The 131060-nt window shown below is 42.3% G+C and overlaps 1 protein-coding gene across 4 annotated transcripts; it reads right to left on the bottom strand.

Annotated features, from left to right (window-relative positions):
* Nucleotides 1–26860: 26860 nt before the first annotated feature.
* On the bottom strand, nucleotides 26861–130696 carry LOC143983987 (phosphatidylinositol 3,4,5-trisphosphate 3-phosphatase TPTE2-like). 4 transcript variants are annotated; one of them, XM_077484211.1, is made up of 20 exons: nucleotides 130491–130696; nucleotides 105251–105320; nucleotides 87614–87688; nucleotides 86171–86218; nucleotides 79348–79509; nucleotides 77139–77258; nucleotides 75203–75302; nucleotides 68145–68208; nucleotides 64367–64431; nucleotides 58919–58979; nucleotides 56956–57037; nucleotides 56530–56618; nucleotides 56334–56395; nucleotides 53692–53772; nucleotides 47960–48065; nucleotides 38647–38745; nucleotides 33640–33737; nucleotides 31829–31924; nucleotides 31474–31544; nucleotides 26861–29204 (listed from the first exon to the last, which is right to left on the bottom strand). In XM_077484211.1, the coding sequence occupies exons 2-20, from the start codon at nucleotides 105298–105300 to the stop codon at nucleotides 29105–29107; spliced, it is 1629 nt and encodes a 542-aa protein (XP_077340337.1). In that variant the 5' UTR covers nucleotides 105301–105320; nucleotides 130491–130696; the 3' UTR covers nucleotides 26861–29104. The 4 variants fall into 4 exon arrangements, with proteins under 4 accessions (XP_077340337.1, XP_077340336.1, XP_077340334.1 ...); XM_077484210.1 differs by lacking the exon at nucleotides 130491–130696 and adding an exon at nucleotides 130262–130429; XM_077484208.1 differs by lacking the exon at nucleotides 130491–130696 and adding an exon at nucleotides 123348–123582.
* Nucleotides 130697–131060: the final 364 nt, after the last annotated feature.

Genomic DNA, 131060 nt, shown 5'->3' with positions numbered 1-131060 from the left:
ATGGGGGGTCTTCTGATGTGATGGGAGTGTCCTGTGATGTAATGGGGGCCTAGTTCTCATGTGATGGGGACCAAGGCCTGATGTGATGGGGGGGTCCTGTGATGTGATGGGGGGTCTTCTGATGTGATGAGGGTCCTGTGATGTAATGGGGGCCTAGGCCTGATGTGATGGTAACCAAGGCCTGATGCGATGGGGGGTCTTCTGATGCAATGGGGGGTCTTCTGATGTGATGGGGGTCCTGTGATGTAATGGGGGCCTAGTCCTCATGTGATGGGGACCTAGGCCTGATGTGATGGGGGAAGGGAATGCACTTGCATTGTCCAGTAGGGGTGCAATGGATCATCACCGATCCGTGATGCGAACAGGTCACCCTGTTCAGATCAGCACACGCCACGATCCGCGGAGTGCCCCGCGGCCTCGGCCTTAAGAAAGGCTGTGGCTTCGGCCTAGCTCCGTAGCGGCGGCCATCTTGGTGCACCCATTTACAATGTGATCTCTTCGTCAAATGAGGGAGCGATCTCTTGTAAACAAACTGGCGTCATAGTGACGCCAGTTCCTCTCTCCCCTCTGTGTCCTGATCTGTACAGTGGAGGGGAGAAATCGGAAGGCAGCAGCGCTGCGGGCTGCATCTGTTGTGTCCACAGAACTGCTCTGTGACAAGTGCAGTCACAGCCATCCCTCCATACCCAGCCAATACTCTGCCGTACCCAGGCAATACTCTGCCGTATCCAGCCAATACTCTGCCGTACCCAGCAAATACTGTGCCATACCCTGTAATATCCATCCATACTCGGCGGTAGCCAGCCGTACCCAGCCATGCTCAGCCAATATTACAGTAGAGGAGATATATATTACAGTGGGGAGATTGTGGATATTACAGTGGGGACTATTTTGTGGTGGAATTTTAACAGGTTTTTGCAAATTCAATTATTATTGGCTGATCCAAAAACTGATCCAATCCGTGACTCAGATCCGAGGAACGATCCGGTCCGTGAGTTTTTTGTATCCGTTGCACCCCTATTGTCCAGTGATAGGAAACTTGTAACAGCGAAGCAAGGGCGTACTGTTCTGGGGGCCAGATGGTCAAAAATCATGATTGTTTTTCGATCAATGCAACTAGCTGGTGTATCAAGAACCCATTACATCACAGTGTGGCTGATGCTGCTGTTAGGAAGTTTTTAGTGTTTAGGAGTGTGTGCACTGTGCCACACTCCAAAGATTCCTCACCTACTTGTGGTACTTGTACTAATACCTGGGTTTCTGTGTAGCGCTCTTTCCTCTTGTAGTAGAGTCCTGGGCTCTTGGAGGCATATTGGTGACTTTAAGAGTTAGGGACAGCTGACATCCTTCTGTGTAGAGTGGGTTAAAAGGCAAGTTGGGTGCAGTGCAAAAAGAATTGATGGGCACTAGACACTTTTTTAATGCACAGAGATTTATTGTCTCTTAACCACTTTGCCGCCTGGCCTATAGCAAAATGACGGCGGTAAAGTGGTTTCAAAATCCTGACCGGGCGCCATATGAGGTCCTCATGATTTTGATCCACTTTGCACCCCCGGGGGCGTGCATCGCGGCGATCGTTGTTGCGGTGTGTCAGTCTGACACCCCGCAACTATGATCTCGGTAAAGAGCCTCTGACGGAGACTCTTTACCACATGATCAGCCGTGTCCTATCATGGCTGATCACAGTGTAAATAAGAAGAGACGTTGATCGGCTTTTCCTCACTTGCGTCTGTCAGACGCGAGTAGAGCCGATTGGCTGCTCCTCTGACAGGGGGGGGGTCTGTGCTGATCGATTATCATTGCAGCCTCCCCCGAGTATGCCCACACTGGACCACCAGGGACACCACCAGGGATGCCCAGCACCAGGTATGCACCCCCTAGACCACCAGGGATGCCAGTCAGTGCCCACAATGGATGCCAATCAGTGCCCACAATGGGCATCACTGATTGGTATGCATTATTGTTTGGCACTGATTGCCATCCATCAGTACTATATAATACAATACAGTGCCGCTTATCAGTGACCATCCATGCCCATCTGTGCCGCCTATCCATGCCCGTCCATGCCGCCTATCCATGCCAATCCTTGCCAACTATCAGTGCCAATTTGTGCCACCTATCAGTGCCCATCCGTGTCGCCCATCAGTGCCACCTCATCAGTGCCCATCAGTGTAGCCTTATCGGTACCCGTCACTGCAGCCCCATCAGTGAAGGAGAAAACTTTTATGTCTTTTTTTTATTTGTTTTGCAAAAAATAAAAACCACAGAGGTGATCAAATACCACCAAAAGAAAGCTCTGTTTGTGGGAAAAAAATGATAAAAATTTAATTTGGATACAGTGTAGCATCTCCGACCTTCTCAGGTGACCAGCACTCAAAGGAGCTCTCAAGGCGTCTCCTCAGATAGGTCCCTGGCTTGGCACTAACTCAAGTTTTCCCACTTCAGCATCTCTGGTTAGTTAGAAGACTGCTTGGGTAATGGCTTTAGTTACTCACAATGGTCTCTGGTACCACGGTGTTGGGTCCCTTTGTGGCGACAGCTGTTCCTTTTTACCTCCCGACCGCAGCTTGTTTTCCCAGACAGGAGCACTGTTGCTTCTGGTTGGACTACAAGCTGTAAGTCCCAACCCAACGCTGCTCTCCCACAATGTCCCTCAGGCAGCCTAGCAGCCAGATGTCCCTGGGATAGAAGCTAGCCATGTGACCTAGCAACTCAGGGCAACACATCACACGTCCACATGAGGACTAGGCCCCATTACATCACAGGACACTCCCATCACATCAGAAGACCCCCCATCACATCACAGGACCCCCCCATCACATCAGGCCTTGGTTACCATCACATCAGGCCTAGGCCCCCATTACATCACAGGACACCCCCATCACATCAGAAGACCCCCATCACATCACAGGACCCCCCCATCACATCAGGCCTTGGTCCCCATCACATGAGGACTAGGCCCCATTACATCACAGGACACTCCCATCACATCAGAAGACCCCCCATCACATCACAGGACCCCCCATCACATCAGGCCTTGGTTACCATCACATCAGGCCTAGGCCCCCCATTACATCACAGGACACTCCCATCACATCAGAAGACCCCCCATCACATCACAGGACCCCCCCCCCCCCCCATCACATCAGGCCTTGGTCCCCATCACATGAGGACTAGGCCCCATTACATCACAGGACCCCCATCACATCAGAAGACCACCCATCACATCAGGCCTTGGTCCCCATCACATGAGGACTAGGCCCCATTGCAGCCATGAGGCTGTTTACCGCGTGATCACAGATGGTTCCGCCCCACCCCTCCACGGCGACCGCGGGCGCGCTCTGCGCATGTACGTTGGTGGCCGCCCCACCTCTCCATGGTGATCGCGGGCGCGCTCTGCGCGTGTACGTCGGTGGCCGCCCCACATCTCCACGGCAATCGCGGGCGCGCTCTGCGCGGGCACGTTGGTGGCGGCGTGTTCCCGGGAACACTGCTCGCCACTGATGCTGGTAAACAGCCATTGGCCGTTTACCACGCAATTGACTGTGATCATTCCAAATGCAGCCACTGTGCCCAAATACAGACACTGTCGCACACACTGTCCCCAAACGCAGACATTGTGCCCCAAACGCAGCCACTGTGCCCAAATGCAGCCACTGTCCCCAAACGCACACACTGTCCCCAATATTGTGCCCATATTCTTCAGCTTTAAGGCCCCTTTCACACTGGGGCGGTTTTCAGGCGTTACAGCGCTAAAAATAGCGCCTGTGTAGCGCCTGAAAAAAACCGGCCCCTGTCACTCGGCTTTCACACTGAAGCGGTGCGCTGGCAGGACAGTGTAAAAAGTCCTGCCAGCCACATCTTTGGAGCGGTGAAGGAGCGGTGTATTCACCGCTCCTAAACCGCTCCTACCCATTGAAATCAATGGGACAGCGCGGCAATACCGCCGGTAAAGCGCCGCTGCAGCGGCGCTTTGCGGGTGGTTTTAACCCTTTTTTCGGCCGCTAGCGGGGGTTAAAACCACCCCGCTAGCGCCCGCAGACCGCCGCTAAAACGACGGTAAAGCGCCGCTAAAAATAGCGGTGCTTTACCGCCGACGCCCTCACAGCCCCAGTGTGAAAGCAGCCTAATAAATACACTGCTAATTGTTCAGCTTTAATAAATACACTGCTTATTATTCAGCTTTAATAAATACACTGCTTATTATTCAGCTTTAATAAATACACTGCTTATTGTTCAGCTTTAATAAATACACTGCTTATTGTTCAGCTTTAATAAATAATATACATATTGGTGCTGCCGATGATATAATAAAGCCATCATTAGCTCCGCCCGCCAACCCGCAAGTCTCCGCCCACTTGAGTATGATTTTTCACCACCACTTAATATTCAGAGGCATGTTATTAGGGTGGGCGGGGCTGCTGCTGACGTCCTGAGCATCTGTTCAGCTCCGCCCGCCCACCAGCATTTCTGTGTCTATAATTTTTTACCACCGCTGAACTTACGATCTTGCGCATGCGCCGTTCAGATCACGGACTTGGCGCATGCGCAGTAAAGGCCCGCCGTCAGCTGTTAGAGTGACGGAGCCTCACCGGAAGTGACGGGGTGAGCGAAATTCACGGGTCGCATTAAATTTTATAACACCGGCGTATTTTTGTGTATTACTTTGTGAAGCACACACAGGATTTATATCATGATTGAAACACTTGACCTTTTATTTGGAACACAGGACTTTCATAATATTTGTTCTGAATATTGTAACACTTGTTACAATATTGTTTCTGAGAAGCTCAGGAATTTTTCATAATACTATGTATTTTGATTGCACCACTTTGTGTAAAATATTCAATTTATATGATGGAGCTGAAAGATATATCATTTATATTAATAATATATACAATTCTAAAATTTTGTAAGGCATATTTATAAAGCAGTGAATTCGAAATTCAGCAAACATTCACTGCAGGCGAATCAACCACAGTAATTTACACATACCAAATGAAGCGACTAGACTCAAGTGATTTAAAGCCTCTGGCTCTAATCACGTGCTTAACCACTTCAGTACAGGGCATTTTCACCCCCTTCCTGCCCAGGCCAATTTTCAGCTTTCAACGCTGTAACATTTTGAATGACAATTGCACACTGTACCCATATGAGATTTTGATATTTTTTTTCCCCAAAAATAGAGCTTTCTTTTGGTGGTACTTGATTACCTCTGAGTTTTTTATTTTTTGCACTATAAATAAAAAATATCCCAAATGAAAAAAAAAATTAAAAAATGTCTTCCTCAGTTTAGGCTGATATGTATTCTTCTACATTTTTTAGGTAAAAAAAATCACAATAATCGTATATTTATTGGTTTGTGCAAAGGTTATAGCGCCTACAAAAGAGGTTATTGATTTATGGCATTTTTATTATTTTTATTTTTTTACTAGTAATAGTGTTTACATCTGTCGGCGCTGGAAGTGACTTCATGGCGCCGCTTTCTGGCCTTGAGGGTCATAGAGATGACCAAAGACCATTAGGTCCACAGCTAGCTCCATGGTAAATCGCTGTCCTGGATCTGTTCTCCGGCTCCCCAATCGCCAGGGAGATCACGGAGAAGACTTGGTGGGGGGACATCCACTCTCACTGCCTGTAAATGCAGTCAAGCGGCTAAACAGACGTTATTACAGCTTTTACTTTGCAGGGAATCGCCCACTGAAAACAAAGATATCTGAATGAGGCCTGCAGCTGAACCCATCATCCCAATATTTCCACTCAAATTACATGACGTCATATGACATTCACCCGGGGAAGTGGTTAATAATAACAATAACATTATTTATTATTTTTATTATTATTATTTTTTATTTTTTATTTGCAGGAGCCAATCAGAGGAGGTGTGTGCCAATATAATGACAGGGAGCATGCTGATAGGAGGAGAGAGAAGATTGGTGCTGGCTATAAAATGTTCCCGGATACCTGTAGCAGGATTGTTGTTATCAGCACACAATAGGTCAGTAGAGGTCAGTGTCAGGATGGGGGGTGTCGGTGTAATATGCCTGCTGGGGGGAGAATCGGTGTAATATTCCTGTTGGGGGGGAGTATTGGTGTAATATTCCTGCTGAGGGAAGTATTGGTGTAATATTGCTTCTGGATGGAAGTATGGGTGTGATATTCCTGATGGGGGGAGTATTGGTGTAATATTCCTACTGTGGGGGACATCAGTGTCAGAAAAGTGGGGTGTTGTGTAATATTCCTGCTGGGGGGGGTATTGGTGTGATATTCTTACTGTGGGGGAGTATGGGTCTGATATTCCTGCTGGGGGAGTATTGGTGTAATATTCCTACTGTGGGGGAGTATGGGTCTGATATTCCTGCTGGGGGGAGTATTGGTGTGATATTCCTACTGGGGGGACTTCAGAGTCAGGATGGTGGGGTGTCAGTGTAATGTTCCAGCTGGGGGGAATAGTGGTGTAATATTCCTGCAAAGGGGAGTATTGGTGTAATATTCCTGCTGGGGGGGAATATCGGTGTAATATTCCTGCTGGGGGTAGTATCAGTGTTATATTCCTGCTGGGGGAGTATTGGTGTAATATTCCTGCTGGGGGGAGTATGGGTGTAATATTCCTGCTGGGGGAGTATTGGTGTAATATTCCTGCTGGGGGGAGTACCGTAATATTCCTGGTGTATTATTCCTGCTGGGTGCAGTGGTCCCCAAATTAGCAACACAATGGAGCTAATTATTCCATTCATACTTAGGTCTTATTCACATGGAGGGTATGAAGCCGTACCCCATGGGAGGGCCGTATTTACCGGAATGGGGATGCACATGTGTTTCCAGCATACCGTGTAGGAAGTCTCATTGCTGTCAACTGGGGTGCTGCGGCTATACCTAATGCATCCGTGCAACTGAACCCACTAGGATGTCCTTTTTGAGGTAAATACAGCCCCACACGGGGTACAGATTCATACACCCCGTGTGAGTGAGGCCTTGGACTTTTCCATAAAGGACCTCACTGGTGGGAAGAGTTCTCATTTCTCCAGCAGAGAAAGCCTAAAGAATGCTGGAGCAATATAATGGGGCAATTTTGATGGGAGCAATATTGATGGTGTCAATATTGATGGGGGAAAATTTGATGTGGGCAATATAGTTGGAGGGCAATATTGATGGAGCAATATGATGGGGCAATATTAATGGGGGCCATATAATGGGGGCAATATTGAGGGGGAAATATGATGGGGCAAATTTTGATGGGGCAATATGATGGGGAAAATTTTGATGGTGAAATATTGATGGGGCCATTTTGACGGGAAATATTGATAGGGCAGTATGATGGGGACATTTTTGACGGGTAAATATTGATGGTCTCCCGCCGCCAATAAAAGTAATAATCTTGCGGTGAATCCGCTGCAGAGACCACTTTTATCTTAAAGCGGACCACTGGCCAAACAAGAGGATACCAGGGTTATAGTAGCTAGCTTCTGCCATAACAACGATACCCCTCTTCAAAATAAGGGCGTATATTGGCGTGCGGCATTCCAGAAGTGCACTGAACTGATCAGCGTGCCTGGTTCATTCACTTCCTACAGCTCTGCAATGACAGCCATACAGAAGTACAGGCACAGAGCTGTAGGGCAGTGTCTGCAAGAGCCTCACACTTCACCCGCAATCTGCTAATGGTGGGCACAATACTTTGCAGTCTACAATTTAAAAAATAATAAATGCACCAGCAAAAATATGTACATTTACAATTTTTTTTATAAAAAGGTGAACCTTTCCTTTAGGTATTTATACCTTAATCCTCTGCCCCTAGACTAAGACTGAGCATTTAACCCATGCAGTATGAGGGATGTATTTTTTTTTATTATGAACAGGAATGTCAAAGAAGACACTTGGGTCAGGCAGGCACATAAATGGGTGGTTTTATTTATATATGTGAGTGTTTGTGTGTATACACTATATATAGTGTGTGTATATGTATATATATATATATATATATATATATATATATATATATATATACCAAAAAAGAGAGCGGCACTCACGGATCTTTAAAGGTGAACGCACAATGGCGGTTTAATTTGACGTTTCAATGAGGCACACTCTCGTCTTCCTCAGGATGAGTTCGTACCTTGTTGAAATGTTGAATTAAACTGCCATCATGCGTGCACCTTTCAAGACTCGTAAGTGCCGCTCTCTTTTTTGGTTTATATGCACTACAGTCTTTGCTGTGCACCTGGGCCCATTTTTTATCCCTGATTTGTTTGCGGTGACAACCATTGGATATCATATATACAGGCATACCCCACTTTTAAGTACACAATGGGGTTTATTTCCTAAAGCTGAAAAGTGCAAAATCAGGCTCACTTCTTCATAGACACCAATGAGCTTCTAACCCCAGCTTGTTCAATTAAACTTTGGTAATAAAACCTGGAAGCTCATTGGTTTCTATGCAGAAGTGAGCCTGATTTTGCAGCTTTCAGCTTTAGTAAATAAACCCCATTGTGTACTTAAAAGTGGGGTATGCCTGTGTGTATATGTATATATATATATATATATATATATATATATATATATATATATATATATATATATATATATATATATACAGTACCTTGCGAAAGTATTCGGCCCCCTTGAACTTTTCAACCTTTTGCCACATTTCAGGCTTCAAACATAAAGATATAAAATTTTAATTTTTTGTGACGAATCACCAACAAGTGGGACACAATTGTGAAGTGGAACGAAATCTATTGGATAATTTAAACTTTTTTAGCAAATAAAAAACTGAAAAGTGGTGCGTGCAAAATTATTCGGCCCCTTTACTTTCAGTGCAGCAAACTCACTCCAGAAGTTCAGCGAGGATCTCTGAATGATCCAATGTTGTCCTAAATGACTGATGGTGATAAATAGAATCCACCTGTGTGTAATCAAGTCTCTGTATAAATGCACCTTCTCTGCGATAGTCTCAGGGTTCTGTTGAAAGCGCAGAGAGCATCATGAAGACCAAGGAACACCCCAGGCAGGTCCGTAATACTGTTGTGGAGAAGTTTAAAGCCGGATTTGGATACAAAAAGATTTCCCAAGCTTTAAACATCCCAAGGAGCACTGTGCAAGCGATCATTTTGAAATGGAAGGAGTATCAGACCACTGCAAATCTACCAAGACCTGGCCGTCCCTCTAAACTTTCAGCTCAGACAAGGAGAAGACTGATCAGAGATGCAGCCAAGAGGCCCATGATCACTCTGGATGAACTGCAGAGAACTACAGCTGAGGTGGGAGAGTATGTCCACAGGACAACAATCAGTCATACACTGCACAAATCTGGCCTTTATGGAAGAGTGGCAAGAAGAAAGCCATTTCTCAAAGATATCCATAAAAAGTCTCGTCTAAAGTTTGCCACAAGCCACCTGGGAGACACACCAAACATGTGGAAGAAGGTGCTCTGGTCAGATGAAACCAAAATCGAACTTTTTGCCCATAATGCAAAACGAAAAAATGTTTGGCGTAAAAGCAACACAGCTCATCACCCTCAACACACCATCCCCACTGTCAAACATGGTGGTGGCAGCATCATGGTTTGGGCCTGCTTTTCTTCAGCAGGGACAGGGAAGATGCTTAAAATTGAGGGGAAGATGGATGCAGCCAAATACAGGACCATTCTGGATGAAAACCTGTTGGAGTCTGCAAAAGACCTGAAACTGGGACAGAGATTTATCTTCCAACAAGACAATGATCCCAAACATACAGCAAAATCTACAAAGTAATGGTTCACAAATAAACGTATCCAGGTGTTAGAATGGCCAAGTCAAAGTCCAGACCTGAATCCAATCGAGAATCTGTGGAAAGAGCTGAAAACTGCTGTTCACAAACGCTCTCCATCCAACCTCACTGAGCTCGAGCTGTTTTGCAAGGAAGAATGGGCAAGAATTTCAGTCTCTCGATGTGCAAAACTGATAGAGACATACCCCAAGCGACTTGCAGCTGTAATCGCAGCAAAAGGTGGCTCTACAAAGTATTAACGCAAGGGGGCCGAATAATTTTGCACGCCTCACTTTTCATTTTTTTATTAGTTAAAAAAGTTTCAAAAATCCAATAGATTTCGTTCCACTTCACAATTGTGTCCCACTTGTTGGTGATTCTTCACAAAAAAAAAATTATATCTTTATGTTTGAAGCCTGAAATGTGGCAAAAGTTTGAAAAGTTCAAGGGGGCCGAATACTTTCGCAAGGCACTGTATATATATATAAACACACACACGCATGCCTGTTTGAGTTTTGGTGTGCACACCTTAATGAAATAGGCTGCGCACACCTATTGAGCTGCCTTATTTATGTTGCTACACTAAAAGCGCTAAACCGTCACAAAGATACTGCTTGCAGGACTTTTTCTAACATCCTGCAAGCGCACCACTTGAGTGTGAACGCACTCGGGCTCTCACACTGGGGTTGTAGGGGAGGCGTTTTTCAGGCGCTGTTTTTAGCCCTTTAGCGCCTGAAAAACACCTCAGTGTGAAAGGGGTCTTAGATTGTAAATAGTTTTTTTCATTTTCTGATAACGCGCCCAAAAGTCCCACATTGTGCATCTGTGGCGCACTTTCAGAAACCGCATAAAAAATCTGCACCATAATGGAAATCTGTAGGGCTGCAGCTAAAACCGGGGGGGGGGGGGGGAGGGGGTAAAACGCAAGAAAACTGCGGGTACACCAGCACTACGGCCAAACCCCAGCACATCAATGTGAACACCATGCAGCAGGCACTGCCACTATGCTGAAAAGTGATCCATTCTCAGGTCACTTTTCAGGCACTGAGGAGATGATATCACACCTCTTTGCTGCGTGTTTGAAAGCCCCCAAATGCTGATTCCTGCAGGTAATCGTTTGGTTCACTTTGAACTCCAGCTTATTTCCTTCACTCTCTTTAGATATTCCATGTGCTCTCACCTTATTTTCTACACATGCAATACATAGAGTGATTGAAATAAGGTGGAGTTTAAAGTGAATTTCTTTAGTAAAGTATAGCTAAGGGCAAACTGTTTAGTGGAGAGGGATTAGACCTTCTGTCCATTTTTTTTTTTTTTTTTGCTGTCTGCGCCCCTATTGGGGAGATTCCCTCTCTCTATTTGTCCTGTTTACTATTATTTTCGACAGTGAAAGTAAAAGAAAATCCTAAATGTTGGGTTGTCACCAGAACATGAATAGAGGAGAAATCCTCCAATGAGGACACTAGTTCTGGTAACACTCAGGGATTTCCTCACTTTGGAGAGATTTTCTCTCACTTCCTGTTTTGGATATGGAACAGGAAGTGAAGGGAAGTATCCTCAATGGGACACAGATGGAGGAAACAAACTGACAAGGTTTAATCTATTCAAAATTAAAAAAACAAGAAAAAAACCCCAGACGAGTGGTCTTTTAGTAACAGTATGAATAGTATTTCACATGTAATTAACGTGGACACTGATATCGAATATATACAGAATTTACGTTTTGGGTGGAGTAATATGTTTTTTTTCTGGCGTCGCACTGTATTACACAATTGTTTGATACACCACACTTAAAATGTAATTTCGTTTTACATCTCCCCCTTTCTGTCCTCCCCTCATCTGCCCTCTTCACCCCTCCCCTCACTTGTGGCAGAATAATTAGGATAGGAGTAGTATGTGAGTATAAGGACTCTGGTATATGTGTGCCGTGTATATAGCAACCAGGCACAGCTTCTGTTTAACCCCTTCAATACCAGGCATTTTCAACCCCTCCCTGACCAGGCCAATTTTTAGCTTTCAGTGCTGTTGCACTATGAATGCCCCCACATTCCATTCGCAGAGCAAAGCGCCGCTTGCCAGAGCCGCAGAGTGTGTGAAACTGACATATGTAACTGAATGCAGAGAGAGCCCAGCTGTCAAAATTGAGTGTTGATGTTGGGGTTGAAAACAATAAGATGGGATCTGGGCGGGTCCTTACGTGTATGTGGCCAACGCTCCCTTTCATAAGCAGCTGGTGTTTGATAGATGCTGGGTCCCACCCACCCCCCGACATCACGGCTGAATTTATACAACTGGTCACTCTGAATTAATTTACATATGTCATTTTCACACACAGTTACACTATATCGGCTCAGTGTGAAACCTGCTAGTACCAATCAGTGCCACTTGTCAGTGCCAATCAGTGTCACCTGCCAATACCAATCAGTGCCACCTGCTAGTGCCAATCAGTGACACTTGTCAGTGCCACCTGCTAGTTCCAACCAGTGCCACCTGTCAGTGCCAGTGTTTCCAATCAGTGCCACCTGTCAGTGCCAATCAGTGCTTCCAATCAGTGGAATCTGTTAGTGCCAGTCAGTGCTAATCAGTTTTTCCAATCAGTGCCATCTGTTAATGCCAATCAGTGCCATCTGTCAGTGCCAGCCAATGCTAATCAGTGTTTCCAATCAGTGCCACATGCCAATCAGTGCCACCTGCCAGTGCCAATCAGTGCCACCTGCCAGTGACATTCAGTGCCACCTGCCAATCAATGTTTCCAATCAGTGCCACCTGTCAGTACCAATCAGTGCCACCTGTCAGTGCCAGTGTTTCTTTTTGGGGGGGCACTTAATTCTGTGGCCCAGGCAGCACAATGTCTTGGGCCGACCCTGACCATATTTTTTTCTAAATAAGAGTTTAGTGCCACTTTAATTGTCCCTAGTAATGAAGACACTCATCACTTCACTTGTGATGTGACACCCAGATATAAATATGGACTGCACTAAACATCTCAATTCCCCCCCACAGTTGCGGAATCCTGGCCGCCCGCATACCAGAAGCGGTGCAGATGCTTTATGGGGGGCACTAGACTAATTTGCCTCTCAGACCAGTCTGCCCCATAAGACTGGCTTGTGATACACTAACAGTGTAGCCCAACCGGCAGGGACTCTTTCCTTGCTACCCCCCTGCAAAGGGCTGCCCTAGGCCTGGGCCTTGTTGGCCTAGGTCAGGATACAGCATTGCCTAGATCCCCCCCCCCCCCCCCCCATGGCGACTACAGCTAAGTTGTACTTTGGCACTGGCAGCCATCTGCAAAACCTAACACAAGTCTCCTACCAGACCCTTCTTAGAACATGAAGATACTGCCGTGGTGAGGATGGAAAGAGGGCTTATATTTCAAGGAAAATGAACCCAATTGACCCTATAATGCATGATGAAGTTGAAGGTCCTGAAAAATTGTTTATGAGGCACATGGTATCTTTCTGCAATGACAGTAAGACCCCTTTCACACCACACCGCCCATTGCGTCGGTGGTAAAATGCCGCTATTTTTAGCGGTGATTTACCGCCAGATTTTCGGCGCATTTCGGGCGCTAGCGGGGCGCTTTTACCCCCCGCTAGCAGCCGAGAAAGGGTTAAAACCGCCGGAAATACGCCGCAATAGCGCCATTTTGCCGGTGGTATTACAGCGCTGCCCCATTGATTTCAATGGGGAGCAGCGGTGGAGGAGCGGTAAACACACCTCTTCTTCACCGCTCCAAAGAAGCTGCTGGCAGCACTTTTCCCTGACGTCCTGCCAGCGCACCGCTGTAGTGTGAAAGCCCTCGGGTGCAGCTTTTTTAGGGCGGATTGCAGGCAATATTTCTAACGCTATAGCGCCTGCAAAACGCCCTGGTGTGAAAGGGGTCTAAATGATAACAATACATCGTCATCATAAAGTTGGTGTAGGTGTTATATACCTGTACCTGCTCTTTTCCAAGACTTAAAGCCTTCAAGTTTATCAAGTTTAGGTAAGTTTTGGTTACTCCAGACTTTCATATCCTGTGTATATATATATACCCTTCATGGGAAGAGCTCTTCCTTAATGACCCATGACCAAAAGTTCCACTGGTGTCATTTCCGAAAATTGAGATAAAATAATGTGCTGGATTGGATCAACTTGGTCCACTTTATCCCCACCATAAAGGAGTTGTAGTTGAGCAGCTAGGTAATAAAGTTTGGCATTGGGAACTGCTACCCCCCCCCCCCCATCTTTGGGAAGTTGGAGTGTGGCAAGTTTAATTCTAGAATCGCCACATTTCCATATTAGATCCCTAAATAAGCTTTCTATTGTCCGAAACATTTCCTTTTATACACTATATTGGCCAAAGTATTGGGATGCACATGAACTTTAATGGCATCCCAATGTTAGTCCATATGGTTTAATATTGAGTTGGCCCACCCTTTGCAGCTATAAAGTCCATAAAGACACGGATGAGCTAGTTTGGAATGGAAGAACTTGACTGGCCTGCACAGAGTCCTGACCTCAACCCAATAGAACACATTTGGGTTGAATTAGAGCAGAGACTGCGAGCCAGGCCTTCTTCCTAAACCAGTGCATGACCTCAGAAATGTGCTTCTGGAAGAATGGTCAAACATTCCCAAAGACATTCTCCTAAACCTTGTGGATAGCCTTCCCAGAAGAAGAATATAACTGCAAAAGGGTGGGCCAACTCAATATTAAACCCTATGGACTAAGACTGGGATGCCATTAAAGTTCATGTGTGTGTAAAGATAGGCTTCCCAATATTTTTAACAATATAGTGTATTTAAAAACAAATGCAATTATTTGGAGGTTGCACACAAGGTATAATTTGGTAATAAGACCAAAAAGAGGGACAACTGAGGAGATTAGAGGGATTTGTTTCACCTGTCCCACGATCCAACGGTGGGCTCACCTCAGCCGTGTTCACCTCCTGTCGTCTGTCCCCGATGCTGACATCTTAACTGTGGGCACCCGGCTGCGGCAATTTGTGGCTCCACAGCCAGGTGTTGTGGATGGTCCTGCAGTCTTCTGGGTCCTGTCACATGTCCCAGAAAACTGTGGGGAAGGAGGGGGGAAAACTTCTGCTTCTGATCCCCTAGCAGTGTTGCCAACTACCAGTATTTTTTCTGGCAGTCAGTAAAAAATGCCAGTGAAAGAAAAAGGTTACCAGTAAAAAATATGGCTGTGACGCTTGGCCGAGACCCTCCGAGTGCCTGCTACAGTGTGTTCGGAGTGTGCCGGCAGTGTGTCACATGAAGTCATGGTGCAAGGGAACAGAGCTGCTGGAGCCACATGTGCAGATCTGCGGAATGGGAAGAAGACAAGCCGGGAATGGACTGAAGGGACCACCTGGCATGGAGAGAGAGGGTCACTGTGACTCAGGATGGGACGTGTCATGTTGGTGAGGTGCCATCATCATCTGTGCTGCTGCACAATGCTGTCAGTGTCACTGCGAGAGTCAATTTCATGTGTGTGCGCCGCCCATTCTAATTTCTTGCCCTCCTGAGTCCTGTCCCTGAGCTTCTTATTTACTATATCGAAAATAAAATAAGAAATATGTTTTTGCCTTAATATCTACCTTAGATCACTTTGCTAATTGCATATTGTACTTATAGTAAGGAAAATTCCACGCTTAGGGTACAGGTGTGCAGCCTCCCCTAATTAGACCCCCTAAGGGGCTAAGAGATAATTAAGTAGATGTATGGGGTATATGGCCTACCTAAAACTCTACGAAATAATTCCTAAATAGCACCCAAATTAGTGACACAGTGCATTAATACTCCTAAATTGACACAATATATATAAACCAATAATACTTCCAAACCACAGCTGGTAAATCAGACCATTAGTAAATATGAAAAAAAAAAAGTAAAAAAAATTATAAAATAAAAATACCAAAAAGCAATAATAAAAAGTGACGTGGTAAATAAACCCATGAAAGTCCAGAGAGAAATCCATAAAACAATATCCAAAAAAGTATCTAAATAGAAATAAATATATGTCAAAAGTGAAGCTCCAAAATGGCCAAATGTTCAAAATATAACCTGAAAGTGAAATAATTCTGGTGCTCGGCTATATATATATATAATATTTATTTTTTATTTTTTTGTGTGAAGCTCCAAAATGATCAAATATTCCGCAGTATGATTCAACAAAAAGAAAAAAATTAAACAATAAAGTATATATAGTATAATGCCCTGTACACATGGTCGGACATTCCGACCACAAAATCCGTCTGATTTTTTCCTCTGATGGATTTTGTCCGAAACTTGTGTTGCATACACATGGTCGGACAAAGTTGTCGGTAAAACCGATCGTTTGGAATGAAGGGACTATGTAGAGGCTAGTAGCCAATAGCTTTGGTCCAGCAATTTAATCTGAACATGCGTGGCATTTTTTCCATCGGAATTCTCTACAACCGATCGTTTGTAGAGAATTCCGATCGGACAAAGTGCCACAAATGCTCAGATCAAATTACAAGACCAAGGCTATTGGCTAGTAGCCTGAATGTAGTCCCGTCGTAACGAACGAACGTCATCACGTTGCGAACGATCGGATTTTCCGACAACTTTGTCCGACTGTGTGTATGCAACACCAGTTTCGGACAAAATCCGTCGGAAAAAATTTGACGGATTTTGTGGTTGGAATTTCCGACCGTGTGTACGGGGCTAACAGGAAGTTGTGTTACAATAAAGAAATTGTAGGAGGCTGAGAGAGATAGAAGTTACTTTTGTGTACATTGAATAAATTATTTTCTTTCTTTTTTAAAGTGGTTGTATAGTCAATAGACTTTTACCTACAGGAAAGCCTATAATAAGGCTTACCTGTAGGTAAAAAAATCTCCTAAACCTGTACAGTTTAGGAGATATTCCACTCGCAATGCGCCGCTGACTGCAGCGGCGCATGCGCACAGGGGATTCTTGGCTGAAAGTCCCGCAGACGCCGGACCCTGCCGGGATGAAATCTCCCGCGTGCATGCGTGGGAGTGACGATATCACGGCTCCGGCCAATCACAGCGCCGGAGCTGCGATACCCGGAAAAAAAACGCAGAGGGAACATGTCAGCTCCCTCGGCGTGGATCGGGCCAGATGTCGGGGCCTCGGTCTAAGGTAAGTATTTCATAATGAGCTAGTATGCGGTGCATACTAGCTCATTATGCCTTTTCCTTTGCAGGTGGCAAAAAAAAAAACAACACATCAGCGGGTATACAATCGCTTTAAACCAGAGTTTAGTGTCACTATAATTGTCCCTAGTAATGAAGACACTCATCACTTCACTTGTGATGTGACATCCAGATATAAATATGGAGTACACTGAACAACTCAATTCCGGCTTTTCTTTTTTTTTTTCCTATGTAATAAGCAGCCAGAATGTTTTGGTCTCAACAAGAAATTTATGATTTTGGTATTTGCTCGGAACTTCTGTATAAAAAGCAGATACTTCCAGTTTATCTGGCTGTCTATTGCTTTAGCCCAGACCTAGAGCTGAGTAGGTACACATTGTGCATAAACAAACTCTGTCCAAGGGAAAGTGATAGGGTTAATAACGGCTGATTTCCTGTTGTAAAAAGCAGGTTGATCAGGTTGTATACCTTTTTTTTTTTTTTTCAAGATTTCAGAATATTATTGACCAGTGATGTCAAAACTGGAAACCATCCAACATAAAATATACAAATATGATCAGACTTTATGTGAAATGCTTGGTGGTGAGCATAGGATAGAACGCAGGGGTCCGATTATGAGAATAGATGATTAAAGTTGCACCATGGGCAGGTATAAAAAAAGAACCAGTAATGTGGATATGTATTTATTATAAAAAGTTATATTAAAACCACTTCACCTATGGAAGATTTACCCCCCCCCTTCTTTCATGACCAAGCAATTTTTTGTGATACGGCACTGCGTTACTTTAACTGACAATTGCGCGGTCGTGCGAGGCTGTACTCAAATTCTGTACTTTTGTACAAATACTTTTTTCCCCCACAAATTGAGCTTTCTTTTGGTGGTATTTGATCACCTCTGTGTTTTTTATTTTTTGCGCTATAAACTAAAAACGACATATGTACACACGGTCGGACATTCCGACGACAAAAAAAAAGATTTCGGCCCAAACTTGTCTTGCATACACACGGTCGCACAAAGTTGTCAGAAAATCCAATCGTTCAGAACGAGGTGACGTAAACCATGTACGATGGGACTATAAACAGGCCAGTAGCCAATAGCTTTCGTCTCGTAATTTATTCTGAGCATGCGTGGCACTTTTTCCGTCGAAATTGTTGAAATTGTCTACACACGATCGGAATTTAAACAATCGGATTTTTTTAGATCCTGCTCTCAAACTTTGTGTGTCAGAAATTCAGATGGAAAAAGTCAGATGAAGCACACACGCGATCGGATTTTCCGACAACACGATCCGATCGCACATTTTTCGTCGGAAAGTCCGACCATGTGTACAGGGCATAAGAATTAAAAAAAAAAAAAAAAAAAATATATATATATATATATATATATATATATATATATATATATATATTTTTTTTTTTTTTTTTTTACTTTCTGCTATAAAACATATCCAGTAAAAAAAATTTAAAAAATATAATTTCATCAACAGTTTAGGCTAATATGTACTCTGCTTCATATTGTTGGTAAAAAAAAACAAAAAAAAAATAAACATATATTGTTTGATTTGCGCAAAAGTTATAGTGTCTACAAAGAATTTGATATATTTATGGAATTTGTATTTATTTATTTTTACTAGTAATGGTGGCGATCAGTGACTTATAGCAGGACCGCGATATTGCGGTGGACAAATCGGATACTAACTGACACTTTTGACACTTTTTTGGGGAACCAGGACATTATTACAGTGATCAGTGCTAAAAATATGCACTGTCACTGTACTAATGACAGCGGCTGGGAAAGGGTTAACATCAACAGTGTTCAAAGGGTTAAATGTGTGCCTGACCAGTGTTTTAGTGTAGTGGAGAGGTGCTTTTACTAAGGGGAAGCGTGGATCCATGTCCCTGCTTACAGGAACCCAGGATCCATGCCTTCCTTACTGACAGAATGGCAATCTGCCTTGTTTAAATAGGCAGACTGCAGTTCTGCCTGTGTACCGAACGATTAGCGGGTGCCGGCAGACATCAAATCTGTGGGACCCACTGATTGGCACCTGCTGAGCAGAATCACAGCGGAAGCAAGCTACTGGTGGCGCATTCCCACGCCCGCTACTCGTAAGTGCAGGATCACTTATATATACATGATCCAGCGCAGTGCGGCCGCCCTGTAGCAGTAAAACTTCTATAGGGCGGTCGGAAAGCGTTAAAGTAGAACTACAGGCAAACCTTTTTTGTTTCATTTTTGGATACAGTGGAGAGGGATTAGAACACCTATCAGTTTGTATTGCTGTCTGTGTCGCCTCCCATAGGTGAGATTCACCCTCTCTATTTGTCCTGGGTATTATTATCATTGAAAGTGAAGGTAAAAGAAAATCCCAAATTTTGGGTTGTCCCCGGAAAAGTAAGGGGAAATCTTCCAATGGGGACATCTGGGACTTGTCATGTATCCCAGATGATTGACAGGAGGGAAGGGAAAGAAATGAGCCCTTCCTGTGCCGAGGGGAAGTGATGTCACCAATCCAGGCACTGAAGGAGGCAAACTACGAGGGACCCCCTAGCAACAGCCATTTAGAGGTGAGTTTAAAAAAAATATTTCCAATTTTTTTTTAGGAATATTAATGATTTTTGTTTTTTTTTGTGTGCAACCCCACTTTAAGTTAATATGATTTCATGAATATACCTTGATCAACTTCTTTTAGGAGTCTGTATGATAAAACTTGTATTTTAGCATCCAATCAGCAGGCTGGTATGTTTTTGACTAGTTTGTCAGGGTGCCAGGATCATAAAAGTGGCTTAACAAAAAGAAATTAATTAGCAAGTAAAACAATTCCCATATATATATTTCATTTTAATGTAGCTGCTTTCTTGGTGTTCATCTTTAAAGTCAGTTGAACCTACAGAACTTCAGGAATGTGTGCGGCCTCTGGTGTGAGTGGGCTTTACCCGCTTCCAGACTGCCCCACGCACATATACTGCAGCAGGGCGGCCCTTCGGCATGAAATCACTGACATCCTTTCTTTTGGGTTTGGAGCGTGCATGCCCGCTGCCGGTGACCTGCTCCTGCTATGATTGGACACAGCAGAAGCCAATTAGCAGGTCCAGTGGACCAGATGTCCACCGGTAACAGTTGATCATTCCCAAGGCAGGCAGAACAGGCAGTCTGCCTATGTAAACAAGGCAGATCGCTGTTCTGTCAAAGGAGAAAACAGAGATCTTGTGTATCTGCTAAGCAGGAACAAGGATCTCTCTCTTCCCCCAGTCAAAGCACCTCCCACACAGTTAGCAAGCACTCCCAGGGAAAACACGTAACCCTTTGATTGCCCCTGATGTTAACCCCTTCCCTACCAGTGTCATTAGTACAGTGACAGTGCATTTTTCAGCACTGATCACTGCATTGTATTGTGTCACTGGTCCCCAAAAAGTGTCAGTTAGTGTCAGATTTGTCTGCCGCAATGTTGCAGTCCCGCTAAAAATCACTGATTGCCGCCATTACTAATAAAAAAATGCAATAAAAAAAAAAAATCCAAAAATCTATACCACAGTTTGTAGATGCTACAACTTTTGCGCAAACCAATCAATATACACTTATTGGGATTTTGTTTTACCAAAAATATGTAGCAGAATACATTTAGGCCTAAATGAATTAAGAAATTCATTTCTTTTTATTGGGTATGTTTTATAGCAGAAAGTAAAAAAATGTTTTTTTTCAAATTTATCAGTCTTTTTTTTGTTTATAGCACAAAAAATAAAAACCGTAGGCAGAGGTGATCAAATACCACCAAAAGAAAGCTCTATTTGTGAGAAAAAAAAGGACATCAATTTTATTTGGGTACAGCATCTCACGACCACGCAACTGTCAGTTAAAGTAATGCAGTGATGTACCGCAAAAAATGGCCTGTTCAAGAAGGGGGGGGGGTAAACTTTCCGGAGCTGAAGTGGTTAATGCAGAGCAGCCACATATATATGTGTTAATAGGGGAAAGTTTACTGTGTTGAGAGTGCTCTAACACCCCCCCAGCACAGTAGAGAGAGTCTCACCGCTCCAGGAACACATGATTAAGCACTACTGCTATGATTAAGCACTACTTCTAGTGCGAAACGTCAGCTTTTTTTGTCTGCTGTGTTCTTTGGGTTTTTGATGTGATTTTTTAATAAAGAAAGCCGTTTTTTCTGAAGAGTGCTGCAGTCCAGAGTCTACTTCCGTTTGTTCCCCCCAGCACAGTAACTAAATGTTAAGGGAAGTTCCGGTGGCATACTTGTGATCGGGAGCTTCTAAACAGGAAATCACATCGGTCACATGATCGGAAAGACCGCCTCTGCCATTTAGATTCAGAGCAGGGGGGCAGTGACAGTAAGGAGTTAAAATATATTACCCCTGGAATGTTATCTTATAATGTATATATGGCTGTTCTTACATTTTGTTTAATTTACATCTAGTTTGATTATTTTTGCCTTTGTTAATTCCTCAGCAATTACCGGTGATCCCGCCAGTTTCTTTATTTTTATTTTTTTAAGGCAGTCCTATAATAAAAGTCTACTGTGCCACAAACACACAATCCTTCTCCAGAGCAGCTTCTGTACAGTGAATCGCTCCTAAAACCCTTAAAAAACACGTTTGAAATCACTTGAATACACATTATGCTCAAATGTGAATGTAGCCTGAGTCTCACTGTGCAGGTGCTTAACCACTTGCCTACCGGGTACTTTCACCCTCTTCCTGCCCAGGCCAATTTTCAGATTTTAGCGCAGTGGCACTTTGAATGACAATTATGCAGTCATGCAACACTGTACACTGTACATTTTTATCATTTTTTTCACACAAATAGAGCTTTCTTTTGGTGGTATTTAATCATCAGTGGGTTTTTTGCTAAACAAATGAAAATAGACCAAAATGTTTTTGAGAAACAAAAACATTTTTTATAGTTTGTTATAAAACTTTGCAAACAGGTAGTTTTTCCCCTTTGCTGATGTGGGCTGATGAGGCTTCACTGATGGGCACTGATAGGTGGCACTAATGAGGAAGCACTGATGAGGCGGCCCCATGGCAATAGGCAGCACTGATAGGTGGCACTGATTGGGCACTTATAGGCACCACTGATAGACAGCACTGATAGGTGGCACTGGTTAGGCAGCACTGATAGGTGCCACTAATGAGGAGGCACTGATGGGTACTGATTGGCAGCACTGATGAGCACTGATTGGCAGCACTGGTGGGTATTGATTGGCAGCACTGGTGGGTATTAATTGGCAGCACTGGTGGGTTGTTGGGACTGCCGATGTCCCTTTAACACAAGCCGTTTATCGGCTCTCTTCTTCTCTCCTCATGCTGTCAGCATTAGGAAAGAAAAACCGATAGCTTGTGTTTACATCTGTGATCAGCTGTCATTGGACACAGCTGATCCAGCGGTAAAGGACTGTGATTGGCCCTTTACCCTAATCTGTGATCAGCTGAATCTGAAGGACTCGATGATCACAGAGCACACCGCAGGGGGCGGGCGGGTAGCGCGATCACAGTAAGGACGTCATTCGACTACAGTTGGGAAGGGGAGGACAGGCTTTTCAACTCAGGCTGTGGCTGCTTTAGAAAAAAAATGAACTGTAAAACATTGAACACCTTTTGTTTTGTTGCCCCTGGAATGTATTTAACTGATTTAAACTAAAGGTTCAATTGGGATTTAAGTAACAGCAAACTATTAAAGTGCATCAACGCAGAACTGAACATAATGATCTTTTTTTTATCAGATGTAGTGTTTATTTAGGGTACTTCATTTTCTTACTTGTGAATAATGACCAGTGCTCGAGTCCTGTGGGAACGCGTGGGAACGGCGTCCCTGCACTTTTTTCAAAGCAGGAACGCCGTTCCCTTTGCGGGACTAGAGCCGCCCGTGCCGAATGAGATGTATGCAGTGTAGCACAGGAAGCTCCTGTCTGTAATAGGTTCTCTCTCTTGTCACTCAGCGCTGTTCGCTCCCCGGCGGCCCCTCCTCTCTTCTCGTCTATCCCCATTGGCTTGTGACATTATCTGGGATAGACAAGAAGAGAGGAGGGGCCGCCAGGGAGCAAGCAGCGCTGCATGATATGAGAGAGAGAGAACTTACTACAGACAGACGCTTCCTGCGCTACTCTGCATACTGGCAAGTAAGATCCCCTCACGTGCCCTGTAATGTGCCCTGAGTGCTATGTGCCCCATGCCCTAATGTGCCCCATGCCCTGATGTGCTATGTGCCCCATAATGTGCCCTGATGTGCTATGTGCCCCATATTGTGCCCTGATGTGCTATGTGCCCCATAATGTGCCCTGATGTGTCATGTGCCCTGTGCCCTGATGTGCCCCGTGCCCTTATGTGCTATGTGCCCTGATGTGCCCCATAATGTGCCATAATGTACCCCGATGTGCCCTGATGTGCCATGTGCCCTAATGTGCCCCATGCCCTAATGTGCTATGTGCCCCGTGCCCTGATGTGCCATATGCCCTAAGGTAATGTGCCCGAGGTTGCTTGGTCTGAGTGCTTTCATAGGGTCTCAGATATCAGCCATTCCCTGTCCTCAGCAGTGTCCTGGACAATAGCATTGCAGGGTAACCAGATGCCAAAGACTTGCCTCATGGTCACCAGCTGAGACCTTAGACGATATTTGCAGATACCTAAGGAGAAGATTGTCCTCACAGTCAATTACTAACCATTTTGGAGTATCCCATGTCTTAAGACATCCCCTAGGCCTAGACTGTTTTTTCGACTTGAATTAATTGTTGCTTGTGTGGACAAGTGGCCTCGGTACTTATTGGGAAAAAAATCAGCAGCCATCCAGGGGTTAGCAATACATACAATATACAATCTTTATTTTACAAAATATATATTATAAGGTGCACTAATGACATAGCCATTCCAGCGCACAGCAGAAACGGTTCTCTTTCAGACCTTCTCTAATCTAATATTCAATCCTTTTGCTCATTGGGGTTGATTTACGTTATTATTGTGTTTCATGTTTGAAAAAACAGGACTCTGCGGTCTGTCGTCATCCGGTCTCCCATAGGGGAGAGCGGCGCTCTGACAGGTCCGTCCCTGCACAGTGTGCAGAGACGGACCTGTCATCTTCCTGCTCAGCGGAGATCGACGGAGCAGTCCCCACTGAGCAAACGGATGTTCACGGGGTGATCATCACAGATCCGCCCCGTGTAAAAGAGGCCATAGGGTTGATTTACTAAAACTAGAGAGTGCAAAATATGGTGCAGCTGTGCCAATCAGCTTCTAACTTCAGCTTGTTCACTTAACTTCAGCTTGTCAATCTGTGGCCCTCCAGCTGTTGCAGAACTACAACTCCCATCATGCCTCTGCCTTTGGGAGTCATGCTTGTAACTGTCAGCACATTGCAATGCGTCGTGGAACTTCTAGTTACATAACAGCTGGAAGGCCATGATTTAAATCGTAACTATACTTTTGTTGAGAAAAAAACATTCCCCTCTGAGTCCATTCACACAGGGGCAATACGACTTCCAGCACGACTTTGGGGGGCAACTTGGACACTACTAGAGTAAGGCCGCGTACACACGGGCGGATTGTCTGCCCAACTAAGTTCGTCAGACAATCCGACAGACAGTCCGTCCAACATTTGAATGAACGGACTTGACCACACACGATGAACAGACAGTCCGCTGAAAGCTTGCGTGATGACGTGTACAGCACGTACGACGGGACTATAAAAACAACGTCCAATACACTGCAATGCAACCTTCGGCCGTGTAAATCCTTTCTGAGCATGCGCCATACTTAGTCCGTCCAACTTGCCTACACACGAGCGGACTGTCCGCTGAAACCAAGTTTGGACGGACAAAACCAAGTTTGGACGGACAAAATTACGGAAATTCCGAAAGACTTAGTCCGTCAGACTGTCCGCTGAAAAAGTCCGCTGAAGCCCACACACGAGCGGATTGTCCGCTGAAACACGGTTCAGCGGACTAAGTTGGGCAGACAATCCGCCCGTGTGTACGCGGCCTAAGAATCACAGCGCGACTTGAGACAACTTACAAGGCAACTTGAAGTTGCCTCCAGGACAGGGGACTTTGCCAGTGGCCAATCACATAATAATCAGCTCTGTGGGAGGGAGGGGTTTGCTTATAAAACTATTTTTACTTCCTGGAAAGTTGCTTCAGTTAAGACAGAGGATCCGACTTGGATTCAACTTCCATTGAAATCAATGGGTACAAGTTGCCTAGAAGTCAGATTGAAGTAGTACAGGAACCTTTTCTGAAGTCGGAGCGACTTCAGTAGTGTACATTAAGATGGCTCTCATTCACTTATATTGATTTTATCATGTTGCGCGACTTGAGGCAACTTGGGACGACTTCAATTTGGATCCAAAGTTGCCCCTGTGTGAATGGACTCTCTGGTTGATCTATATACATTGCAAGGATTTTTAACAAACTTTGTTGGAGATTCCTACATTTTGTTATTATGAATTATTATGAATGTTATTATGTATCTTAGTGTAGACTTCTGGGAAAATAGAGCCGGTAACCGGGCTTCTGTTACATCGATCTGTGCTGTTAATCAGTGCCCACAAGTGCCATATATCAGTGCCACCTTTCAGTGCCCACCGGTGCCACCTTTCAGTGCCATCAGTGCCACCTATCAGTGCTGCTAATCAGTGCCCATCAGTGCCTCATCATCAGTAGGGACACCTACCATTGCTGTCTATCAGTGCCGCCTATCAGTGGCACCTGTCAGTGCCCTTTAGTGCCGCCTATTAGTGGCCATCAGTGCTACCTATCAGTGCCACCTCATCAGTGCCCACCAGTGCCACCTCATTAGTGCCCATCAGTGCAGCCTCATCATTGCCAACTCATCAGTGCCTATCAGTGTAGCCTCATCAGCGCACATCAGTGAAGGAGAAAAATGACCTGTTTGCAAAATTTTAGTACAAAACTATGAAATTTATTATTTTTTATTCAACATTTTCAGTCTTTTTTTGTTTCTTTAGCAGAACATAAAAAAACAGCGGTCATTAAATACCACCAAAAGAAAGCTCTATTTGTGTGAAGAAAATAATAAAAATTTACACACTGTGCATGACTGCGTAATTGTCATTCAAATGCAACAGTCCTGAAAGCTGAAAATTGGCCTGGGCAGGAAGATAGATTAAGTGCCCAGTAGGCAAATGGTTAAGTAAATCAACCCCAATATGTTGAATGACTTGAACAAAGCTTACTCTAATGGCGCATAGACATGATTGTATTTTCAGACGGGAAATGTTGGATGTGAGCATGTTGGCGGTAAGCCTGACCGTGTGTATGCTCCATCGGACATTTGTTGTCAGATTTTCTGCCAACAAATGTTTGCTGTCTGACTTTCCGATCGTGTGTACACAAGTCCGTCGAACAAAATTCCACGCATGTTCTGAATCAAGTACGAGCCGGATGCGCTCGTTCTTGTAAAACTAGCGTTCGTAATGGAGATATCACGTACGTCTTGTACGTCACTACATTCGTAATTGTTGGCCAACATTTGTGTGACCGTGTATGCAAGACAAGTTGGAGCCAACAAACATCCTTCGAACAAAAATTCACGGTTTTGTTGTCGGAAAGTCAGATCGTGTGTATGGGGCATTATTTGCTATGCTCATGGACTTTGCTAAGAAAACAGTTCATACATTAACTTTGTGTCAACATTATTTCAGCTTAAGCTATTGCATGCTATGCATGCAATAAGCTTTTTTTGCCTCATCCTGCACTGATATTTTCTACCTGATGGGACAATAATCTAACTGCCAGCAGTGTGAGAGTGATTGTCACTGGGGACAGTTAACCCTTTACAAACAGTAGCTGCCACCACTTGTTTTACAGGCAACATGCACTGTTCACTGTATCTACAGCAATTCTGAAATTTAGAAAATATCTGCACCCACTGCCACACCCGAGAGGAACAGAGCTTTAAAATATGGTAGCTTTCTTCAATAGATGAGGATTCTTTAGAAATGTAGAGCATTTAAAGATACAACTTAACAATTTTTAAATATTGTTTTTAATTAAAGAAAAAAAGGTAGAAAAAAAATATTTACAGAAAATATATTACAAAACAGACAATAGCAACAGCAAAATAAACAGGAATAAATGTAAAAAAGTACTTGACAAAGTTCGCTTGGTCTTGTTTCTGGCAGAGTCCAATCTGATGCATTAAAGTCATTGGCTCTCATGAAATACCCTTAGCAATATGGCATGGTTTTGATGTAAAATTGAGAGCTGTCGGCTGTCAAATTTTGTGTCACTAAGCCAATCCTCACCCAATCAGGAGAGCTGAGGGTAGGCATTCTGAAGCATTTATGATATTTCAGTGGATCCTCCCTCAGTGTCAGTTGTACAATTCAACAATGTATTATCAAATAGAATGAAATAATAACTTGATAGATATCAAAAATGATATTAATCTTATGCCCATTCTGCTTAGGATATGTAATGTGCCCAGTCAAACGACTGTACATTATGGTATACATGTTTCGTATACATTTGGGTGGGTAATTGTTAAGACTGTCATTTTATCAGAATTTATAGAACATAAATACATTTTAAGTGCTGAGAGCCTTTGTATGATAAGGAAAATGTCAGGTCGGATACAGGAAAACTTATCAACGTGTATTGCTGCTAGACTTATTTAGCAAGTGCTGGTGTAAAAGATATCCTGCTAATGGATTTTACAACATCATATTAGCCATTTACAAAGAACACCAAACCAAGGAATGTTTTAAGGACTAGTTTATGGTAGGACTTCATTATATCTCTACTTCTACGGTCAAGATACCTTAGAACCTGTCCGGTGCTCCACTAGAAGTCTTATGAGATGCCAGTTTAACAGACATAATAAGTCTTTGAGGCTTATAAATCCTGTAAGTACTGTTTATTCAAGTTTACTGCTTTGAGCTGGTTATTTTAGTGCTGGGGCTTTTATGGAATGTGTCAGACTTGTACATTTGGAAAAATTAGGGTGTAATTGAGTTCAGCATGACTCCCTCTTTATTTGTCTACTATCTTTTAGAGCTGCACTCAAATTTCTTCCTGAGGAAATAATTACTATACACAAAAGCTTTGCATTGCTTTGGACCGAGGGTGACAGTAAAGCCTAATACACACAGGCTTGAATATCGGGCGACATCGTCTGGTTCAGAAAAACTGGCTAACATTCAGCCCCTATGTATAGCAGCTGGACCACCAGAAGCCTGCCCTTCGGCTGGCTTCTGTTGAAGGGGCATGACCGAAAAAGGTCTGCCAATTGGCATCCGATCAATGGCTGAGTGCTCTGACCTGTGTTCTGGCAGGAGGGCTGTCCCCCTGTCTGAACACAATAGCTCAGTGGAGGGAGATCGCTGTACTAACATTGCATAGTTAGTACATCGGCTCCTCCCACGCTCTTTTAATCTTTTTTGCTGAACGAAAAAAAGAACTATTAGTGTGCACCAAGCTTAAGTAGTTGGGTTATGTGTAAGACAAGAAAGTCATAATATTATAGGTAGTTACTGCTACAAGGGAAACCAGAACATTGGTTAGCTGTAAAAGTTGGTATTAGTCAATTAGAATACTTTTTTCGGGGTTGTTGCAGTTTTGCCTTGGAATAGGCCTTAGTCATTGGTATTCCAATAAGGTCTATTCCACTTCTCTGCAGGAATGTCTGAAGATTTGTGGGTTCCACATTTTTGGGGTCCACAGAGCACACCTGGTAATACAATATATAAAACAAAAATATATCCAGGTTTAGACGTTGAGAGTTTTCAATGGTGTATACACCACTGTAACAATACCCATTCACTCTGTGCTCCTGCTCCTCCCAATGTTGAGTCATTCCAAATCATCAATGAGACTACCATGTTATGGAGATGCTGCAACATGCTTACAAACACAGAAGTGATAGAAGTAAATCAATAGGGGACGTCACAGAGGTTGATTTTAATAGGTAAATGACCCTCAATATTAACCATCTACCAAAATACAGTATGTTGTACATGAGTTATAAAAAATAGACATGTATAAAAATGCTACATAGTCATAGCTAATAGCTTTGTATTGAAACAATGACTGCTGAAAAGAGGACAAGTTAGCCTACATCTTTACAGCAGTGATAATATATACATATAAACACTAGTATAAAAGTAATATTACAGTATAAAATATGGCACATTGTGTGTTTTCAGGCTTTTCAGTTAATGTCACAGTGAAGATCAGATGATATATGAAATGTGCCTGAGGATCAGACATCGCATCATGACTCAAAGTTCAATTCCACTGCAAAGTTTTCACTGTAGATTTTTCCAGACTTCTCTTTGTGAGGATTATCCAGCTCATTTTTTGATAAATAAAGTCTAAAATAAATGTTAATACAAAAATCGTATTATTATTATGGTCTACATTGGAAAACAAAGTAAAAATTGAATCTTTCAAAACTTTAGGGGTGCACGTACTTGTGTACACACCCAAGGCCATATGTACCCCACTTCCTGTGCAAAGTCATTCCCTAACATAGGTGATAGCTGGTTTGTGCTGCCATGACTATGAGCAGTTTTGAATTTCTGGGTGGTTATGGACTCTACTGAACTATGCTCAGTGTTCTAGTCATAGAGAGTAATAGAACACCTGTCTCTGTTCTTAGTGCAGTGCTGACTGCAAGTACAGGTACAGTTATGCACAAACCACCAGAGAATCAAAACTACTCCTGACCACAGAAGAACGAAACGCTTATATCCTTTACCAGAAGTATAATCATGTGGGAGGGATGATATTTGCTCAAATGGGTGATTGTGGGGGGGATGTGGTCTTCTCTAGCGCAAAATTGCAGTTATCTTTAAATGGTGGGGGCCACCATTTAAGCAGACCATAGATGCTGCAATTTTTCTTTCCTGCAACCACGGGTTACAGGAAAGGAAATCACTCAATTCTGACTGTGTTGCTGGGGTGATTTCTTCTATTGTGTTCCGGTGGGGGGCTCAGGGATCCGCCCCGGCTTAGAGAACACACAGTGATCATTGCTAGTGGCTATATCCGCTGGCAATAATCACATGTAAAAACTGTCATGCTGGCTGTCCCCTAGTTGATCGATCGATCAACTTGGGTAAAATCAGCCTGCCCATACATGATTCGCATCTCAGCCGGTCCGTGCTGAATTGGCAGGGATTCGAACCATCTACGGTCAGCTTTAGTCACTTGTAGATATTTGTCTGCTACACTTGCTATCTCATTCTATGGCATCTCCACGTAGTTGCGGCTCTCAGTCTCTAACAAAATATACACTAGAACAATGCACTGTTCAGTGCAAGAGGGGTGACTGCAGCAAGGAAGCTGAAAATGTTCATAGGTACAGGAGGTCCCCCCTGTCCCTTTTAGGCCTTTTGGCAGTTACAAGCCCAATTGTTTTACCACTGGATTCAACCTGAGACATTAGATGAACAAAATTATTTATTTAAGTGGTGAGTAGAGGTGTAGCAGAGGATAGAAAAACAGTTGTAAATTAAATTCTTTATTGCAACACTTGAGAAGTGAATTCAACTGTGTCTGTTCATAAATTTGACCGATCTAGCTAAGTTATTTGTAGATCTCTATACATATTCCATTTCTAAATCCCTTTCTTAGGTATTGGTAATCAAAACCATAAACCATTTTAAAGAGACCCTATAATGGGCAAATCCCCAAAACTGCTGCAGTTATAGAGTATCTAGGGGTGCATACATATAGCCACAGCAAGCTATATAACCTTGCTGTTTTTTGCCTAGTTCTTGGGTTCTTCTGACAGGCAATGCTCCAATAGTATTGGATAGTCTTAGCCCTTGTACACACGGTCGGAGATTCCGACAACCAAATCCATTGGATTTTGTCTGACGGATTTTGTCTGAAACTGTTGCATACACACGGTCGGACAAAGTTGTCGGAAAATCCAACGTGATGACGTTATTTCGTTACGAAGGGACTACGTTGACGCTAGTAGCCAATAGCTTTGGTGTAGGAATTTGATCTGAGCATGCGTGGCACTTTGTCCGATCGGAATTCTCTACATATGATCGGAGTATGTCCGATCGGAGCATTTTGGCGGAAAATCTTTCCAACAAGTTGGAAAACTTGGTCCGTCCAATGGAGACCACACACAGTCGGAATATCCGACAAAACGGTCCGATCGGACACATTCCGTTGGAATCTCCGACCGTGTGTAAAAGGGCTTAGACTTTGCTGCTACCTCCTACGTTCCTTACATTCCTATTGGTCCATCACAGTGGCCAATTGGAATGTTCAGGGAGGGGTGGAAAGAGTGGCATTAAGCTTCAGCGCTACTGGAAAGTTGCTAAAGTTGAGTCACTGATCTGGAATAAGTATGTTAATCAGGAAAGTCTGAGAAAATAATGTTCAGAAAACTTGTTCTGGGTAAGTGAGTTTTTAAACCGAAAGGATCAGCAGTGGCAGGCTCCTTTTTACTCACTTGACCGGCTTCTGTTAAGCTCTTGTAAATTTGCTGAAACTGATTTTAGTGGGAGCCAAGAGTATTCACAGTCTGGTACTCTTGGGGTCTTGTGTTCCCCAAATTTTCAGATGACCTAAACACAGACAAAATACAACAAACTTCACAATACCAACTTAAAGACGTACCTATTATTTTCTACGAATGAAGTATTAAACCAGAAATAGAACGGACAGTCATCATAGCCCTTGGGTAGACCCTAAGTAAAAAAAGATGACAGATAATCTGTAGTATATTGTATTAAAATATGTCTACCAAAATACAGAACTAAAGTTGCAGGCTAAGTGTATTCAGGTTATTATAGCATGGACATGTTCTAACAGAGTGACTTTAAATTGCTCAATCATTTAGTGTATAGCATAATTACAGTGTGGGAAAGCAGTATGTGAGGCAATAGCATTTATATATTTCCTTTAGTCCAAGTCATCACTCTTCAAAATATCAAAATCAAGATGAAGCTAAAAACAAATATAAATCACTTACAGCGCTAGATTCAAATCTTATCTTTACGTCTCCAGAGATAACCGGACAAGCATCCAAGCTGATGACTGCAGAATTATTCCCAGGATCATAAAACAGCTGTAAGAAAATATCATTATAAAGAAATAGAATATAAGAATATAATATATATTGTATAACATAATATAAGAATATCATATAACAGAATATAAAACAGCAATTGTCTAGCAGAGACTTAAAATACTTTAATCCCATTTTTTTCTTTTTGGCACTAGATTATCCCATGGATCGGCGGGTCTACTAAGGCACTCCTTGATATGAATGGGTGAATGAATGTATGGTGTTTGTGCCTCGGCCTTGTCTGTTCAATGTTCCTCATCCTTCGGTTTCATCAACGAGACTGCTCCCCTGTCTCCACAGCTCCTAGGCTAGATGCCTTCCTTGTGGGTTCCATCCGATATTGGGAATAGCAGATCCCTTTTTTTTTGGATTTTTGATTATCATGACTAGTTACACCCTGTCTGCAACATTAACTCCTGATGAAGTGAACTATGTTTCATGAAACACATTGAGACTATTCACATGGAGAAACTCTGTGACTATGTATTGAAATGTAAACAATTGTAATATCTTACATTCTGGTCCATTTCTCTCTTTTTAATCAATCTTTTAAATACATGTTTGCAATAAAGTGGATGGTTTTTATCATTTACGTATAATACATATATTTTGTGTGTGACCTCCATAAAAATCTAAAGGGGCAATTGTTGTTTTACTTCCTTTTTTAGGTTTTCTAGTAGAGTTTCGTTTGTTGTCACCCAGATTGCAAGGATAACTTGCCACAAATTTGTGGCGGTGATGAATTGTAAGTCTTATTAAAGAAGAGTTCCAGGCTTTTTATGTTTATTAAAAGTCAGCAGCTATAAAAAGTGTAGTTGTTGACTTTTAATAAACAGACACTTACCTGTTCCACGGTCCAACGATGCAGCCGAACGGAGCGTCGCTCCTCTCCCCCTCCTCTCCGCCGGTGACTCCATTGCCACTCTGGGCACCTGGCTGTGACAGCTTTCGGCTTCATAGCCAGGTACGCACGGCTCATGCGCAGGTCGCGCTGTGCTCCCGGAGTGCACGGGTGATCTCCTGGGACTGTCACGTGTCTCAGGAGATCGCCTAGAGGGAGGGGCCGCCTAAGGAGAAAAGAGGAGTCACCTTGGAGGTCCCTGGGCGGAAGGAGGAAGTGGGACAGGAAGTCCCACTCCTAAAGAAGCCCCCATTCCCCCCCCACAAAAATTTACCACGCCAAATGTGCCATGTAAGAGGACGAGGAGTGCTTAAAGCGGAAGTTCCATTTTTGGGTGGAACTTCCGCTTTAACTTGCTGCACATGTACGCATGCAGAGCAGTTGAAACACAAGTGCTAGCTGACGCTTTTCCAACTTGTAGCAAGTTTGCGTGGTAATTCTCTAGCAAGACCAAAGTTGCAGTGGTGAGTCTACTGCAAGAGCCCTGCAAGTCTACAGCATGACAATTCAGCCACAGTGACCCCTGTGGTGGGATGACTATTGCACAACATAACTGAACCAAAACTTCACATATGTCTTGTTCCACTGTCAGTGCTGACTGGTCTTCAGCTGTAGCCTGTGCTATAAAGAATCATGTGCTCTAAAATAATTACTGTCCAGTAATACCCACATCCAATCAGAAATTTGCTTTTGATTGTGGGAGAAAAAAAAAGCAGTCCATTTGGGTAAACAGAAATGGCAGAGGAGTCCCTAGTACCTGCAATCTTCCTGAAGGTATACAATGTTTAGTTTAAACATAACTGCCATACTATACCTTACAGTTTTCCTGAGTCTCACAGACACACTGGAATACCACTTGTTTCTTGATTATTATCTGTACCTTCAAGTCACTTCCATTGTTTCTTCCTACTCCTGTGTATTATTAAATGTTCAACAAAAAATTATTATATTGTTGCAAATTCCTGATGATGGAACATGTATGCTTCTCTATGCAAGAAATCACAACCATTGGAGAGGGGGGTCAGTAAATGTAAACCTGAACTGAATGACATTTAGCTTGCTAAAGTATTCTGTATCATAAACAACTGCCATTTTTTAAAATTTCTCAAGCTGGGTTTCCTGATGGTAAAAACAATTGATTGTGCCTAATGCCACTTACACACAAATAAACTCTGACGGTCTTTCCGACGAAGTTCCGACTGAGTTCCGCTGAAACGGACTTGCCTATACACGATCATACCAAAGTCCGTTCGTTTAGAACGTGATGGCGTACAACGGGACTAGAAATGGAAGTTAAATAGCCAGTAGCCAATAGCTGCCCTTGCGTCGTTTTTGGTCTGTCGGAATAGCATACAGAAGAACGGTTTTCCCGATAGGAATTGATTCCATCAGAAAGATTTAAAACATGTTCTATTTCTAGGTCCATCAGAATTTTTGAGAAAAAAAGTCAGAGAATCTAACACACGATCGGAAAATCCAATGAAATGATTCCGTCTGACCTTTTCTGCCGGAAAGTCCGTTCGTGTGTGCGCAGCATGAGAGTTATGTCCACTTGTAGTCTCTGTTGGAATCACAACGCAGGAGCACAATTGGGAAATGGGAATGGGTGAGTGGCTTTCCTATAACAGGACATGCCTGAATGGATCACCAGATATTCATTTAATGAAACTAGCAGTTTTTAAAGTGTATATATAAAAAAACTACTTTTGAAATCACTTGTTTCTGTATAAGAGATTATATTTATTGGGTTCACATACAGTATCTTACAAGTGAGTACACTCCTCAAGTTTTTGTAATAAATATTTTATTATATCTTTTCATGAAGAAATGACACTTTGCTACAATGTAAAGTAGTGAGTGTACAGCTTGTATAACAGTGTAAATTTGTTGTCTCCTCAAAATAACTCAACACACAGCCATTAATGTCTAAACTGCTGGCAACAAAAGTGAGAACACCCCTAAGTGAAAATGTCCAAATTGGCCCAAAATGTCAATATTTTGTGTGGCTACCATTATTTTCCAGCACTGCCTTAACCCTCTTAGGCATGGAGTTCACCAGAGCTTCACAGGTTGCCACTGGAGTCCTCTTCCATTCCTACATGACGACATCACAGAGCTGAGGAGGGTTTAGGCCTGGAGACCAGTCCTTGGCCAGTCCATCACCTTTACCCTCAGCTTCTTTAGCAAGGCAGTGGTCATCTGGGAGGTGTGTTTGGGGTAGTTATCATGTTGGAATACTGCCCTGCGGTCCACTCTCCAAAGGGAGGGGATCATGCTCTGCTTCAGTATGTCACAGTACATGTTGGCATTCATGATTCCCTCAATGAACTCTAGCTCCCCAATGCCGGTGTTCTGTCGAGAAGTGCCCCCCATTGAATAGTGCATGCGCAGGATGGAGCCACACTTCAGCTGATTTGACGATCAGCTGGAGTGACATGACCAGGGCGCAAGCGCACATTGTAGGAGGCATCCCCCGATGGGAGATACCATTTCACGGCCACAATTGAAACCTATACAAACAGCGGGGGGAGACTGTAGTTCTCACATTGTGCCTCGCTGTTGCGGGGTGACTTTAGGCAAGGTTCACACAGGGGGCGACACGACTTGCCGCTCCGCGACCTGCCGCGACCTCAGCGGCGACTTGCAAACGACTTCTGTATAGAAGTCAATGCAAGTCGCCCGAGGTCGCCCAAAAGTAGTACAGGAACCTTTTTTCTAAGTCTGAGCGACTCGAGTCGCTCCTCTTAGAACAGTTCCGTAGTACAGAACGGGGGCGACTTGTCAGGTCGCGGCGCGTCGCCCCCTGTGTGAACCGAGCCTTACAGTGTGTTGATGGTTTGGTTTTGTCTGTGTTGCAGGGCAGGTTTGCTGTGTTGAATGGCCGGTTTTGCCTGTGTGAAAGGGTGGGTTGCAACACAGACAAAACCAGCTCATCAACACAGCCACTAGCCACTGTACAGCAGCAGCGATGCACAATTTGAGAACTACGGTCTCCCCCACTGTTTGTATAGGTTTACATTGTGCCTGTGAAATGGTATCTTCCCTCGAGAGATACCTCCTACAATGTGCGCATGCGACCTGGTTACGTCAGCCCAGCTGATCGGTAAATCAGCTGTTGTGCTATTCCGTACGGTGCATGCGCAGTACATACTGGGCATTATTTGATGGGGGGCACTTCTCGACAGAACACCGGCAACACTCATGCAGCCCCAGACCATGACACTCCCACCATCATGCGTGACTGTAGGCAAGACACTCTTGTCTTTGTAGCTAATGTCTATATTCAAACTGGAGAAAGTGGTATATGATGGATGCACTGAAGCGTCCATCATATCCCCTGGCTACTGCCACAAATGCTTGACACCATCTGAACCAAATAAGTTTATCTTGGTCTCATCAGACCACAGGACATGGTTCCAGTAATCCATGTCCTTAGTCTGCTTGTCTTTAGCAAACTGTTTGCGGGCTTTCTTGTGCATCATCTTTAGAAGAGGCTTTCTTCTGGGAATGACAGCCATGCAGACCAATTTTATGCAGTGTGCGGCTTATGGTCTGAGCACTGACAGGCTGACACCCCACCCCTTCAACCTCTGCAGCAATGCTGGCATCAATCAAACCTCTATTTAACAAAGACAACCTCTGGATATGACGCTGAGCACGTGCACTCATCTTCTTTAGTTGCCCATGGTGAGGCCTGTTCTGAGTGGAACCTGTCCTGTTAAACGGCTGTATGGTCTTGGCCACCGTGCTGCAGCTCAGTTTCAGGGTCTTGACAATCTTCTTATAGCCTAGGCCATCTTTATGTAGAGCATCAATTATTTTTTTCAGATCCTCAGAAAGTCCTTTGCCATGAGGTGCCATGTTGAACTTCCAGTAACCAGTATGAGAGACTGAGAGTGATAACACCAAATTTAACACACCTGCTCCCCATTGACACTTGAGACCTTGTAACACTAACTAGTCACAGGATACCGGGAGGGAAAATGGCTAATGAGGCTCAATTTGGACATTTTCACTTAGGGGTGTACTTATGTTGCCAGTGGTTTAGACATTAATGGCTGTGTGTTGAGTTATTTTGAGGGGTCAGAAAATGTATGCCGTTATACAGGCTTTACACTCACTACTTTACATTGTAGCAAAGTGTAATTTCTTCAGTTTTGTCACATGAAAAGATATAAGGGTCGTACTCACTTTTGTGAGATACTGTATATTGTAAAGTGGCATTACATGTAAGGGAGACAGGCTTAACTGGGAGTGGTAAATCATGCATGAGCCAGAGACACCCAAAAACAGTTCAAGTGGGTTTGTGCTGCATTATATTTTAGCATGGCCATACAAAAAATAAAATTTCATAAAAGAGAGTTTTGTACAACAATTCATTGCATAAAAACATAATAAACATCTGCTCATCTGAGCCACTATCTAAACATATGTCAGTTCCTGACTAATAATGCCACCCAATGAGCTCCCCAATGCAAAAAGGCAGCACATGTACCTTTTTAGCAAACTGTCATCAGTCAGCCTTTTCACCCAGCAGCAGGCTCTCAGCAGAGAAAGCAAAGATAGAGCCCCTGGCATAAGTCAGCTCAGATATAAAGGCCCATGGACAGCTGACTAATTAGTGAAGTCTAGCTAACAGGTAAAATGTAAACCTAGACCTGGAAGCTTTTTCCCACTCAAAGTTATACAAAGCATCTAGGTTCCAGAAAGTAGACCAGAACCATCTACTTAAGAAGAATTCCAGGTATTTATATTTTTGCATAGTTACATTGGTCCAGCTTGGACTAATGGAGCTATGCACACACCATAGCTGTGGAATCCCTCGAGAAGCTGGACATTATTGTAGTAGACACCTTTTAGTCCAATGATCTCCACTGGCTTCCAGGTCCTGTGCTGATAGGCTTCACTGCTGCATTCTAAACACAGAAAGTTGGCCGCTCAGCATGGGCCCATTCAGAGATCACCTTCTCTGATGGGACAAGGCGGAGAGGCAAGGGGATGATGTCACACACTCCACCTCACTCAGAGAATGCTGTGCAACCATTGAGAAGATACAAAGCATTCTCTGAATGGTGCTAGTGCCCAGTGGCTGACCTCCTGTGCTAAAAATGCAGCAGGACAGCCACTTGGCAAGGAACCCAGAATCTAGTGGAGATCAATGTAGTAGGGGTGCCTACTACAATGATTTCCAGTTTCTAGAGGGATCCCACAGGTATGGTATATGCATAGCTACATTGGTCCAAGCTGAATTAATGTACCTATGTAAAAATATCTATCACTGGAATTCCTCTTTAAAGATTTGAGAAAACAACTAATTTGTTACCTCATAACAGACACAAACCCTGGAGCCCCTCACTATGTATAGGTGAGAAACCTAGGTAACATGTATGCTCCATCTGCAATCTTGCCAGCCAGTGTTTCGCAATAGGCAGATGCCTCACCAAGAGAGACATCTGCCCTTAATTAAGCTACATGCAATTGAGATTTTCCGTAATTTCCTTCCCAAGCTGGCCAGGTGTTAGTCAGCTATGAGTCCCAAAGATATCTCCCATTTTGGAAAGTCTATATGATAATGAACAAAAACACCGACACAGTCCTTCACAGACATGTGCATTGGCTGGGTTGGCTGCCCAAGTTATGTTGCATTATTCTAAGTACTGTATAAAGAAAATGCAACCTGCCAGAGCATGCAGTATGAAGTTTAGGGCTCCTTATAAATTGAATATTGCAGATCCCAGTGGTTTCTGCACCATTCTTTTCTCCTATATTGGCGATTTTTAAACCCCAACTTTTTTTTAATAGAGTAGGAAAGGATTCAAACTTATCTCTAGATTATATTGTCGTCTGTGTCTCCACTGGGGCCATATCCCTCGCTTTTTTTTCTTGGGACTCCAGGACAGCAAATGAGGGGATAGGGTCACTAAGACAGGAAGGCATAAACAGCAATAAAAACCTCACAGAAGATCTAAACTTTACTCACTCTACTGAAAATATTTTTTATTGCTACCACTGCTCCCATTGAAAAGATATTCCATTACTTTCTCTCCCTTTGACTTCCTGTCACTGTGAAAGGAAGTGATGGAATGTCTTCCCAGTGGGGGCACAGGCAGTTATAACAACCAGGCAGAGGTTCTATTCCTTCCTCTCTTTAAAAGTTGGGTTATAACAACTGCCTGGTAGCAAAGTTCAGATGCACATTTAAACTTTAAAGGATAAGTTCACCTAAAAAAAAAATGCAGGTAAAAAAATCTGCATTTCTTTTTTATTTTTTTACTATAAGCCTGCAAAGCATTGCACCTGCGATCAGCAGACTGTGGGTGCAATGGTGGGTTCTTGAAGACTGCCTGTGTAAGCTGTCTGCTCGTACCTCGTACGGACAGGCAGTTACACTCTGAAAGGAAGACTCAATGAACTACCTAGAGTGCTTAACAGCACTACAAACTACTTGTAGTTTTCACATTCACAGATCACTGTGAATGAATGACGCAGCCAGGCAAGTGGAGCCGACTTTTTAAAATTGTGACAGCAAGCGTGGGGGGAAGTTCTCCTGCTCGCTGTCAAAACGGGGAATGGAGGGGATGCATCTGTAACATGTTACATTCTGAATATAAGTGTAACAAGTTACATGTTACAAAAGGTGAACTCAAGGCCAGGACAAGGGGTGGGCAGCAAGAGCGGCTGCCCTGGGCACTATGGTATTATGTGAGGTGGGGGGTGGTCCGCTGACAAGAGATTGGTGGGGGGGAAGACTTGTGTTGGGAGGGGGGATTTGGGGGGTGCCAGGGGGTAAGAGTTAATCCAGGAGGGGGAATTTGTGCTAGAAGAGGTGATATGGTAGAGGGGGTAAAGGACTTGTACAAGGAGGGGAATGTTTTGGGGGGAGATTTTTAAGGGGAGGTTGTCCTAGGAGGGGGGATGGGGGGATTAATGCTTGGAGGGGGAATTTGGAGTGTGAGGGAGAGGATGTGTAGTCGGAGGGTCAATTTGAGGGGCAGAGGATTTGTGCCAGGAGGGGAGATTTTTTGAGAGGAAATTGTGCTAGGGATGGGGGGCAAAGATTTGTGCATGGAGGGGGGATTTTTGCTGACACATGCTCATACATCTTTTGGGGGGGGGGGGCACAGTTTGGCATGTTTGCCCTGGGCTCTAGATGACCTTATCCTGGCACTGGGTGAACTTATCCTTTTAATTCTAAAATGTAATTTATCTATATTTATATTAAATACTGGGCTCCATTCACAAAACTGTATTTGTTTCTTTAGGATTTGAGGTAAAATAGCTCATAGCGCTTTTCAAAAAAAATTTGCAATTCACAAAAAATGCTGCTAAAATAAGGCATGCATTATTCCATGGAAATGTGTGGTATTTATCTCATGCAATGTGTTATCCAGTTGGATAGATTCAGTGGAGAGGGATTAGAACATCTGTCAGTTTTTATTACTGTCTGATTTACCCTCATTATTGTTACTGTTTCTCTTTATCACTGAAAGTGAAAGGAAAATAAATTCCCACATTTTGGGTTGATATTGGGCAATAATAGTAGGGAAATTTTCTCAATGGGACACAGAGGGCAAACATTTTTTACAGGGGTTCTAACCCTCCACTACTCTATCCAAAATGAAAAATAAAGTTTTGTCTTTAGTTGCACTTTAAAGTTATATTTTCTGTGATGTTTAGTGAAGGCACTGGTTTTGGTTTTGTCTGTTTTGTCAATGTTCTCTGACATTCTTCAAATTGATGACACCCATCTCCTCACTGCTTAAGGCAGAGTTCCACCCAAAAATGGAACTACCACTTTAAGGGAAGGTGACTCCCCTGACATGCCACACTTGGCATGTAATTTTTTGGGGGGGAGAGCGGAAACCCTCTTTTTAGAGGGTTCCAGCTCCCACTTGGTCCTGGCGCACCCGCGGCGCCGGAAGGGAGATCACCTTCCCCCCTCCCTCTCGGGAATTATTTTGGACACGTCACAGGTATGATTGCCCCGGCCAGTCAGAGCGCGCAGCATGGCTTGCACATGTGCAGTGCGTCTCATGCATGTGCAGTACGTGCCCAGCTGTGAAGCCACAGCCGGGCACCCACAGTGACAATGCCAGCGCCGCAGTGAGGAGGGGGAGACGCATCGCCGGACCCTGGATAGGTAAGTGTCCGATTATTAAAAGTCAGCAGCTGCAGTATTTGTAGCTGCTGACTTTTAATTTTTTTTTTAAAAGGATCTCAGCTTTAAGTTTAAGAGTGATTTCACACTGAAGCACAGAGCGACTCACAACGGGGGTCCAGTGCGTCTCCATTCACTGTTCCAGGTCTGATTTCAGCCTGAATTTTTTGCTGAATTCAGACCTGAAACAGACCAGAAGACACACAGGACTCCAGGGGGCGCTCCGGTCCTCTCTCCATAGAGAGCCAGTCACAATCTCCTGACATGTAAATTGGATGCGAGGAAACCCACATCCAATTCGCACTAGTGTGAACCCAGCCTCACACCTTTGTAAGAATACTTGTCTATTCCTAATGCGAATCTTGTGAAAAATTTCGCCAAAGATATCTTCAAATATATTTGTGAAAAAGTAAAGTATTCACACTACATATGATGTATGTTAACAATGAATCAGACCATTGTGATATGAATGTACATAGTGATTGTGAGGCTTATGCTGCAAATGATGTATATATAGTGTACTGTATATACACAAAACCAATCTCTGAAAATCTGATGAAATGACAGGAGGAAATAGATATATTTCGCTACATGTACTGGAGTTGATTTACTAAAGGCAAATAGGCAAGTTCTCCGTAAGACCTCCAGGGCTTAGTAAATGAGGGAAAGCTCTGCTGACTTCCATCATCCAATCATGTGCAAGCAAAAATGTATTTTTTTAAGAAGAAGTTCCTTGCATGTGATTAGGTATTGTTTGTAAAGTGAAGCTTTACCTCATTTACGAAGCTCTGGAGCAACTGTACTTGCAGAGTGCCCAATCTATTTGCCTTTAGTAAATCAACCCCATTGCTTCTGTGTTTTTATCCATATTTTGGCTTCTATGCATTACTGTTAAGGAACCTATTTCAGAAAGGTAGAGACTACTCCAACATGGCTATTATATATTTACATCCCTTAAATACCACATGCATGGACCACTACTTATTTACCGCATGCATTTATTTATTTTCTTTTGTGAATTGACTTTAAGCCATTTTATGAGGTATTTACCAAGTGTTTTGGTTTTTTGAGGCAAATGCAACATAAAAGGGATAGTGAATTTGGGAAAAATGTATCAGATCCCCTAAATACCACATGTGATCTGCTTTAGTGAATGGAGCCCAGTGTGTTTTAAACAGGTATAGAATCACTGAAACACTGGGGTGGATTTACTAAAACTAAAGAGTGGAAAATCTGGGGCAGCTGTGCATGGTAGCCAATCAGCTTGTTCAATTAAGCTTTGACAAAAAAAAAAAAATGGAAGCTGATTATTTGGTTTAGACATGTGCGCCGTCAATAAATTTGTTTTGTTTCGTTCCATTTCATAGTAGCTGGTAATTTGTATTTCGTAATTTGTGTCTGAAATTCAATTTGGATTCATGCAAATACGAATTTTCGTTAGGTTTGTTAACTTTTCGTAACAATTACGAACGTTTGTTATGATGACTTTATCATTTAGGGGCTCCCAGCATCCCTGTGCTGTGCTGACTTCCTGGGTTTTTAACTTCATCATAATGAATAATTGTAATTAACAAAAATTCTTACTTTGTCCAATTCTGAATCTCCCATCGACTACCAGTAACCAGTCTCCCACTCCCATATTAAAATAGGTAATTTTCCCAACCCTCACTCAGCAACAGAAGAAAACTTCTGATCAGCAAAACACCAGTCATGTTTCGTTGTAACGGAATTTGGCTCTGAAATTCGTAAATTAAATTTCGTATTTCGTACAAAATTCAGAAGCACAGCAATTCGTATTTCCTCCCGGATGTACGAATTTACAGAAATTTGTACGAATTTCTGTAAATTCGTACATTAAACTAATCGCACATGTCTAGTTTTTATGCAAAGCTGTACCAGATTTTGTACTCTCCAGTTTTAGTAAGTTAACCCCACTGTTCTTAGGCAGTTTTATAACAAGATTAAGTTATGAAAATAGTACCTAGAAAGCAATCAAAACATATTGCTAATTTATTTCTTTACTCCATCCTGCTTAAAGCGGGATTGCACTGTGGAAAAAAAATATTAAAAGCCAGCAGCTACAAATACTGCAGCTGCTTACTTTTAATAAATGGACACTCACCTGTCCCGGGGTCCAGCGATGCCGGCAGCCGAGGCCGATCGATCGCTCGGCTCTCGGCTGCTGCCGCCACCATTCTAGGTGAGGGAATCAGGAAGTGAAGCGCTGCGGCTTCACTTCCCGGTTCCCTACTGCGCATGCGCGAGTCGCGCCGAGCAATAGGAATTGTCCGCGCTGTCTCTGGGACCCGTGTGTGTCCCAGCAGACAGCGCGGCAGGGACAGGAAGAGGCATAGACTCCCATGGAAGTGGTCTTTGACAGGTATCTGCACCCCCCTCCCCCCTGAAAGGTGCCAATTGTGACACCGGAGGGGGGGAGGGTTCCGATCAGCGGAAGTTCCACTTTAGGGTGGAACCCCGCTTTAACATGAATTTCGAGTCGTTGCTATTAAAGTGGATGTAAACCCACTCTCATCCTTTCTAAACTACTGCAATATTGGTTATCTAGAAGGATATACATGCCTCCTGCATGTATCTTTACCTGTCAAATGTCTCCCCTCTGTCTGCTATGAGACCCGAAAAACTGCAGATTCTGTGGGTGGGTCTGTTGTCTGGAGCTCAGTGGGTGGAGTCGTGATGTCAGTAGACTCCCCACCCACCTCTACCCTACCCTTTATCAACATGCTTTTTCTCCTGTGTATTTCTTAGGCCGCGTACACACGGGCGGATTGTCTGCCCAACTAAGTTCGTCAGACAATCCGACAGACAGTCCGTCCAAACTTTTGAATGAACGGACTTGCCCACACACGGCACTTTTTGAGCGGACTAATACGGCGGACTAAGTCCGCCATACAATCCGCTCTACTTTTGAAATGAACGGACTCGCCCACACATGCGGAGAAAAGTCCGCTCATTTCGAGCGCGTCTCCAGGTAGGCGGGGCCCGCGAAGGAGACGTCGCTGGCCCCGCCGCCTGGAATGGACTTAAAGGGGAACCCCAACGCCGAAAAAAATCGGCGTGGGGGTGCCCCGCAAATCCACAACAGACCCTTGTCCGAGCACGCTACCCGCCCGGCCAGGAAAGGGGGGCGAGCGAGCGCCCCCCCTCCTGAGCCGTACCAGGCCGCGTGCCCTCAACATGGGGGTGCCTTGGGGAAGGGGGGGCCGCGCGGCCCCCCCACCCCAAAGCACCTTGTCCCCATGTTAATGAGGACAAGGGCCTCTTCCCGACAACCCTGGCCGTTGGTTGTCGGGGTCTGCGGGCGGGGGGCTTATCGGAATCCGGGAGCCCCCTTTAATAAGGGGGCCCCCGGATACCGGCCCCCCACCCTATGTGAATGAGTATGGGGTACAATGTACCCCTACCCATTCACCTGTGAAAAAAAGTACAAACAACACAGGGTTAAAATATTTTATTGCACAGCTCCGGGGGTCTTCCGTCTTCGGGGGTCTTCTCGCCGGACTCCTCCACTATCTTCTTGTAGCTCTTTTGCTAGCGGAGGAGTCCGGCTTTCTTCCTCCCCGCCGCCGGCCTCTTCTCCCGACTTCGGGGGTCTTGTCCCCCTCTTCGGTTCTTCTGCCGGGCCACCGCGCCTTCTTATAGCTCTTTTACAGGCGGTGGCCCGGTCTTCTGTCGCCGCTGTCGCCGCCGCCTTTCGTTCTTCTTCTTCTTCTTCTTCTTCTTCTTCTTCTCCAGGAGATGTTGCCTCGACGATCTCTCCGGCCGGAATGCCAGAGCCGCGCTGCGCGGCCACTTATATAGTGACAATGGGGCGGTGTCACATGGTATATGTCACATGGGTTGGTCACATGGGTTGATGTCACATGGGGACATGGGGATGTCACATGGGGACTATGACATCGTAAGGGGGCGGGGTCACCATGTGACACCAACCACCAACCCATGTGACATATACCATGTGACACCGCCCCATTGTCAGAAGAAGAAGAAGAAGAAGAAGAACGGAAGGCGGCGGCGACAGAAGACCAGGCCACCGCCTGTAAAAGAGCTATAAGAAGGCGCGGTGGCCCGGCAGAAGAACCGAAGAGGGGGACAAGACCCCCGAAGTCGGGAGAAGAGGCCGGCGGCGGGGAGGAAGAAAGCCGGACTCCTCCGCTAGCAAAAGAGCTACAAGAAGATAGCGGAGGAGTCCGGCGAGAAGACCCCCGAAGACGGAAGACCCCCGGAGCTGTGCAATAAAATATTTTAACCCTGTGTTGTGTTTCTTTTTGTACTTTTTTTCACAGGTGAATGGGTAGGGGTACATTGTACCCCATACTCATTCACATAGGGTGGGGGGCCGGTATCCGGGGGCCCCCTTATTAAAGGGGGCTCCCGGATTCCGATAAGCCCCCTGCCCGCAGACCCCGACAACCAACGGCCAGGGTTGTCGGGAAGAGGCCCTTGTCCTCATCAACATGGGGACAAGGTGCTTTGGGGTGGGGGGGCCGCGCGGCCCCCCCTTCCCCAAGGCACCCCCCATGTTGAGGGCACGCGGCCTGGTACGGCTCAGGAGGGGGGGCGCTCGCTCGCCCCCCTTTCCTGGCCGGCCGGGTAGCGTGCTCGGACGAGGGTCTGTTGTGGACTTAGGGGGGACCCCCACGCCGATTTTTTTCAGCGTTGGGGTTCCCCTTTAAGTCCATACCAGGCGGCGGGGCCAGCAACGTCTCCGTCGCGGGCCCCGCCTACCTGGATACCCGCTCGAAATGAGCGGACTTTTCTCCGGGCGGGAAAAGTCTGCTCATTTCAAAAGTTGGGCGGACTGGCACACACACGGGCGGATTGTCCGCCCAAATGCAAGTCCAGCGGACAGTCTTTCCAACATTCCGAAAGACTTAGTCCGCCAGACTGTCCGCTGAAAAAGTCAGCTGAAGCCCACACACGAGCGGACTGTCCGCTGAAATGTGTTTCGGCGGACTAAGTTGGGCAGACAGTCCGCCCGTGTGTACGCGGCCCTACACTGAACTTCTGCTATGATCACCAACATCCAGTCAAAACCCAGAAAAGTCCCCACATGACTTCAGCATGCCAAATCATGCTGAGTTGTGGAACAGCCAATCCTTGCAGAGCAGCAGAATAAAGGAGTGGGAGAGAATCAAAAAATAATGCATGTCTCTTAGGCTAGTGCACGAGATATGTAAATCACCTGTCACTCACAGCAAGGGGGAGGATTTGACAAAGTTTTTCTCTGTTTGTCAAGATTTATCTCACTGAACAATAAAAGATGATTGCTCAGAGCTGGATTAACTCTTTGTGGCAAGACTGGGCTCAAATGATAGGAAATCTTATACTCTACATTATGGTATTAAAAAAAATACTAAATGCACATTGTTTTGCATTAAAAAACGGTGCCTTTAAAAAGTATTCATACCCCTTTTTCCACACTTTGTTATGTTACAAAAAAAAAACTTAAATGTATTTTATTGGGATTATATGTGCTAGACCAACACAAAGTGGAACATAATTGTAAAGTAGAAGGAAAATGATAAATGTTTTTTCAAAATTTTTATCTGAAAATAAATATGTGAAAAGTGTGGTGTGCATTTGTATTCACCCCCCCCCCCCTCCCCCAGTCAATACTTTTTAGAACCACCTTTCACTGCAATTACAGTTTCAGGTCTTTTTGGGTATGTTTCTACACATCTAGAGAGTGACTTTTTGGCCATTCTTCTTTGCAAAATGTTGAAAATTTCAAGGGGTATGAATATTTTTTCGAGGCATTGTACTATTTTATTTCGAAGGAGCCTAAAAAGCGTTGTACCCGCAATCAGCAGATCATGGGTGCCATTCAGGACTCCTAAAGACTGTCAGTGTGAGCTGTCTTACTGTACATCCTACATTGTACAGGCAGGAAGACTCTATGAACTACTTGAGCACTCAACAGCGCCCCGGTAGTTCATTGAGAACTACAAGCCGACAGATGTAAAGACTCTCTCGGTACTTGTAGTTCATTGATTCACAGGGATCTGTGAGTCAATGACACAGCTCTGTGGACTGAGCTCTTTTCAGATAGTGACAGCAGGTACGGGGAGAAGATCCCTGGCCTGCTATCACAGAGAGGGGGAATCGGGAAGCGGCTGCAGGATCAGGAACATGTTACATGTTCCGCCCTAAAAACAGATGGAACATGTAACATGTTCCCAAAGGTGAACTTATCCTTTAAGTAGTCATGCTGAATATTGTAGCCAATATTTTCTAACCATTTCAAAGGCTTCAGCCATATTCCGCAGGCTGCACACCTATAGTTCACTCTAGATTAGATAAAACCAAACTCCAAGCAAAACCTTTAAAAACATCTGTCAATCTTTTACTGCTGTATTATGGGGGGGGGGGGGGGGGTGCAGCAGTGAGGGGTAATTGCACAACTGATGATAGGCAGCACTAAAAACACACTTTCTAGCAGAGTTGACGAAGGTTTAGAACCTCTGTCATGATTTTATCGCTGTGTCCCCATCAAGATGTTTTACATTTACTTTCTGTTCAAGTCACGGGAGCTATTTATTAAAGGAACATCCACTTTGCACTGAAAGCGCACTTAGAAGTGCAGTCGTTGTAGATCTGAGGGGGGCATTCAAGGAAAATAAAAAAGAGCATTTGCTTGCTAGCTTGCACGTGATTGGATGATAAAATCAGCAGAGCTTCCCCTCATTTCAGATCTACCCCGTATATTTAGAGCGACTGCACTTCCAAGTGCACTTTCAGTGCAAAGTGGATTTACCTTTCACAAATAACCCCCATGGCATCAGATGGAACAAGAAGATAAAATCTCCTTTTATGGTTCTAAACTTTCTCTGCTTTATTCAAAATGACAAATACTGTTTCGACCAATGTTTGGCTTTGGGCTCTTGTCTTTAATGTATGATTAGAACGTGTCCTAATAATTATTTCATTCTTAGCATACAGTAAATGCTAAAATTACCTTCAATTGAATGGATTCGAATACTTCGAATTCTGAACTTTTTCTCTGGAGGGAGCTGTAAAGAGTACTTGTTCTTCAGAATTTCATAATAAGCCACATATCTACTCTGCAAGTAAACACATACACACATAACATTAGTATACTGTTTCAGAGGTAAGAAGCACAATTTTGCAGTGCTGGGAATCTGGGTCCAATATCCACCAGAAACCCGAGGGTCATTTCTAAATGCTCAGATCTCGAGACAAAAGTATGCCAGTAGGCTACCAAGTGGTTATGCAGAAAGTGCGTTTGTCAAACAAATATTCAACTTTCAGCTTTTTTTGTGGGCAAGGAATAATGTGTGGTTTAGTGCCCTTTGTAACGTAAATATATTTTTGTGGTAAAGGAGCGCCGAACCTAATGGTGATATATGATAACATGATGGGTGGTATATGGTCCTAGAGGCTGCTCACCAGCAACTGTAGTGTTGGAAGAGTTTACTAAAGTGTTGAAAGGAAGGAAGCACCACGCTGGTTTGTACAGCCCTTTGAGAGATTTTATTGAGTTATTTACAGGCATACCTCACTTTTAAGTACACAATGGGGTTTATTTACTAAAGCTGGAAAGTGCAAAATCAGGCTCCCTTCTGAATAGAAACCAATGAGCTTCTAACCCCAGCTTGTTCAATTAAGCTTTGGTAATAAAACCTGGCAGGTCATTGGTTTCTATGCAGAAGTGAGCCTGATTGTGCACTTTCCAGCTTTAGTAAATGAACCCCATTGTGTACTTAAAAGTGGGTTATGCCTGTATATGCTATACATTTGTATATAGTGTTTACCACATTATAAGGATTTTTTGTATTTTCTCTATTGACTCGTTTTTAGCCCTGATAAAGGACGAGTGCTGAGGCCCTGAAACACATCGTCTGTTGCAAAATTAAATTCTTCCGAAGGACTGTACAAACTAGTGTGGTACTCCCATCCTTTCAATAGTCTATAAAATAATGACATTATTTAAAATAAACAATTTAGATAAATTATCTTGGTGTTGGCTAGACAAAACAGCACCTGATTTTTTGTTGGTCCCTCCATTTTTAAAGTGGAACTTCACTTTAGGTTTGCCTCCTCATTCCTTTAAAACCGAACACATATTAATTAGACAGGTTCTGGGGCTAATTGAATGCAGAAAGCCTCTAAGTGAGTTGCAACCTTAATCAGTCACAGAACCTGTGTAATTAATATGTGTTTGGTTTTAAAGGGATGAGGAGGCAACCCTACTTAACTTTCTCAGTTAACATTGACTCTTTTTAATCCTAATGCTGCTAGCATTAGTAAATAGAGAGCAAAGTATATTATGTTTACTTGTTTTAATTAATTCATTAATGTATGTATTAATTTACATGCCTAGGCAAATAATCTCATACATCCCATGAGTAGTCAGGAGGGGAGGAGTGGTTTTCTCAGCTAGACACACTCTCCTGCCTGCATGCCTGGGCTAAGCACAGATAGATTCTGGGAAGTAAATGCTACATGAATAGTGATGGACGAACTTCCGACGGAACGTTTCGCGAACTGCGGGCCCCATTGAACTTCGCAAACCTACAGGTCAAATTTGCAGCCACAAAATAATTAATAGCTGTGCAAACATAGTCCCACCACATGGCCAATGAAATAACACATGTATGAGGTGAATCTGGGATCGACAACTACAAGCATTCTTTTTTTATATGGGAAATTGTTGTGACAATTCAGGACTGTGGAGCGCATGAAGGCAATGGAGGAGAGGGAAGGTCAGGGTAGGCAAAGAGGGTGCAGGAGATGATCACCAGCAGCGTGACATACAGCAATGACACCTGCACCGTGATAGAGTCATCTGACACCAGCACCGTGATAGAGAGCACTGACATCAGCAGCGTGACATACAGCAATGACACCTGCACCGTGATAGAGTCATCTGGCAACAGCACCGTGATAGAGAGCACTGACATCAGCAGCGTGACATAAAGCACTAACACCAGCACCGTGAAACACAGCACTGACAGCAGCACCGTGATAGAGAGCACTGACATCAGCAGCGTGACATAAAGCACTAACACCAGCACCGTGAAACACAGCACTGACAGCAGCACTGTGATAGAGAGCACTGACATCAGCAGCGCGACGGTGGTGGTGGTGGTGTTGTTGGTGGTAGTGTCTTTGGGGGTGCACATAGCAGAGAGTGAAGAAGAGGGTGCAGATCGAGAGGATGGTGCAGAAGAGTAAGGCTGAGTGAGCCACTCAACCAAGTCTGGTGTGTCCTTTAAAGTAATTGAACGCACCTTCTGCAACTTCCCACTTTGGCTCAAGCCTGTTGCTCCTGCCCTACCCCTACCACCCCTGCGGAAGGGCCTGCCTCTTCCTCTGCCTGTCATTTTTTAAATGACCCTGTGACAAAACTCTCAGTCCCTATACCGATGAAGGACTGCTGCAGTATAGGGCAGCGGTCAGCAGTAGTGCACCTCAACCCTATGTATTGTGGACCTATACCAGTCCTTATAGAATGGCAGACTGTACCTCACTCAACCCTATGTACTATAGCACCCTACACCAGGTTATTACCAGTCCTTATAATGAGCTTTGTGGAACTAGTAGGTTGTGAATGATTAGCAGACTGCAGCAGAAGGGCAGCAGTCAAGTATAATATTCTTTCTATATTTGGAAGAAAGAATATTATACGTGTACAAGCCTATTACCATACCACTGATACCAGTCCTGAAAAGAACCTTTGTGGACCTAATATAGTAACAGCTACTGATTAAACTGACCCTCACTGCCTTACACACTGCTTCCTGCCTGTCCCTATATAAACTGACAAAACAGAGGCTACTGGAACAATAACTGGAATAGCACTTTTGTGGACCTGATAGTAACAGCTAATGACTAAACTGACTGTCCCTACAGCAGACACACCGTCCTGTCCCTTTCTCTAAACTGACAAAAGACACTCAGGCTGCTGCAACAATCAGTAGCACAGCAAACCTATATACACCTAACACCTATACCAGTCCTGAAAAGAACTTTTGTGTACCAAATAGCTAGCGATTTGGGTCACTGCAATCTCTCCCTGCTCCACACAGCAACCTCTCCCTATAGTGACAGAAGAAAGAATGTAAAATGGCCGCCGGATCGGGTCTATTTATAAGTTAGGGGTAATGTCCAAGTGTCCATGTGCTGTAATGTCTCAATTGGCTGTCCTGTACCCCATGATGGATGTGTCATCATAGGTCAAAGTTCTTTTACACAGTAAACATGGAAGTCCGCCAGGCAAACGGCGCCAATAGTCCGCCGAACGGGCGGACCGCGAACAGCCGAAATGCGCCGCGAAACGACCGCTGAGCGAACCGTTCGGCCATCACTATACATGAACCATTTGCCCTGTGTTTAAATGTAATTTCCCAACAAAATAAAGCATGGAGACATGGATGGGTCAGTTTGCTTTGAATATTAAAAACATATTAAATTGAGTTTTCAGTTTGTGGTGCTCAGATGCAGAATAATTCCGCTTGAAGTTACTGGAGTATGAAATCATAGAGTTTTTGCATCCTCTATGCCAGTGGTCTCCAAACTGCGGGCCCAGGGCTGGATGTGGCCCTTTGCATGCTTTTGTCCAGCCCTTGAGGCATTATTCCCCCACTGTTAGCAACAGTGGGGCATAGCTCATGCCACTGGCAATAGGACACTAGTCTTCCCACTGATACCAATGAGGTGGCACTATTCCTCCCATTGACACCATCGATGGGACACTATTCCTGCCATTGACACCATCGATGGGATACCATTCCTCCCATTGACACCATCGATTGGACACTATTCTTCCTACTGACACCAATAATTGGGCACTATTCCTCCCACTGACACCATCAATGGGACGCTATTTCTCCCACTGACACCATTGATGGGGCAATATACAGACATACCCCACTCTTAAGAACACAATGGGGTTTATTTACTAAAGCTGGAAAGTGCAAAATCAAGCTCACTTCTACATAGAAACCAATGAGCTTCTAACCCCAACTTGTTCAATTAAGCTTTGGTAATAAAACCTGGAAGCTCATTGGTTTCTATGCAGAAGTGAGCCTGATTTTTCACTTTCCAGCTTTAGTAAATAAACCCCATTGTGTACTTAAAAGTGGGGTATACCTGTATCTCCCACTGACACCAATGATGGGGCAATATATCTCCCACTGATACCAACGATGGGGCACCATGCCTTCCCCTAATACCAATTATGGGGCATTGTTCAAGATAAGAGATCATCTCACATAGATTGAAAAGCCATCAAATGGGTGGTGTTATAGCTGACCATATGTGCAGCACCATGGTGGCTTTCTTAGCTGTAAAGGATAGGGGAGTTTAGTTCCAACTTCCCGCCCCAGTCTATAGCAGAACGACGGCCAGGCGGGGATTTTTCCATCGTGACTGGATGTCATATGATGTCCTGTCAGGAAGAGCAGATTAAGTGGCCATGGGGCCGCGCAGCGGTGTGATTTGTCACTGGCTGTGTCTATGGGACACAGCTGATGACTGATCAGTGTATCGGCTCACTGCCGGTACCATGGACTACCAATCATAGCAGGTCACAGGTCGCTTCTTTTCATGCCATCCATTGTGTACAATTGTGTTGCTAGCTGTGATTAGTCAACTTGATTACATGGTACAGACACGGCCAATCACAGCCCATCTTTACCATATGATTAGCTTTGACCAATCACAGCGAATTACAATAAAACAACCTGAATGAATCAGTTTCATTCAGTAAAATGCTTGCTTATAGCAATGTAATCCATTGCTATAAGCAAACATAAGGTGTTAAAAAAATAAATCTTACTATGGTAACATTATATTGTTCTGGTCACAGTGTGTTAAAACAAATCATAAAAAAAGCAAAAATGTAATTAAAAAAGCAAAAATAGCAAATAACTTTTTTGTACTATCACCAATCAGTCTCCCTGATCACCACCACACCAGTTTTATGACACTGTACTGCACCGGTGATATTATGTGAAAAAAAAAATGTTGTTTCTTCATTTTCCAAAAACTTCAAAAAACCTACCATGCCTCTTACTAAATACCTTGGACTGTCTATTTTCTAAAAAGGGCTCATTAGGGGGATATCTGTACTACCCTGACATTTTCAGGCCTAAAGAAATGGCATAGGCTGTCAGTACATCAGGATTGATCAATTTTCAGATATATACCATAGTTTGTGAAATGTATAACGTTCCTACAGACTAAATAACATACACTGATTTGGGTTATTGTCACCAAATAAATATAGCAGAATTTTGGCCTAAACTTATAGAACAGTTATTTATTTGCAAAATTACATAACAGAAACGAAGAAAAACACATTTTGCTTTTTCAAACTTTTCAGTCTTTTTTTGTTTATTTAGCAAAAAATAAAAATCCCAGTGGTGATTAAATACCATCAAAAGAAAGCTCTAGTTGTGTGAACAAAATTAGAAAAACTTAGTTTGGGTACAGTGTTGCATGACTGCACAATTGTCATTCAACTTGTGTGACAGCGCTGATAGCTGAAAATTGTCCTGGCCAGGAAGGGGTAAAATAACCCACTATTGAAGTAGTTAAAAGACAACAAATTATATTTCTTTACGTAGTTATTAACAGAAATCTATTTAGAGACACATTACCTTTCCAAAAAGTCATGTGACTGCTCTTAACTTGAATATGAATCAGTTACAAGACAGGACTAACCTGTGAGGGTGTTTCTACCCCTTGAAACTTGGTGCTGACAGATGTATCTGTCCTGCGTTCACCAAAATAATCCAGACTTTCCTAAACAAAAAAAAGACAAGACTCATTACTCCTTCATTTAACAAACTGTACAGGTCCCGGGAATTGCACTGTCAGGTGCACCCAAGCTAGGTAATATTCAGCTCTAAATATGTCTGACAATACAACAGTCATTATCTAAGTAAGGCTACATTCAATTGCGGTTTTCACCGCATCCAATTTGCATAACATGCAAGTGTGACCGGCTTTCTATGGAACCAGTTCACACATGTCTGGGGCGGCTGCGGTGCATATTCCAAAAGGGTCCTTTGCGTTTTTGGCTCCGGTTCAGGTGCAAATTCAGGCAATAATTTGGACGTGAATCGCACCCGAACCAGTGAACAGGAATGCACCGGACCCCAAGCTGGAAACCGCAGCCGCACATATGTGAACCCCGCCTTAGAATGACCCTGGAAGCAGACCGTATGCATGATCATCAACTCTATCTAGTGGCCATGATGCAGTATTTTCTCTATATGCCACAATTGAATAGAATCTTGGATGAGCATCTTAGCAAAAACAATATAGGGGGATATGGGATATGATTTTTCTACACACGCACACACACCTACACAGGTTGAACTGGATGGACTGTTATCTTTATTCAACCTTACCAACTATGTAACTATGAATAACACATTATAACCACTAGATGGAACTGACGATCATAGAATATAAATATATTAGGCAAATTATGGGGATTAATTGTGATGGCTGTGCAAATGCTTGAGTCATCTGCACAGTAAATTTATTTTATAAAAGTTTTGCAAATGTGAATACACTATTTATAAGGTGAAATTTTAGTGTGTTTGAGTAAAAAAACTAAGTTACACTGTATTTCTAAGAAACACATATTTTGAGCTATTGTTGAAATATTTACATTGTAGCAAACAGCTATTCTATTTACATTGTAGCAAACAGCTGTATATATATATATATATTTAGCGCTGACTCCTGAAGAGCACGCGCTATGCGTTTTTCAAAGTTAAAGGGGTTGTAAAGTAAAAAATTTTATTTTTTTAAAATAACAAACATGTCATACTTACCTCCACTGTGCAGCTCGTTTTGCACAGGGTGGCCCCGAACCTGCTCTTCTGGGGTCCCTCGGCGGCTGTCTCTGCTTCCTCCCGCAGGTGCTTCTCACGTTAATGCGAGCTCCCTCGCATTGGTGAGAAGCACTGCGGGCGCGCTCCCGTGATACAGCCGGCGGCTATAGCCGCTCGCTGTATCACAAGGCCCCGCCCCCCGGCGCGCTGCGTCATTGGATGTGATTGACAGCAGCGCGAGCCAATGGCTGCGCTGCTTTCAATCCATCCACTCCAGCCAATCAGCGGCCAGGCTGAGCGGCGAAGAGGACGGCGGGGGCGAGCGCGGGATTTTCGAGGGGTCAGGTAAGTAAAACGGGGGGACTGGGGGCGCCAGCAGTGTGAGATGTTTTTTCACCTTAATGCATAGAATGCATTAAGGTGAAAAAACATTTACCTTTACAACCCCTTTAAGGTTATGACTGAACTGGGCACAATTATCTAAATTTGGACTTTAGCATCAGTCTGACTGGACTATGAGATGCTCAGCCTGACCACAGGGGGCACTGTCTCTTCTGGCAGGCATAGAACTATGGTCTGGTTGGGTGCTTAACCACTTTCCGACCTGCACACGCCGATGTACGTCGGCAGAATGGCACGGGCAGGCATATTGGCGTACAGGTACATCCATTTCTATATGCCACCCTGCCATCACATGCGCACCGCTGGAGGCATGCTCGTGTGCTGGTCAGGACCCCCTTGAGTCCGGTCACGGGTCCCGTGGTCTTGATCGCAGCGTTATTAGCAATAAATTTAAACATTTTTTTAACTTTTTTCCATGGTCATTGGTACCGTTTATGTCCCACCCTGCGCCCTCTTTTAGTAATCTACATTTCAATAGGGATGAGCTACCATGTGTGACCTTGGTTGGGATTTGGCATCAAGCTTATCAGGTTTCAATTGGGGGCACAGTGGTGTAGTGGTTAACACTCTCACCTAGCAGTAAAAAGCATCGCTGGTTCAAATCCCAACCACGACACTACCTGCCTGGAGTTTGCATGTTCTCCCTGTGCCTGTGTGGGTTTCCTCTGGGTACTCCGGTTTCCCCCCATACTCCAAAGACATGCAGGTAGGTTAATTGGCTTCTGTCCAAAATTGGCCCTAGTATATGAATGGGGACCTTGGCTTGTGGTCTCCTTGAGGTTAGGGACTGATGTGAGTGTGCAATGTACAGGGATAGGGACAATTGTAGGACACTCACTCTGGATGGACTGGCGTCTTTATTCAACCTTACTAACTATGTAACTATCATTTATGCAAAAAAGGTTTGGAAAAAAATAACATGTTTAGGTTTGGAAAAAAAGAACATGTTAGCAATCACTTTGCAAATCATTGCTAAATAAGGCTGCAAGAGTCTTTTAGGTAGATGTTAGCTGCATGTAAGCGATGGAGTATATTTGCAATTGTTACCTATTAGCTAAGGGTTATACTTTTATTCGTTTTTCATAAGTTCAATCATTTACACATAAGACCATTTACCTTTGCACTCTCAAACTGGTCACAGTCAACAAGATAGGTGCAAACCATAGTTCCAGTTCTGCCTAAAGTACAAAACATATAAAAAATGTTAAATTGTACAATATAATAAAGGTGGTAGTCAAACATATTTGTTGTTGTTCCTCCTTCCTTTTCCACGTGTCCCATTGCTGCTAATTACAGAATCAAATATTCATACCTTTGCCCCCTTTACAGTGAATGGCAATCACATTTTTGGGATCTTCTGCCATCCAGGTACGTACACTCGCTGTAAACTTTAGCATGTCCCTAGGGAGTAAAAATAACATATTTATATGACATCGCAATTCCATGAAATGCTTTACAATGAACACAGCACTAAATGTATCAATCTCTTGGCCATATTAGCTTACAAGTTGCTGTCCATACTATAGTCATACAGACCCTAGGGTCAATTTGATCCAAAACCACCAGTATGCTTCTGGATTGTAGAAGAATCCTAGCACCGTAAGGCCATTTTGCAGGTATTTGGAATAATACGAAGACTTTTTGAGAGGTTGTCATGAGCAATACCAAAAGGAGATGAGAGCTTGAAGCTTATGAGCCACTGGATGAGGAGCACTGCTAGAGAATGAAAGGTACTTACGCCAGAGCTGGGACATTATGATCATCTATGAACACTCGCTCCACTCTGTAATGGAAGTATTTGGGATCGTATCCCTTTTCACCTGTAAGGATTTATATTATTTTAGTAAAAAATCCTCTTAACTACTAGCAATTGTCACACCCATACCATGCAAACTAACAAGTCCACTTTACAGGAGGGAATATAATTTTGCATCTAGATAGTGTTCCCCTATACTTTATCAGTAACAAGAAATATACTGTATGTGCAACTGTCACAGCTACCTATACAGCATCTGTATGCAGTTTAAGGCTGGATTCACACCTATGCAGTTTTTGTGCTTTTTGCATTTTGCAGATTTGCACTATAGACCGTGCTCCATAGAAAACCAAGTTAAATGGACTGTAGTGCAAATATGCAAAATGCAAAAAGCACTAAAACTGCATAGGTGTGAATCCAGCCTAACACATGTCCACTACGAGACACTCTCAGGTTACCCATGTGACACAAAGTGGCAGTGCCTCTACAAAACAGTGTATGTGTCCCCTGTCACATTAAGAGATAGTAGCTCTAGTATAAAAATGTCACAAAGCTTTATTTAAAACCATCATTAAAACAAATTGAAAAAGACACAACAGGCTGATATTGAGTACATGCTTGATGCAAACGTTAAGTACACCCACAAACAGCCCCATCCCAGGAGGACATGACAGTAGTATATCATGCATTAAAATTCTCAGATGGAGCAAACATAGACACCCCAACGTGTTTCAAAGACTTTTTCCCTCTTCCTCAGGGATGTATATATAATCTTGTGTAACCACTGTACCAAAACAAGCTTAACCAGCCAGAAATATGAATAAAAACATTACATGGACCACAAGCCACCACTGAAATATTCCACCATACAGCGAGTAGCATATGGAGCCAACAATGTGCCAAACATGAATCCATGGAGGCCACAAAAGAGTTCCAGACTGCCAGTTCCATATATGTGATCCCTCACTAAAACATCTTTTTCACACAAAATTAGCACATGGTGAGGGATCTTATCTATATAACTGGCCTCCCAGGCCTCTTTTGTGGCCATTGTGGATTCATGTTTCGCCCATGGTTGGTTCCGTATGTTACTCGCTGTATGGTGAGATATTTCAGCACACTGGAATTTTGCATGCCTGCAGGTTTCTTCCTTTACTGATATTTAAAGCTGCAATGACCCAAAACAGCGAGGATCTTAATAGAGATTGTTGTTGCTTCTCTGACATTGGATTGGCTTTTTACATGGGCAGTTCAACTATAAATGCAGCTTCCTGAAGTTATTTTCTAATAGGCAGATACCAGTGCGCATGTGCAAGGTTTTTCTTATGTTCATATTAAAGTGGTTGTAAACCTTTGAAATGAAAAATGAACAAAGCATATCCTTCTATAGTGTGTACTTGTCTCAGTCCAAAGCACCTAGCGTGGTTCCTATCCTCCCTCTACTATCTGCATGAGTCACTTTTGATATTCTAACTGGACACCAAGCAATCTTGGTAAATGTCCCCGTCCTTCCCCCCAGCATACAGCAGGTGATAGACAGCTTTAGCTGGGCATGTTTCCCTATGAGACTACGTAGAGGGGTTTGTGTCCATTCCCTCCACTCAGGTCTCAGATTACTCTGAGCTCTCCTCTCTATGCTGTGCAGTGTGTGATGACAGATCCCAGCCTTCTACAGCTGAGAAAAGGACCTTGATTTGTGTGTTTTAGGAGGCTGTAGAGAAGAGTTGGCTGCAAGTAAATCGGTACAACATACATAGAAGGATTTGTTTTATCTCTGTGTATCATCTGAGGCTTCAGTGAATATATATATATATATATATATGTGAGGGTTTACAACCACTTTAAGGAAAATATACCGCTGCCAAAAACAATTGTCTGGCAAACATGCTAATATGAGAGATGTTTCTATATACACCTTTTAATTTGTCTATTGAAAAATACTTACTGCACAGATTGTAGACCTTGTAGTGATCTTTATGCTTAGAATCCAAAAATCTTGCTACCTCCTTCAAATAAAGTAAAAAAAAAAGAAAAAAATAACTACAATCATAATATAAGTATAAAACACAAACATATTCATATGAGTGTCAGAAAGAAAGTAAGATGGCATGGCAAAATGCATGTATTTATCTATAAAGTACAAAGTGCATCAGCACCATGATTGATAAACTGCACTGTCACTTCACTCCTTCACCACTGTCTGAGCAACATAATCCAGGTAAAGAAAGACAGAAGAAAAAAATGGGCTATGGACTTTTTAGGCACGAATTAGAACCACTAAATAATTAAAAAAATGATTTTATTCACAAATTTATTCACAATTTTTTTTTTAAATTTTTAATTATTTAGTGGTTCTAATTCGTGCCTAAAAAGTCCATAGCCCATTTTTTTCTTCTGTCTTTCTAAACTTGAATGTAGGACGTGGCACGCTTTGACTTTCTTTGTATCCACCTGACCACACGGTGTTCTGATACAACTTAACCTACTTAATCCAGGTAAATATCATACAAAACGACTGAAATTATTGTTGTTGCAACCAACAAAATACGCAGGATAGCCATCTCTTGGCTTTTTACTCTTGGGGATGTTAAAAAGACATACTACTATACTAGCAAAATCAATAGGTATAATATGTTACAAGAAATGACGCTCTTCTTTCCTCTATACAGCTTAAGCAGATATGACGGCTCTTACAGAAAACAAGACTTTATACAGCAATATTTATATACAGCAGTATATCTTTTTATATGATTGATGATATATTAACCACCTCAATACCGGGCACTTTCGCCCCCTTCCTTCCCAGGTCATTTTTCAGCTTTCAGTGCTGTTACACTTTAAATTACAATTGCACGGTCATGCTTTTACAAAAAAAAAGACCAAAAATTTTTTTTTTTTAAAAAAGGTTTGTTCCTGTCAGTACATTTTGTAAATAAATATTTTTTCTCCTTCACTGATGTGCACTGATGAGGCTGCATTGATGGACACTGATGAGGTGTCACTGATGGGCACTGATGAGGCGGCCCTTATGGGCACTGATTAGGTGGCAATAATAGGCTGCACTGATGAGCACTGTTGTGCAGTGATAGGCGACACTGGTGGGCACTGATAGATGGCACTAATGGGCACTGATGGGTGGCATTGATTGCCATTGATGGGTGGCACTGATGGGCATTGATGGGCAGCACTGATAGGTTGCACTTATGGGCACTGAAAGCCAGCACCAATGGGCACTGATTACTGGCACAGGTGTACACTGATTGCTGGCACAGGTGGGCACTAATTGCTGGCACTGGTGGGCACTGATTGATGGAACTGGTGGCACTTTATTGTAATCAGGGCACTGATATCAGTGCCCTGATTACCTGTCTTGCTGTCCCCTGCGAGGAGATGCTGTTGATCGGCTCTCCTCACCACACGCTCTGTCAGTGTGAGGCAATGAGAGCCAATTACCATCACTTCCGTGTTTACATGTGACCAGCTGTGATTGGACACAGCCGATCACATGGTTAAAGAGCTGCATCAGCGGCTCTTTACAGAGATGGGGGTCGCGCCATGTCCTAGCACGGCTGTGATTGCTGCACTGCGCGCCCCCGTGGGCATGTCTGTCAGGGGGTGCTCCTCCATATGATGTCCACCCAGAATGAGGGCCGCACCCTCCCTCCGTCATTTGATAGTGGGCGGGCAGCAACTGGTTAAAGTATAACTAAAGGCCAAACTTTTTTTTATTTGTGGACAGATTGGAGATGGATTATTATTATTATTACACATTATTATGTTTCATTTTTCATTGCCGTCTGTGCCCCCATTAAGAAGACTCACCCTCTCCATTTTTCCTGTTTACCATTATCATTGAAAGTAAAAGAAAATCCCAATTTTTGGGTTGTCCCAACAAAAGAAATAGAGGGGAAATCTTCCAATGGGGATACTAATTCTGGTGACCTGGGGGTCCCCAAGGAATTCCTTTAATTTGCAGGGATTTCCTCTCACTTCCTGTTTTGGCTATGGGACAGGAAGTTGAGGTAAACCGCTCCAATGGGACACAGAAAAAAAAAACTAGAACCCTATCTTATAACCCTCCCTTTTATCCAAAATGAAACAAAGAACATTTTGTCTATAGTTCTACTTTAAACCTGAACTAAAGGCAAACAGCTAAATACACAAAGGAATTAAAGTGGAGTTCCGCTGAAAAAATTAAAATTAAAAGTCAGCAGTTACAAAAAGTGTAGCTGCTGACTATTAAAAATCAGACACTCACCTGTCCCACGGTCCAGCGATGCAGGCACACGAAGCCCCGCTCATCTCCACGGCGCAGGCATTCTTACTGTGGGCGCCGCGCTGCAAGCTGTGAATGGCCAGGCAATCTTCTGGGACCTGCGATGTGTCCCAGAAGATTACAGGGAAGGAGAGGGGAGAGGTGAACTATCTTCTGGCCCTGGGATGCCTTTAAAAAGAGGGTATCCGCCCATCTCCCCCCCCTAAAAAAAATGACATGCCAAATGTGGCATGTCAGGGGGTCACCGTCACTTAAAGTGGAAGTTCCATTTTTGGGTGGAACTCCGCTTTAAGCATTTTTGGGAACTGCTTTAACTGAATTTTTAAAGAATTTGTATTTCTGTCCTTCCAGGGGACGCACCGCTCCTATACCACTGCTCCCCATTGAAATCAATGGGGCAGCGCTGCAATACCGCCAGCAAAACACCGCTCCGGATGCTAGTAGGGGGGTTAAAACAGCTCCGCTAGCAGCCAAATAGCGCTGCTAAAACGACGGCAAATGCAGCACTAAAAATAGCGCCGCTTTACCTCTGACACCCTAGGCGGATTGGTGTGAAAGGGGTCTTACTGAACTGCAGCAAAATGAGGTCTCCTCCCTTGCCAGACAGAGCTGGGCTTTGTAGTGCTGATTAAACCTCAGGACTGGATGGACAGAAATATAAATACAAATGTTTTGACAGCCAAAACAGCGGTATTTTATCTAAGTATTTAGCCTGGAGATCGGCTTCTAGTATTACTGTATAGAATTTGCTCTTATGCTGTGCCCACAACAATGTACAGGTAATATAATACAAATCTAAATAGATTTATATCATTGCCCGTTTTGCCAATAAAAGGTACTTTTGCTGATGTCATTGGAAGGATTCCACTCCCTTCCTATCCCAGTGGCCATATAGGAAGAGAATCTCTTCAACTGAAGAACGAATCAATAAAAGCATACAACATTTTAACAGCCGCAAGACTCACAATTACCCAATTATGGAAATCAATAGAAGTTCCCAATCTCACTGATGTTATTGTAAGAACAAACATTCAAGTTCATTACGAACTAATGTTAGCCAGGAAAAAAATATAATACAAATAAATTTAAGAACTATTGGTAAAACTGGATAATCCATCCTAAAGCTTCTATTCGACTGAAAGAATTGTATCTACACTCTTATGCCGCGTACACACATCGGAATTCCGGCCACAAAAAGACCGATGAGAGCTTTTCATCGGAAAATGCGACCCTGTGTATACTCCATCGGAATTTAGCTGTCCGAATTGCCGTCAGCCAAAAATTGATAGCATGCTCAGATTCAACTACGAGACAGAAGCTATTGGCTACTGGGTATTGAGCTTCCTTTTTCGTGTTGTACGTCACCGCGTTTTAAACGGTCGGAAATTGGTGTGACCATGTGTAGGCGAGACAACTTGAGCGGAATTCCGTCGGGAAAACCATCAGAGCTTTTTCCGACGAGAATTACGATCGTGTGTACGTGGCATTAGTTGCATCATCCTTACTTTCCCCTACTCTAAAAACATTAATATAAACTGACCTCTCCCTTTACGCAACCTTTTTTTGTTACTTCCTAAGTAGGAATGAGACAATACATGTTCTTTACTTATATAGGCCTTTACAGTTTGATGCCATTGGGGTAAATAAGACAGCATCAATCAGATAACACAACAGTCAAGTAACATGAATATAAAAGTAGGTTTCTATCATTTGTCTACTACCACAGTAAGCGTAATTTCGAATATGAGACCATAATGTATATTTTGTGCTCTGTTTCATTTTTTTCTCTGTATTCTCATTAACCGCTTCACCGACCGCCTCACGCAGATATACTGCGGCAGAAGGGCACGTACAGGCAGAATCATGTACCTGTACATATCCCTTCAAGAGGTAGCTCCCGGGCGAGCGCGCGCCGGCCGTCGGGAGCTTCGTGAGCGTGATCGCAGGTCCCGCGGACTCAATGTCCGCGGGGATACCCGCAATCGTCTCACGGAGAGGAAGAATGGGGAAATGCTAATGTAAACTGGGTCCGCCAGAAGCTTTGTGAGCGTGATCGTGGGTCCCGCAGACTCGATGTTTGCGGGGATACCCGCAATCGCCTCACAAAGAGAAAGAATGGGGAAATGCTAATGTAAACAAGCATTTCCCCGTTCTGCCTAGTGACAGTGTCACCGATCACAGCTCCCTGTAATCGGGAGCAGTGATCAGTGTTGTGTCACACAGCCCCTCCTCCCACAGTTAGAATCACTGCCTAGGACACACTTAACCCCTAAAGCGCCACCTAGTGGTTAACCCCTTCACTGCCAGTCACGTCTACACAGTAATCAATGCCTTTTTAATTGCACCGATCGCTGTATAAATGTGAATGGTCCCAAAAATCACGTCAGAAGTGTCTGATCTGTCCACCATAATGTCGCAGTCATGATAATGTCTCCGCCATTACAAATAAAAAAAAGATATGAATTAAAAATGCCATAAAACTATCCCCTATTTTGTAAACGCTATAACTTTTGCACAAACCAATCAACAAAAACGCTTATTGTGACTTTTTTTACCAAAAATATGTAGAAGAATACGTGTCGACCCAAACTGAGGAAAAAAATGTTTTTTTTAGATATTTTTTGGGGATATTTATTATAGCATAAGTAAAAAATAAAGTGTTTTTTTCAAAATTGTCGCTATTTTTTTGTTTATAGCGCAAAAAATAAAAAATGCAGAGGTGATCAAATACTACCGAAAGAAAGCTCTATTTGTGGGGAAAAAAGGACGTCAATTTTGTTTGGGAGCCACGTCGCACAACCGCGCAATTGTCAGTTAAAGCGGCGCAGTGCCGAATCAAAAAAAGTGCTCTGGTCTTTGGCCAGCCAAATGGTCCGGGGCTTAAGTGTTGTTAAACCAATAAAAAATTTGGAATTTAAAAAAAAAACGAAAAAAAAACAATGAGCCATATTAGTAACAACTATTATCAACAATGTTCCATAGCAGTCAATCAAACTCTCACAGGGAATTTATGACAAATACTTGAAGAATCTACTGTAATTGGGTGCTACAAGGAAACAGTGGCAGTTATTTCAGAATTTGTGGAAAACTTGACATTGGACTTCCCACAGCACCTACCTCTATAGGATTCCTATAAAATGACTGCTTTCCAGAAGATGGGAATGACATTGCAATAATACGATCTGTTAAAAATAAAATAGGCATGAATTTATTCATCATAATGGCAATGAATATGCCCATAATACATAGGATTGCCACAATATAGTAATTATAATAATTCTAATATATACAGTATCTCACAAAAGTGAGTACACCCCACACATTTTTGTAAATATTTTATTATATCTTTTCATGTGACAACACTGAAGAAATGACACTTTGCTACAATGTAAAGTAGTAAGTGTACAGCTTGTATAACAGTGTACATTTGCCTTGCCCTCAAAATAACACACAGCCATTAATGTTTAAACCGCTGTCAACAAAAGTGAGTCCAAATTGGGCCCAATTAGCCATTTTCCCTCCCCGGTGTCATGTGACTCGTTACTGTTACAAGGTCTCAGGTGTGAATAGGGAGCAGGTATGTTAAATTTCGTATTATCGCTCTCACTCTCTCATACTGGTCACTGGTCAACATGGCACCTCATGGCAAAGAACTCTCTGAGAATCTGAAAAAAGAATTGTTGCTCTACATAAAGATGGTCTAGGCTAAAAGAAGATTGCCAAGACCCTGAAACTGAGATGCAGCATGGTAGCCAAGACCGTACAGCAGTTTAACAGTATAGTACACCCCTAAGTGAAAATGTCCAAATTGGCCCCAAAGTGTCAATATTTTATATGGCCACCATTATTTTCCAGCACTGCCTTAACCCTCTTGGGCATGGAGTTCACCAGAGCTTCACAGGTTGCCACTGGAGTCCTCTTCCCCTCCTCCATGATGACATCACGAAGCTAGTGGATGTTGGAGACCTTGCGCTCCTCCACCTTCAGTTTGAGGATGCCCCACAGATGCTCAATAGGGTTTAGGTCTGGAGACATGCTTGGCCAGTCCATCACCTTTACCCTCAGCTTCTTTAGCAAGGCAGTGGTCATCTTGGAGGTGTGTTTGGGGTCGTTATCATGTTGGAATACTGCCCTGCGGCCCAGTCTCTGAATGGAGGGGATCGTGCTCTGCTTCAGTATGTCACAGTACATGTTGGCATTCATGGTTCCCTGAATGAACTGTAGCTCCCCAGTGCTGGCAGCACTCATGCAGCCCCAGACCATGACACTCCCACCACCATGCTTGACTGTAGGCAAGACACACTTGTCTTTGTCCTCCTCAACTGGTTGCTTGGAAAAATTCTGTTGTACATGCAGTTTTCTCTTTTTAGGTTGGATTATATGTATATATATATATTTTACACAGCCACTTCTTTCATGCACATATAAGAGCCCACTAAACACTTAACACAGGTGTAGCCTCTGCGGTTTACACCTGGTGTGATAGTTCAGTAGGGTGATCTGAAAAATGTATATAGTGCATAACACCTTTGGGCCTAATAAGCAACCTCACGTGGTTAGTGGTCTGTCACCACTGGAGGTTACTCTCCAGGTGATAGGCAGCGCCATCCCACTTTTGCACATTTATTATCAATTGATCACTGTATACTACACACTGTGGTTGCACACTTGCACTTTCATATCATTAGTCATATTTTTTTTTTTTTTAAACCAAATTTAACACTCCTGCTCCCCATTCATACCTGGGACCTTGTAACACTAACGAGTCACATGACACCAAGGAGGGAAAATGGCTAATTGGGCCCCATTTGGACATTTTCACTTAGGGGTGTACTCACTTTTGTTGCCAGCGGTTTAGACATTAATGGCTGTGTTGAGGTGTTTTTAGGGGACAGCAAATTTACACTATTATACAGTATGTACACTCACTACTTTACATTGAAGCAAAGTGCAATTTCTTCAGTGTTACATGAAAAGATATAATAAAATATTTACAAAAATGTGAGATACTATATATATATATATATATATATATATATATACATATGTACATATACAGACACTATAGTGCCAAAAGTATTTGGATGCCTTCCTACACGCACATGAACTTTAATGGCATTCCAATCAGCCTTCTCAGAATTGTTGAAGCTGTTACAGCTGCAAAGGGTGGGTTAACTCAGTATTAAACCCTACAGACTAAGACTGGGATGTCATTAAAGTTCATGTGCGTGTAAAGACAGGCGTCACAATACTTTTGGTAATATAGTGTATATGTAAATAAATGAAATACATTTTTCATACAAAAGGTGGCAACTTTAACCGCTTCAGCCCTGGAAGTGGAGCTTCCCCCCTTCCTGACCAGGCCATTTTTTGTGATACTGCACTGCGTTGCTTTAACTGACAATTGCGTGGTCCTGCGACTCTGTACCCAAATAAAATTGATGTCCTTTTTTCCCCAAAAATAGAGCTTTCTTTTGGTGGTATTTGATCGCCTCTGGGTTTTTTTTTTTTTTTGCGCTATAAACAACCGACAATTTTGAAAAAAAAAAACAATATTTTTCACTTCTGCTATAAAACACATCCAATAAAAAAATGTAAACAATCTATTTTCTTCATCAATTTCGGCCAATATGTATACATGTTTTTTGGTAAAAAATAAATAAAAAATCCCAATAAGCGTATATTGATTGGTTTGCACAAAAACGATGGGATAGATTTATGGACTTTTTTTTTTTTTTCTTTACTAGCAATGGCGGCGATCAGCTATTTTTAGCAGGACTGCAACATTGCGGTGGACAAATCAGTAGCGATCAAAGGGTTAACTGTGTTCCCTGAGAGTGTTTTCTTACTGTGTGGGGGATGGTTTAACCGAAGAAAGACAGAGATCCACGTTCCTGCTTAGCAGAAACACACAATTTCTGTCTTTCTTATTAGCAGAACGGCGATTTACCTTGTTTACATAGCCAGACTGCCTTTCTGCCTCTCTCAGAACGATCAATGGACCCGCTGATTGGCTCCCGCTGTGTTGAATCACAGGGAGTTACGACAGACTTCCGAACGAACGGACTTGCCCACACGGACTAAAGTGCGTTCGAAAGTCTGTTCGTTTTGAAAGCGATGATGTATGACGGGACTAGAAAAGGAAGTTCAATAGCCAGTAGCCAATAGCTGCCCTAGCGTCGTATTTGGTCTGTCGGACCAACATACAGACAAACGGTTTTCCCAATAGGAATTGATTCCGTCGGACAGATTTGAAACCTGTTCTATTTCTAGATCCGTCTGATTTTTTTAAAGAAAAACTATTGGACTATCCCACACATTCCTTTGGACCTAGTCTGCCGGAAAGTCAGGTCGTGTGTATGCGGCATAACTCTAATACTGTTTTGGATACAGTGGAGAAGGGTTAGAGCTTCTGTAAAGTTTTTAATGCCATCAGTGTCCTTTTGGGTACTCACGTCCTACCAGGAAGACACAGGGCACAGAAAAAAACATGCAATATTGTAACAGTTGCTCACTCGACATATCTTGTAGTAACAGATTAAAACACATTCGATTATTTCTTAGTTTAGATAAGTTTTCAATAAAATACATTCTGTAGGCACATTTTCAGATTTTACTTAATATAAGCAATACCCTTGTTTGCGGGTACATGAGTTCTACAGTATATGTGGTATAAAATCGGGTAAGTATAACAAGACCATAACAGCATCTCTTATCATATGTATACAATCAAATAAGCTTTTGGCCACTGATTTCAGATCAGGTTAAATAAGTAAAAGTTGGGCTCTACATCATTAGGCTCTTCATCATTATTATACTATTATATATGGTTGGAAGTATTTCAAGTATAGTCTACCCTGGAGGAAGATCAATAATTTTCCTCTGTAACACAAACCTGTAACGTAGGTGAGATCCAAGTCAAATCCATCTTTCTGATACCGCCGCTTGTTTTCAGAAACCTAGAAAAGGAGATTGTTTTATTAGTTTACATGGATTATAAAAGTCAACTAGATTCTGAATATTGAAAGGCAGAAGACAGAAAGGTCAGCTGTAAAAGAAGAGAAGTTAAGTTGGTGAAAGATCCGAGTTCCTTATCACTTTACTTGTTTTGGGGTTAGTAACTCAAAGTACACATGTGCACTGCCGAAAAATGTGTTCGTTTTAGTTTCATTTGTTTTTCCGGTCATTCGTTATGATCGCAATTCATAAATGCGTAAATTTGAAAATTCGGAAATTCGTAAAGTTCATAAATCAGAAAATTCGAACTAATAACTAACGATAAATTATAGGTATTGGAATTTCCTTTCAAATTGGGCTGTTAGTGAATGTAATGAATACGAATTTATCCAAAGTTACGAATTATATGAAATAAGGAATGCCACATCTAAACAAATGGAACGGAATGATTTAATAATAAATAATAATAATAAAACATTTTTAGTATTATTATTTATTATTATTAATGCATTACAAATGGAATGGAATGATTTAATAATAAATAATAATAATACATTTTTTGTATTATTATTGTTATTTATTATTATTAAGTCGTTACTTTCCATTTGTTTCGATACAGCATTCGTTAATTCGGATATTAGTAACTTCGGATAAATTGGTATTCGTTGCATTCACTAACAGCCAAATTTGAAAGGAAATTCCAATACCTATAATTTAATAGTTAGCAGTAGTTAAGTTATTATTAGCTAGTTATTATTTCAGATTTTAGCATTTTTGGGTTTTCGGATTTTCGAACTTTGAATGTACCAATTTCCAAATTTCCAAATTTACTCATTTTCAAATATTCTAATTTGCGAATATTCTGAAAAATGTGTTAAACGCGTTTTCGTTAATTTCGGATATTTCTGAATTAACTCATTTGCCTAAATTTGTTAAAAATACGAATTAGGAACGAAACAAATTGCTCATGTATAACTCAAAGTACTGAAATCAAAGTATTAGTATGATAGCAAGGCAACTAGCAATTTCAGGTGACATATTTCTTTATAACTGTTTTTTAGTGTGCATAAAAGTATAACTTTCTTGGCTATGGGTATATGTTGTCACCCTGTTAAAAAAATAATTGGATCTGGCAGGATCAACAGGTAATAAAACTATGTTACACTATGTTATGGACTAGTGATGGACCTCATCATACCTTTCATTCATAAGGAAAGCAGTTATAAAGGTGGGCTGTATGGAAAATAATGCAAAAGTGGGCAAAACCTTTTTATTAACTTACATGGGTTGCTAAAAAATGTCACATTTTGGTAAAGTAACTTTCCTTCTAGTCTATTGTAACTCTTCTTCTTTTTCAATCAAGGTAAATAATGGATTCCAAGCAGAAACAATGTGCTGCTGTTATTGAGTGCTTGAAAAAAAAGGGATGCAATGTCTGTCGGGACCCACCAATCGTTCGAGACACAGGCAGAACAGCGGTCTGCTGATGTAAACAAGGCAGATCACGGTACTGTGAGAATGGAAGGCTGTGATCCTGTGTTCCTGCAAAGCAGGAACATGGATCTCTGCCTTCCCACGGTGAAAACACCTCCCCCACACAGTTAGCAAGCACTCCCTAGGCGGACATTTAACCCTTTGATTGCCCCCTGTGAACCTCTTCCCAACCAGTGTCATTAGTACAGTGACAGTGTATATTTTTAGCACTGATCACTGTATTAGTGTCCCCAAAAAGTGTCACTTAGTGTTCCACTTGTCCGCCACAATGTTGAAGTTCCTCTATAAGTCGCTGATTATTGCCATTACTACTAGTAAAACATTTTTTTTTTAATTCCATAAATCTATCCCATAGTTTCACTATAACTTTTGCGCAAACCAATCAATATACGCTTATTGGGATTTTGTTTATCAAAAACATGTAGCAGAATACATATTGGCCTAAACTGAGGAAGAAATTTGATTTTTTACATTTTTTTATTGGGTATGTTTTATAGCAGAAAGTAAGAAATATATATATTTTTTTTCAAAATTGTTGCTCTTTTTTTGTTTATAGGGCAAAAAATAAAAACCACAGAGGTGATCAAATACCACCAAAAGGAAGATTATTTTATTTGGATACAGTGTTGCACGACCGTGCAATTGTCAGTTAAAGTAACACAGTGCCGTATCGCAAAAAATGGCCTGGTCATGAAGGGGGGTAAACTTTCTGGAGGGCCAGTGGTCAAGAAAGGGGCAAACCACCATTAAAGGCAAACGACACAGTGGGAGACCATCGATTGTGAACACTAACTTGAATCATCAGTGAATGGAACTCGCCATGCTGTTTCTGCTTGGGATCTATTATTTATCTACAGTGAAAAAGAAGAATAGTTACTATAGAGAAAGAGTTATTCCACCAACAGGTGAAATGTGAACGACCTATGTAAGCTATGTCTGCTTTCTCATTATTTTCCGTACCGCCCTTGTACAAGGTACATTAACTCATCAGATTTCATCAGATACTCATCAGATTTCACACCTCTCTGATTGAACAGCATTTGCACATTATCATGTTTTTGCACTGAATTATTTAACAAGGCCAACAGTGTTTGGGTGATGTCTGCTCAAAGGCACACCGCTTTTCTCAACAGTCAGTCAGCAGTAGAGAGCCAACTGCAGTGAAAGCAAGTGTGTATTATCATAATCAAGACACATCTGATCTGTTTGTTACCCCAACACTTCATATTCCTGATATGTGGCTTCTGAACCAAGTACTTGTATGACAAAGCATCCTGTTCTCTTTGTATTGCTTCCTCTATGTCAGGAATGTCCAAAGTCTGGCCCATGGGCCAATCGCGGGCCACCTTCTGGTTTAATACGACCCCCCTGATGATTTATATATATATATATATATATATATATATATATATATATATATATATATATATATTTATATATTTATATATTTTTTGGCCCCCAGGGCTACAAAATATATATATCATATTTATCGGCGCTGCCTTAAAGGGGGGCGGGATGAGCACCATCAGATTACATACAGGAGAATCTCCTGTTTACTCGACAGCCTCTGTAATAGGAAGTCCCGTCTCCTGGGCTGCCATTGGATGACTGCTCTGTCTATGATATGAGGCGGGACTTTGTATTAAAGAGGCCACCGAGTAAAAAGGTGATTCTCCTGTATGTAATCTGTTGGCACTCGTCCCGCCCCCTCCCTGTCCTCTCCAAGGCTGCAGATGGGCATCGATCAGGCTGCATTGATTGCAATGGTAGAGCTACATTGATTGCAATGGTAGAGCTACATTGATTGTAATGGTAGAGCTACATTGATTGTAATGGTAGAGCTGCATTGATTGTAATGGTAGAGCTACATTGATTGCAATGGTAGAGCTACATTGATTGTAATGGTAGAGCTACATTGATTGTAATGGTAGAGCTGCATTGATTGTAATGGTAGAGCTACATTGATTGTAATGGTAGAGCTGCATTGATTGTAATGGTAGAGTTGCATTGATTTTAATGGTAGAGCTGTATTGATTGTAATGGTAGAGTTGCATTGATTGTAATGGTAGAGCTGTATTGATTTCAATGGTAGAGCTGCATTGATTGCAATGGTGAGGCTGCATTCATGGCAATAGGTTGTAATGTTTTTAAATTTGGATGTTTTTTCTCTTCTATATGCGCATCTATATATATATATATATATATATATATATATATATATATATATATATATATATGCATATATATATATATATATATATATATATATATATATATATATATATATATATATATATATGTATATATGTATATGTATATATGTATATATATATATGTATATATATGTGTATATATATTTTTACACATACCTTATATGTACACATTTTTCCTGTTTTTTTTTTCACAGCACATGAAATGTCTATATTGGTATATCCTCACTTCTACCATTTATTTATGAATGGATGTCCAAATATGTGCAAGTTTAGATGTCTGTTCTTTCTCATTAATGTTTATGTGAATCACATGTGGCTAGAAAGAAGTCTGCAGTTTAATGATCCGTATCACCTGTTGCTATATTGGGTAGGTTTATATAAGGAGAATAATGCTGACTTATCTTTGTAATGAATAAGCATACCTGTTAGTGTGTGAAACGCGTCTACCATTTAAACTGTCTGTAACACTTGGGCTGTTCATTTATTAAATACGAATTTTGATGGATCTTGGAGTGCAGCCATTTCTTCAGTGTTAATGGTGAGGCTGCAGATGGCCACTGATTAGGCTGCATTGATGGGCACTGACCCTTGTTTTGCTTCACAGTTCTTAATTTAAAATTTACGTTTTTTTCCTGAAACTTCCCTCTTAAAGGGAAAGTGCGTGTTATACACCTGTGCATGTTATACGCCGATAAATACAGTTTATCCAAATAACACCCGAGCTTATCCTTAGTCCTGAGTGCAAAGCAAACTGAATATTGGCATGCATTAAAAAAGGGACCAACTCAAGATATAAAACAATAATTCTTCTGCTCTACAAGACTCTGGTCCAGCCACACCTAGAGTATGCTGTCCAGTTCTGGGCACCAGTCCTCAGGAATGATGTACTGGAAATGGAGCGAGTACAAAGAAGGGCAACAAAGCTAATAAAGAGTCTGGAGGATATTTGTTATGAGGAAAGGTTGCAAGCACTGAACTTATTCTCTCTGGAGAAGAGACGCTTCAGAGGGCATATGATTTCAATATACAAATACCATACTGGTGACCCCACAATAGGGATACAACTTTTTCGCAGAAGGGAGTTTAACAAGACTTGTGGCCATTCATTAAAATGAGAAGAAAAGAGGTTTAACCTTAAAATATGTAGAGGGTTCTAAACTGTAAGATCGGCAAGGATGTGGAATTCCCTTCCACAGGCGGTGGTCTCAGCGGGGAGCATTGATAGTTTCAAGAAACTATTAGATAAGCACCTGAACGACCGCAACATACAGGGATATACAATGTAATACTGACATATAATCACACACACAGGTTGGACTTGATGGACTTGTGTCTTTTTTCAACCTCACCTATTATGTAAGTATGTACTATGAGTGGCACTCAGGGATTTGATGGGGGCCATAAATATATATATATATATATATATATATATATATATATATATATATATATATATACCGTATTTATCGGCGTATAACACGCACCCCAAGTTTAGGAGGGCATTTTAAGGAAAAAAACTTTTAGGAGAGAAGTTTAAGGGGAAAAAAAAACTTGCATTTAAATGCCCATCAATGCAGCCTTATCAGTGTCCATCTGCAGCCTTGTCCACCATTGCAGCCTTGTCAGTGTCATTTGCAGCTTTGTCATGCTTGTCATGCAGCCTTGTCATGCAGCCTTGTCATGCAGCCTTGTCCACCATTGCAGCCTTGTCAGTTTTATTTTCCTATTTTTTTTTTTAAACGCCGCCGCCGAGATACAGAGCCGGATGTCCTGTGTATCTTGGCGGCACGCGGTAGTTCTTGGCGGCCTCCAGCTCTTCTCGGCAGCTTTCGGCCGCCTTCGGCCGTTCTCGGCAGCTTTCGGCCACCGAGAACGACCGAAGGCGGCCGGAATCTGCAGAGAACAGCCGAAGGCGGCCGGAAGCCACCGAAAAGAGCCGAAGGCGGTCGAAAGCTGCTGAGAACGGCTGAAGGAGGCCGAAAGCCGCAGAGAAGAGCTAAAGGCTGCTGAAAGCCACCGAGAAGAGCTGAAGGTGGCTTAAAGCCACCCAGAGGCTCAGAACTGCGAGGGATCGGCGTATAACACGCACCCGTGATTTTCCCCTGCTTTTAAGAGGAAAAAAAGTGTGTGTTATATGCCCATAAATATGGTATATAATGTCCTAATGACACACCCAAGCTCACCACACACTGCCACAAAGGCAAGAGAATTCTTGTTGGGCAGTGTATTGGTGCTCAAACCAACACACTTAGACCGAATTTTAATGGTTCAAAGAATTTCAGGCAAAATGGTTGGCCCTCACACATATTCACTTCATCAAATCTGGCCCTCTTTGAAAAAAGTTTGGACCCCCCTGCTTTATGTGAAATCCCTGGTGTCCCTGCCAGTCCCTCTGCTTTCCTATTAAAAGCTGACCACACTAAGCAGGAGAACACATGGTGGTCAGTTCTTTAGCTGTGCTTGGAACTCAGCCTGCTCTCCTCCAATGATCAGACTTGTCCTGACATGACTCCCCTGCACAGTCATTTACTGGGAAGCTCAGTGTGCTGCTGCTTCTCCTCCCCCCAGCTTTTATGCAGCTGAGAACAGAGGGAATGTGATCACTTATAAAAACTGGAAAAAAGGTATTTATATATTTTTTATATCTATACACAAATGTTTTTGCCTTTCAGTTCTATTTTAAACTGAATGGGTTGTTTACAAGGTGATCGTTTACAATCACTTTAAGATGTGGTTATTGAGAGTTTTGTTTATTCTTATGGGTCTGTTCACACCATAGGGGTTTGGCTGTGCTGGATACTTACCCAATACCAATACAGTCTAAACGCATAGATAGAAAAGGCAATTTATCTTGCTCCCATGAGTTTATTTCACACAGCTGTGCTGCACTAGTGTGCACAAAAAGAAGTAGGACATACATATATATTTTTTGCAGCATGCAGTACCCCACACCACAAACCACTGGGGGGGGGGGGGAATTTGAATCAGATGTTATTTTGTGTTATAATGCTGCCACTGGTGTGAAGAGTCCTAAAACTGAAATGCAAACAACATAAAAAAATAGCAAAGGGTTTAGGCACTGTCAAGAGAAAACTTTGTAATAAAATATTGTTGAGGGGCAAGTTTACTCTTTTTTTATATGTATTAATATTAGTGGTACACAGCAGTTACAGCACTTGTACTGATATTTTCAGCTGTTTATCAGGAGTGGCGGTGACATCATTTAATACTTTTATGACATCAATGTATCTGAGCCGATTCAGGCTTCCATTCCACTGGTCATTCTTACCATTCGGCGAGTAACCTTCTCCAGCTGTTTCTTCTGAGATGCCAGGCGAAATATTCTGACCAAAATGAGAATTCTCAAAGCTCGGAAAAAGTTGACCAGTCTAGGAGGAGAATTATTCAATTTGTTAGCATAGGTGTCTCATCCTATCTTTCAATGAACAGCAGATATTACCAATGACCAATTGACTTCCTATTTTATCTTGGGTCATGAAGCAAAGGAAAATCTCAGCAGCGGGGCTAGAAGAATCGGCAATAAAAAAATAACAGAACTTCATAACACTTCACCACTTTATCCAAAAGAAAAGTTAAAATCCGCATTAAACTTAAGTGGTCAGCTCTTTTTGAAGGCTTGGCCATCCAAGTGCGAAGTCTATTCTGAGCATTCCAGAGAATCAGTAACTTGGCTGAACTTGAAACTCTCAAAAGGCATAATAGAACTGATCATACACTTACCACACTTACAGGTGTATTTTTAAAAACAATCATAGCTATTCAACCAGTGAAAGTCCTGGTAAATTTGTGAATGGGGCAAAATCCAAAGGCCCCCCCCCCTTTTATTTTTCTAGGGATGAGCTGGAAACACACAACCTCAGTTCTCCAAGGTTTCAGCCAAACATATCAAAAGTTTGAATGCAAACTGTTTAATTCATACCCTTTCATAGTGATCTCTTCCAGTGACAAGCGTGAAAAATGCATTATTTACATAGACTATATTATACCCCACAACATTTATTTTATATGCATAAGAGGGACTAGCCTTTATGCCATAAATTTGCTAAAGAGAATGGTGACTTTCTGCATATAGTGTGGTACTGCGATAGAGTTAGGTCTTTTTGGACAAGTATTACAGCCTTTATAGCTGCCACCAAATATCTGCAATCCTAAATGGTGTTTATTAGGTGTGTATGAGGAACTAGACATATCTGCCATGTCCAAACTGTTCTTGAGGCTCATCTTATATATTACCCTAGGAAATGACAAGCCCTCCACTGGCTTTCCTCTAAATTTCTACATATAAGCTTGTGGAAAAAATGAATTAACCAAGCCTTGTCTCTGTACAATCTGACATTTGAGGCTAGAGGGCACCCAGGTAAATTTTATAATGGGGATCCTGGCTAGATATACAGGATACTCTGGACTCTCTCCTTTTCTTGATAACAGATTCTACACCATAGTTCCCTTATTTGTGTATTGCCATGATGGCCAAATCTACTATTTGGTCACCACATGGTTTAATAAGTGCAGACAGGACCTGGTTGATGGGTTTTTTTTTTTGGTACAGGTCCTCCAGTTTAATATATATAACATGGGTGAGCACAACAATTACCTTTTTTTTCTAGAGGTCGAGCTACTGTATTATTTACACTTTGGTTATGTGTTAACTGGCATTATGCTATCTGTTCCTTGCCAAGTTTCTGAATGTATTCACTGTAGATGCATTTGATACATTTGTTTGGTGTACTTTATTATACTTCCGTTTTTTACAGATGTGATATTTCGAATGTGTACTTCTGTATTCAGAATTTTCCTACGTGAATGAACATTTATTTGCCTATACTCAACAAAAAAAGAATTTGGATGCAGAATCTGAACAAATGTACCTAGGAAATTGTCTATTTTGAGCCTACCCTGCTTCGCATAAAGTGTAAAATTTACATTCTAAAGAAGTTCATCAACATTGAATGGCCGAACAGCAGAGAATGTGCACAGCCTGTATGGGCCCTAAAATATACTGCATGTAGTGCTTACATATACATATAAAGAACATTCTTATTTTCATGATACAAGGATTTGAAGAACTGTTCCATAGAGACAATTATAACAAATATTGTATAAGCATTATGAACAAACACACAAAATTACGCCCTATATGATACCTTAAAAAAGTCCTGCCCACCAAGAATTACTAATAATCATCTGGAATGACTATGTCATACCTTGGAATATTGGTGGCTCCACTGAAATCTGTGAAGGCGTAAACCACGGTAACAATCAGTGTGATAACAACAATAGCAGCATCACATATATACAACTTCGAACTAAAGTATTTCCGAAATCTGAAAGAGAAACATTGGAAACAGTAAAATGTTATGTTCAATTCATTTACAGGAATAAGATTCCCAAGAGAGATGAACAAAAGAGAAGTGGACAACAGACGTGCTGACATTTCACACAATACAAGACACGTCCTGATATGTGAGCATGGAGGAAATATGAGAAATGGAAAAGTCACTGTATCTGGGGTTCATCCTTTAAATAATTCAACGACCTTCTGTCCTCTTCCTGATAATAAATTAGGTTATCTCTAATTTCTATCTTTAATACGTGACTTATACTGGGAAAAAAAGAGTAGTAAATGTATATGCAAATGAAACATAGTTTATATATGTGTGTGTACAGAAGTGTGTGTATATATATATATATATATATATATATATATATATATATATATATATATATATATATATTATATTTTTTTTTTTCACACACATAGATATGTACATACTGTTCATCTATTAACATGCATGTGTTTTGGTATTATTGGCATCAGCTAGATGCTAGTATACTAGAGTTGTCACCTGCTCCCTATTAGCAGGACCATCTCCAGTGGTCATTAAAGTGAATCTAAGCTAAAGAAAAATGTTATATGAAATGTAGAATAAAGTGGATACCACAACTGGTCAGCACATCGCTCTAGTTGTGTGATGTGAGAGCACCATCACCCTCCTGATTTTGGCATCGTCACTATTTACAGAAACATACCTCCTCTCCAAATGTCCATCCGCAATTATTGACAGATTTCTGAGACATGACACCGCACTGTGGAAATGGGGTTGTCTCTATTTGCTATAACACTAAGGCAGGGGCAGGCAACCTTGGCCCTCCAGCTGTGATGAAACTACAAGTCCTATGAGAAATTGCAAGACCCTGACAATCACAAGCATGACTCCTAGAGGCAGGGACATGACGGGATTTGTAGTTTCACCACAGCTGCAGTGCCGAGGTTGCCTACCCCTGCTCTAAGGCTTCCTTCACATGGCTGTTTGCCACATACACTGGATTCCAGCACCAAGAATCAGCACGTTCTTGTGGCCGAAATTACAGGTACAAGAGAAGAGCGGTGGACGCTCAAAGTAATGACAGGTTGACAGCAGCCATCACTGTTCACATGTAGTCGCACACCTGTTGGTCTTTCCTGTTGGTCTGTCCATCCACACTTTTGTATTCGTTAGATTACCCAATGGCAGGAATTAATAGGACAGTGACAAGTGTGCAGTGGTACCCTCAGAGTGATAAGCCCCTCACATCTCTGGGAAGCTTGTTTTACCAAAACAGCTATTTACCACTGTCAGGTAGGCAGACCATGTGGCCCCAAGGCCTTATGATTACATCTGCTGGGATAGCAGCACCTGTCCTTTGCCTAACACTCAGCATTATCTCCAGTCCTCCAGTGTGTTATATCTGTGCAAGAACAACTGTGCCACCACCTGGTTCAAAGGTATTTGACAGGTAAAATGTTCACTGTAGTTTAGCATCACCTATGTATCACTACATACTGTAGTTCCATAGAATCTATGAAGACAGATAGCAGACCACAGACTGGCAGGAGAGAGGCTGGGGTCCAATGATTGAGAACCACTGAATAAAACTGCTAAAGTTTAGTGTTTTTTTATTTTTCTTAGCCATTTCTGAGCCTTCTTGGAAGAGTTGTTTTTTGTTGGTGGCTTCTTCCAACTTGGTCCTTGTTGAGGGGAAGATCAGACACAATGAGCAGCCTTGAATGTCCACTGCTTGAGATCATCCAACTCAATAGCAACAAGTAGGTAAAGTCCATATTGATAGATGAACCTCATAGATTAAGGTGTGTGTATCCACAATAATCAAGTGGCTTGAATAGATGCCAGTGGTTCTCCAAAGTTCTAATGAAAAAGCTGGGACATCCCACCCAAAAGCTGCTGCATATACTACACTTGATCTTAGACTTTCATTTACAGTACATAGAAATACTGCTTTAGTTTACACTAAACTGTAACAGACAATCGGCCCTTTCATTTCTTGATGTAGTGTACTCTGCCTTGCAATAGTGTTTGCTCTGCTTTAGTGAGATTAGACATGCAATGCCTTAATGCCAGGTCTGTTACGTACCCTTCCACAAAGATGTGCAGCAGAACATCTATGAGAAAGAAGATGGAAATGCTTAAGGAAATTCCTGATATGATTTTTGATGTCTGAACACTTTTATCCATCACTGACAGATCCACGATGACGAACACAAAATCCACCACGATGAGCAGAACTCCAAACACTCTGAAATACAAATAATAGAAATACAGTCATAATCCCTCAAACCTGCACAGGATAAATAACAGTTGGATTGTTTCTGAATGAATGGTTTCTCAGTTTACCAGGGTTGCTTTTATAAAAGAGTAAAGACTGTTTACTACACAAAGTGAAAGCGCATGGAGCTTAGTAAATAGGGGAAGTTTTATTTTCCTCGACCATCCAATCAGATGCAAGCAAAAATATTTTTTTTTTAATAATTTCCTTACTTACTAAGTTAAGAAAACATTCACTCTACTACTTTAGTAAATCAATCCCAGAGAATAATACTCTAATGCCGTGTACACACGAGCAGACTTTTCGACAGCAAAGGTCCGACGGAACAAATCCACCGGACAATTCGATCGTGTGGACCTTTGCTGTCGAAAAATCAGACAGACTTTAGATTTAGAACATGTTTCAAATCTTTCCAATGGACTCGAGTCTAAAAATACGTTCGTCTGTATGCTAGTCCGATGGACGAAAACGGACACTTGGGCAGCTATTGGCTACTGGCTATGAACTTCCTTATTCTAGTCCGGTCGTATGTCATCACGTTCGAATCCGTCGGACTTTGGTGTGATAGTGTGCGGCCAAGTCTATTCGTTTGGAAAGTCCGTTGAACTCCGCTGAAAAGTCTGTCGGGGAAGACCGTCAGACCTAGTCTGCCAGAAAGTCTGGTCGTGTGTACACGGCATAAGGCTTACCTTAGACAAACAGATGTCTCCCAAGAATTAGGAGGACATCTTCTCAACACCAAAAAGTGCAGTTTTTAAAGCGGAGTTACACCCAAAAGTGGAAGCTCCGCTTATCTGCCTCCTTCCCCCCTCTGGTGCCACATTTGGCACCTTTTGGGGGGGGGAGGGGGGAGCGGGTACCCGTTTTTCCCGCTGCGCAGTAGGGAACCAGCTGTGAAGCCAAAAGGCTTTACCGCCAGTTTTTCTTACCACGAATGGCGATAGCAGCACCTGAGAACTGATGGAAACATTGGATGTGGTGCTGGCATCGCTGGATTGCAGGACAGGTAAGTGTCCTAATATTAAGAGTCAGCAGCTACAGTATGTTTAGCTGTTAACTTTACATTTTTCACTGGGGGTGGGAAATTCCACTTTTGGGTTATGAACTGTATTGCCTGTAATAATGGGTTTACATACTTGGTCTGTTCCTAAATTGATATGTTCACCTTTTTTGTATGTCAGTGCTTCTGATCTCTAACTTATCTCACGCACTTATGGTGTACATGCAGTCGCTCCAATGCTGCACATCATTGATCGACTTTTTATTACTGAAAACAATTCACTATGCTTGCTCAATTTGGTTTTGCACGACTGCTTGTACTCTACTTCAGAGGCGCAATGAGAGAATGATAATGCAGGATTAAAAGATAGTTGTCACCTCATACCAATAAATTCTTTAAAGTGGAGCTCCACCAAAAGGGGAAGCTCATTCAATTTGAGTGATTTGCCAATGCAGGAAAATGCACAAAAACATACATGTAGAATGTTATTCCCCTGTTTGTTTGTTTTTTGAAAGCCTGTGGCGTGTAAAACACACTCAAAAACTTCACTCGGTTCATAAAAAAATGTGCACACACATACAGACTGACACAAAAAAGTGCAACGGGTACACAAGCCTTCTGAAATCAGAGGGCCTTGCCCTTAATCCCTTTGAGGCGTTAGGCTCCAGACAGGGACAAGGACACTTAAAACTTGGTCCATCTGGCTGAAACCAGGCAGACCCCATTCTTTGGAAGGTCTGCCAAAACAGACCCACCCAAATACTATGTGAGGCTCCCCCGAAGGGAGACACCAACCAAGAGAGAGGGCAAACTAAGCCAGAAGGCCATGTCCACCCCCTCCCCTGACTTTCAGGACAGGCCCGAGGACCTGTGACCCTACTCGTCACACAGTGCACAGTGACAAAACATAAAAACGTGACACACACACAAGGAAATAAATTAAATAAAGTGGGGAAGGGATAGTGGAGAGGAGAGTGAAAAAGTGGCCATTGTTTAAAACAATGATCAGGCCCTCCAGCCAAGAATAAAAAATTCCTCTGGTCCCAGCCAAAAGGCCCGGCCCAAGAGACAGGTGCTATTGATGCAGTGACCGTCATGTCCAAAATAAATGTGACCCTCACTCACAGTGACTTTTAGGCACCCCTGGACTGCCACTCCACGGGCACATACTCCAAAGGCTTTCAAGACCACCCTGACCAACGGTCCAGGCCACAGCAGCCCCCCCCCCCCCCCCAGGCAGGAAGGCGTTAAGTTCAGGAAGCTTGATGAGAGCCCTTTGCCATCAGGCTCCACCGTCGCTCCCATCACTCCTACCTAATTACATTCGGGAAGTACTAACCGCTCCTCCCCACCCAGAAAAGAGGAGCCAGTGTTCCTTCCTGAAAAACTGTCCGGGGCTAGAACTACCCCAATCCAGGCCAGAAGGCCAGGTACTTGACCCTCTGGGTCAGACCAATAGCAGCACCCATCCTCACCGAGAGCACCCTTAAAAATATTGCATAGATGTTACTAAGTATTATAGCAAATTCTTGTAATACTTAGTGCCACCTAGTGGCCAATTCAACATTCCATGCTTTACGTTCAAACAGCACTAGATATAGCCTATGTACATTCACACCGAACAAATGTACATGCACTTTCACTGGATGAACTGCTATGCAAATTCTTTTTATATCAACTCCCTTGTGTCTTATAAAATGTGCTGAAGCCATTTATGAGAAACAGATTTCACAGCCAGCTTCTGCATATGCAAGCTGCCTGTAGAAGAACAAGTTTAGAATCCTTGTAAAACAATATTGATTTAGCTAATGGACCAGGGCAGTTCAGCAATACATTTTCTGGAACACATGGGGGTTCGGTATTCACTTGTCTTTTTTTCTCTTGGAGTTAATTAATATATATATTTTTTTCATGCTAGACGTGTTATATGTAAAATCAAGTGAAAGCTCTCTGGGCAACAACAATGAGAAATCACTTTCTTCGAAATGTTGTTCTCAAGTACTGCAGCTGTAAGTCTACATTTCGTCTGTTTTGTCAACAGAAATATTTCCCACACTGGGACAGTGTTGTCTGGTGCAGCTTAAACAGGACGGATGAGCAAAATTAACTTCTTGGAATCTGGCTGATCTGAACTCACTGTCCTCAAAGTCTGCTGTAATTATTTAACATGTAATGCCGCGTACACACGACCGGACTTTCCGGCAGACTAGGTCCGAAGGGATTAGTCCGTCAGACAATCCGATCGTATGTGGGCTAGTCCGATCGTTTTTTCAAAAGATAAATCCAACGGACCTAGAAATAGAACATGTTTCAAATCTATCCGACGGACTCAATTGCAACGGACTAAAATCGGGAAAACCGTTTGTCTGTGTGCTGGTCCGATGGACCAAATACGACGCAAGGGAAGCTATTGGCTACTGGCTATTGAACTTCCTTGTTTAGTTCCGTCTTACGTCATTACGTTCAAAACAAATGGACTTACGAGCGGACTTAGTCCGTTCATGTGTGGCCAAGTCCATTCATTCAGAAAGTCCGTCAGAACTCCACCGAAAGTCCGTCGGGAAGACTGTTGGACCTAGTCTGCTGGAAAGTCCGGTCGTGTGTCTACGCAGCATAAGCAGTCATTTTTATTAATTTTCCATCAGCCAGACATAAATATGTACATCTCTATTTTGGTGCAGTTATAGTGTTGTCTTTAGCCATTTTTTTCCTATTCAATAAATTTGTAATAAAATTTCATCAAGGTTACATTCAGATAATAAAGAAATGGTAAACGTAGGATTAAAACTGAAAAGCTTTAGCTTTTTTTTTTACTTTAATGTGAAATGGGCAAAATAAACATACTGTATATGATGCATTTTTGTTGTTGCTTTTTTTTTTTTTGTCCTCCCTGTAGATTTGTTATTTTTCCACTTTAACTGTGTGATAATCACATTAGCAGTGCCGTGACACCACACAGTTGTGTTGTGACCCAATGGATCGTCCATTTTGATCCAATGGATTGTGTTGTGACCCATGAAGTCTTAAGCTGGCCTTTGAAAGATCAAAATTAATTTGTCTCAGCAGGAACCGGAAGAATTTTGATCTGTGTATGGACATCCCTGTTTTACAGTCAATTATGAGATCTACGTATGTTTATTAGCAGTGGCGGCTGGTGCTGCAGGATTTTGGAGGGCATGCAGGCGGGCCCCTTGAGGTCCGCACTCTGTGTTGACCCAGTCTTCAGCCTCCTGTCCTGATTGGCAAGGGCAGGAAGTCGATTCGCTGGTATTTCAGGATGGGATGACAACATAAAACAGGCCGATTGCAGCCTCGGGCTGTGGTCACGTGCTTGTGAGGGGGTGGCAGACCTGGTAGAGACCTGTAAGTCTGGTGCCCTGCACAGCGCAAGGCCACACAGATGGTGCAGCGCCCCTTGTGGACCAGCCACCATTGATGAACTTGAACAGACGACATAGGAAACTTGTGTCAATCAGCGGCTTCAGTTCCGCTGTCAGAATACAATGTTCCAGTGGGGGATTTCCTCATTTGTGGATAGAGAAATCTGATAATTTTATTTTTATTATTATTATTAAAAAAATAAAAATAAATCAAATTTGTACCACGCTTCACACTGTTACCACATTTTCTTTCTGTGCAATATATTATATATCAGTACAAAGTATACATGCTATGGATCAACAAAATTGTTACTGTGCAATAAGACAATCAAGTAAATAGTGCATACTAAATAATAAAGTGCGGATGTGCTTGCGACGTAATTGCTCAATCATTCAGATGTATTTTGTATATAATCCATCAATGAAGAGTCCTTTCAAAATTTGCAGTAGAATCAAATTCTTGTTACGGCACATCCGCACTTTATTATTTAGTATGTACTATTTACTTGATTGTATTATTGCACAGTAATAATTTTGTTAATCCATAGTATGTATACTTTGTTCTGATATATAATTCATTGCACAGAAAGAAAATGTGGTAACAGTGTGAAGCGCGGCACACATTTTTGATTTTTTTTATTTTCAGCCAGTTTGCTAAACTAAATGAAAATAAAATTCCAAAGTGTCAAATTCTAAAGAAAAAGCTTAAATAAAGCAGGAGTCACTGGAGATTAGAGGGGCAAACATGAGTTCTCTCACTGCAGGAGATTTTGGATGCAGGATTTTAAAAGCTGACATCACTGCCCCAGTGTATAATGCCTAAAATGGATCCATTTAAAATACAATGACGTCTGATAACGTGCCACAAAATATCATCAACAAGCATGGCAGGCACCATCTTCAAGCCATCATAATAAGCAATGAATAAGCATTCTCAAACATAAAAAATACATTTAAAAATCTTCTAAACACTACCAAGGACATATTAAGGACAGAATAAAATGTGATGTGTCATATTTTTCTGTGTTTTGGTAAAACGGTAAGTTGACTCAAAATAAACACATCAAGTGACAGTGACTTATCACAAGTGCATATCTCCAACAATATATTATTTTAAGCATGTTTTTTTATTATGTGTTTTTATGTCTCGGATGTTGTTCTATAGCTGAAGCCATTGGCAGGAGCCAATTCATGTTATGGAGCCTGCAGGCATACAACATTTGGCTACCCAAGCCAATTTCTTCTAGCCTACTAGTCAGAATCAGGAAACGTGTCTGTATAAGCACTACTGGTTTACCCTTCTGCAGCAAGTGACTCTGCAGCTACATAGTTACATAGCAGGTAAGGTCAAAAAAAGTCCATCAAGTCCAACCCATGTGTGTGATTATATGTCAGCTAACAAGGAAAAGTCTTAAATAGCTTAAGAGCACAATGTTATAAACCGATACTTCACAATATTATTTTACTGGATGGTAGGTATGGTTGGTGTCCAAAGAATGAGACACAGATACTTGGGGTCTATTTATAAAGACTTTGTTGAACGAACATCGCAGACATTCACACAGTTGTCATAAAAAGCCCCCTAATTTAAATAAAATGTTTACTTCTTATGATAATCAGCTCCATCTAGTGTCCACAATGCAATATTTTACCCTAATCAAGAACATACCACTAGGTGGAGCTGATGACCATAGGAAGTAAACACAATACACAAATTATGTGGTTATTTGTGATGGCTGTGGGGATACTTGAGACATTAGCACACTGATTTTTTATTTTATTTTTTATAAATAGGCCCCTTGGTTTTCCCATGGTACCAAAAATTTGAACAGCTGCTGCAAAGTATGCAAACAGCTGCCATTAGTGATTGGGGGTAATTACTCTGCTTTAAATGGAGTAGGGAAAGGGGGTCTCCACTACTGTCTTGGACCCTGGAATGGAGGTCTCACACATGCCTGGTAGGGCTATGATAGCTTGTGAGCTATTGTTGTTACCAGCTGACCATTTGTGTCTATGCAGAGTACACATGGACCTCGTGTTTTCTCCATAGGAGTATATGGATTACAAACAGGCAGGGACAATGATAACCAATGTCATAGCATTGCCAGAAATATGCAGGAGACCTTTCCACCAAGTTCAAGGAAAACGCTATGGTTGATCAAGCACCATGCCAAAAAAAATAAAAAATCCAGAAAAAAATATGTATTGCCTGGAGTTACTCTTTATCTAGTTACAATCACATCTTTCTTACCTGAATCCAAATGACATTACTAATGGAGCAATAATTTTCCTCAAATTGCTGGAAAATAAAAAAGAAAGGTAATTATTAATATCATTCTTATTTATTTTGCTGTTATTTTTTTAGACAATGTTTTTTTTGTGTGGGTAGTCCAGCACTGATCAGAGGCACTTCACTAAACCAAGACACAAATGGGAAAATGTATTTTAAGCTGTATAACATAATCACATCATGTTTTTTTTTTTGTTTACCCAATCTCAATGGATAACATATAGGAAAGCAAAAATAGATTTTTAAAACATTCAGTTTTGTCAGGGAGCAGCAATTTTAATAATAAAGAACAACATCAAATCCCTCCTGTTAGCATGTCTGGGGGAAGACAATAATCTGTCTGTGATGTGGTGCATCTGTGTGACGCATACAACCTACTACAGCAAAATTTACATTTACAAAAAAAAAAAATGGAAAGTAATTGACAGCTTCTAGCAGCTTACCTCTGGTGTAGATGTTAATGGGGGACCCCACAAGAAAAACAGCATTGGGTACCCCTAAAAATACATACCGACCCCTTATCCATGATGAGGGTCTGGTATGGATTTTAAAGGTCAACCCTACAAAAGAAAAATACAAAAATGTGAGGTCCAAATTAGGCTAGTTTATGAGAATGCAGGCTGGCAGGCCAGGAAAAGGGGGAGACTAGCATGCCCCCCTTCCCCCTCCTAAACCATACAAGGCCACTGGCAAAGAACCTTGTCCCCATGTTGATTGTAAAGGTCTTTGGACCAGGGATTATCAGAATATGTGCCACAAAGCCATATTTGGTCAGTGATTCCCTCGCTGTACCTGCTCCTTTGTTTACATGGTCGGGGATTTCTGGCAAGCAAATGTATGGGATCGGATGATGTCATTTGACGCTAAGGACATGGGCAGTGCCAGCATTTGCTGGTTCCTTAACAACCATTGACTGGAAGCTGTATATAGCAGTGCTAGAAAAATGCTAATTTACTGTATATGACTTTATATTTAGGAAATGCTAACTAAAAATCTGATGAGTTCTTGGACCAGAAATTATTGTATCCATTGTGTTAGACACTGGAAGACTTATGTGAAAATATCCCACTGCCATTCAGTGGCCACCTTCCAAAGTCTTATAACTAGTGACTTGGTAGATGACCCCATGTAAACCAAAAGCCGCGGAATGGGTTCAGCTGAAATATTAAAAAGATAATTCTCTAGCAGTATTAATTATTAGTTGTGCAGTAGGAATGTTTTTGAATTATTTTTGCATTTTATGTGTTTTTACTGTTTCAGTGTCTATTATGCATCAGTTCTCTGAATAAAGCTAGTGTCTCCCAAAGGTTGACATGTTTCCATTACTTTCCGGTTGGGTATCCACCAGTTTATGGCACCACTCAGTGCTGCCATCTGCTGCAAGGGCTCTTTCACAACACTTACTTGGTCCATGTTGCTGGCTCCTCTGCATCATTCTTCCCATCATCTATTTGAACCTTTACTTCAGACTTAGCAAACCTGTTTAATAAAGAAAAATAATAGTTATCAGCCCCTACTGGACTCAGAAACCTGTTCCATTCCAGCCTACATTTGTTACTAATCCACCTAGTGAACAAACCTATTCTCCCACCACGGACCTCACCGCCTCTCGTCATCATCGAGAGGACAAATTCAGGAAAACCCGGGACTACTGAATAGACTTCCAAACCAGAGCAGAATACAGTTCTTTACTAGTATTTAATACTGCCTAAAATCTACATAGTCTCAGTGGCAATATGTCTTCTCTTCTTGTAACAAAAGCTGTTTTACCCCCCCTCCTCTAATCTGATCTCCCTTCTTTCCATATATTAACCCCCCCATTCCTTCCACAACCCCAGTGCCTTTCCCTCTCCAACTTCCCTCTTTCTACTTCCCTTTCTCTTGTGGTATAAAATGAACATTCTTTGAGGCTAGAGCTGCTAACTCTACTCTTTTAGGGGGCCTGAAATCCTGACTTCCATAATCTAAAGCTGGCTATACATAACTCCGTTTTTTAGTTCAACCAGTGGGACGAATCCTCCCCGCTGTGCTATTGTATTCTGACAATGGGGGGGACTCTTCTTCACTGTCAGAATACATAGGTCAGTCTGCCCTGGATCAAGTAGCTTTTTTCCTACATGTCCATTCAACAAAAGTCAATCGATTGATTTACTTCCGTTGGCTCTTGCTGCTGTCTCAGCCAATGAGGAGGGAGAGCCCCCGGAGAGCCGAGTCTCTCGTTAATATCACTCAATTGAGATGGGTCTCACATAAGTATTTAGGGGAGGGGGTGGGCTACTGAACAGAGAAGCTTTTTTACCTTCATGTGGGCTTGAGCCTTTAGAATCACTTTAACCTTCAATAAAAACATTGAAACAGAAATTCAAGAGAGCAATCAGAGGAGCTTAAAGGTGTTGTAAAAGTTCATGTTTTTTCACCTTAATGCATCCTATACATTAAGGTGAGAAAACACCTGGCAGCCCACCCTGTTTTACTTACCTGAGCCCTAGAACTTGTGAAACGGGGACACGCTATCTCTCTGCCCAGGGTTCTCGGCTCTTGATTGGATAGATTGATATCAGCGAGGCCATTGGCTCCCGCTGCTGTCAATCAAATCCAATTATGTGGGCGCCGGGGGGGTGGTGAGGCTGAGTCCTACATGCGTTTATGGACGCCGAATACAGGACTCGGAAGCGCGCCCGCAAAGTAACGCCCTGGGAGAGCACTTCTCCGAAGGGGTTATCTGATGTGGGGAGGAGCCGCGAGAGCCGCCAAGAGACCCCAGAAGACGAGGTTCGGGGCCACTCTGTGCAAAACGATCTGCACAGTGGAGGTAAGTATGATATGTTTGTTATTTGATTTTTTTTTAACGAACCCTTACAATCACTTTAAATAGGCTATGGGTTGATTTTCTAAAGGCAAATAGACTGAGCACTTTGCAAGTGCAGTTAAACTCATTTTCTCCAGAGCTTAGTGAATGTGGTGAAGCTTCACTTCCTAAATAATACCCAATCAGGTGCAAGGACAATAGAAAAACAGCATTTTTCCAGCACATGATTGGCTTATAGAAATCAGCAAACCTTCACCATATTCACTAAGCTGTGGGGAAAATGAGTGCAACTGCAATTGCAAAGTGCACAGTCTATTTACATTTAGTAAACCAACCCCCCCCCCCCCCCCCTTCGAGTGACAGATGGCTAAGGAGTGTAAGAAAAATCCCACATTATAATAATAATAATAACAATAATAATAACAAGGTGTGGTCAGAATAAATTGGCACCATAAAAAGTGATGGATGCAAATTGGTCACAAGTGACAGGGAGAAGGCAACTGTGTTAAATACTTTCTTCTTAGTTTATGCGGATAAAAAGGAGGGGTATAATAAACAAGGCAGTAATATTAATAACAATATATTGAATGTACGCCTGGGGCTGACAGGTACCAGTATTCAAAAAAGACTAGAAAAACTTAATGTGAATAAATCACCAGTGTTTGTTGGTCTGCCCCTGAGAGTTCTTAAAGAACTTAGCCATGTTATAAGCACGCCATTATTCTTAATTATAAAGGACAGCTTGCTGACTAGAAAGGTACCAGCTGATTGGTGAAAAGCAAATGTGATATCAATTTTCAAAGGGGTGGGAATGTATGAAGGTAAAAAAAGTCATCCTTTAGAACAAACTTAGGCTTAATATGCAGTCTAACACTATATTACCAAAAGTATTGGGATACATGCACACAAACTGTCTATGTCTATGGGAATGTGTTTGACCATTCTTTCAGAAGTGCATTTGTGAGGTCAGGCACTGATATTGGACAAGAAGGCCTGGGTGATCGGGTTGAGGTCAGGACTGTGCAGGTTAGTCAAGTTCCTCCACCCCAAACTCGCTCATCCATACACCCCCTTATACCAATGATGGGGCATTGTTTAATCCCATTAACGGTAGGACATTTTCTTCTCCCACTGGCCACAGTTCTCCTCCCCCCATAAAGTTTGAAGGACAGTAAACTGGTCCTTTGTTTAGAAAATTTGGAGGCCCCTGCAGTAAGGTATACAAGTGAAATAAGATAATTCCTACTGATTGTACTTGGGTTGGATGGAGGTGGATCTATCAGAATCTCCAAATCATAACATAAGGTATGAATCCGAAATAAATTTAGTTCCAGGTGTTACTTTTAGATGCACCCCACCCCAGTCGATATTGTCAAGTCAGCTCATTCCATTTCTATTTGTGGTTGGAGTAGTAGGGATGACTCAGAAGTGCAGAAGTAATCTCCCGAAATAACAAATTTCCACGTTTAACCACTTCAGCCCCGGAAGATTTTACCCCCTTCCTGACCAGAGCACTTTTTGCGATTCGGCCCTGCATCTCTTTAACTGACAATTGCGCGGTTGTGCGACGTTGCGCCCAAACAAAATTAACGTTCTTTCTTTCCCACAAATATAGTTTTCTTTTGGTTGTATTTGATCACCTCTGCGTTTTTTTTTTTTTTTTGCACTATAAACAAAAAAGAGCGACAATTTTGAAAAAAACGCAATTTTTTGCTATAATAAATATCCCCCAAAAATATATAAAAAAATTTTTTTTCCCCTCAGTTTAGGCCGATATTTATTCTTCTACATATATTTGCTAAAAATAAATTGCAATAAGCGTATATTGGTTGGTTTGCGCAAAAGTTATAATTTCTACAAAATAGGGGATAGTTTATGGCATTTTTATTATTATTATTATTTTATTTTTTTTACTAGTAATGGCAGTGATCTGTTATTTTTATCGGGACCGTAACATTATGGCGGACACGTTGGACAATTTTGACACGTTTTTGGGACCATTGGCATTTTTACAGCGATCAGTGTTATAAAAATGCATTGATTACTGTAAAAATATCACTGGCAGGGAAGGGGTTAATGCTAGGGGCAACCAAGGGGTTAATGTGTTCCCAAGTGTGTGTTCTAACTGAAGGGGGGAGGGGACTGTGTAGGGGAGATGACAGATCGCTGTTCATACTTTGTATGAACATATGACCTGTCACTTCTCCCCTCAGAGAACACGCACGGATTACACGCACAGATCCTGGTTCTCCGTGTGCCCCGAGCAACCGCGGGAGCCTGGAGGTGATCACGACCGCCGGGCACTTGCATTGGCTCCGTGGGTGAGCAGGGGGCAAGCGCATGTCCCTAGTGGCCACAGGACGAAGCGGCGTTACATAACGTCATTCGCCCAGCCGATCCATTCTGCTGCAGTACAACTGGTCACATTTATAAAGCGATCGTGCTATAAAAAATTACACCGATTGCTGTATAAATGTGACTGGCAGGGAAGAGGGGTATTAAGCAGATCCTAGAACCACTTAAAGGGTGGGGTGTCCCTTAAAAAAAAAAAAGTCAGCAGCTGCAGTATTTTTTAAAATAATTGGACACTTACCTGTTTCAGGGTCCAGCGATGCGGGGGAACAAAGCTCCGCTTGTCCCCCCCTCTGCTCGGCAGCGTCGGCATTCTTACTGTGGGCACTCGGCTGTGGCTTCACAGCCGGGCACCCATTGCGCATGCACGTGACATGCCGCGCAGCCATCTGGGACCTGTTACGTGTCCCAGATGACTGACTGTGCCGAGGGGAAGTGACGTCGGGTGCCCGGGCACTGAAGGAGGCAGACTACGAGGGACCCCCTAGCAACAGGCATTTAGAGGTGACTCAAATTTTTTTTTTTACATTTTTGGGGGGGCTGGGACACCACTTTAAGGCCTGACATGCTGACAAGTATTATTTGAAACATTTGGCAATGATAAGCAAAACACCTTCAAATAAAATGCAAAGTACGTGGTAAAGAATGTCAACACAAACCAATATTTATAGTCAATATTGAACATTTCATCAGTATTGGTAAGGGATCAGCGTCTTATCTGTTTACATACTAAACTTAAGGACTTCCCTATATAAAGATTCAGACAAGTTAACTTCTGTGCCAGCTAAGCATTTTATTTTGGAAATGCTTTGTTTATCAGGTTAAAGTTCTATTCCCAACAAACTCTGCTTTAGGTTTGGAGAGAATGTGGGAATGTTAGATCCTCTGCTTTTATTGCTCTCTTAGGGCTCGTTCACATGTGTGTTAATTATAAAAAAACAATCCTATGGCCATGCTTAACCGTTTGCCGACCAGCCGCCGTCATTATACTGCGGCAGGTTGGCACGGCTACACGAATCGCTGTAGGTGTACATCAGCTGCTGTAAGAGCTCTAGGCGGCGCAACACTGGAGTCAACACACGTGGCCGCTATGTCCACCGGCAACCAGCGATCGCTCCTCAGAGAGCCAGAACAGTGATGTGTAAAGGGGGCATGGTGCTGTGTAAAGGGGACACTGTGTAAAGGGGGAACTGTGATGTGTAAATGAAACACTGTGATGTGTAAAGGGTGCACTGTGTAAAGGGAACACTGTGATGTGTAAAGGGGGGCACTGTTCCGTGTAAAGGGGACACTGTTATGTGTAAAGGGCACACTGTGATGTGTAAAGGGGGGCATTGTGATATGTAAAGGGGGCACTGGGCTGTGTAAAGGGGGGCATTGGGCTGTATAAAGGGGGGCACTGTGCTATGTAAAGGGCATGTTGTGATGTGTAAAGTGGTCACTGTGTAAAGGGGACACTGTACCGTATAAAGGGTGCCCTATGGCCTAAGATTCCTGTATTTCAGCAAATTAACATTTGTTTTCACAGTGGGGTTGATTTACTAAAACTGGAGAGGGCATAATCTGGTGCAGCTGTGCATGGTAGCCAATCAGCTTCTAACTTCAGCTTGTTTAATTAAGCTTTGACAAAAAACCTGGAAGCTGATTGGTTTCTATGTGCAGCTGCACCATATTTTGCACTCTCCAGTTTTAGTAAATCAACCCAATATTTGTCTTAGTATTCAGTAATATTCTCCTAGTTGAGGAGACCCCTCTATGATAGTGATACAAATGTCCCACAAACACACAGCTTGGGTTCACATCAGCTTGGAGCATCTCAAATAGAACCAATCTATATCCCCAACTCTATCAGCCATTATGAATATAGAAAAAAAAGGGGGAAACAAACTGCGCTAAGGTGAAAGATTGTGAAGTGTGTAAAATAATTGTGAATTTCTTAAATGATAAAAGATATCAAAGGTGTTCAGCTGCGGCTTCACTGTATCACATACAAGCAAAATAGATAAACGAAAAAACATAAGCCGCGCTTAAACAAAGAAAAATGTGATCAGCTACTTGTACAGTAGTATTAAGATATACACTATATAGGGTACAGTGATATTAGGATATACACCATATAGGGTACAGCAACCCTTTAAAAATATGTGCGTAATATAGAACACATATATATTATTGTTCTAGATTCAAAACTTCGCTGCTGTGATTCGCTATATATAATATATTTACAGCCTTACGTCAATCATTTTGGCGTTCTATACACGGACTTATTGTTTATACACTGGGTGTTGATGTTTTATATATTTTTCGTATTTATAAGTTATGTCATGCATTCTTATTATATATAGCGAATCACAGCAGCGAAGTTTTGAATCTAGAACAATAATATATATGTGTTCTATATTACGCACATATTTTTAAAGGGTTGCTGTACCCTATATGGTGTATATCCTAATATCACTGTACCCTATATAGTGTATATCTTAATACTACTGTACAAGTAGCTGATCACATTTTTCTTTGTTTAAGCGCGGCTTATGTTTTTTCATTATGAATATACATTAAGCAGTAGGCATGCCTTCAGATGACCAATAAACCCATACTTTACATATCATTAAAGAAGAATTCCAGGCATGGTATATTTTTACATAGTTACATTGATCCAGCTTGGGCCATATGTAGATTATATTAAATACCTGGCCGATGCCCCTGGAATCTGCAAATGGCTAAAGTAGACATCACTACTTCAGTGATTTCTACTTGCTTCTGGGTCTATGGCATCACTCCACTACTTCTCCACCTTGTCCAATCAGAGAAAGCTTTGCATTCATTCAGAGAATGCAAAGCCTTCTCAGAATGGTGCCTTTGCTGAGCGGCCAACTTCCTGTGTTTACAATTCATCAGGCCAGCCTCCCGTCATGGGACCCAGAGGTCATTGGAGACTACTGGAGTAGTGGTGTTTAATTAAGTGATTTCCAGCATCCAGGAGTATCAGCCAGATATGTTATACATTGTTATAGTGAGTACACCCCTCGCATTTTTGTAAATATTTTATTATATCTTTTCATGTGACAAAACTGAAGAAATTACACTTTGCTACAATGTAAAGTAGTGAGTGTACAGCTTGTATAAAAGTGTAAATTTGCGGTTTCCTGAAAATAACTCAACACACATCTATTAATGTCTAAACCACTGGCAACAAAAGTGAGTACACCCCTAAGTGAATATTTCCAAATTGGACCCAATTAGCCACTTTCCCTTCCCAGTGTCATCTGACTCATTAGTGTTACAAGGTCTCAGGTGTGAATGGGGAGCGGGTGTGTTAAATTTGGTGTTATCGCTCTCACTCTCTCATACTGGTCACTGGAATTTCAACATGGCACCTCATGGCAATGAACTCTCTGGGGATCTGAAAAAAATAATTGTTGCTCTACATAAAGATGGCCTAGGCTATAAGAAGATTGCCAAGACCCTGAAACTGAGCTGCAGCCTGGTGGCCAAGACCATAAAGCTGTTTAAAAGGACAGGTTCCACTCAGAACAGGCCTCGCCATGGTCGACCAAAGAAGTAGAGTGCACATGCTCAGCGTCATATCCAGAGGTTGTCTTTTGGGAAATAGACGTATGAGTGCTGTCAGCATTGCTGCAGAGGTTTAAGGGGTGGGGGATCAGTATGTCAGTGCTCAGACCATATGCTGTACACTGCATCAAATTGGTCTGCAAAGATGATCCACAATAAAGCCTGCAAGCAGTTTTCTGAAGACAAGCAGACTAAGGACATGGATTATTGGAACTTTGTCCTGTGGTCAGATGAGACCAAGATAAACATATTTAGTTCACATGGTGTCAAGCGTGTGTGGCGGCAACCAGGTGAGGAGTACAAAGACAAGTGTGTCTTGCCTAAAGTCAAGCATGGTGGTGGGAGTGTCATGGTCTGGGGCTGCATGAGTGCTGCCGGCACTGAAGAACTACAGTTCATTGACGGAACCATGAATGCCAACATGTACTGTGACATACTGAAGCAGAGCATGATCCCTTTCCTTCGGAGACTGGGCCGCCGGTCAGTATTCCAACATGATAACGACCCCAAACACACCTCCAAGATGACCACTGCCTTGCTAAAGAAGCTGAGGGTAAAGGTGATGGACTGGCCAAGCATGTCTCCAGACCTAAACCCTATTGAGCATCTGAGGGGCGTCCTTAAATATAAGGTGGAAGAGCGCTAATATCCACCAGCTCTGTGATGTTGTCATGGAGAAGAGAAAGAGGACTCTAGTGGCAACCTGTGAAGCTCTGGTGAACTCCATGTCCAAGAGGGTTAAGACAGTGCTGGAAAATAATGGTGGCCGCACAACATATTGACACTTTAGGCCCAATTTGGACATTTTCACTTAGGGATGTACTCACTTTTGTTGCCAGTGGTTTAGATATTAATAGATGTGTGTTAAGTTATTTTGAAGGGACAGCAAATTGACTCTGTTATACAAGCTGTACACTCACTACTACTACTCAATACTACATTGTAGCAAAGTGTAATTTCTTCAGTGTTGTCACATGAAAAGATATAATAAAATATTTACAAAAATGTGAGGGATGTACTCACTTTTGTGAGATACTGTATGTATAGTTACATTGATCCAGGCTGTAACTATGTAAAACTGTATCATGCCTGGAATTCTTTAAGCAGCTATGAAATGCAGGAAAACTATAAGTTAAAATGCATTAAGAATTACAAGAATGTATTATCCAGATACTTGAATAAAGTACAATGCCTACCAAGAACCGAGTCCTTGGGATAAGAATATTTGTCATCATTATCGAGTACAAGGCTATGCCCAAAAATCTGCACGTGTGTATAGTGCAACTCATGAGCCAGTGCATATCAAGACTGCGTGTGCCTTTGCAAATGTTTGCTTAGTGAATTAGGGCATAAGTCCAGGACTAGCTTTTAGAGTCTTGAGGCCTAATTAAAGCACAGCCGAATTAAGGAGAATTGCTTAGGGGACGTCAGCTCCTGTGACTCGTGATCAGACCTGCATCCTGTTTAACTCAAATCACCTCCTGACTCTGCTTTATCCTGATCTTTTGTTGCTGACTTCGTCCTCTGCTAGCTGTTTTTGTACTTCTCCAGCCCATCTGATATTGACCCCAACCTGGCTTCTAACCCTGCCCCTGCCTTCCAAATTGTTACCAAATTGCTGCTGGTTGTTGCTGACTCTGGCTTGTCTTGACTATAGCCTTGAATCTGCATTTGTGGGTTTCTATGCTTCAGCCGGGTGCTAAAATTCTGCAAAAGTTCCAGTCTGAGCCTCTTTACTATCATCTGACTGGCCATTGCATTAGGGCCAACCTGTGTATAACAACCCTGCATACCTGTGTACTCAGACAAGCTGCAGGCACCTCAGATTGAAGGTTCTGATCCAAAACTACAGAATCCAGAGAAAACCAAAAACACAGCTATCACCGTTCAGAAATGATAGTCCGGAACCTTGCACATATAGTATATATATGTGTCCCAGCTATAGTTATGTGGTAAACAGTGGTTAACATAATTGGTCTATGTGTGTGGAAATAATGCTCCAGTCAAGAATGATACAAGGTATATTGGGGGCAGGAAAAATAAACATGTATACTTATATATGTCCATGTGATTTTTTTGATTTTTTTTGTTCTTCATTTTTCCAGTTTTCATCCTGCCTCTGTGCTGCCTGGGTCCCGTTTCCTGTGCCACCATTTTGAAAAGTTTACTGCATACTATATATGCGTTTCATGAAACGCATGATGTCATGTGCCTTATCTCACACATGCACTATATATCATTGCATGCATCTGTTGCATTAAAAAAACAAAAAGCTCTTCCTTCAAAATCTGGGGCAAATTAAATTAAGTTTGTACATCGCATGCATCAAATGAGGATCAAGATCTCATGAGCTTCATTTTGCTCATGCACATGTAGCACTAACCCCCGAAGGAGCTGCTTGTTATTTTTGGGTTTACCGTTACCTTCCGTTCTCCTTGTTGCATGTCTAGGGGATGTCCCGTGGTAAATGGCCCAGTAACTTGAGACTGACAATAGATCCACTTGAATGGATTTTATTTGCAAAACTTAGACAATTGAACAGTCTTTCAACTTGGGATCAGAGGGTTGGAAAGGAAGTTCAGGTACTCTTAGTGTCAAAGTAAAACAAAATCGTCGAAGAACTTGCTTACTTTGACTGCATCCAGAGAATAGCCATTCGCAACTGGATGATCACTCAGGTTGGACAGTCCTTCTATCACAAGGCCTAGCAGCCAACTTGGTGCTTACTCAGGGACAAGTCTCTGCCACAGACGTTGTTGTAGAAACGTACAAGATAATGTCTCTGTCAAAGACGATGACCCTTCCAGGCTCTTGCTAAGAAAACCAACCCGTACATGGTGATCTTCTGAAGAGTCCTCCCCTGGATTGCTTGAAGTACAATGGGTCTCTCCCGACTAGAGACGGCACCCAACCACGTCAGAATCCTTCCTTTAGTTTCCCTGCCTCGGGCTAGCCAGCCCCGAGACATTAAAGTCGGGTGGATCCGCACCCCAGGCCATAGCTTTCCTGGGGGCTGGTCAGGAGGACCAGGACCATAAAGTCAGCACCTCATTCTGGACCGGAACCCCGAACCAAGTGACGTCCACATCTTAAATACCCTCTCCCAGAAAGCACAGCAAGAGCGCCACTCCCACTGGGCGGGCTCCGAGAGAGAGTAACTTAAATACATAACCAGACCATAGTTCCATGCCTGCCAGAAGAGACAGTGCCCCCTGTGGCCAGGCTGAACATCTCACAGTCCAGTCAGACTGATGCTGAGGCCCAATTTAGATACACAAACCAAACTGCAGTTTAGGCAACTTTAACTTTAGAAAAACGCATAGCGCGTGCTCGTCAGGAGCCGCCGCTACACACAGTGTTACAAAACTGTCCCTCATTCCTCCTCATCTGTCCCTCATTTTGATCTGATCTATATAGTTGTATATAAAATGCACTTTTTAGCTAACAAAAAGTGTTTTCCAGCACTAAACCTTTTGTCTGATTTCTAAATTGCTGCATTTGTAAATTCCAAAAGCCAATATAAAGGCATATTAATGGTAAAAAAAGCATTTGTTTTTTTATAGAATTCTCCTTTAAGGAGGCATGGCAAGGGGTGTGTCCTATGCCTGCATACTTTTGCTGATAGGTGTCCCTCATTCCCATCTCAAAAAGTTAGGAGGTATGTGTTAGTCACATTTAAAGGATTTTATCAGGATGAAAAGGCATAGAATAAAGGTTAACAATGTTGTCATACATAAATTATAATTCAGAAATAAAAGTATAATTGGAAAAATGATACATGTTTTGTATCAACATGATTATGCACAAATGCTGAGATATTCAAATTACAGCTAAGTATAACAATGCAACAGATAAAAATGAATATCCATTATCTAACAAGCACACATCTGGTCAGAGTATAAACCATAAAGCATCCACCCCTAATCTATCAGTGACCAACAATTGTGTACAGATCATGAAAAGGAGATCAAGGTTGACAATATTGATAAAGATCATGAAAGATACTTGCACCAGTCTTTTAATGTTCTTCTATAAAGTCTTAGCCCTTGTACACACGGTCGGACATTCCGACGGAAAATGTCCGATTGGACCGTGTTGTCGCATAATCCGACCATGTGTGGGCTTCATCTGACTTTTTCCATTGGAATGTCCGACAAACAAAGTTTGAGAGCTGGATATAAAAATTTTCCGACAAGAGAATTCCGATTGGACAAAGTGCCACGCATGCTCAGATCAAATTCATAGACCAAAGCTATTGGCTACTAGCCTGAACCTAGTCCCGTCGTAACTAAATAACGTTATTACGTTAGGAACGATCGGATTTTCCGACAACTTTGTCCTACCGCGTGTATGCAACACCAGTTTCGGACAAAATCCATCAGACAAAATCCAATGGATTTTGTTGTCGGAATGTCCGACCGTGTGTACAAGGGCTAAAACAGAACTGAAACGCCATTATACGTAAAAGATGATAATAATAAGACTATCAATTTCTACTGTTGTGTGGAAATGAAGAAATGTCTACTTTATCTAAAAGTCTGCTTATTTAGTCAGGGAACTAGTAGACATCAAAAGGTGATATCATGTGCCTTGAGGCACTAAACAATTGTGATAACGGAGAAGGGTACATACACGCAAACAGGCCTCTGTCTCCTATACATCTCTCCAATAAAAGAATTACAAATTGGGCAATAACACTGTGCACACAATTAGTGATGACCATTCATTATCAACAGAAACCCTCAATCTCCGATGGGATTCTGAACTGCTGTAGGTTACAGGTTAAAGGACCACATAAATAGCTGCAGATGGACACCGGTGGCAAGAAAAAGCGCCCAGAGGCGATTCAGTTCGTATAGGTAGCGCTATATAAGTCATTCATTCATTCACAGCAGATGTACTTCAACTCTCCCAGATTTTCTGCTATTTAAATGAACGCTATTTTAAAGCGGAGGTCCACCCTAAAGTGGACCTCCGCTCATCGGAACCCTCCCTCCCCCGGCGCCACAATTGGCACCTTTCAGGGGGGAGGGGGGTGCAGATACCTGTACAGTACAGGTATCTGTACCCACTTCCGGGATAGCTCTCTGCGGAAAGGGGCGTATATTACGCCCCTTTCCGCAAGTGCCCGCCCCTTCCCGCAAGTGCCCCGCTGCCTGCTGGGAAAACACACAGATCCCAGAGGCAGCGGGGACCGTCCTAATTGTGCAGCGCGGCTCGCGCATGCGCAGTAGGGAACCGGGAAATGAAGCCGAAACGCTCCATTTCCTGATTCCCATATCCAAGATGGCGGCGGCAGCACCCGAGATACGATCTACAGATCGGCTTCGGGTGCCGACATCACGGGCGCGCTGGACAGGTAAGTGTCACTATTTTAAAAGTCAGCAGCTGCAGTATTTGTAGCTGCTGGCTTTTAAAAAAAAAAAAACGCAGAGTCCCGGTGGACTCCCGCTTTAAGAATTAATTTCTTTTTAATTAAGATACAATCAGTTGTAAGAGGGACATTTTGATTAAGATATTAATAAACCTGAAGACTTTTTAAGTGGAAGATCTGAGGCAAGAACCTGAGAGAGACCTTCTTGCTTCCATAACACCTTTCAGTATCTCCAGTTATCTCCACATGCTTGTTTTCTCTACAAAATACTTTATTCCCTTTTTGCTTATTTGATATCACTGCAGCTTCAGGATGCATTATCAGATTCTTTTTCATCATATGCAAGAAATAAAATGCAGCTGGCAGCAACAGCCGGGCACCCACTGCGTATGCGCGAGCGGCGCCGGGCGCCGTGATATGCCGCACAGTCATCTGGGACATGTGACAGGTCCTAGATGACTGTGCGGCGCGAGGGGAAGTAATGTCACCAGCCGGGCAAGGAAGAAGGCAGACTACGAGGGACCCCCTAGCAACAGGCATTTAGAGGTGAGTAAAAAAATGATTTTTTCCAATCCTTTTTTTTTTTTTTTTTTTTATGAATTTTTAGCAATTTTTTTTTTTTCTTGGTGGCAACACCACTTTAAAGTAATTGTAAACAATCACCCTGTAAAACAACTCATTCAGTTTAAAATAGAAATGAAAGGCAAGACATTTTTGTATAGATATAAAAAAACATTATCAATAATAGTTTCCGCTTTTTATAAGTGATCACATTGCCTCTGTTCTCAGCTGCATAAGAGCTGGGAGGAGGAGAAGCAGCAGCACACTGAGCTTCCCAGTGAATGGCTGTGCAGCGGGGGGTGTCAGGACAAGTCTGATCATTGGACCATAGCAGACTGACCATAATGTGCTCTCCTGCTTAGTGTGGTCAGTTTTTAATAGGAAAGCAGAGGGACTGGCAGGAACACCAGGGATTCCACATAAAGGAAGCAATACAAAGAGAACATGATCATTTCTCATACAAGTACATGGTACAGCAGGCACATATCTGGAATCTGAAGTGTTGGGGGTAACAAATGCTTTAATGCCTTTTAAAAAGGACATATATGGCTGCAGACCCGATACGGTGGGCGTTATCCCTCTCCCACAATGAGCTGCTGAACCTTCACTCTCAAGGAGACCTGGGGTTTCTTCAGAAACGGGAGACAAACGTAAGGACTATGTTTTCAGAGAAACAAAAAGATTGCATCTTGGTTTTTTCCCACAAGGCATAATTTTGTAACAAATATCAAGATATTTCTTGATATTCAGAACACCAGATAAACTGGCCAAAGTCTTTCCTTGCCAATCTTCGACCTAAGGTAAGAGTTTAGGTACTTTCTTGCATGTCTTCTGGGATTGCCCAGTTTTGCTTACCTTCTGGCGACGGGTCTTTTAGATTATACACCACACCACGGGTTTCATCCTTAGTGGATATCCGGTTTCCATCTTTCTTCATCTTACTCCTCTGTTGAGCAAACGCTACAAGAAATCTTTGCTCTTGCAGCATTTCCAGTACATGGAAGAGTAGCTCACTTCCAACTGGGGGTCACTGGTTTGCCAGGGTTAATTAAATACAGGAAATGGAGGACCTCACAGCAGCCCTAATGCCGCGTACACACGAGCGGACTGTATGGCGTACTTAGTTCGTCATACAATCTGACGGACAGTCCGTCGTACTTTCCACTGAACGGACTTGACCACACACGGATGCACAAACAGTCCGTCGAAAGCTTGCGCGATGACGTGTACAGCACGTACGACGGGACTAGAAATAGGAAGTCCAAGACACAGCAAAGCACCCTTCCGCCGTGTAAATCCTTTCTGGGCATGCGCCATTCTTAGTCCGTCGAACTAGCATACTGACGAGCGGATTGTCCGCTGAAACCAAAGTACGACGGACAGAATTTCGAAAAATCCGAAATTCTTAGTACGCCGGACTGCACGCTGAAAAAGTCTGCTGAAGCCCACACACGAGCGGATTGTCCGCTGAAATGTGTTTCGACGGACTAAGTACGCCATACAGTCCGCTCGTGTGTACGCGGCATAAGAGACAGGACCTCTGAACTGAATTAGAAATGGTTCTACTGGAATTATTTGAAATACTCTACTGAATACAATCAATCGTTAGGAAGAAATGCTTTTCTTGTGAATAGTCAGCAATCCTCATATCTTTTTGTGTTGGAGATGAGGTGAGAGGCCCAGTGGGATGGCACTTTACTCTGTTTCACCACTTACAGGTAGAGGGCACTAGACCAGGACCCTTTCACCCCCCCCTCACTTTGTTTTTTTCTTTCCCCCTTCCCCCTCCTTTCCTGCTACCCCATCATTATGCTGAATGCCCCTGAACTGCAGACTGCACTAACATCCCACCCTTCCCCTCTATCCTTCTGTCCTATAATTTACCTCTCGTGCCACCCTGGGGTATCCCCTCTGTTCTATTCCTTTCTGTTTATTTTCAAAAGAAAGATAGAAAACCTCAGCAGGCATTGCAGTACATGGACCATAACTTTAATTACTTGGTGGAAAGATGGAGCTTCCATAGAAGTTAACTGTACTTAAAGCGGTTGTAATCCGCTGGACAATTTTTCATTTTTTTTCTACTTGCAAGGTAAAGGCATAATGTGCGTCACATACTAGCACATTATGTTAAACTTACCTTAAAACAAAGTTCTTCCAGCCCGAGATGTCAGCTCTGCAGGCGCTCTCATCTTCACCTGTCTCAATTCCAAGTTTATGGACTCCGGCTCTGTGACTGGCTGGAGCTGCGATGGCGTCACACCCGCGCATGCGTGCGGGAACCGCCATTTACGGCACGGGGCTCTGAAGAAAAGGTGCGGGTGGCCGTTCCTTTAGAGCGCATGCACCAGTGATGTCACTGGCTGCATGTACATTCAATATCTGCTATACAGTGCACGTTTAGGAGATATTTACATTACCTATATGTAAGCCTTAGTATAGGCTTATCTTTAGGTTAAAGCAAAACATGGAAGTTGTAAATAATTGTAGTACATATCAAACCTGTATTCTATAGAAGAAATGCAACACATATTTAAAGATGTATTCTAAATATGTAGTAGCACAGTTTGTTCTTGGTGCAAGAACTGCAAAATATATACCTATGATTCAATCATCATAACCAAACCTATCATTATATACATTACACATATTCATTTCATCATTATAGATGCATACTGGAAGAATACTCAAATTCAGAGTCTTTGCATGACTTAAACTGATGCCAATGCAAAATAAATTAGAAAATAAGGGTCTAATTTACAAAAAAGCTAATATTGGAAAGTTTCAGGCATTCTTAACATTGACTATTTGGAGAAGAAACAGCTTGAAAGACACAAATCAGCTTTTAAGGCCGACGAGAAGATGTGCATTGGTGTAAACCTAGAAAAATTAACTATTCATGGCTCTACCTTCTGAGATGACATCACTGCATCTGTAATATTATGATGCCATTTCTCTGACCAACAATGCAGTATTTGAGTATTCACACTGCAGTATCCATAAGTATTTCTATACATGGGGAGGAGTCTCTGATTCTGTCTGCAACAGGCCTTATAGCCATAGCTCCCAACTGTCCCGGATTTTGAGAGACTGTCCCTGACTTGAAACAAAGTCCCACTTTCCCTCTTTCCTCCACATTTGTCCCTCATTTTGGTCTGATCTATATAGTTGTATATCAAATGCCCTTTTTATCTTTCAAAAAGTCTTTCCCAGTGCTAAACCTTTCATCCAATTTCTAAATAAATGCATTTGTAATTTTCGAAAGTCGGTATAAAGGAATAGTAGTGGTAAAAAAGCACTTGTGGGTTTAACTAATATTTTTTTTTGTACAATTGTCCTTTAAGAGGATGTAGGAGAGGGTGTGTCCTATGCCTATATACTTTTGTTAGTAGGGGTCCCTCGTTGGTAGGTACGCTTATAGTTATTGAAAACCCCATGCAATGCATGGTTACACAAATGCATAAGTTAGAATTTACAAGTCTGGTGCCAGTAGCGTTGCTTGATGTTATTTGTGCTACAGAATACTATGAAAAACATATTTTGTAATAGATCATTCACTGTTTTATAAGAGTCATAATACTAAAATATAAAGAAAAGAGCCTTTTCATATTAGTATACAGTACTTATACTGGATAGAGGATGTATTTTTATTGCTTAATATGTGCTCTAATTTGTGTGCCACTATGTTTAAATAGTGCATATTAGCAAGTACACAAAAAAAAAGGCAATTCTGTCTGTAGCATGGATGTATTTGCCATATATGTTAATGTATAGCTCACCCCTACCTAAAAATTGACTAATTGTATAAAATATTATAGTTACAGTTATGTGGTTGTATGCCCAAAAAAAAAAACTTGTAAGACAAAGGCATAATGAGCTAGTATGCAGCGCATACTAGCTCATTATGAAATGCTTACCTTAGAATGAAGCCCCCGCAGGAGGCTGACATGTTCGTGAGCTCCAGCACTGTGAGTGGCCAAAGCCGCGATGATGTTGAGGTTCCGGCAAGAAGCTCTGAAGTTCCGGCACAATACGCTAGCCCTTCAGAGCGCATGAGCCGCTGATGTCAGGGGCTGCATTCAGGGTGAATATCTCCTAAACTGTGAAAGTTTAGGAGATATTTACTTTACTTTAGGTAAAAATCACAAAGCGAGGTATACAACCGCTTTAAGCCATTGTAATAGGCTAATTTTGAAAAAAAATCCTTGATTTTATTGTGTATATTTTGTACTTATTTCATACATGTAATAAAGACTTTTTGCTCTTATGTGATTATAATGCTTTTGATGGTACCAGAAAAATCCTTCTCGCACCTCTCTCCCCCCTCTTTTTTTAATTTATGGTTTAAAAATTACCCTAGATTATCACTCACCCGTTGACACCATTGCCCTCTGCCTTGGGATCAAATCTCACACTTGACATCTTGTCAATGATTTCAGGAGCTGAAACAAAATACAGACAAACTTTAACTAACTGAAACCACTTAAAAAATAAGTGTACACAGTATATGACACTTTATCAATCAATGATAAACTTTTAAAACACTCACATTTTACACTAGCATTAACAAATGTATGCTTGGGATTGTTTTCATATGGGTGAAGGCCACAAAGTGGGCCCACATAAAGTGATTATGGTACAAATTTCAAGATGTTTTTCGCTTTTTCAAATAAATTTTGTAACTAAAATATACAGTTTTTTGCTTATATTTCTCTGGTAAGGCATAATGCCTAGTTACCGTACCTATATTATTGACCACATATATTTAATTCAATGTTATGTTTGTCTTGTGCCTTCTTTTTTTTGCCATTGTTCAAAACAGTGAATTCAATGTTAATAAAATTTACTATTATTGATATAAGACACTTGTGCAAAGATTGGACAATTTAGGGATACGCTAGGTGTGGCAATGACTGTGCCCCCCATTAGAACGGCTCATTAAGAGCCACAGAGATCTCTCAACTTGGTAGAAAACTTCAATTTGATGGAGTTGTTCCTTGTTTCTTCTCATGGCGTGAGACCCTTTTGTCTTTCTGGCAGGAAACAATGGTGGGTTCCATGGCTACATTGGAAGAACAAATATCTTTATGCCTAACGTTCTTATGGAGGCCTCTGATCATGTATGGCTAGTCTAACACATAAAAAGGGGAAATTTCACTAAACATTCTGTATGAGTATTTGCTGAAGATGCTAGTATTCTTGGAATACTCATACAAAATGTTTAGTGAAATTTCCCCTTTTTATGTGTTAGACTAGCCATAGATGATCAGAGGCCTCCATAAGAACGGTAGGCATAAAGATATTTGTTCTTCCAATGTAGCCATGGAACCCACCATTGTTTCCTGCCAGAAAGACAAAAGGGGCTCACGCCATGAGAAGAAACAAGGAACAACTCCATCAAACTGAAGTTTTTTACCAAGTTGAGAGACCTCTGTGGCTCTTAATGAACCGTTCTAGTGGGGGCAATGGTTGTGTTGCTTTGTTACAGTTATATGGCTAGTTTTAAAAATGACAAGCAAAACTAAATCTAAGATAAAATCAATAAAATGAATCATACAAATACTACTATACTATAATAGGCTTGTGCAATTCGTTTCGTAACGAATCGAAATTCGGCCGAATTTTGCATCTTTCGGACATTCGGATGCATCCGAATGTCCGAATAAAAAAATAACAAATTACAATGAATACGAAAGAAATATAACAAATGAATTTGAATGAATTCGACATGATTCGAAATTATTTCAACTGCATTCGAAATTATTTCAACTGCATTCGACATTATTTCAACCACATTCGAAAATATTTTGTGACCCGAATTTAGGGCCATGTATCTCGGGGTCACTTGGTGCTAGACACTTCAAATTTGGATATGTTGTAGTGCTAGTATTATTGTGTTTGCATACCAAATTTGGGGTTTCTAGCTATAAGTGACCCCGAGATATGTGGCCCCAAAATCGGGTCTCAAAATGTTATTAGTTATTAGAGCAGAGAATGACATTTTGCGACCCGATTTTGGGGCCACATATCTCGTGGTCACTTATAGCTAGAAACCCCAAATTTGGTATGCAAACACAATAGTACTAGCACTACAACATATCCAAATTTGGATTTGGTTTCTAGCACCAAGTGACCCCGAGATACATGGCCCTAAAGACGGGTCACAAAATATTTTCGAATGTGGTTGAAATAATGTCGAATCATGTTGAAATCATTTCGAATTCGGTAGAAATATTTTCGAATTTGGTTGAAATATTTTCGAATGTGGCCGATTTTTCGAATTCGGTAGAACACTAAACGAAATCCGAAAACGAATTTAAGGAAGTTAACGAATATAACTAAACGAAATTAGTTTTGTTTCGTTTTAATTCATTAATTCATTAAACAAATTTTTTCCTTTTGCACATGTCTATACTATAATGCAGCCTATGACATTGTTTTTAAAAAGGAATTCTGCTTGGAAACATTTAGTTAATGGTAACAATTGTGTGATTTATAATATGATTACATTAATTGGAGTATTTTTGGAAACATTTTGAACTGAGAATTGGGAAAATGTGTGGCATTTGTATTCAATCACATGCTTACATCACTCTTATTAGAGTGAACCTGAGCTTTGTTAATGCAGGGCATTTGAAAACTATAGCTTCCACACTATTACACAGATTTAGTGGCTCAGTCACTGACCCTTTGCCAATGATACTGTTATCCCAAGGTTCCCCCGTAGTTAGCACTCGGGCCTAAACATCCTTACATTGACCCGCCTGATTCGTGACAATTCCTCAGTTTACACTTAGTAGCATCATCTTCGTTATTCCTTCAGCTTGGTTTTTCCTTTGAAATTGACTTTGACATACAAACCTATGAAACTATGTCTACTCATTTATTACACAGAGAGACATAATCACTACATCTAATGAGCCCTGACACACACAGAAAGTATGTTGAAGGATGTTCATTAAATAGTTTATTAAAACTTTTGGATGAATCCCCACCATTGATCACGCCTGTTAACAGACTACACGATGATTAAAGAATTTACGTAATCTTGTGTTTTGTTCCCAGTGCTAAAAGTACTGATGTCATAATTGACATGCACCACATACTGTACCTAAGGCAACCAAAACTGTCTGTGTACTAAATCAGAATGTTCTTGGATCAGCATCCAGTTGACAGGAAACTAGGTCATGTAAACACCCTGTATAAAGATGGCTCCTAATATAAGCTAAAAGCTCCCGCCTGGCAATAGAAAGTGCAGTAGCCCAAACATGCTAAAAACAGAACAGGCCGGAGGCACTAATCACCACTGTGTTGATATTCAGGTTTGGTTCAAACTCAAATTGACCCAAATTATGTTAACTCCCTTCTCAGGGAAAAACTGGCATAGGAACGCTGCATCAAAATTTGACCTCATCTGGCAGCCTTGGTTGGATAAATCTAGTCTTGCCCCATTGCAGTTGGTGATGGATCGGCTATTACAACTGGATACTGAGTGATAGTTATGTTCGTTGTTTGTCTAGCATAAATTATACTTCATATAATGTGACTTGCTGAAGTTTAATCCACCTGTATGAATGATGTACCTCACCATTTGATGTGGCTTTATACACTGTATGGCTGTATAGTCACTGTGATTTGTAATAACAATAAAAAAAAATTTTGATTAAAAAAAAATTTGCTTCAACTTTTATTAGAGTTTTTTAATTCAAGTCAAACAGGGGCTATTTTTGAAGGTACTTTGGAGAAATACTAGCCAAGCTATTTTCTCACACATGGAATGGGAAACCCTAAAGCCCCAAGTCTGTGTTCTTTTGTATGTTTTAAGTGAAATGAATGTGCCAAAAAAATAAAAAGCAAAAAAAAAAAAGTCACAAAAATACATACAATACAAAAGGCAAACAGTAAAAAAAAAAACTGCCTCTTTATATTTTTCAATATCCCTATGCAAACCTTTTACCTAAAACACCTCAAGTAATAACAAACTCCACCCAAAACAAAAAAAGAGCTGTGGATGGCTTTAGGGCTTCCCATACCGTTTGGATTACAGTAGCTTGCCAGGCAACCCTCCAAAGGACCACAAGTAATCATAAAATGTTATCCAGATTTTTCTTGGATTCAAAATATTTGGGTCACACTGAATTCTGCTCATCACTACAACATCAAATAAAACATGGAAGCAAAAGCTGTAAATCTAGTTGTGGAAGTTAAAGGGCAGTCAGCCATGCAGGTATGATCCAACTACCCTGAGGCATTATGTGTCTTCTATGGTCCCCAAACAGAAACATTTTCAGTTCCAGATAATCAAGGAGCTAATTATTGCAATCATAGTCTTTTCTCTAATTTGTCTGGTAACTATTCCTTCAAAAGAAACATTAGCTGACTGGGCCTTTGGGTTGGTCAAAGGCAACCGATTGCCTCTGGATAGGCAGGCAGAATATTATGTCACCTGGGGGTTGATTTACTAAAACTGGAGAGTGCAAAATCGGGTGCAGCTCTGCATAGAAACCAGCTTCAGGTTTTCTTGTCAACGCTTAATCGATAAAGCTGAAGTAAATTTTAGTCTCAGCTTACCAGAACACCTTCTTCCACATGTTTGCTGTGTCCCCCACATGGCTTCTCGCAAACTGCAAATGGGACTTATAGCTTTCTTTCAACAATGGCTTTCTTCTTGCCACTCTTCCATAAAGGCCAGATTTGTGGAGTGCCTAATAGTTTTCCTGTGGACAGATTCTCTCACCTGAGCTGTGGATCTCTTCCACTCCTCCAGAGTTACCATGGGCCTTTTGGCTGCTTCTCTGAATTATTCTCTTCTTGCCCGGGCCTGTCAGTATAGGTGGACGGCCATGTCTTGGTAGGTTTGCAGTTGTGCCATACTCTTTCCATTTTCAGATGATGGATTGAACAGTGCTCTGTGAGATGTTCAAAGCTTGGGATTTGTTTTATAACCGAACCCTGCTTTAAACTTCTCCAACTTTATCCCTGACCTGTCTGGTGTGTTCCTTGGCCTTCATGATGCTGCTTGTTTACTAAGGTTCTCTGTGTGCTTAAAAGAACAGTTGTATTTATACTGAGATTTACACACAGATGAACACTATTTACTAATTAGGTGACTTCTGAAGGCAATTGGTTACACTATATTTTAGTTACGGTATCAGAGTAAAGGGGGCAGAATACAAATGCACCCCACACTTTTCAGATATTTGTAAACATTTTTGAAAGCCATTTATCATTTTCCTTCCACATCACAATTATGTGCCACTTTGTGTTGGTCTATCACATAAAATCCCAATAAAATACATTTACCTTTTTGGTTGTAATTTGACAAAATATGGAACATTTCAAGGGGTAGGAATAATTTTTCAAGGCCCTGTAAACATAATTCCTTGGTCCAGTTTTTCATTATCCATCGGATAACTGTGCTACAACTTCATAAACACTGACGTTAGTACTAAGGAAATTTATACTATTTTGTTTGGAAAGTGAACTTGCTATGTTGGTTTAAGTGTACCTTATCACACAATCTATGTTGAATTAAGCAACAAACATCTACCTTTTGTTCTAGGTCACAAGTTGCATGTACAGTTATTTCTAGTATTGATGTGTGTACAATGGACAGGGAGTTCTGATATAACAATGGCCCTTGTAACCATTTCTGTGCCAAGTATGTGTTAATAATAACATTAGAATTCTAGCTTTTCACAAGCCTAATGGGAAGACTTGCATTTTGCAGGAATGTTTAATCCTATTGTGCCAGGGTAATTAAAAATTTGTGTAGCATTGTGAATACATAATATGAAGACAGAAGCATTGCATGGCCTACAAGAAGCATTGCATGGCCTACAAGAAGCATTGCATGGCCTACAAGAAGCATTGTATGGCCTACAAGAAGCATTATATGGCCTACACATAATCATGTGTCCCCCAACAAAGGATGGACAAAGATCAGCTTGAACGTGCCACTGGCGTCCCTATGATCAGAACTACATGTATTTGTATATGTCATATGCAATCGCAATATAAAGAATTCAGGTAGGATGTATTCACATTAAAAAAGTTTATTAACAAGCTGTCATAAAGACCACAAAAGTAATCTACCATTCTGGAAACTGTTTTCTATTTGAGTTTCAAGTTACTGAGAGACACAGTGCAGAGCATATAAAGTATTCATAGCACAGAGTCAGGGGAGGGCTGGCAGCCTTAGGCCTGGGGGGGGGGGGCAAGTCCAGTCAAGTGGCCCATAGAGCCAGTGGTGGCAAAGTGATGGATCAGGGAAAACAGTCTAAGGTTTTACATTATCATAAAGGTGGGGTAGGGGCAGGGAGGACAATGTGGCCCTCCAGGGCCCATTTGGGACTTGTACCACCATGGCATCCAGGAACTAAAGTTCAAACAAGTCTCTGTATGAATTCCTCAGAGCTGAGGACCTGACCCCCCTGCAACTATTGAAGGACTACAAGTCCAAGCATTTACGCCTGAGATCTAAGGATGTAACCCCCCCAATTAGTTACGGAGTACAAGTCCTAGCATGAACACCTGAGATTTAAGGATGTGACCACCTTAGATCTCACGGATTCATGCTGTGACCTGTAATTCTTTACTATTTGGGGGGGTGTGACACATCCTGAGTGCTGAGGGGTTCATGCTGGGACCTGTAATCCTTCACTAGTTTAACCACTTCCCGACCAGCGCACGACGATGTACGTCGACAGAATGGCACGGGCAGGCATATTGGCGTACAGGTATGTCCAATATTCAATGCCGCCCTGCCATCGGGAGCGCGCCGCCGGCGGCGCGCTCCCGCGCTGGTCGGGACCCCCGTGAGTCCGGTCGCGGGACCCGCGGACTCGATCGCCGCGGGCATCCCCGCGATCGTCTCACGGAGCGGCCGAATGGAGGAAATGCCGAGTAAACAGCATTTCTCCATTCTGCCTAGCAACTAGTGACGCTGATCTCTGCTCCATGTGATTGGAGCAGAGATCAGTGTTCACTAAATGAAAGCCCAACCCCCCCACAGTTAGTAACACACCCCTAGGAACACTTAACCTTACACTGCCACCCACTGGTTAACCCCTTCAATGCCAGTGTCATTTACACAGGAATCACTGCATTTATATAGCAGTGATTACTGTATAAATGACAATGGTCCCAAAAATGTGTCAAAAATATCCGATGGGTCCCCCACAATGTCGCAGTCACAATAAAAATCGCTGATCGCCGCCATTACTAGTAAAAAAATAAATAATAACAAATTATTAATAAAAATGCTATAAAGCTATCCCTATTTTGTAAACGCTATAACTTTTGCGCAAACCAATCAATAATCGCTTATTGCGATTTTTTTTACCAAAAATATGTAGAAAAATACGCATCGGCCTAAACTGAGGGAAAAATTTTTTTTTTTATATATTTTTGGGGGATATTTATTATAACAAAAAGTAAAAAATAATGCGTTTTTTTTCAAAATTGTCGCTCTATTTTTGTTTATAGCGCAAAAAATAAAAACCGCAGGGGTGATCAAATACCACCAAAAGAAAGCTCTATTTGTGGGAAAAAAAGGACGTCAATTTTGTTTGGGAGCCACGTCGCACGACCGTGCAATAGTCAGTTAAAGCGACGCAGTGCCGAATCGCAAAAAGTGGTCTGGTCTTTGACCAGCAAATTGGTCCGGTCTGAAAGTGGTTAAGGGCCGGGGGACATGTCCTCAGTTCTGAGGGGTTTAAGCTGAGACAGTGGGACCTGTAGTTCTTCACTAGTTGGGTGGGGGCACGGGTGTGTGACACATTCTGAGCTCTGAAGGGTTCATGTTGGTACCTGGAGTCCTTCACTTTTGGGGTGTCACATCCCCAAAAGTAAGGGCTGCACGTCCCAGCATGACCCCTGGCTGAGATCTAAGGATGTGATCACCTCCTCTGCTGCCAGCTCATGCCTCCATGACACACATGCTCCACACTACACATATGTTCTACGGTAATTCATTCACTGCTCCCGACCTCACCTCAGGTAGGTTGACTCTGCAGAGGTGGTCCTGGCACAGTCAGTGACAGTTCCCTTCCATCAGGCCGGCTCCGTGGTGCATGTCAACGCACAGGAGAAGATGGAGGGAGGAGGTGGGTGGAACCAAACATTAATAGGCATGGAGGAGGCAGAAGATCCTCCTCTGCTCTAAATGCTGCTGCCTCAGCCTCGCTTTCCTCCTCTGGGTCATGGCATTGCTGGTTGCTAGGCGATCCTAGCAACCAGTGCAGGTAATAGAGGCCAGTAGTGGAACAAATGGGTCTCAGCCAGCTGGGTCAATCTGTAAGTAAAGCTATGCCACACAGAAAGAGACCCCGCCCCACATTTCCCTACACAGAGACTACTCCAAATTGTCCGCACAGAGACCACTCCTCAAGAAAATCGCTTGATTCCCGTATCAACATAGTTTTTTCTGCTCAACTAAGTGAGTTGAATGAAAAAAAAAACAGACAGCTCCAGTTGGAGCCGCTGTACCAAGGATTGGAGAATGTTAGTACAGCAATCTCCCCTGATGTTATATTGTGTTCTGACAGGGGGTCTGCCCTCTGACAGTTCACTACGGTCAGTGCTTACAGCCAGCAGTGATTGAAAAAAAAAAAAAAGACAGACTGGCTGTATTGAAGTCAATTGATAGATCAACTTCAGTACAGCCAGTTTGTCCATACATGAATAGAAATTCAGTTGGTTTAGCAGAAATGGTGATCTGTCTATAGTGTCTTACATCTGTATGTCTCTGTGTTTAACAAAATCCTCAAATCGTCTGTAAAGTGCTCCACTTGGGTGTAGAAATCCACTTTGAACTCCACCTTATTTCCATAGCCTCAGGCTATATAGCTCACACCACCCAAACAACAACCCACACAGCCAGCAGCGCGGGACTAACAAAAAGCTTACAGCAATACTTGCAGATGCTAGGGACAAATTTTGTAAGATCTGGCAACCCTGGTTGAACCAGTTCCCAGCAATGTGCCTGCCCTCCCATTTTTTGGACATATAGGAAACTCTGACAAGCCCACCAATGCTGGCCATGGATTCTCTGAGCTTACTTTCTTCTTCAAGATTCCTATTTCTTTGGACTCTAATGCCCTGTACACACGATCAGACATTCCGACAATAAAATCCATGGGATTTTTTCAGATGGATGTTGCCTCAAACTTGTCTTGCATACACACGGTCACACAAAGTTGGTCGTAAATTACGAACGTCAAGAATGCAGTGACGTACAACACGTATGACAAGTCAAGAATAATGAAGTTCAATAGCCAGTGCTGCTCTTCTGCTTGATTCTGAGCATGCGTGGCACTTTGTGCGTCGGAATTGTCTACACATGATCCGAATTTACGTGAACGGATTTTGTTGTCGGAAAATTTTAAATCCAGCTCTCAAACTTTGTGTGTTGGAAATTCCGATGGAAAAAGTTTGATGGAGCCTACACTCGGTCGGAATTTCCGACAACAATCTCCAATCGCACATTTTCCGTTGGAAAGTCCAACTGTGTATAGGGCATTACTCTTAAAGCGGGAGTCCACCGGGACTCCGCGTTTTTTTTTTTTTTCTAAAGCCAGCAGCTACAAATACTGCAGCTGCTGACTTTTAAAATAGTGACACTTACCTGTCCAGCGCGCCCGCGATGTCGGCACCCGAAGCCGATCTCTAGGTCGTCTGTCGGGTCCTGCCGCCGCCATCTTGGGTATGGGAATCAGGAAATGGAGCCTTTCGGCTTCATTTCCCGGTTCCCTACTGCGCATGCGCGAATCGCGCTGCGCAATAAGGACGCTCCCCGCTGCCTCTGGGATATGTGTGTTTCCCAGCAGGCAGCGGGGCACTTGCGGGAAGGGGCGGGCACTTGCGGAAAGGGGCGTAAGTTACGCCCCTTTCCGCAGAGAGCTATCCCGGAAGTGGGTGCAGATACCTGGATTATCCAGGTAACTGCACCCCCCTCCCCCCTGAAAGGTGCCGATTTTGGCACCGGAGGGGGGGAGGGTTCCGATGAGCGGAAGGTCCACTTTAGGGTGGACCTCCGCTTTAATCTCTCCTTTTACTATTTTCTTTCTTCAGTCTCTCTTCTTTATTTCTTAATTCGTGTAATTTTATCACCAAGTGCCAGTAGGCGGTGTCTGTCAATTGTTCTCTGGTCACATTTTTGGGAGGTCCCCTGGCCCCCTTTTTATATATATATATATATATATATATATATATATATATATATATATATATATATATATATATATATATATATATATATACGAACATAAATCAAACTCAGGCATTGCATAAGGTTTGTTATATGATGGTCCTTGCAATAATGCCTGATTAACTTCTGGGCTTTTGATCATTAGGGCCGGTTCACACTGGGGGCGATGCGAGGCGACACGACTGACAAGTCGCCCCCATTCTGTACAATGGAACCGTTCTGAGAGGAGCGACTCGAGTCGCTCCGACTCAGAAAAAAGGTTCCTGTACTACTTTTAGGCGACCTCGGGGCGACTTGCATTGACTTCTATACAGAAGTCATTTGCAAGTCGCCGCTGAGGTCGCGGCAGGTCGCGGCGAGGCAAATCGGTGTCGCCTCGCATCGCCCCCTGTGTGAACCGGCCCTAAGGAATTTTAAGGTTCGTTACTTTCCTATAGACTGTTCAGGTAACGAGGTATCCTTACCAGGTTACCCTTTGCCTATGTTTGTAGTTTTTAGCTATACTGTATAAAGGGCCTACCTGTGATATATGTTATTTTCAATCTACTCTCCGCCACTGACCTCGGCGTCTGTTCACTGTTTGGTGAATTTCACTGTATTCAATAACATATTGTGTAAAAGAAAATAAGAAACATACCTAGAAGGGACGATTGGCTATGCTACCACCTGGACACAGTCTGTTCCCATTGGGGTGTCCCGTTGTGTGGGAGGCATATCCATTATCACTATTCTGTTGCAGACCTATGGTTAAACACGGTTCAACTGACCTGGTTATACTTCTGTTGACTTTATATGCATTGAATACGATAAGTTATGCTACTATGCTGTTCTTTTTATTTTTTGCATATATATTGTATATATACTTGAAAATGTTTTATTCGATTCCTGGTAATCTCTTTTGTTTTGGAAAATCTTCATTAAAAACATGGCAAAAGAGGATACATAGCACATGGATGACAGTACACATACAGCACTGAGACAACACAAAACACTGCTTGCCATTTGGAAGTCAGTCCATATACACTATATTGTCAAAAGTATTGAGACACCTGCCTTTACATGCACATGAACTTTAATGGTGTCCCAGTCTTAGTCTGTAGGGTTCAATATTGAGTTGGCCCACCCTTTGCAGCTTTAACAGCTTCAACTCTTCTGGGAAGGCTGTCCACAAGGTTTAGGAGTGTGTCAATGGGAATATTTGGCCATTCCTCCAGAAGCGCATTTGTGAGCTCAGGCACTAATGTTGGACGAGAAGGCGTGGCTTGCAGTCTCTGCTCAAATTCAGTGTTCTATAAGGTTGTGGTCAGGCCAGTTACATTCCTCCACCCCAAACTGGCTCATCCATGTCTTTATGGACTTTGCTTTGTGCACTGGTCCAAATCATTTGGTGGAGAGGCAATTATGGTTTGGAGTTGTTTTTCAGGGGCCCTTTAATTTCAGTGAAAGGGAGCTCTTAATGCATCAGCATACCAAGACATTTTGGACAAGTTCATGGTCCCAACTTTGTGGGAACAGTTTGGGGATGGCCCCTTCTTGTTCCAACATGACTGTGCACCCGAGCAGAAAAGAAAGGTCAAAAAAGCCATGGATGAGCGAGTTTGGGGTGGAGGAACTTGACTGGCCTGCACAGAGTCCTGACCTCAACCCAATAGAAACCTTTGGGATGAATTAGAGTGGATACTGCGAGCCATGCCTTCTCGTCCAAAATCAGTGCCTGATCTCACAAACGCACTTCTGTAGGAACGGTCAAACATTCCCATAGACACACTCCTACATCTTGTGGACAGCCTTCCCAGAAGTGTTTAAGCTGTTATAGCTGCAAAGGGTGGGCCAACTCAATTTTGAACCCTATGGACTTAGACTGGGATGTCATTAAAGTTCATGTGTGTCTAAAGGCAGGTGTCCTAATACTTTTGACAATATTGCGTATGTATGTATATTGTATATCCATTCAGTCATATCTGACATTTGTTTGGGCCATCTCTTTGGCCACTATACCTGATAGGCTTTTTCCAAATTTCCAGAATTTTCATGGCCATTATTTTATTAGGTAGGTCGCCATGTCTTTCCTTAGCCCTCCCCAATAGTTCAGGCTTGGGTCTAGCATGCAGAATTAAATAATGCATGTTTGTAGTCAATTTGTACACATTTTTTTTTTTTTTAAAGCCTGTGGCGTGCAAAACACACTCAAAATCTTCACCCGGTGCATAAAAAATGTGCACAAACATAAAGAGTGACACAAAAAAGTGCAGATGGGTACAATTTGTACACATAGTAGGGCTGATTTAGACAAGAGCCAATTATCCTACCAGCATGTCTTTGGAGTGTGGGAGAAAACATAGAGGAAACCTTAGCAAAGACAGGGAGAATGTGCAAGCTCCAGGGCAAAAGCTGGCCATACACATAGCCAGCAGGCTGAAGGAAAAAAAAAAATTTCTCCATTGATACAAATGAAGTGTATGGAGGAGTCAACCCCCTGGAACATTGTATTCTGACAGTGGCTCTGGCTGCTGTGGAAAGGCATGCTGGAAAACTTTTCTCGATCAATGTCTGAAGCCAATCAGGTCACAGGACCTTAGACTGATGCAGCATGGGGACGAAGACGGATTTAGCAGCACAGAGGAAGATCAGGTAAGTAAATCTACTTTTCTATGCCCTGTAATATGGAGAACCCAAGATCACCAGCCAAACGTTTGGTAAACTAAATAGACTTTTTCTCTTTTTCTCACAAACCAAGACAACAATAAATAGCTTTCTCCAGCAAAAGTAAAGGCAAACAGTCCCTAGTGCTGCTAAGAACACACAAAATGGCTCACTGCCAGTATACCGGTCCCACACTTGTGTTTAGGGTTCCGGTCTGTCCTGGGGTACAAACAATCTTAGTCGTCACTTTCTCACAGTTGTGGACTACTCCATAGACAGGTGCTGACTCCTTCTTGCTCCTTTTCAAGCTTCCCTTGCGGTTGGGTTAAGCCCTTTCAGGACCAAAGTTCCTGTAATTCGGAGTTTGGAGGTTCTTTCCCACACAAAGTCTCTCCAAGCTTCTGAATTCTGGGTCCCAAATGAGAACTTATCAATCCGGAGAGAACTTCCTATCAGTGCCCGCCTCTTCAACCGGACTACCCCAGAACCCCTCACCCTGCATGGATGAGAACCTCTGCGTACTTAAAATGTCTCTTATTGCCCCCCCTTAAAGGGACCACAACCCAAATAATGGGGAAACATACCCGCATTCCTGGATCCAACCCCAGAGTCCTGTACAACCCCTAGATCTGAACAAGCAGCTAACCCATGCAGTGGGAACACAGCCCCATTGCAAGCAAGGGAGGATTTTCACGTTTTCTGGAGCTTGATTTTTAAAAAAAGCCCTGTTTTTAAAAATTAAAAAGATTTTATAAAGTTTCCCAAACAACTGTACCTGCAAAAAAGGAGAGGAAAAACTTACACTCTCGCTCTGAACTTCCAGTAGTGGCAATCCACTTCAACCCTCCTTGTTGCCTGTTGCCACCCTCTACTGTGGGGAGGTCAGCAGGAGGAACAAAGTAGATAGCATTGGTTTCCCAGCAGACTCCTTTTGATTTTTATTGAACAGATCGGTGTTCTCATGCAGCAGACAGTGGGAAAGGTAAACATTTACACAGGTAAACTTTTGTGAATCCTTTTTTTTATGACAGGGTCACTTTAGAATTGCTCTATATGTTGATGTCTAGATGTCAATCACAGCCAGTAAACCAATTGAGGAGAGAACCGGGGAGGGGCAGAGTCGCATTCTCTGTGTGAATGGACAATGTCTATTCACATGAGCAAGGCTTAGGAGCGAGTCTGCAGGAGTGCCTCCATAGCAAGAGGCTTGCTGTTGGGGGCACTCGACAGGGGAGAGGAGCCAGGACCGCTGCCAGACGACAGAAAAAGAAAAGGATTGGGGCTGCTCTGTGCAAAACCATTACACAGAGAAGGTAAGCATAACATGTTTGTTATTTAAAAAAATAACTCACTTAAAATTGTTTACACTAGGTATAATAAAACTCTACATTAGCTGTATGACTAATGAATCTCTAGACAAAACATTCTCTGATATTTTTTATTGCTGTCTATCTCCCCATTGGTTGGATTTTGCCCTCTATTTGTTCTGGTGACCATTGTCATGTAGTGAGGGGAATATAGATGGGGATAGAGGAGTTGTTAGAGTTGTCACCAGAAGAAAAGGTGAAGGGAAGGGCACATTTGTTCCAGGGACTCTGGGACAGGAAGTGAAGGAAAATTTCCCCAATGGTACACAGATAGCGAAAAAGAGATCGCTGCTCACAGGTGATGCAATCAGTATCACTCCAATGTTGCTTCCGTGAGGTGGGGTGTACGCCCTGCCACTGCAGCAGAAAACATGGAAGAGAGACTCTTCGGATTGGCAGCACACCCAAACAGAAAGAAAAGTATAAAAGCACTGGATGGGTACAGACAGGGGAAATGCAGATAGGTTGACGCGTTTCACACTATAGAAGTGCTTTGTCAAAACCACAGAAGTTGCAAAAGCTACAAGCATTTATAACACATAAATCACATGACAGCACAAGTGCATCTCATTAAAATCAGACTCAGCTGTTGCAACTTAGACCAATAAAATCTCCTGTTCAGAAAATTATTTAAAAACAAAAATGGAAACACAAAAAAAAGGGATTCTATTCCATTAGCAACCTTAACCGCTTGCCGACCAGCCGCCGTCATTTTACTGCGGCAGGTTGGCACGATCCCGTGAGCCGTCGCAGCTATATGTCGGCACGCGGGATCAGGATAGCCCGCTGCACAGCGGGAGGTGCTGATGCTCGTGGCCGACGGTCGCGATGACCGTCACCCACGAGCGATCGCGAGCACAAGGGACAATTACACGGAAGTGAGTGTGTGTAAAAACACAAATCTCTGTTTTGTCCTGGAGAGGTGTGACAGATCGTGTGTTCCTATTTGTTTTGTGGGGCTCGGGGTATATAGCAAAAGGATTTAAAGGGAGGATTAGAGATTCAGATAAGGAACAAGGAATGGCGGTGTAAAGATTGAGGCTTCCTAAGCCAATATAAAATGTAATGAAATATAAAAAGAAAGTATTTGTGATTGTTGAAATGTGATACAATTATTTAATGTCTACCACCCTTTATAAAAATAAAGATTTATAAAAAAAAAAAAACGTCAATTGTGTTTGGGTACAGCGTCGCACGACCACGCAATTTTCAGTTAAAGCAATGTAGTGCCGAAAAAATGGCCCGGTCATTCAGCAGCTAAATCTTCCGGGGCTGAAGTGGTTAAAGAGCAGAGGAAAAAGAAAAGGAAACGACATCCATCTCAAAAGGTTACACACTACTCAAAAAAGTGAATGTTAATACAAAAGGAATGAGATGCCAGATGCATACATTAATCATAAAAATTGGTTAAATCCTACTCAAATTTTAAACCCTGGGGAATTCTGATACTAGGAGAAAATATCCAGAATACGCCTACACTGGATCCTGAACTTATCTCCTCCCCTTCTTGGTATGGTAATTTTCTCTATGCCCTGTATTTGTAGCAGGCTAGTATCCCCACTATGGAAATGATTGATTAGTAGCTTGTTTCAATATTTCCAATGTGGTCATTTAAACGATCTCTCAGTCTTCTTGTAGTGAGACCCACATATTGAACCCTGCAAGCCTTACATGTGATTAAATAGATCACAAATCTCGTGTTGCAGTTGATAAAACTTTTTACATCATAAATTCTATTGTTAGATGTGGATTGAAATTTTTCTCCATTTACAACACAAGGACAGCACGGGCAATTATTAGAGCTACATTTGAAGACCCCTTTAAAATAGATAGCAATGAATAAACTGGCGTAGGTTTTGACCCTTCCCTACTATATCAGAAACAAAAAAAAATTTGGGCTATACATACACTACTAATAAACAGTATTTTGAATAAACTGTTCAAGCGACAGGCATATTTTACTAGTTTAAATATGTTGCAAAACAGACTCAGTAGTAAAAGGAATGAGGAATATGTATTGTACTATTATACTGTATTAGTGTTATATACATACTTGTAAACTATAAGGATTGCTTTAGTTTGCTTTACCAGTATCAGCAATAGAAGATTGTTCTCCTATGTTTTATTGCACTTAGCATGTTGCTGAAACAAGCAAACTAGTGGCTCCAGACTCGTTCAAACTCCCTACCACCAATAAACTTGTGTAAATAAAGTCTGGTTTTAATAGTAGGCCATTAGTTATGTTTTCTTTCCTACAGGATGTAGGTGCTTTTATTCAGAAAGGCAAGTGTAATAAAAACACTTCTACAGCAAAATCAGTTTCCTCCACAAAGGTAGAGCTGACACGGAGCAACCTCTGCTCCAACTACGAGGCCTCTTCCACATGGTCGTAAAAGTCAAAGGTATGTGTGTATATGCATTTGCTCCACATAGGTAGAGCTGATTTTTTAGAAACAGGAGTTCCAATTGGAGGATTTACTTTCATTTCTGGCCCTGGGGACATCGTAATATTTTTTGATTTCCAATAACTTTTTATCTCAGAGACAATGGTCACCAGGACACATAGAGGGGTCAATCTTCCCAATGGGGACAGCAGTAAAAACCCAAGAAAAGAGCTAACCCTTACCTGCTCTATCCAAAACTAAAAAAAAGCCTTAAAGGATAAGTTCACCTATAAAAAAAAAAAAATGAATGCACATTGTTTTTCAGGTCAGCAGACCGCAGGGGGAATGTCTGGCTCCTGCAGACTCTCGGGATATCTGTCTGCCCATACCTCCGATACCTGCAGGCAGCTACTTGAGAGCAATTAGATCAATGAACTACGAGAGCGCTCACCAGTGCCCTAACAGTTCATTGAGAACTCCAAGCCGTCAGACGCTATGGGTGACGGTACTTGTAGTGTATTTGATCACAGGAAACTGTTAATGAATGACACGACCATGTGGGCGGAGCTCCGCACCGTCATGCGCTACATGAATTGTGACAGCGGGTGCAGGGAGAAGATCCTCGCACCCGCGGCGGGATCAGTGGGGGGGGGAGGTGCAGATGCTGGAACATGTTACATATTCTCAAAAAACAAATGTTCCAAAGGTGACCTGATCCTTCAATACAGTGGTTCTCAACCCTGTCCTCAAGTACCCCCAACAGGCCATGTTTATCTTGCACAGGTGCTTTAAATCAGAGTTAATGGCTTGATATTTATTTTGGACAGCTATTTTATCTAAGAGGAATTCTCAAAACATGTCCTGTTGGGGATACTTAAGGACAGGGTTGAGAACCACTGCTTTAATACACACTAAATATTCCAAAAAAGAATAAATCAGCTTAAAAAAATGTAACCGCATATTTGCATGATTTGCGGTCAATACAGCTGGGCTGAGAGCGTGTGCCCGGTGTGCTCCCGGCACCTAACCAAAAGCAGTGGTCGGGAGCTTTCGGATCACGTGACTGCTGTGATCACGTGATCTTAAGCCCTGCCTCCCAGCAACCTAAACCTCTTAAAGGGCCTGGAGGTGCCGGTGTGAAGAGGTCAAATAATGTAAAATAAAAACTGACCCTAAACTATTATAATTTCCCTGTAAGTTAACTAGAAGATTGTATACATTATACATTTCACATGTGCCTGTAACTGACACTTTCATAATATTTGGCATGCTTGCATGCATGTGTTTTAGGTGTGTACGTTTTTCAGCAGAGAAAATCATTATTGCCAATGCAATGATCTTGCGTACAAAGTATCATTCACTAATCAGGAGAACAGGGTCATATCTGTTGTCATAGACGTTCCATAATTACACACAATGCTCCCAGTTTCCCAGTGATTATGTACTTTCCCAACATGCTTTTTCTACACATAGAAGAATGAAGGATTCCAGCCACTGCGTGTACACCGCTGTTTGAGTTGGGTGAGGTTTGCAGTGTAATATGGAAGTATAGTAACAAAACACAAAGAGGTTGCTTCCTTGGATGCTCTTAAGTAATATAAAATGCAGGAGCTGATAAAACCAGCTCCCCCTTAAAGTGTACAAACACAAATTTTCCAGAATAGCAAAAAAAGTAGATGCTTAGTTACTCACTGTACATATACAATTTCACAATCTATCGCTATCTACAACCAGTATATACAATTTAGATATGCTATATTGCAGCAGGATTGGTACGATATGAGTCCATATATAGTGAATCACTAAAATTAAATATAAAGTATGGCAAATTGCTAGGAAAAAGTCCCAATTCACCACTTAACCCACCGTGTGAGACTGCTTGTGATGGCGATCTCTTCTTAGTAGAATGAATAAGCGCTCTCTCCACACCACAGGTGAAGTTTGCACTCACCAGACGTAAGTGGCAGACAAAGCAGCCTATGAGCTGGATACAAATCCTCTGTATTAATCCACTCCTCTCCAGCAAGTTCCTATAGTATCCCAGACTGGAAATCCTTGTGATATAAGCTCTCATTCCATCATACGTAAAGTGAAAGAATCCAAGGAGTAGATCATTGTGTAGGGTGTCTGTGGGTGGGTGACTGTGGGTGGGTGACTGTGGGCGGGTGTCTGTGGGTGAGTGTCTGTGGGTGGTGCCTGTGGGTGGTCTCTGTGGGTGGGTGTCTGTGGGTGGTGTCTGTGGGTGGGTGACTGTGGGTGGTGACTGTTGGTGAGGTCTGTGGGTGGTGTCTGTGGGTGGGGTCTGTTGGTGGTGTCTGTGGGTGGGTGACTGTGGGTGGTGACTGTGGGTGGGGTCTGTGGGTGATGTCTGTGGGTGGTGTCTGTGGGTGGTGCCAGTGGGTGGTGTCTGTGGGTGGATGTCTCTACAGACACCTACAGAATGTGAGTACTGATTTTACCATTACTTTGTCTGTGCTTTATTTTAATAAATATACTACACATGAAACTGAATAAGCCCTTCAAGGGAACCTGCACTTTTCTACTGTGGCCTTAGGTTTCTTGTATTGCATTCAGGGCCATTTCAAATGACTGGGCCATCGAGCCGCACTCGCAATATTGTTTCACATAACACATGCTAACACGCTGTACATGTGGGAATGGCCCTTTAACTGGATTGACATCTTTCCATGTGTGTTTTCACACGAGTTATCGACAATTATGCCTTTTTATGTGTTGCAATTGTTATTTATAGTCATGTGGATGCACAAAACAAAAACAAAAAAAAAGACAACCCATGTTTATGCAACATACATGTAACCTAACACCATTAGAGCATTGGCTAACTAACCTGTGTACTTGCATTGACATGCATTATAAACCATAAGAGCCCTTTCACACTGAGGCACTTGAAAACTGCCCATAAACGCCAACCACTTTTGAGGCGCTAGCGGTGTGCTTTTCTGAAAGTCACGTGACTCAAAAACTGCTTCAGGAATCATTTTGAGGCACTTTTGAACCGCTTTTTAGGTGCTTCCCATTCATTTAAATGGAGAGGGGCGCTTTTGAGGCGCTTTTTTTTTTAGCGGTCCAAAGATGCTGCTTGCAGGAGTTTTTTCACCTCCCCGCCAGCGCACTGCCCCAGTGTGAAAGCATTCATTGATTTTAATGGAAATAAGTTCCGTGAGCTTTTCAGGTGCTTTTTTTAGCACCAAAGTGCTAGAAAAGCCTCAGTGCGAAAGCGCTCTAAGTGTGAATGTTTTGTTGTCTGCGCTGGCTTACTGAATAAGCCTGGAAATATCTCAGACTAGGGTTGTGACAAATTAGATTATGTAATAAGTCTAATTGCACACTGAGGCTTTGGCAGTAAAGCGTTGCAATTTTTAGCACCACTTTACCGTCATTTTAGCGGCACTATTAGGTCGCTAGCGAGTTGCTTTTAACCCCCGCTAGTGGGCGAAAAAGGGTTAAAACTGCTGGCAAAGCGCTGTGACGCTTTGCTGGTGGTTTGGCAGCACTGCCCCATTGATTTCAGGGGTGCTTTAGGAGCAGTGCATACACCGCTCCTACAGCGCTGCAAAGATGCAAATTGCAGGACTTTTTTGAGCGTCCTGCCAACGCTCTGCTCCAGTGTGAAAGCACTCGGGCTTTCACACTGGAGACACAGGAGAGGCTCTTTACAGGCGCTATTCAGGCACTATTTTTAGCGCTGTAGAGTCTGTAAAGCGCCTCAGCGTGAAAGTAGCCTAACTTATATACGTAGTCATCTATGTATTTTGCTGGAGATTGGAGCAAAGCGAACAAAGTTTTCGCTGAGTGCTGAAACAAACGCACAACTGTTTTTCATAATATGAGCCACACAGCCTATATCATTAGTGCAATAAACTGAGTTAGGGGTCTCATGACTATTGCTAGACTTTCCCACAATGACATCCTGAACATGTTGTCTGACATTTGCTGAGTAAACAGAAAAGTAAGGCAATACACAACCAAGGCCGCGTACACACGCGGGGACTGTTCGCTGAAACTGTCCGCTGAAACCAAGTTTCAGCGGACAGTCCGCTCGTGTGTGGGCTTTCAGCGGACAGTTTCAGCGAACAGTCCGCTGAACAAGGTTTTTCGGAAATTCCGAAAAACTGTCCGCTGAAACCTTGTTTCAGCGGACAGTCCCCGCGTGTGTAGGCTTGTTCGTCAAACAAAGTTGCGCGCATGCTCAGAAAGGATTTTCACGCCGAAAGTTATAATGCAGTGTATAGGACGTCGTATTTTTCGTCCCGTCGTACGTGCCGTTCACGTCATCGCGCACGGTTTCAGCAAACTGTTCGTCCGTCGTGTGTGGCCATGTCCGTCCATGCTAATTTTGAGCGGACTGTTTGCCGAAACTGTTTGACGGACAAAGTTGGGCGAACAGTCCCCGCGTGTGTACGCGGCCTAACAATTGTGAAGGATACAAAGAAGATGAGACCCCACAATGCCATTTCCCACAGCTCCCAACTGTCCCTGATTTGGATCAATGTCCCTCTGTCCCTCATTTTGGTCTGATCTATATAGTTGTATATAAAATGCATTTTTTATCTATCAAAAAGTGTTTCCCAGTGCTAAACCTTTCATCTGATTTCTAAATTGCTGCATTTGTAAATTCCAAGAACCAATATAAAGGAATAGTAGTGGTAAAATAAAAAAAGGACTTGAGGGTTTAACAAATCTTGTTTTTTGTACAATTCTCCTTTAACCTCCCTGGCGGTGATCCCGAGTCTGGCTCGGGCTGGGATTTCAGTACCATAAGCGGTAACCCCGATCGCATTGCTGGATACAGGGAGAGTTACTTACCTTGTCCCCTGGATGCAGCGATGTCCTCCGCGCTGTGTGATCGAGCTGTCCTCCGTTCGATTCACACAGTGCCCGAGTGCCGCCGAGCTCCGTTCCCTGCGACGTTACGACGCACAGGAGCGGAGATCTGCGCCAAATTCAAAAAAGTAAAAGCACACAAAACACATACAGTACTGTAATCTTACAGATTACAGTACTGTATAAAAAAATTACACACCCCCTTTGTCCCTAGTGGTCTGTCCAGGGCCCTGTATGCATTTTTATATTATAAATATTGTTTTTTCTGCCTGGAATTTGGAGATTGCCCATAGCAACCAAAAAGTGTCCCTTTATGTCAAAAGTGATTTTAGACCAACTAGAAAACAGCGATAATAAATTAGAATCACTTGCAGAATTGAGCGATAGCGATTTGTGGGGAAATTCGTCATCAAACCAATATAATAAATAAATCTAATGACCAATAGTTTTTATGATTTGGTTAAAGTGCAAAGATACAAGGATTTTGGAAGATGTCCTCTGCATGTAGGCAGTCAGAGTTGCATAGCACAGCATGTAACCGCTGGGATTTGTAGTTCCACTTGTTGAACAGCACATTAAAACGAAGCACAACACTCCAGAAGATGCTTTACTTTCTTGTCATACCACAAAAATACTACATTTTAAAAACATTTGGTTTCAGTGCAAAGATATGAAGATTTTGGAGGATGCCTGCCACTGCACTCCATATAAATTGTCACAAAACACAACATGTAACCAAAAAGATCTGATCTGGGCCATTGAATAAAATAATCCAGATATCATGCTGCCTGGCACTTTTCTTTACTATGTGAACAACCCCTAAAATGCATGTTTTTAAACACAAAGTGTATGGGCCAGTTGACACCACATGCAGTCCAGTGCATTTTTTTCTATATTAAAAATGCATGGATAGTAGGTTATTTATTCAATGGAATAGTTTACACCGGTGTGGTCAGTTCCAGTTCCAGAAAAAAAAGTAGAACATGCTGCATTTTTTCTGCACTGAACTGTACTGGAAGGTGGTAAAACACATCAAAAATGCACTGGAACACACCTAAATGCACCAAAAACGCACTGAAACACGCATACTCTTATTATTATTATTATTATACACGATTTATATAGCGCCAACAGTTTACGCAGCTCTTTAAAATTACAGTACAGTTCAATACAAAAGGTACAGGAGGGCCCTACTTGTAGAGCTTACATTCTAAAGGGAGGGGGTACAAAAGGTAATAGCAACTTTATTTAAGGTGAAGATGAAAGGAGGGGGTGGGGATTCACCGGAACGTACCAAAAACGCACCAAAAATGCATCAAAAACACACCGGAATGCATCAAAACGCGCATTCAGAAAAACATCTAGAACCCATCCAGACTGCGTTTCTATGGTGTGAATTGACCCTAAAAGCATCTAATCTAAAATACAAAGTGATCTTTTCTTGTTCTTGATTTTGTACACATCTGATGGTATTTGATGCATCCCTGATGTGTGTCACTTCCCCAAACAGGTTTAACGTCTCCCATCTAAATTGTCCAAAGTATGTGTGTGTACATGTATGTGAGATAAGGAATTTATCATGTGAGATTAACACCTTAGATTGTAAGCTCCTTGAGCGCAGGAATTGATGCGAATGCGTAATATGTAAAGCACTGCATAAATTGTCGGTGCTATATAAATAGTTGTAATAAATAAAAATGAAAATAAATTCCTACTAGTATTTATTTTCAACGAATGTAAGGTTTCCCATTCAGAAATTTGTTAACTTTTTGGCTATAATGCCGCGTACACACGATCGGAATTCTCCTCGGAAAAAGCTCTGATGGTTTTCCCGTTGGAATTCCGACGGAATTTCGCTCAAACTGTCTTGCCTACACGCGGTCACAATTTCCGACGGTCAATAAAACCGTGACATACAACACATTAGACGGCACTATAAAAGGGAAGTTTAGTGCTTCCGAGCATGCATCGAATTGTTTCCGAGCATGCATCGGAATTTTGCGTGTCGGAATTGTATACACACGATCGGAAAATCCGATAGAAAGGTTTTCCGTCTGAAAAATTAAAGCGGAGGTCCACCCTAAAGTGGAGCTTCCGCTCATTGGAATCCTTCCCCCCCTCCGGCGCCACAATTGGCACCTTTCAGGGGGAGGGAGGTGCAGGTACCTGTACAGTACAGGTATCTGCACCCACTTCCAGCGTAGATTCTGCAGAAGCTACGCCCCTTTCTGCAGAATCTACGCCCCTTTCCGAAGGTCCCCCGCTGCCTGCTGGGAAACACACGGATCCCAGAGACAGCGGGGACCATCCTTATTGCGCAGCGCGACTCGCGCATGCGCAGTAGGGAACCGGGAAATGAAACCGCAAGGCGCCACTTCCTGATTCCCATACCCAAGATGGCGGTGGCAGCATCCGATAGACGATCGAGAGATCGGCTTCGGGTGCCGACATCGCGGGCGCGCTGGATGGGTAAGTGTCATTATTTTAAAAGTCAGCAGCTGCAGTATTTGTAGCTGCTGGCTTTAAAAAAAACAAAAACAGCGGACTCCCACTTTAAGAACAGGCTCTCAATCTAAAGACCGTCTGAAATGCCAACAGAAAAAGACCGATAAACATATGTTTGGAAAATCCGATGAGAAGCTCCCATCGGACTATTTCCATCGGAAATTCCGGCTTCCAATTAGAGTGCGTATATGGAGGTTTTCTATTCATTGTTTTTTTTTTTGGTTTACTATTGTTTGAACTAGATGGACTATTGTCTTTTTTTCAACCTGACTAGCAATGGGGTTGATTTAACCTCCCTGGTGGTGATCCCGAGTCTGGCTCGGGTTGGGATTTTACTATCATAAGCGGTAACCCCGAGCCAGACTCGGGATCGCATCGCTGGATACAGGGAGGACACAGGGAGAGTTACTTACCTTGTCCCCTGGATCCAACGATGTCCTCCGCGCTGTGTGATCGAGCTCCTCCGCTCGATTCACACAGTGCCTGAATGCCGCCGAGCTCCGTTCCCTGCGACGTTATGGCGCATGGGAGTGGAGATCGGCACCAAATTCAAAAAAGTAAAAACACACAAAACACACACAGTACTGTAATCTTACAGATTACAGTACTGTATAAAAAAATTACACACCCCCTTTGTCCCTAGTGGCCTGTCCAGTGCCCTGCATGCACTTTTATATTATAAATACTGTTTTTTCTGCCTGGAATTTGGAGATTGCCCATAGCAACCAAAAACTGTCCCTTTATGTCAAAAGTGATTTTAGACCAACTAGAAAACAGCGATAATAAATTATAATCACTTGCAGAATTGAGCGATAGCGATTTGTGGGGAAATTCGTCATCAAACACTAAATCTAATGACAGCGACAATTCTGCAAATGAGCAAATTTCAGTGTTTTTGGATTTGATTACATTATTGAATAATTTTTATTATTATTTATTATATTATAAACTTTATCATACCCAGAATGTCTGCTGGTTTGAACAGATTTAAGAGAGTTATTTCTAAGAATTACAGGACTACAATATAAAAAGCCAAATTTCCATGCAAAATAATTGTACCACTTTCAGCACCTAAAACCAGAACTAATCATACCGCCAGGGAGGTTAACTAAAGGCAAATCCACTTTGCACTACAAGTGCACTTGGAAGTGCAGTCACTTTAGATCTGAGGAAAAGACCTGAAATGAGGGGAAGCTCTGCCGATTTTATCATCCAATCATGTACAAGCAAAAATGCTGTTTTTTCTTTTCCTTACTTGTCCCCCTCAGATCTACAGCGACTTTACTTCCAAGTGCACTTTCAGTGCAAAGTGGATTTGCCTTTAGTAAATCTTTGCCCCCAGAACCCATTTGAAGTTTTTTTTTAGGGGTACAGCCCCCCCCCCCCAGTTGCAATAAAACACAAAGGTTGTGGGTGACATGTAATCTTACCTGTGTGATCTGCCTTACCACTAGCCATGGGCTCCTGTGTGCTGCCTGTCTCCAGGTCATCTATGAAGTGTAGTACGGGAAAGCTGCACCCAGTCCTTTCCAGCTCTTTGTCACCTCCTTCGATTTCTTGAATGAACTCGATCAGGGAGGAAAGGCGAAGGACCAGAGAGGCGAGGAAGGGAGGGCAGCTGTGGGTATAAACAATACACTAGTACAACTTGTAGCTCACCTCTTTTTATTAAGCTTGTTTCTTCCCAGCCGTCTCCTTCATCTGCTCTTTTCCATGGCAGGGGCTCTTCCTGTGTGCGCTTTTCCTTGTTTCACTGATAAATCCGTCTTTTTTTTCCTGAAATCTTCCCCACCGGCCTCCCCTTCCTCTAAGTTATCCCCCTCTGCTCAGCCAGCACTTTCCACTTCCTCTGCTCCTGACTTATGCTGTGTAATGTTTTTCTGCTCATACTTGTCCCTGGCTCTCCTCTCGTCAGCATGGAACAGGGCTGTACTTACTATGTAGATGGGGATCACTATCACTGTCCAAAGACTTAACCCCTTTAACCTCCCTGGCGGTATGATTATTTTAGATTTTAGGTGCTGAAAGCGGTACAATTATTTTGCATGAAAATTTGGCGTTTTATATTGTAGTCCTGCAATTCTTAGGAATAACTCACTTAAATCTGTCCAAACCAGAGTCTAGCAGACATCCCGGGTATAATAAAGTTTGAAAAATGAAATCATAAATTATAATATAATAAATAACTATAAATAATTATACCAAATAACAATATAAAAATAATAAAAA

Source organism: Lithobates pipiens, unplaced genomic scaffold (genome assembly GCF_037356315.1).
Source record: "Lithobates pipiens isolate NorthernLeopardFrog02 unplaced genomic scaffold, aLitPip1_a1.2 Scaffold_16, whole genome shotgun sequence".
Classification (NCBI taxonomy): domain Eukaryota; kingdom Metazoa; phylum Chordata; class Amphibia; order Anura; family Ranidae; genus Lithobates; species Lithobates pipiens.
Note: the sequence above shows the minus strand (reverse complement) of the source record. Positions and strands in the feature narration are given on the sequence as shown.

What these genes read in the sequence shown, in the direction of transcription:
- LOC143983987 (XM_077484208.1), bottom strand. Translation starts at nt 123,555, where the DNA reads ATGAGAGCTTATATCACAAGGATTTCCAGTCTGGGATACTATAGGAAC. An exon ending in GAGCCAGCAACATGGACCAA is followed by an intron (nt 86,219 to 87,613) that starts GTAAGTGTTGTG and finishes TTTATTTTCCAG; the next exon opens with CAATTTGAGGAAAATTATTG. An exon ending in CTGCACATCTTTGTGGAAGG is followed by an intron (nt 77,259 to 79,347) that starts GTACGTAACAGA and finishes TTTCTCTTTCAG; the next exon opens with ATTTCGGAAATACTTTAGTT.